The following is a 125,554-nucleotide window of genomic DNA, read 5'->3' on the forward strand; positions in this document are numbered from 1 at the left end:
TTAGTAAGGTGTTGGTCCACCACAAGCCTCCAGACCATCTTCAGTGTTCCTTGTCATTGATTCTACAAGTCTCTGAACTCTACTGCAGGGATGGAACACCATTCCTCCAAAAGATATTCCCTCATTTGATGTTTTGATGATGGTGGTGGAGAGTGCTGTCCAACACGCCGGTCCAAAATCTCCCATAAGTGTTCAATTGGGTTGAGATCTGGTGACTGTGAAGGCCATTGCATGTGATTTGCATCATGTTCATCCTCATCTAACCATTCAGTGACCCCCCTCGTGCCTTGTGGGTGGAGGTATTGTCATCCTGGAAGAGACCACTCCCGTCAGGATAGCGATGTCTCATCATAGGATAAAGGTGATCACTCAGAATAACTCTGTATTGATTTGCAGTGACCCTTCCCTCTAAGGGGACAAGTGGATCCAAACCATGCCAGGAAAATGCCCCCCACAGCATAACGGAGTCCCCAGACCCCCTCACTGTAGGGGTCAAGCATTCAGGTTTTTCCTGTAATTTGTCACCCGTCTGTATAGTTTAGATATTATTGTTTACTTACTTCTTACTAATTATAATATTTTCTATTTATCTTTTTCATTACAGCAGGGCATTAAAAAGATCCTCTACTTTCAGCTACATTTTGAGTTTTAATCACGTGTAGTTTTCAACATATCCTGTTTTGTTGAACTTCATTTAGATTTACCTTAATCCACCAAACAAGTGTAGATTTTTCAGAGTCTTCGTAACACACTTTTTATATTATCTGTCAATGTTACCCAATTTCCCCTCGGGGATGAATAAAGTATTCTGATTCTGATTCTGAATGTCAATTTCAGATTCAGAATCATGTTTATGGACCTTGTAGGTTTGCACTACATGGAATTTGACTCCGGTTTTGTGGCTGTCTCAGTGTACTTAACATAGAATAACAACACTACAACACAATATTCAGATACATACACGATTGACTTATACAGGCGAAGTAAGAGGTGATAAAGTGCAATGGTGCAGAGAATATATCATAGATGCTGAAATAGATGTTAGCAGGTTACTTACATACATGCCTGGGGTAGATAGATATAAGCATACCAGTATATGTACGATGTACAGTACAATTTATGCAAAATGGTTGGATTTATTTGATAGTGTTAAGCATTCATTTGAATAACAGCCTGCGGAAAAAAACTGTTTTTATATCTGGTTGTTTCGGTGTACATTGCTCTGTGGCGCCTACCAGAGCGGAGGAGTTGGAACAGGTTGTGACCAGGGTGTGATGGGTCTGCAGTGATGTTGCCTGTCCATTTCCTGAGTCTGGAGGTGTATAAGTCCTCAATGGGGGGCAGGGTGGCACCAATGATTTTCTCTGCAGTCCTGACTGTTCGTTGTAGTCTGTCCCTGTCCTGTTTGGTGGCCGAACCAAGCCAGAAAGTGATGGATGTGCAGAGGATAGACTGGATTATTGCAGTGTAGAACTGAATCAACAGTTCCTGAGGCAGGTTGAACTTCTTGAGCTGGCGGAGAAAGTACATCCTCTGCTGGGCCTTTTTGATGATTATGTCTATGTTGGATGCCCACCTTTGATCCTGGAAGACTGTGGAACCCAGAAATCTGTAGGTTTGCACCGTAGACACCATGCTGTTGAGTATTGGGGGGGGGCAGTGTTGGGGGGCTCCTCCTGAAGTCCACTGTCATCGCCACTGTTTTGAGCGTGTTCGGCTCCAGGTTGTTATGGCCGCACCACAGGGACATCTGTTGAGACAGGTTCAAAGACGGCCGATATCACGGTCTTGTAGATAAACTTGGACAAAAGTCTGACAGTGTCAGAAATTTAGGATGGCCATATCACAATTTGACTAAGCAGTAACTCGGCGCAGAATCTTTGCTGGCGCTAAACACAAACAAACAGGCTGTTAGTGTCTGTGACCCAGATGCGATGGATTTGAGCTGCGGTGAGGGCTTGACTCGGTGAGGACTCGATTACGAGCTGCGGTGAGGACTCGACTCCTGCTTGGTGTCATGTTCTTTTTTCTTTTTTTCTTTTTTTACAGCACTTTGTATTTTTTATTTTTTTAAATAGGCATATTAATGAACTCACAAACATTATAAGAACCAAGAACATAAATGCTAACAAAAATAGATACAACAAAATAAGTTAAGAAAAGAAAACTAACCATAATATACCCAGCAAGGCTATCAGTTCTCTTCCCATAACAAAAAGTAATTAAATAAAGTCATTGTTTTTACAGCCTTCTTATTGTGACGTTGTGGTGACCCACATCTATATAACTAGAGACATTCACCTAAGAGGACGGTGTACCTTTAAGGGAAGAGGCGAGGGGTCAGATAATGCACTTCCGCTTCCGGTACACAGTTCAGTGTCGTTGTTGAACGTATGACATGCAAAGTTGGAGCTAGTAAACTACCTGGACTACGTCTACTCTCACGTCTCCTGTCTCGTTGTTTTCTAACTCCACATTGGTGACCCCGACCGTGATCGAACTACTAATACGAGTATGTCTGACAACGACGACGCCGGTGCTAACAACATGGCTATTGCTAACGCTAGCATTTACACCGCTACTGTGAAGCTACCCGACTTTTGGCAGCATAATCCACGGCCGTGGTTTCAACATGTGGAAGCCCAGTTCCAGCTGAGAGGGATAACGCAGGATGCAACGCAGTACTTCCACGTAGTGGCGGCGTTAGACGCATCGACAACAGCGCGAGCAATGACACTGTTGGAAGCTCCGCCAGCTGCTGGCAAGTACGATGCTATAAAGACATTCCTCCTGAAACTATTTGAACTGTCGGAGCTGGAGAAGGCAGACCGTTTACTGTCCCCGAATGGCCTCGGTGACGGCAAACCGTCTGAGTTAATGGAAAAAATGCTGTCTGTGCTGGGATCGGCTGATCCGGCCTTTCTTTTCACACACATTTTTCTGAGGCAGCTCCCCGCACCTGTACGCACAGCACTGGCCAGTTCTCCTCTCGCCGCCTCCAAGGACTACCGTTCTCTGGCTGCTGAAGCAGACAGGGTTTTCCTGGCCAACCGGCAACAGTTTGTGCATGCCCTGCTACCCCACCAGACCGCCCCACCACCACCTGTGTACGACTATATGGACACCGCGGCTGCGGTGACAGCCCGCCGCCAACCTGACGACGGGCTCTGTTATTACCATGCCAGGTTTGGGGCAAAAGCAAAACAGTGTCGCAAACCCTGCAGTTACAGGGTTCAGGGAAACGCCAAGGCCGGCGCTCGTTAACGGCTATGGGCGCCGGCCGTGACTGCAAGCTGTTGTTCATCAGAGACTCCTTGTCGGGCCGGCGGCTGCTGGTTGACTCTGGCGCTCAACGCAGCATACTACCAGTACAAGCTGTGGACACGATGACCGACAGTCACGGCCCCCAGATGGACGCCGCCAACGGCACGTCCATTCGGATATAAGGTATCAGACATGTGGACGTGTGTTTTGGCGGCCGACGTTTCGGCTGGGACTTCGTGATGGCTGCTGTATCCACCCCGCTTCTAGGTGCGGATTTCCTCTGTGCTTTCAACCTGCTGGTGGATGTTAAAAACTGTCGCGTGATTGATGCCGTCTCTTTTGCGTCATACCCCTGCACGCTTGGGGGGGCTGGAGCGCTGTGCCTCGCTAACACACTCTCCACCGGGGATCCATACCAACGCCTGCTCGCCAATTTCCCCGAGCTCACCACACCCACCTTCTCCTCGGCGGTGGCCAAGCACGGCGTGGAACATCATATCACCACAGTGGGCCCCCCAGTTTACGCCCGGGCCCGACGCCTCGACTCAGCCAAGCTCGCAATAGCCAGGGAGGAGTTTTCGACTATGGAGCGCCTCGGCTTTGTCCGCCGTTCTGACAGCCCGTGGGCTTCCCCTCTTCACATGGTTACTAAGGCCGACGGGGGTTGGCGCCCGTGCGGGGACTACCGTCGCCTAAACAATGCCACGACCCCCGACCGGTACCCCATACCGCACATACAAGATTTCTCTACCCACCTGGCGGGCGCTGCCATCTATTCCAAAATCGACTTAGTGCGGGGGTATCACCAAGTGCCGGTCCACCCACTGGATGTCCCAAAAACGGCTGTCATCACACCCTTTGGACTCTTTGAGTTTTTACGTATGCCTTTCGGCCTTAAAGGGGCGGCGCAGACGTTTCAGCGCCTTATGGATTCTGTGCTCCGCGACATGCCATTTTTGTTTGTGTACTTAGACGACATCCTCGTGGCCAGCGCGTCGGCGGAGGAACACATGACGCACCTCAGACAGCTATTCGACAGGCTCAGCGAACACGGCCTCATCATCAACCCAGCTAAGTGTCGGTTCGGGGAGTCGTCCATCACCTTCCTCGGGCACCACATCACTCCACAGGGGGCCGTTCCCCTCCCTGCCAGGGTTGAGGCTGTCACCATGTTCCCCCGCCTCCGCACTGTACAGTCGCTGCAGGAATTCCTGGGCATGGTGAACTTTTATAACCGTTTCCTGCCTCGTGCCGCCCACATCATGCGTCCCCTGTATGAGGCCCTGCGGGGTAAGAAGTCTAAGGACGAGCTGGACTGGTCTTCGGGGATGGACGAGGCTTTTTTGGCTGCACAGACCGCGCTGGCCAACGCTGCACTGCTAGCTCACCCGTCGCCTGCCGCCCCCATAGCCCTTACAACGGATGCCTCCGACTACGCCGTGGGGGCCGTGTGTGAGCAGTGGGTGGGGGGGGGGGCTGGCAGCCGTTGGCGTTCTTCAGTAAACAACTCCGTGAGAGCGAGCGCAAATACAGCACCTTTGATAGGGAACTACTGGGTCTCTTCCTCGCAACCAGACACTTTAGGTTCCTATTGGAGGGCCGACAGTTCACCGCTTTCGTAGACCACAAACCACTGACGTTCTGTATGGCCAAAACCTCAGAACCGTGGTCTGGGCGTCAGCAGCACCATCTCGCAGCGGTTTCCGAGTTTACCACGGACATACAACACGTGTCGGGCAAGGATAACTTCATCGTCGACTGCCTTTCACGGGCGGTTGTTAACGCCGTTCACTTGGGACTCGACTACGCCGCTATGGCAGCGGACCAAGCCAAGGACAAGACCGTTCAAGACTACCGGTCGACCCCTACGGCGCTACGGCTGGAGGACGTGATGTTTGACGCGGCCAACACCACCCTCCTCTGTGACATCTCCACCGGTCAACCGCGCCCCCTGGTGCCTACTTCCTGGCGGCGCCGAGTTTTCGACACCGTCCACGGCCTTTCCCACCCGGGAGTGAAGGCCTCGACCAAGCTGGTGAGCGTCAAGTTCGTTTGGCCTGGGCTCCGTAAGGATGTTAGAGCCTGGGCCGGCTCGTGTGTGGCGTGCCAACGCGCCAAGGTGCACCGCCATACCAAGGCCCCTTTGGCGCCGTTTGTGGTTCCAGAGAGGCGGTTTGACCACGTCAGTGTTGACCTGGTGGGTCCCCTGCCCCCCTCCCGTGGTTATACGTTCCTCTTCACTATTGTGGACAGGGCCACCAGGTGGCCAGAGGCTATTCCCTTGTCCTCCACGACGGCAGCAGAGGTAGCACGGGCGTTCATCGGCTGCTGGGTGGCCCGTTTCGGCACGCCGGGTGACATCACGAGAGACCGGGGCTCCCAGTTTACCTCGGAGCTCTGGACGGCGGTCGCTGAGCACCTGGGGGTGAAGATCCACCGCACTACGGCATACAACCCGCAGAGCAACGGACTTTGTGAGTGGTTCCATCGGGACATGAAAGCCGCTCTGCGGGCAAGCCTCACTGGCAGCGACTGGATGGACCGGCTCCCGTGGGTCATAATCGGCCTGCGTTCGGCCCCGAAGGAAGACCTCCAGACCTCCTCCGCTGAGCTGGTGTATGGCCAGCCCCTGCGGGTTCCGGGGGAGTTTCTTCCGGATGCTACGGCTCCCTGGTCGGCCGCCTCTCACCTCAGTGCGTCCCGGAGCGCTGCCGGTGCCTTCGCTCCCGTTCCGATGTCTCAACACTGCCTCCCCCGGTCCTACGTCCCCAAGGATCTGCCATCGGTGAGGTACGTCTTCATTAGGCACGACAGCCATCGGTCCCCGCTGCAGCCCCCATATGACGGGCCCTTCTGCGTCCTGGAGGCGGGGGATAAGAACTTTGTGGTGGACATGGGGGGCAGGCCGGAGCGGGTCGCTATAGACCGTCTCAAGCCCGCTCACTTGGACATTGGGGAGCCAATGCAATTGGCCCTACCCCCGCGGCAGGAACGCCCTCCTAGGTCGGCCCCGGCACCTGCCTCTGTTCCTGCTTCGGCCCCGCCTATGGCCCGGGTTTCTGCCCCATCTGTTCCCCCTCCTGTGAAGCGCAGCCGTTATGGCCGCAGGGTCCGCCCCCCGACTCGTCACCTGTTTTCCCCGTGACTTTGCATTATGTTCATGACTTGCGCTTTTGCTGTTTTGCATTGTTTTGTGTAGGTGAATTCTGGGGGGGCCTGTGTGGTGACCCACATCTATATAACTAGAGACATTCACCTAAGAGGACGGTGTACCTTTAAGGGAAGAGGCGAGGGGTCAGATAATGCACTTCCGCTTCCAGTACACAGTTCAGTGTCATTGTCGAATGTATGACATGCAAAGTTGGAGCTGGTAAACTACCTCGACTACGTCTACTCTCACGTCTCCTGTCTCGTTGTTTTCTAACTCCACAACGTAAAGATAGTGTGTCCATGTAATGTTCCAAGTCCTTTGTGAAAACACTCTAAAGAGGAGTCCTTTTAGAAAACTTGCATCGATGAATGTGACATTTTGCCAGAAAGAGAATGAGGTTACTCACAAAAGCACTTTTTTCCAAATTCCAAATCTCTCACATATTTAGAAAGAAATTGCTTAATTGGGTGTGTGAATCATTTTAAAGGGGAAAAAAACCTTTAAAATGATTCACCTGTGAATCATTTTAAAGGAAACCTCCTTTACTTTGTTTGTGAGAAGATATCTATGAGATAATGTCCAACTTTTTTCCCATGGAATATTCTGATCAAACTGGGACCAGTCAGCTGGAGAAGTGGTAAACTCCCTATGAAAAACAGTACGGGCAGCCTTATTGTTTTTTATGGGAAGTAAACCCTTCCACACATTGTTTGTCGCATTGTTGAGCACCGGCGCTCCACAGGGATGTGTGCTCAGTCTGCTCTTGTTCATCCTGCTGACTCATGACTGCACATCATCGTCCACCTCCAACCTCATTATAAAGTTTGCTGATGATACCACAGTGGTAGTTATCATCAGCAACAACGATGAATCATCATACAGAGCAGAGGTGGATCAACTGGCGGCGAGGTGCAAAAACAAAAACCGCTCCCTACATATAGGAAAAATTAAGGAGGTCATTATTGACTTTAGAAAAGACCAGCACCCCCCATACCCCTCTGACCATCAATGGTATGGACATGGAGAGAGTCAGCAGTGTTAAGTTCCTGGGAGTTCACATCACAGAGGACCTCTCCTGGTCCTCACATGTCACTGCGCTCTCCAAGAAGGGCCAGCAGCGTCTTCACTTCCTGCGGCGTCTTAAGAAGGTGAGTCTCCCCCCACCCATCCTCATCACATTCTACAGAGACACCATAGTGAGCATGCTGACCAGCTGTATCACTGTCTGGCATAGGAACTGCAAGGCCTCCGACCGCAAATCCCTACAGCGGATAGTGAAGACAGCTGGAAAGATCATAGGAACTGCTCTCCCATCCATCCAGGCCATCTATGATGCACGGTGCACCTGGAAGGCTCTTAGCATCGTGAAGGAACCCGCCCGCCCTTCTCACATCCACTTCACCCTTCTACCCTCTGGCAGGAGGTACCGTAGCATCCGTGCTGCCTCCACCAGACTATACAACAGTTAAATTCCTCAGGCTGGTTTCTCAACAGCCTGAACACTTAGATCTTCTATAAAATGACTTTTTGACCTTCTTACTCACTGTACGTATCAGGTGTGCTTGTGATGTTTAGGTCTGTGAAGTAATTCTTGTTTTTAATACACTTTTTGTTTTTAATATGTATTGTGTGTTATTTGTTTTTATGTGGCACTGAGATCCATATGAAACATAATTTCGTTCCCTTGTATGTATGAGACATGCATATAAGGCAATGACAAATAAAAGCAGCCTAAGTCTTAAGTCTTTATTGTTCAGAGCCTGCCAAAAAAAAAAAAAACTGATTCTTTATGACTTTGTTTGGCCAACCTCGACTTCTCTTTTAATGTAATAAGGCTAACTGAAAACTGGTTTACTAAAGACAATGCTGATTTATATGAATTTAACAATTATAAGCATAAAGATGGATGCAGAGAAGATCAAATGGGTGGGGGTGTCTCCTTATAGCTCAATCCTAGCCTGGTCTACAAAGAAAGATATGATACTGAAAAGCATTTTACCCTTTTCTGCTGAGGCTGTGATTGTTGAAACCCGCCAGACCATTATTGTATGTATCTATAGACCACCTAGCTCTAGTTTTTCTGTATTCAATACTAACTTGGCAAATGTTCTTGATATTATTTCTAAAGAAGGGAAAAACTGTTAATCTAATTGGTGAGTTCAATGTCAATATTGTAAACTATAAGACTAATAATTTAGTTAAGGACTCGATTGACACAATGTTCTCTCGTTATTTTCATCCTATGATTAAACCAACCAGAGTGACAAAGACCTCTGCCACCCTGATAGATACTATATATTTACAATTGTATTGGGTAAGAACATGAAATCAGGACTTCTGTGTATGGATATTGCTGACTATTGCCTGATCTTTTTTAACAATACTCAAGGAACATGATAAGCCTACATTGACACAATATCCCAGATATAAGAGAACCTTCAATGAAGCAAATATAGCGAGGTATGGATTAGTTGTCAGCGAGTATCCATGGACACATATCCTTTAGTCTGTAGATCCACAAAAGGCTTTTACTTTGTTTTCAGAATTTATGTCCCAGGCCTATGATCTATGCTTTCCCCTTGTACCAGTGTCTCCCAAGCCTCATCATAAACTGACCAAACCATGGATAACCTCAACCATCATGAAATCCTTGAATATTAAACATAGCCTGTACAAAAAAAACAAAAACGTTTCAGTCTCACTCCATTTAATCTTGCCCAATTTAAAAATTATAGAAATACATTAAACCACATTATCAGAGGAGCTAAAAAAACACTAATACAATGTAGAATTATCTAAAAATAAAAATGACATAACCTTTCTTTGGAAAACAATTAATTGTATCATCAACAAGAAAAATGAATATAAGCAGTTACCTAATGAATTTAAGGTTGATGGGAATCTTATCACTGATCCACAATTATCCCATCTCATCTCATCTCATCTCATCTCATCTCATCTCATCTCATCTCATCTCATCATCAGCCGCTTCTCTGGGGTCTGGTTATGTTGGCAGCAAGCTAAGTAGGGTACTCAAAATGTCCCTCTCCCCAGCAACGCCTGCCAGCTCCTCCAGGGGGGTCCCAAGGTGTTCCCAGGCAAGAGCCAGTTCTGAGTCTACCCCGGGGTCTCCTCCCAGTTGGACGTGCCTGGAAAACCTAAAAAAAAAAAGGCACCCAGGAGGCATTCTAATCAGATGCCCGAACCACCTCGACGCGAAGGAGCAGCGGCTCTACTCCAAGCTCCCTCCAGATGTCCTAACTCCTCACCCTATCTCTAAGGCTGAGCGCAGACACCCAACAGAGGAAACTCATTTCAGCCGCTTGTATCTGCAATTCCACCCTTTCGGTCACTACCCAAAGCTCATGACCATAGGTGCAGGTTAGAATGAAGATTGACTGGTAAGCTTTGCCATCCGGCTCAGCTCCGTCTTCACCACAACAGTCCAGTACAACATCCGCATTACTGCTGATGGTGCACCAACCCACCTGTCAATCTCCCGCTTCATCCTACCCTCACTCATGAACAACACCCCGAGACACTTGAACTCCTTCACGTGAGGCAACAACTCATCCCCAACCCAGAGGAAGCAATCCACCATTTTCCAGTAGAGAACCATGGCCTCAGACTTGGAGGTGGTGACTCTCATCCCGGCCATTTCACACTCAGCTGCAAACTGCCCCAGTGCGCGCTGGAGGTTGCGTTCTAATGAAGCCAACAAAACCCCATCATCTGCGAAGAGCAGCGATGCAGTTCTGAGGTTCCCAAAATGGACACACTCCTAACCTTGGCTGCGCCTTGAGATCCTGTCCATGAATATCACAAACAGAATCGGAGACAAGGGACAACCTTGGCGGAGTCCAACACCCACCGAAAGCGTATTTGACTTTGTGCCGAGAATGCAGACACAGCTCTTACTTTGGTTATACAAGAACCAGATGGCTTGTAGCAACTGTCCCGGTACCCCATACTCCCGCAGTACCCCCCACAGAGTGCTCCGGGGTACACCATCATAAGCCTTCTCCAAGTCCACAAAACACATGTAGACTGGCTGGTCAAACCCCCATGCCTCCCTCAGCACTTACGCAAGGGTAAAGAGTTGGTCCGTTGTTCCACGGCCAGGACGGAATCTGCATTGTTCCTCCTGGATCCGAGGTTCGACAATCAGCTGGAGCCTCCTTTCTTGCACCTTAGAGTAAACTTTCCCAGGGAGGCTGAGCAATGTGATGTCCCAATAATTGGAGCACACCCTCTGGTCCCCTTTTTAAATGTGGGAACCACCACCCCAGTCTGCCACTCACCAGGTACTGTCCCTGACCTCCACGCAACACTGAAGAGGCATGTCAGCCAAGACAGCCCAACAATATCCAGCACCTTCATCATCTCAGGGCGAATCTCATCCACACCCGGCGCCTTACCACCGAGGAGCTTCTTAACTACCTCAGAGACCTCTGCCAGGCATATGGGTGGGGCTTCCCCCGAGTCTTCAGACTCTACCTCCTCCACTGAGGACGTGTTAGCCGCATTCTGGAGCTCCTCAAAGTGTTCTTTTCACTGCCCGACAACATCCCCAGTCCCCGGCTGAACACAGCCCGAGTCAGGCCCTGCTTCCCTTTCCGGAGTCGCCGGGTGGTTTGCCAGAACTTCCTTGAGGCCAACTGAAAGTCCTCCTCCATAGCATCACTGAACTCCTCCCGCACCCAAGTTTTTGCTTCCGCGACCGGCGAAGCCACAGCTGTTTTAGCCTCCCACTACCTGTCTGCTGCTTCAGGAGACCCCTTGGCCAACCAAGCCCGAAAGGCCTCCTTCTTCAGCCTGATGGCTTCCCTCACCACCGGTGTCCATCAGCAGGTTCTTAGGTTGCCACCTCAACAGACACCAGTGAACTTGTGACCACAGCTCCTACCTGCCGCATCTGCAATAGAACCTTTGAATATGGCCCAATCAGACTCCATGTCCCCAGCCTCCCTTGGGATACATGAGAACTTATTCCAGAGGTGGGGGTTGAAGACCTCACAGACAGGGGCCTCCACCAGACACTCCCAGTTTACCCTCACTACACTTTTGGGTTTGCCAGGTCTGTCCGGCAGCCTTCCCTGCCATCTGATCCAACTCACCACCAGGTGGTGATCAGTGAGTTGACAGCTCTGCTCCTCTCTTTACCCGAGTGTCCAAAAGATATGGCCACAGATCTGATGATATGACCACAAAGTCTATCATCGATCTTCAGCCTAAGGTGTTCTGGTACTAAATACTTTTATGAACTACCTTATGTTCGAACATGGTGTTTGTTATGGCCAATCAATGACTTGCACAGAAGTCCAATAACAAGGCACTGCTCGAGTTCTGATTGGGAAGGCCGTTCCTCCCAATCACACCCCTCCAAGTTTCACCAACACAGTGGCGCTCAACCGGGGACTTTTGAGTATCCCCACATCCACCCGGCACCTGCAACCTTGGCCAACTCCGGAAAAGTAAAGAGTCCAGCCCTTCTCCAGGAATTTGGTTCCAGACCCCATGCTATGTGTGGAGGTGAGCCCAACTATAGCTAGTTGGTACCGCTCCAACTCCCGCACCAGCTCAGGCTCCTTCCCTGCCAGAGAGGTGACATTGTTCCCGAGGACCAATCTGCGATGCCGGAAGACGGCAAGCCCCAGTCCCCACCTTTGCCTGCCTCCCAGCCTGCATTGCAGCCTGCATTATACATATATCTTGTGAAAACTCTCTAGTCTGTTAATGATAGTGTTTGTGTATACTTGCATGTATCATGAATGACTGTTCTTGATGTGTGTGTATGTGTTTGTGTGTGTGTCTTGTGACTTTGACTGATTCATTGTACTGGGTGTTTATAGGATGGATTGTTGTCGGGTGCTGTGTTGAACTGTGTCTTGGTCTTTTGCTATATCTGGAATTATTGATAGATAAATACAAATTGTGCATACTGCATTGCTGCGATTGTTTCCTGTAGTATGCTGCCTGGAGAATGTCACTTTTCGAGCCCCTTGAGGGTTTTTAGGCAATTGTCCTTCACATTCTGTTTCCAATTTATATCTTGTATCTTTTTTAATTCTTAATTTGTGTAAATAAAGAATCAATCAATCAGTCAACTTCCCGTCTATATGCAGACTCATCACCATTCTGGATAAGGCCAATGATGGTTGTGTCATCCGCAAACTTCAGGAGTTTAACAGATGGGTCACCTGAGGTGCAGTAGTTTGTGTGGAAGGAGAAGAGTAGAGGGGACAGCACACATCCCTGGGGGGCGCCAGTGCTGATTGTCCGGGTGCTAGATGTGATTTTCCCCAGCCTCACCAGCTGCCTTCTGTCTGTCAGGACTCAGGAAGTGTTTAATCCACTGGCAGATGGGGGCTGGTACAGTGAGCCGGGTGAGTTTGGAGTGGAGGATATCTGGGACGATGGTGTTGAACGCTGAGCTTAAGTCCACAAACTGTTTGTCTGACTTCTATTGGTTGTGTTTGGTTTAGCTTTGTAGTGAGTCATTTTCTCTACTGTGTTTGAGGTCCTGTACTGTATGTCCTTGTGACATGTGTGCATTAAATAAGAACTGGGTTCATTTGGTGAGTCTGACTTTTGCCTCCATTCATGTCTGTAGCCATTAACTCATCTTTAGTACTGTCAGCTCTGTGGAGGTTTATGAAATGAAAATGCTATTTTTACACAGCCTATACTGTACATGGTGAGATTAAAAGAGTGACCTAGTTTTAGGGGTTGACCAGGACTAAAAGCCAACCTCTACTCTTGGCAAACTGTGCCAGAGATTATCAATAATAATCCAAAATGGTAAAGTTGAATTCGGTGACTTGTGCACAGGTGGTGAAACAGACAGATTAACCTACACAAGTAGGCTAAAAAATATTCAAATTTTCCATATCTATCTTTGAAATACTAAATTATGTCATAGCATGAAAATCCAAGTAGGAAATGGAACTGCTTTTGTTCAACTGAAATGTGGAATGCATAAAAATGTTTTTGCTTTATATTTAGCAAAATAGCGTTTTGTTTTGCACAGTTTAAAGCACTACAGATTTGCGTTTGCACTGTGTATTAGAATATAACGATAATTCGTGAGACAGTGAATTATGTGACGATTCAAATCGGTGATGAAAAATGAATCGCGATACTCTTTGCAAACAGCAGCGGGCGCTATCTAGTTTTGAGGTTGCTTGTTCGACGTCTACGTCATCACTTGCGTCATCGGTTGTATAAAGGCGCAATTGGCGGCTACAGGTGGCGTGTGTGTCTAATCAATGGATCGGCGTCACGTTGGCAGAACCGCGTCGTCTCACTGACACTTTTTCTTCAATTAAACTAAACGTTCACTAGCATGAGGGAAATTGTGCACATCCAGACCGGCCAGTGTGGAAACCAGATTGGCACCAAGTTCTGGGAGATGATCAGTGAGGAGCACGGTATTGATCCGACTGGTACATACCATGGAGACAGCCCCGTGCAGCTGGACAGGATCAATGTGTATTACAGTGAGGCTACTGGTGGGTATGTGCCCAGAGCCATCCTTGTGGATCTGGAACCAGGTACCATGGACTCAATCCGCTCCGGACCCATCGGACAGCTCTTTCGACCCGATAACTTTGTCTTTGGCCAGGGCGGGGCAGGTAACAACTGGGCCAAAGGTCACTACACGGAGGGGGCGGAGCTTATGAATTCGGTCCTGGACGTGGTGAGGAAGGAGGCAGAGAACTGCGAGTGCCTCCAGGGTTTCCAGTTCACCCACTCCCTGGGCGGCGGCACCGGCTCTGGTTGCGGCACGCTGCTCATCAGCAAGATCCGTGAGGAGTACCCCGACCGTATCTTAAGCACCTTCAGCGTGGTGCCCTCCCCCAAGGTGTCAGACACGGTGGTGGAGCCTTACAACGCCACCCTGTCCGTCCACCAGCTGGTGGAGAACACGGATGGGACGTACTGCATCGACAACGAGGCTCTTTACGACATTTGCTTCCGCACGCTCAAATTGACCACGCCCACCTATGGTGACCTCAACCACCTAGTCTCATACACCATGAGCGGCGTCACCACCTGCCTTCGCTTCCCGGGGCAGCTGAACGCCGACCTCCGCAAGCTCGCCGTCAATATGGTGCCCTTCCCCCGCCTGCATTTCTTCATGCCGGGCTTCGCCCCCCTGACTAGCAGAGGGAGTCAGCAGTACCGGGCCCTGACGGTGCCTGAGCTCACGCAGCAGGTGTTCGACGCCAAAAACATGATGGCCGCCTGCGACCCACGCCACGGCCGTTACCTTACGGTGGCCGCTATATTCCGCGGCCGCATGTCCATGAAGGAAGTAGACGAGCAGATGACGAATGTGCAGAACAAGAACAGCAGCTGCTTCGTGGAGTGGATCCCCCACAACGTGAAGACCGCCGTCTGCGACATCCCGCCCCGGGAGCTCAAGATGGCCGTCACCTTCATCGGCAACACCACTGCCATCCAGGAGCTTTTCAAGCGTATCTCGCAGCAGTTCACCGCCATGTTTCGCCGCAAGGCCTTCCTCCACTGGTACACGGCTGAGGGCATGGACGAGATGGAGTTCACCGAGGCCGAAAGCAACATGAACGACCTAGTGGCCGAGTACCAGCAGTACCAGGACGCCACCGTCGAGGAGGACGAGTTCGAGGAGGAAGACGCCTGAGGAGGTGAGAGAGAGACAGAGGGGAGGGGGGGTGTAAACCTGCTCCAAAACCGAAAGAAGAAAACGAAACGAAAAGCCAAAACAAAAATAAAGCTATGATGACCGATAAACGAATCTGCCTGAATTGATCCTTAGGAGGGTGATGTTGGGGTGGGGGACAGAATTGGGGAGGATGGAGTGGAGGCGATAAGGAGAAATGGTGAATAAAGAGGAGGCTAGAAAACTAAATGACCAAGTAAAAAAAAAAGATAAAAACATGGCGGCCACAGGTGGGACACTGAATGTCCAGAGAGCTCAGCTTCTGCCTGAAAATATTGATCTGCTGCTATTCCTTAAAAGAAAAGAAAAGAAAAAGTAAATTCCAAGCTAGGAACACAGGCCAGGTGTTATTTTGTTTATTTGAAGAGATGGTCTTTATGTTACTCATTTATTTATTTGATTTGGGGTTTGTTTCAAATTCAATTTAGTATTTTTTTGTTAAAGACAAAAGATATTTTCAGTTTCACTTTTATACAGAAAATTAAAGATTCATTGTTTGGCATAGTATATGCCCTACCTCCAGAAATAAAAAGGATTCTTTAATTGATGAAGAAAAGATATGAGAAAATGTGTTGTGTAGACTGTCTGAGAAGGAATCTTTTCCGGATTATTTGTCTTCAATCTCATTTTGTTAAAAAAAATAATCATGGAAATCGTATCATGAGTTGAAGGTATCTTTACAGATGCGCGCACACACACAATGCATTTCTCTTTGATAAAATGTGCTCCTCATAGATATACGTATATGGGGGCAGATAAGATTCTTGTAATCCAAAATGTTCTTGTAGTATTGGTGATAAGCCGTCTGTTGTTTGGTGTGCACCCTCACGTTTTAGAGACATTAAGAAAACTATGGCCAGTCAAATTTTACTTGCAGCCCCCTCCATCAACATTGTTCGCTGACAGAAAGCCAAGATCATGCATTAACTACCCAACATAGTCACAGACAGCAAATATGAGTGTTCCCAAGCAAAACGTTATCTCATATAAACCGAACAGTATTTTTTTCAATATGAGTTTAGGCTAATAAAGTACCACAAATGAGAAATAAATATGTTTGAAGTTTCAACTACTTTGTCATTAGTTATGGCTACCTTGACAGTCCACCGTAATACTTCGAGTTGTATTTAAATTGTACCACAGAATGTGGAGAATCTTCTTTTAATTACGGAAGTTAAAAAATTATCCACTTTCATTATGTCCTTATTTTACTTCATTATTTATTTTAGTGACCTGTGCTCAACACTGGATTACCGACTGGACCAAGCAGGCCTCTGCCCAGGGGTCCTTTAAGCCCCAAGTATGCCATGTATCAGGTGGTTTGTGGTAATTTCATTAAATAATTAATATCATGGTGTATTCTGTGTTGGCATGAGGTCCCATGTTCTTTCGTCTGTTTGTTAATGGGTAAGCCCATGCCCCTTTACTGTAACCTTTACTGAATTATTCTGTCAGTTCTACAAAATCGTCTTTGTGCGTTTGACTGGTATTGCTAAAATTTTCTTTTCTTTGCCATGCATAGTCTGCTGTGTGGACTATACTTGATGGGTATTTGAAGGGGATGGGGTACATACACAATGTACTGTGGACAATTGGCCAGGTTGGGATAGGGACCCTGTGCTCCATCTCATGCTGTATCATAATCCTTCATAGCCTTATGCCTGGCATTCATCATTTAGATATTGACCTTAGTTCCAGGAATTTCGTCTTCATATTGATTCTAAACCCATTATGGTCAATATCTCTTAGGATATGAAAACATGACAGTGGTGGGTCAAGGGCAGACAATGATATGAGATATCACACAGCCATTTCAATGGCAGATTTACGCAGATAATATTTCAGGGGGGAACCCCCCCCCCCACAGAAACACTGATCCTATTTGACAAAGGTTTGTTGTTGTGTATTAATGTCCATAATCCACCAAAAAAAAATTACATGCAGCTACAAACTGAATCATAAAGCATCCTCCAAATTTCCCATGGAACACCAAACGGCTCTATCCCCCAAATCAACAAAGACATCAGCCCATGTTAACTGAAATTGAAGTCGCAGCAGCTAAAGAGATGGCTAGAGATGAGCAGTGAGCCTTTTATCCTTATCCTAGTTTACAGTGATGTATGTGCTCATAGTATGCTCATTTCATATCCCCCCCCTTTTTCTCCTCAATTGTACTTTGCCAATCACCCTGCTATCTGAGCCGTCCCGCTCGCTGCTCCACCCCCTCTGCCATGCCGGGGAGTGCTGCATACTACCACATGCCTCCTCTGATACATGTGTAGTCGCCAGCCGCTTCTTTTCACCTGACAGTCAGGAGTTTCACCAGGGGGACGTAGTGCATGGGAGAATCATGCTATTCCCCCCTCTCCCCCCGAACAGGCACCCCAACAGACCAGAGGAGGCGCTAGTGCAGCGACCAGGACACATACCCACATCTGGCTTACCACCTGCAGACACGGACAGTTGTGTCTGTAGGGACGCTCGACCCAGCCGAAGGTAACACAGGGATTCAAACCAGCAATCCATTGTTGGCAGGCAACAGAATAGACCTCTATGCTACCCCGGATGCCTCATTTCATATTTTATCAAACCTCACTGCTGAGATTGGGTACAAAGAGTAGAGTTAAAGCCAATCACAGCTCAATGCATAGAATCATGTGCGATATTCAAAAAGTAATTGTTTTTGAAGTCTATGGTCAGTTTTGAAGAGCATCCCGGTAAATCCTTTGTGCATGTAAATGGTACTTATGAGTCTGTCCAAAATGACCTCCAGTTTACTGGGCTCTGTTTGTGCATGGCAGTAATGCCTCTGCTAATTGCACTGTGCGTCCATGTCTGATTGACTCTGTGTCTCCAGGCACACAGGCCCTGTGCATTACAAGATGAGCAGGAATTAGAGCACAGTGGGTTAATCTGTAGGCCGGCCATCTGCCAGGACCATGAGAATTAAACCTGAAACCATGACCTTAACCTTTGATGTACTGAGATCACCTGACAGGTAATCTTTTGTAATGATAAAACATCCTTATGTTGTACATCACAGGCGGTAAAAGTCAACAAAGTGCTTTGGATAAAATGTTGACTGTACATTAGCTTTCAGATCTCTCTGAACTGATGACAAGTCGTTAAATTATACACATTTGTTCCTACATGTTAACTTTTGGCTTTCAAACCTTTTGTTGCTCTGTTTTCACTCTAAAGCGTGTGTTGCTTTGCAGAAAGGATGGCGGTATGTGTACCCGAGGCCCAAGGTCAGCACCCTATACATTTGACAGCTACATCTGGATTATAGAGTAGATTTAATTTCACTACATGAAAAAGTACAGTAAAAGGTTTATGCATGTGTGTAAATCCTCTTGCACGCAACATGTTTTGTTAGTGCATTACAGCATCAAACAGTTGTCTTGCAGCTTATATTGTTTATATACACAAGTTTTTTTTTAATGGGTGGAGACGTCAAGATGGGCCATTTTCAAAGTGTTTCTTACTAAGCAATGGTTATGTGATTCTAAAATTCACTAAAATCTGCTAAATGTGAATGGTGGCACACTTTTTATCTTAAAGAGAGCAGCAGGGTATGCAATTCCAGCTGCGGGTTAAGCTAAGAGCTGCATAAGGTACAACATAATTATGTATATCCCAGAATATGCATATATAATTATGCATGTTGTATTTATACTGCTCAAACTGATATAGCGCCATATTCTGTATGAGCTGTTAGTGTAATGCTTTGCACTTCAGTGCATTCACTACAGTGAACAGTATTAAATGGTGAAAATGGGTGCTGCTGTTGTTGAGAGTAAATGGGTACCATTGACAGAGTGAGATGTGCCATACAGTTAAAGTAAAGAAATAACCCACCAGTGACTTGGTGTCTGAAGGGCTGAGATCTTTGTTGTCAGCTGAAAGAGGATCGCTGGTGGTTATTATATAACACCTGCTTGCAAGAGTGCCCCACACAGGCAAATACGATTATCAAACAAGAAGATTATGCAGCTTTGTATCCTAAAATACTATGCAAAAAAAGTCCCGGAAAGGTTAATTTGATAAATAAGGTTTTCAATAAGCGTGCTTCTCTATAAATGAAAGAAAGAACAACAACGAAAAAGAGAGAAAAGAAGCATATCTCTGAATAAAGTTGCTGTTTTAACCCACAAAGTGACTTCCAGTGAGTCATCCTGGCATGTCTGTTAAAATCAGAGATGAGCTCCACTGCACTGTTATTGTTTACCAGTCAAGTCTTTATTTCCTAAAGAGGTAAAAAAAGACACCCAATATCATCAAGGAGTCAACAACCACATAAAGTTTCAGGTAAAATGTGAATTCCCTGCAAACACCCAGTCTATTAAAGCTGTTGTTGAAAAAGATGCCTCAAGGTTTTGGTTTGTGTTGAGGAATATTTATATTATCAGCTTGGGAGCGTCAAGACAAAGTACACATCCGCCCCCATGTAAACACAAACAAGTCCAACACGTGTAGTGAATGTCCGAGTTGCTTTTGCTGGATTTAAATGACCCCAGTCTGCACGTTTGCATGATTCTCACTATCCCATGCAAACTAAGAGTAATCTTAACTGACCATTTACCACAACACCGAGCATCATCCTCTGTATTGTGAGTAAGGGGTGAGTTTTTTTTTGCTTGGTCCAAAGCAGCAGATGGCTGTGGACTGCATGCACGATCATTGACCCGAGTTGTGAATATGCTAGCATGTTTGTAATTCCGCTACAACATCCAATAAAAAAGTTTGACACACCATTACATGTCTTGGTTGTTTTTATTCCACGTGCAGATCACAAATTTAACATTCGGACATAATTTATGAGTGACACTTTGTAACACATAGACATCAGTAGAAGGTTTATAGTATTTGAGCCAGCCTATCAAACAATTTCATCGCATACGAACACAAACAAAAAGCAGAACATTATGCAGAGATTATGACAATACTTAATCAGAAAACATCTAATTGAATATTGGCTTACATACTTGCCGGTATAAGTGACATGACTGCAATTTTTTCGACTATAAACAGCTTATTGATCAGGATCATACATCATATAATGCTGAATATTTCTAAGAAAAACTGCTATTTTTCAGACAGCATTTGTAAAATTACATTCGTTACCTTGGCATCTCTGCCCTCTCACCACCACTTATGCATCTCCTCCACAGTTGAAAACGACTTTTGAAATGATCATGTGAGAAAGTTGCGCAGAAGGGTTTTGCGGCTAAGCTAAAAGCATGAATCGCACATAACGTGCAGGATATATCTACAGCATCTAGCTTCAGAAAGCTTGCCCCGTGCTCCAGTCATGTGAAGAGACTGAATGGAGAGCCATAGCTCAGGTGGACAGAGGGGGTCCGAGAGCTGCTCTTTAAGGCTAAGATGGATTAGCATGGGAGCATCTGCCTCAGCCTTTGCCAAGTTGTCCACAAACACCTTAAGAACACCTCAGCTCATGTATAGGACTCTCCGCTGAGCCCTCTTCATGGTGCAATTTCCTGGCTCGCTTTTTTAGGATGAAGAATGTAAAGAAATTACATCTTTCAGTGCTTTTCTTATCAGTGCACGTCTGCTTAGGTGAGTCCCACTTCTTAATTCTCTGCTTGCCTCATCGGCTGCTGTTATTCTGAGTGTAAATGATGTTCAGTTACAGCGGAGAGCTTGTCAGCGGTTGAGTGTCTAAACGTCTTCTTCCATGTGGCGTCTGTTGTTTTGACATAATTTGACTTCTGTTTTATTGTTTTCAATGCATGCACCCTCCCGTGCCCACTTGCCCTTACAGTGACATGTGAGTTTACATCTGTCACACCTTCAGCTCATTGCAATAATTTATCTTTTTATGCGTTATCTGTATGTTTGTTTCATCATTTTCTGTAACATGACATGATACAGATACTGTTGTGAATCTCATGTCGGGTCACAAGCTAAGATGCCATTATTTCGGCCACTAGGGATCTCTGCCCTATGCACAGAGTAGATATTTTCGGATGTTCACATAACCCAACTGTAATCCTGGTCAAAGGGATAGAGAAGGCAGGTGGTGTTAGTGATAGTGTAAGCTTTCTTTGTCTAACCACAGTGGTCGGTGTTACAGCATAACAGCCGGTGATGGTGGTGGTATTGGTGGTGGTCTCCAACTGAGTGTTCATTTGTTTGCTCATTCATCCATTTGTCACATGAGAGCTCTAATACCCTGCTGTTTGCACTTTTATTTACCCGGGGGTAATGATGCAGATCACCTCTGGTGCATTTTCAAAATTACACTAATTGGCTCAAAGGTGAAACCACAATAAAAAAAAAGAATCATATTTTAATTTTATGTTCAGATTTCTGTTTCATTAACTGCTTATCAAGTTTTGACTAATTTTGGGGGGATTAGTCCAGCTCACCATCGCATTTCAGCGTTACCAGCATTGCGCTTATTTCCTCAAGGGGAGCGCCACCTTGTTTGTTTGTGCACCAGTGTGTCGTGTTAGATACTGTCTCAGATCCCACTGACTTAGTGACTGAGTGGCGTGTCTCGTTCCCACATCCCCCACGTTAGTCTGGAGAATTGCTGATTCTCTGCTTAGTCTAAGGTGGATCCCACATTGTTGGCCTGACCATGCCATGCAAAATATTTCAGATATGTAAAAAACATTTGGGAGGAATGAGACTTATCACCACATAGCCTTGGTATATTTCCAACAACAATTAGCCCAAGGGTTGTGCAACATAGCTCATTCATGAGGGCTGGGTGAGAGAGATGCTGGGTTACTTGTTTGGTGAATTTGTTGGTCATGCGATGTCTCTGTCACCACAAATGCAATTTTGAAAAAAAAGCACACACACACACGCACACACAGACATCCAATATGATGCATTTCATCTCTACGTTCTGAAAATTAGAGAAGTCACTGAATTTTCCAGAGATGTACAGCATTATTCATGGGGGATGGCAGGCTTCTGTTCCCTTGGTACAACAATAAGATTAGTTGTATTGCACAATAACAAATAGCAATTTAGAAGGCAAAAATTCGTAAAACTAATTTGTCTTCATATCTCTCTTTCCGTGTAGCTCAAGCTGACTTTGCTCCCCATTTCTTTGACAATGGGCCCTACAGCAACAACGGGAACCTGGCGCTCTTCAGCCTCGCCGAGGACACGGCTGTCGGTGAGATCAACCTCTGACACACGGGGCATTCAGTTTAAACTGCTAATAGGCTGACACAACATGCAATCAACGAAATGGCTTCTTCTGGTTGCCAAAATTTGAGAGCACAGGATGTCAAATTGTCTTTGATAGATGAGCAGATGTGGTGTGGCATGCGCGGACTCACAGCAGCATGCCCATCAGGAGGCTGAAATCTGTTTGTACCACCTGTTGACATGAGGTACATTTACCAGCTGAGAGGAACCCGAGGTGCAGCCGTCCCTCCACATCTCCCATCAGTCAGGGTGTCAGGTCACCACCTGCTCCTCTCAAACTTTTATTTTGCTAATACCAGCTTAATATGCGAGTTCATCAACTTAAACACTTAAATTAAAATAACACATCCATGGGACTTGTGTAAGTATGCTAATCAAAGTATTGCTTTTCCCAAAACAAATTATATTACCCATCTAGTTTTATGTTGTGGTCTGAATTTGAATAAAATAATTTATTATATTTATATAGTGATGGCCGTCAGACCATCACAGGTCTGGTGGCCTTGTCCAGGGCGTCTCCCCACCTGCTGCCCAGTGACTGCTGGGATAGGCTCCAGCATCCCCGCGACCCTGAGAAAGGATAATTTGTTTGGATAATGAATGAATGATTGAATTTATATAGTGCTTTATCTAGACACCCAAAGCGCTTCACATTGAAGGGGGGAAACTCACCTCAACCACCACCAATGTGTAGCACCCACCTGGGTGATGCACGGCAGCCATTTTGCACCAGAACGCTCACCACATATCAGCTTGAGGTGGAGAGGGAGGAATTATTGAGCCAATTACACAGGGGGATATTAGGTGGCCAGATGGAGACAGAGCCAGGGTGGGAATGTCACCTACTATTTGCGATAAGTGCCATGGGATATTCAATGACCACAGTGAGTCCCCATCACTGCACTGGAGCGTTTGGGATTTGATTTTTGTTGTTTTATTAGGACCAGAAGGATGACTGCCCCCTACTGGCCCACCAAGACCACTTCCAGCAGCAACTCGGCTTTCCCGGGAGGTCTCCCATCCAAGTACTAGCCAAGCCCACACTTGCTTAGCTACTGTCATTCGGCAGAGCCAGGGTACATGTTGGTATGGCTGCCAGCAACAGCGGGTCCCACGTGGGAGTATACAGCCTGAACAGCCAACTAAATTAGGATCCACACCAAAAAAAAAAAAAAAATTGTTTGCTAAGGTTTACATTCTCACATTGGACCTGGTGTTACGTTTCAACTTAGACCACAACATAACAACATTGTTAGAGCCGTCGATTTAAAAAAACAAAACATAAAAATGAATGGGTAATTTAATTTTTTTCTTTGGTAAATGTTATACTTTGATTAGCATATTTATATGACTCGTGGATGTATTATTTTTATTCAGTTGTTTGCTTAAGTAGATAAACTAACATATTGCCCCTTCAAGACCACTCCTGGGTACAATGTTTGGAGCTGAAATGGTGTTATCCTCTTTTATTTGTAGAATTTATATTTGTCATTGTGAGGATATATATGTTTAAATTTGAACACTTCTGTGCAAAAAAAAACCCCTAACAACAAACCAACTGTGCTACATAAACAGCAATGCTCCATGATTTGTGTGCCAAGCATTCTGCGTTTTATCATGCTGAAAGTACATCCAAATCTGCACTGACTGTTTGTTTGTTTTTTTGTACATATTTTTGTACATATCCTGTTCTTGCACTGATTTCTCTGAGTACTTTTATCTGTACCTCTATTTCCCCATTTGTGTGTTGAGCCAGCAAAACAAGCATTTCCTTATGAGAATAGGTGTAAACCTGCTTTCATATAGTATGGCAAATAAACTTGAAAACTTGAATAATCACAGCGTCTTCCTGTAGGTACACAGATCTATTCTCTTAATGGCACAGACCCTGAAAGGCACGAGGTGACGTATGGCCTTGCCTTTGAACCTGGATCCAAAGAATACTTCAGAGTGGACCCCAAATCTGGGACCATTACCTTAGTGGAAAAGCTGGACAGAGAGGTAAACCTTCATGCACACATTACAGGGGACTGTGGCACAGAACCAAAATTAGCAGGGTCAATGTCGGAATTTTTGTCAAACTTAGTAATTGTGCTAACTTTTGAAATAATATGTTGGGGACGTCCGGGTGGCGTGGCGGTCTATTACGTTGCCTACCAACACAGGGATCGCCGGTTCGAATCCCAGTGTTACCTCTGGCTTGGTCAGGCATCCCTACAGCCACACTTGGCTGTGTCTGCAGGTGGGAAGCCGGATGTGGGTATGCGTCCTGGTTGCTGCACTAGCACCTCCTCTGGTCGGTCGGGGCGCCTGTTCAGGGGGGAGGGGGAACTGGAGGGAATAGCATGATCGTCCCATGTGCCACGTCCCCGTGGTGAAACTCCTCACTGTCAGGTGAAAAGAAGCGGCTGGCGACTCCACATGTATCGGAGGAGGCATGCGGTAGTCTTCAGCCCTCCCCGGATCGGCAGAGGGGGATGGAGCAGCAATTGGGACAGATCATAGAGATTGGCCAGGTACAATTGGGGAGAAAAAAAAAGGGGGGGGGGGAGTAAATAAAAAAAATTAATAATGAAATATTTATTATGCCTACTAAATTGTGGTTTATATCACCTTTGTCACTGTCAATTCAGAAACAGGACTCTATTGAAGTCCTTGTTAGCATCACAGATGGACGGAGCAAGGTATGTGCTGAGTTCAGGACCTGAATGCACCCTCAAAATCATATGGCACCCATTACAATGAATCTGAATCAACTTAACACACGCATCATGTTTACAACTTTTTACAGGTGGTGGAAAGAGTCACAGTATTTGTAATGGATGCAAACGATGAAAGACCAGAATTTCAAAACATGCCTTCAATCATTAATGTACGAGAAGTAAGTAACCCACTACCCCCGGGTAAAAAAAACAAAAACATTCTGAGTGTAAGTTGGGGGTTTTTTTTGTTTCTATTTGCTGCTTTGCCATCCATTGACCTGTGCCCTTGTAAATCTAAAACTGTTGAACACGAACTCAGTTGTAGGTCTTTCCAGACAGAGTGATTAATCTGCATATCTAGGACACATGCTAAAACAATTGTAATCCATATTTCTTTGTCAAGAAAAACCGGGCTGTTGTGTGATTGTTCCTGATGTTGTGTTCTCCTGGGTTAATGTGTGTATTCCCGTGTCCATCTCAGACTGCTGAGTCCGGAAGCAGCATCTGCAAAGTTGAAGCCGTGGACAGAGACACGGGCTCAGGGGGCTCTGTCACCTTTTACCTCCAGGTAGCAAGTGAAGAAAGCACACACACTTCACACTCGCACTCACATCCACTCTGCAATAAATGCTCATATGCCCCCCCCCCCCAAAAAATGAATTGCATTGCAGTGTACTGCACTGCAAAACTGGCCAGTTTTACAGCTATACTGGACATGATAAAAAAAAAAAGTGTGACAGTAGACATAACCTCATTAGGTTAGCGTCATTTAGACTTAAGACCATGTTTAAATGTGTATGCACGTGTGTGTGTGCTAGTGAGATTAAATCACAATTACATTTGTGTGAGGTATTGGAGGCTTGGAGGGCTGCTCTGGCGGTGGGGGTGCAGAGAATGTTAGGTTGCACTTAAGGCTATTAGGAACAGAGAACAGCTGGCCTGCAGTGACAGTGATGCAGTGCACATCTGGACACAGCGGCTTTCACCTGCCTGCCCTGTCCTTGGGCATATGATGCTTTACATCCAAACGGACAGAGATAGAGAGACTTTATACAGGATGTGGCCTAATTCAAGTGGCTGCTGAGTGCACTGTCTTTATGCATTAATCTGACCACTTTTCATGATGGCTCACGTGAGGGGCGGCAGTAAACGTGCTTTAGGTGTTTCGACAGAACAGTCTTTTAATTCTGCAACCTCATCTGTGTTCATCATCTGATATTATCTTTTCTGTGTTTCTGTTGCAGAATGCTCAGTCCAGTTTGTTTGCCATAGACAGACATAGCGGCGTCCTTCGCATCAAACCTGGAGAGGCTCTCGATTACGAGAAATCCAAGACACACTTTGTCACAGTTGTTGCAAAGGTAATGGTGATATGATGAATTGCTACACAATGCTGTTCTGCTTTATTGTCGGTCAAACCTGTCAATTAGCCACCATTTATTTCTGAAGGCCTTTCAGTAAAGCAGAAACTGCCTCTGCACTACACTACATGTGCAATCATTGAAAATACTAACTTCATGAGAGAGACTCAAAGAGATGTTTGAGTCAAAGAAAATCACCCAAGACATTTCATGGTACACCTCCACCAGCAGTAAACCCCTCCTTAGAGAAACTTCTCCTTGTCCTTACATTTTATCCTGACATTGTTCTTATTGCAGCCCTGTGCCTGAACATTTTTTAAGTGAAATATATAAGAAATTAATATATAAATTAAATATAAATTAATATCTAAAAATTTTAAATAAATATAAATTAATATAGATTAAATATTACATTAAATCAAATGATAAATAATATAATATTCAATAATAATAATAATAATAATAAATATTAAATACTATATTATTATATGAATTAAATGAATATATAAGAAATTGTCCCTAGGTGTGAATGTGTGTGTGTGTGTGTGTGTGTGTGTTGGCCCTGTGATGGACTGGCGGCCTGTCCAGAGAGTTTCCCGGCATGCCGCCCAATGACTGCTGGGATAGGCTCCAGCATCCCTGCAACCCTGAGAGCAGGATAAGCGGTTTGGATAATGAATGAATGAATGAATATATAAGAAAACTACCCTTATGTCTAGGGCCTCTGTGATCACAGCCATTGAATAACAGATGGATGACGTTTGTTTTAGGACGGTGGTGGAAATTTCAATGGTAAGGAACAGTTTTTGTCATCCACGGCTACACTGACGATCAACGTGATAGACGAACAGGACACTCCACCGTCTTTTATCGGTACGCCATACTTCGGCTACGTCTATGAAGTGTCTGCACCGGTGAGTATGTTTACATCTTTCAGTCACATCATCATTCACTTTCTATCTGAAATTAAAAGTTTATACTGTGCGGCTTGGTCGGGCATCCCTACAGACACAATTGACCTTTCACAAAGTCCCGCCCCCCTTAGTTACTGTTGCTATGCCCGTCAAGCATTTCAGAACTATCCAGGAAGTAGCCGGAAAACACCAAAACATGAAGGAAGAAATCAGCGCATTGTGTGGGTAAAAGTAACTGTAATAATACGTTAGCTGTATTAGCTATCAATAATAGCTAGTAGCAAGCTTAGCTTGGAGCAGACAGGTATTTTTGGTGATTTTGGATGGATTAAGCTGGCCATGGGGTCTGCTATACTGTGAAATCTATTGCCGACATTGCGCTTCTTGCATTCTGTGTTTCGGGATGGGAAAGAAAATTACACTCCCTCCAAACTTTTCAGATATCTAGTATCCGATTTGCAGATCCCATAGGCACACCGTTTCAGCATTTTGTTGTGTGTTTGAAAGCTTGATGGACCGTTGCTAAGGTAGGATTGGACAAGCACCATTATGGGGCTATACTTTGCGAAAGGTCAATTGTCCATGTCTGTGGGTGGAAAGCTGGATGTGGGTATGTGTCCTGGTCGCTGCACTAGCACCTCCTCTGGCCGGTCAGGGCGCCTGTTCAGGGGGGAGGGTGAACTGGGGGGGAATAGTGTGATCCTCCCACACGCTACTTCCCCCTGGTGAAACTCCTCACCGTCAGGTGAAAAGAAGCAGCTGGCAACTCCACATGTATCGGAGGAGGCATGTGGTAGTCTGCAGCCCTCCCTGGATCGGCAGAGGGGGTGGAGCAATGACTGGGATGGCTCAGAAGAGTGGAGTAATTGGTCAAGTACAATGTACATTGCATGAATTTTTAGTCATTTTGTAAACATCTTTTTAAAGTTATTCTCAAAACCCATGAGAGGACTTTTCATACGTTTTTCTTTTTGCCACTGACTGTAGAGTGAGAGTTACTGTATGGAAACGATTCAGGTCAGATTCACTTCCTGGATGAGCGGGCTTATATAAAATTCAGTTCATAGTTTCATAGTATTTAATTGGATGGAGGCGGCAGATCGTTGCATGCCTCCTGGCTGATGTGAGTTCTTCAGCTGCCAAGCGGCTTTGAATGAGCGGATCCACACAAATGTCTTGTTAAATTTCAGCGGGGCATTGCAGTGCAAATGACAAGATCTGATTAAGAGCACAGTGTGATGTTGCATGTGTGATAAGAGTCTTACCGTGATTACAGTGATGGATCCTTTGTTATATGCATGCAATGTAAGCAGAAACATGTCTTGGCTTGCATGAGGACACAAAGTAAGAGTGGAAACAAGAGACATGTTGATTGGTTTGTAAAATGTCCAATACAGTATGTGCAGGGCAAAAATTAACGTGGCCGTCTGTGTAGCATAGCGGTCTATTCTGTTGCCTACCAACACGGGGATCACCGGTTCGAATCCCCGTGTTACCTCTGGCTTGGTCGGGCGTCCCTACAGACACAATTGGCTGTGTCTATAGGTGGGAAGCTGGATGTAGGTATGTGTCCTGGTTGCTGCACTAGCGTCTCCTCTGGTTGGTCGGGGCACCTTTTCAGGGGGGAGGGGGAACTGGGGGAATAGCGTGATCCTCCCATGTGCTTATGTCCCCATGGTGAAACCCCTCACTGTCAGGTGAAAAGAAGCAGCTGGTGACTCCACATGTATTGGAGGAGGCACGTGGTAGTCTGCAGCCCTCCCCGGGTCGGCAGAGGGGGTGGAGCAGCAACTGGGACGGCTCGGGAGAATGGGATAATTGGCTGGATACAATTGGGGAGGAAAAAAAAAACTTTTCTTAGACAGCTCTTATTTCTGAGGAATGCTGCTATTGTAACATCGCCATAGCTTTTCTTGAATATCTGAAAGACATTTTATCGATTACATATATTTCATCATAGCTCCTATATTATGTTATGTCATGATCAACATTATGTGTCTACAGCTAATCATCAATTCTGCATTGTGTTGGTTTGTTCAATAACAAAAAAACTTTCTGGTATTTCCCCCATTCCAAGGGATCTGAAATATACACTGTTTTGGCCAAAGACGGGGATGTGGGAAGCCCAAATCCAATCGTTTACTCATTTGACAGCGGTAAGCACTACATCGTCCCTGCAGACTTCACAAAAGACATATTTTAACCATTGGCTAATTGCACTAACTATATCAGTTCATAGTTGCAGTATATTATGTTTACATATATGTAATACAGATCTGTCAGAGATAAAGTGAGGGATGAAGTGTAAAGTTCAACAGACGTTTGTTGTGTAGAGTGAAGGTTTGATGGGAGTGTTTATCATTATGTTTGCTACTTGTCTTTCCAGGAGATGATGGGGTTTTTAGCATTAATAAGACCAGCGGCTGTATCATGCTGCTGGTTTACCCGATGTATCTGAAGAGAGAGATATTCAACATTAAAGTCAGGGTAAGATGCACCCCACGCAACCAGTTCTGTTACGAGGTGCTAGAGCAAAAAGGCGACCACCACAGATTTACCAATACGTTATTTATATAAAGTATTCTTAATTTTTTTTTTAATTGCCCAGCACATAATTGCTTTTTTTTTACAGCTGTCTATTTCGCACCTTTCATCCTGGCTCCATGTTATCCATCTACCACGCACAATTTTTGCTATCCCAAAAAGTTGACACCTCATGTTGTGCATGGGAAATGCCCAATTAACACACACACATAGGACTGCATAACTGAATAATTTCTATTTTGCCCAGAAAATACCGAATCTTGAGAGTTTGTGAACTGTGAAGTGACTGAGCTAATTATCAACCCATGTGTCCAGGCATCAGAAGTAAACCCAGACAACAAGCTCGCAGACTACGGGGTAACCACAGTTGTGATTCGAGTGGTTGATCTGAACAACAATCCCCCCACTTTCTATGGAGAGAAGGGCCAACAGACCATCTTTGAATTGACCATGTATGAACATCCGCCCGAAGGAGAGATACTCAGGGGTCTGAAGATTACTGTCAATGACTCTGATCAGGTGAAGTAACTCTTATTAATCTAACATACAGTATTCTCCTTACTTTATCCCAATCTGACATTTTTGTATACAAGATGTCAACTCTCAACATAGTGATACACAAGTTATATTGCTGCATTTGATGCTGTACCTCACTTACCCAAAAGACAATAACAGTAGGGATTGTCATGAAGTAATGCTATTTAAACTATATCATATTGTACTATGTTAAATTTCATATTTAACATGCATCTATCTATCTATCTATCTATCTATCTATCTATCTATCTATCTATCTATCTATCTATCTATCTAAATGTGTGTGTGTGTGTGTGTGTGTGTGTGTGTGTGTGTGTGTGTGTGTGTGTGTGTGTGTATATATAGAGAGAGAGAGAGAGAGAGAAATAGATATAGATATATAGACGTAGATATAGATGATAGTTATATATAGATATAAACAGTTTGGTGATATTTGATGATAGTTCTTATCTAATGAGGAACTGAGTTCATCAACGTTCTGCACAATATTATAATGTGGTCAAATGAGCAGGCTCAGTGTCTGGCTTGCTCTCTGTGATATGATATTAAAGCCAAGGCCATTATCATAATAATTCCCTTCTGAAATTACATAAAATTTAAAGCAAGCCAACCCAAATTAAGAGGTGCCTGTTAACATACCATTTGCATTGTTATGCAAGTCTCTCTGTAATTCCAGATCCTGCTCCTAACAGCTGATGTTCACCTCAAGCATAACCTCTGATAATACTGTTATAACATCAGCCCTTTCTTTCTCCATACTGTATTAACATTAAATATTATCTTCCATCAGGAATAATACTACTGGGACAGCTAGGCTATTGATTTTTGTCAATTTGATAATAAGAGACAATGTTTGCTGTCAGAAGATACAGGGCTTCCCATTGATTGAATGGAAAATTCTAGAGGAATTATTTGTGTGACATTGGTTTGCCTTGGCAACATTACAGATGTAGCTCAAATAAGATCATGCATGGATGTCATGAGTGGACTGTGATCTGCAGTGAGCTGAAAAAGAAATCAGCATGTAAGATTTATCTCGATTTTAATACAAATATCTTAAGCATTGCTGTACGTTGTGTGCTTGCAGGGCGCAAATGCTAAATTCAATCTGAAACTAATTGGACCCGGGCGGATGCTGCGCGTCGTCCCTCAGACTGTTCTCAATGAAGCCCAAGTTACAATCCTAGTGGAGGACTCTGCTGCTATGGACTATGAAAAATATCAAGTCCTCACATACAAGGTTAGCCCATATCACGTTCTCAAATTTTGTCATGTATGTGAAAGAAAGTCATGAAAGTTGATTACAAAGGGATTTAAAATGTGTAAAATAGGCTCTTTTTCATTGGGCTACCACTTGCCAGATGATGTCGATATCTTACAGAGTGGTACAGGTAGTGTCTGACCAACACGCGGCATGTTTTTGCCCCTTCTTCCCGTTTCTTTCTTTCCTATAGCTTCTTGCAGTCGAAATCGATACGCCGGAGAGATTCAGTGCCACGGCAGACATTGTCATCCGTCTCCTGGACACCAATGACAACGCCCCAAAGTTCTCCTCTGACTACTACATAGCTAGGATTCCTGAAAACTCACCTGGTGGCTCCAACGTTGTGTCAGTGACGGTGAGTGCTGATCCAGGCTAAAAATACGTGCCCTCATGAGTCTACGTCATTCATTCTGGACTGAAGAGGAATGCTGATTTCAACAAAACGCTGAAGAGAGAGAGCCACTAATTCCCTAAATGTAGACTTTTGGGCAGTTGGGATAATATGTGAAAACATGTAGATAAAAGCTAGGGGAGGTAAGCTGCCAGATGGCTATCACTTTCATTTCGTTGTGTAACACCAAATTCCCTGATTTTTTTTTTCATCCTAATACTTAGCAGCACATGCAGCTGCAGCACAAAAATATGCACAGAAACATCATGTGTGACTGACATGCCTGTCTGATTTTCTCCATTCAATTTGAGTTTCTTTTTCGAGCAATTTTCAGTTTCCATCTACCATATGGGCAGTATCTATCCTCCATGGCCAAAAATATAAATGATGTATGACAAGAAATATATATGTTTTACTTGGTTCCTTTGGACCCTTTGCATGATAGAAACATTAGTGATGACGGAAAAGCGATTTCTAAATCTGCTTATGTTGATTATGTTATGTCGCTGAGTTGCTTAACATCGATTCAAACTGCTTGGTTACATTCAGCGAATGGTGAAACGTTTGTCCTTGTCTGTGGTTCATCAGCCCTGCGGAGGCTGGGGGCAACGGCAGGCTCACTAATAAATCCTGCCCTTGCATAAACGCCACAGAGGCTCATCACTGTGATCCCAGGCAATTTCAATCAGATAAAAGAACAGCCAGCCAGTGACCTTGGACACAGAGAGACGGCAAACATGGCATTCCTGCAATGAGACAGACAGATTAGCTGATAACACGATGATGTTCCTATGACATCAAGAGACGTCCCTTTTATAGCTGATTCCCGTAACATCATGTACCAAGCCACAACAGATTGATTCTGGGGAATTGGACTGTACATATCATGTATATTCACTATACATATTCTCCCATTCATGTGTTGTCCTTTTTTGTGTTTGTTGTTGTAATGGTTTATGGGGCCGCTTGTTTTTCTCTCTTTCTTTTTTGCACTGGAACCGAGCTACCATGCTATACTAAATCAATAACCACCAACATTGTTGCATGGCAATGATAAAGTATCTATTTTCACTTAACTGATTCCACAGTGACCATCCACCCCCCCCCCCAGGTATTCATTCAGGTCAACAAAGGAAATGAAAATGAGCCAAAGAATTTCTCAGGAATAGAGAGATTATTGTTGAGGCATTGCACCCTTATCAGACAATACATGGTAGCACACAGAGTAAAAAGAGAATAGCAGAAGAGGAGAGCAAGAAGATGGCTTTTACAGTAAGGTCAATAACCCCAGACTGAAGCCTCCATGATGTGAGTACATTGCAAGCGTCGTAGTTTGCTGACCAGCATATTGTTCTTGAACCTCAGTTGAGACAATATTACGTTCATTTGGCTCAGTATGTTCCCATAGATTTCCATACTGTACCAGTTACTATGTAACCTGTCCTATCAACTATACTACCTATGCAATATGTACAAGGCAGGCTGCCATGATGTTAACATATAACATATTTATTCATCTTTTGTCTGTTTGTCTACAGGCAGCAGATCCAGATTCGGGGACTTGGGGAGAAGTGAAATATTCCATCTATGGTTCAGGGGCTGACTTGTGAGTATTTAAGCATGACTTAGATAAGTCTGCAGAAAGTGGCCCCATTGTTGGCCTGTTCTTTGTTTACACTTATACCACAAAGACTAGTGACATTTACATGTCTAGTTTTTTATCTCTCTTTCTCCTTGTCTGTCTTTCATGTTTCTCTGTCTCTCTGTCATTGCTGCATTCGCTCTTTCCGTGCATGTGTCCACATGTGGTGATTATGTGAGCCTAAACTCAGTGTTGGTGCAGAAAACCAGCTGATAAGGTTCCAGCAGACCAGAATAAAACCCTTACAAAAAACACACACACACACACACACACACACACACACACACACACACACACACACACACACAATTGCTTATGCAACATTATTAGCGGCTGATTCTCTGACTATTTATCAAGAGGGGCAAAAAAAAAGACCACACTATTCACCAAAAATGTCTGAGACACAATGACCTTGGTAAAATATTAACATTTGCAAACACAAAATTGTTATATGTTTTCCTTAATTAATGCATGATATCTTTTTTTCCAGAGTTTTAGGTATTTTTAGGTATTTGTTGGTGAAGTAATTTACTTGAAATGTCTTTTCTGATGGCTGTTTTAAAATATGTGATGCCAATGAAATATTTCAAACTGAAAGGAATATCTGCAGGTCACTTAATACGAATGCATTAATTCCTAGACCTGTAGTTGGCTTTTATGCTACCTTGAAATCTATGACTAAAGAGGGCCAGTAGGTGCACTGCAGCAGATCCTCGTCATATTTCTACATGGTCCTGCATATTTCTTAAATTCGTCCATGCACCCTAGATGCTCAGGAGGATTTCCTGGTATTTTCTTTTAAAGATTTTTTTTATTAGATTTCCAAATTTAACTTCAGAAATAAAAGGCTCAGGTCCCAGTCTTTTCTTTGGCTGATCACAGTAAATTGCCTTCATACCACAAAACAACCTCAAACCTGTCAGCATGCCCTTTTTTCATAATCCCTTCAACTAGAGACCCCATGGTACCTGCATTTAGTTTTGGTTTAGCACCCAATGCACCTTACCACTGAAATAATGAAGCAGGTGATAATATTTCCTCAGACATTCCTACCTGACGTCCACTAAAGGTACTAAAAATCCAAAATGCCTAAATTTGGACAAACTGCAAGCTCTTATAAGAGTGCAATTTGAACAGTGCTGAATAACATTGGGAAGCTGGCATAATGTAATATTCATCTCATCTCATCTCATCATCAGCCACTTCTCCACAGTCGGGTCGTGGTGGCAGCAAGCTAAGTAGGGCACTCTAGATGTCCCTTTCCCCAGCAACACCCTCCAGCTCCTCCTGGGGGATCCCAAGGTGTTCCCAGGCCAGATTGGACATGTAGTCCCTCCAGTGAGTTCTGGGTCTTCCACAAAGTCTCCTACCAGTTGGCGTGCCTGGAAAACCTCCAAAGGAAGGCACCCTGGAGGAATCCTAATCAGATGCCCGACCACCTCAACTGGTTCCTTTCGACGCGAAGGAACAGTGGCTCTACTCTGAGCTCCCTCCGGATGTCCGGGCTCCTCACCCTATCTCTAAAGCTGGGCCCAAACACCCGACGGAGGAAACTCATTTCAGCTTGCTTGTATCAGTGATCTCACCCTTTCAATAACTACCCAAAGATCATGACCATAGGTCAGGGCTGAAATGAAGATTGACTGGTAAATTGAGAGCTTTGCCTTCTGGCTCAGCTCCCTCTTCACCACAACAGTCCGGTACAACGTCCACATGACTATTGATGCTGGACCAATCCACCTGTCAATCTCTCGCTCTATCCTACCCTCACTCGTGAACAAGACGCCAACATACGTGAACTCCTTCACTTGAGGCAACAACTCATCCCCAACCCGGAGGGGGCCAATCCGCTATTTTCCGGTAGAGAACCATAGCCTCAGACTTGGATGTGTTGACTCTAATCCCGGCCATTTCACATTCAGCTGCAAACCATTCCGGTGTGCCCTGGAGGTTGCGTTCTGATGAAGCCAACAAAACCCCATCATCTGCAAAGAACAGAGATGAAATTCTGAGGTTCCCAAAATGGACATACTCCTCACCTTGGCTGCACCTTGAGATCCTGTCCATGAATATCACAAACAGAATCGGAGGCAAGGGACAACCTTGGCGAAGTCCAACACCCACCGAAAGCGTATTTGACTTTGTGCCGAGAATACAAACACAGCTCTCACTTTGGTTATACAAGGACCGGATGACTTGTAGCAACTGTCCCGGTACCCCATACTCCCGCAGTACCCATCACAGAGTGCCCCAGGATCCACAGTCATAAGCCTTTTCCAACTCCACAAAACACATGTAGACTGGCTGGTCAAACTCCCATGCCCCCCTCAGCACTTCCACAAGCGTAAAGAGTTGGTTCGTTTTTCCACTGCCAGGACAGAATCCGCATTGTTCCCCCTGGATCCGAGGTTCGACTATTGGTTGGAGCCTCCTTTCCAGCACCCTAGAGTAGACTTTCCCAGGGAGGCTGAGCAGTGTGATGCCCCGATAATTGGAGCACACCCTCCAGTGCTCCAATATAATGTAATATTCCCAGACACATAGTAGTCGGTCGGCATGTGTTAAATCTTTTTTCTTGCAGCTTTCCCGGCCACCCTTTTGGCATTGAGAGCAGTAACATGTAATGTCATTTGTTTGTTTTTTGGGGTGTTTTCTGTGTTTATTTTGTGGGAGAATTTTTAGAGCTATGTGGGCAAATCATGAGTTTTGCAGCAATGATTTAAGAGAAAACATGGAACATTAAATGGCTTCTAGGAAAGGGATTTGTAATTTAGGCACAGGAGAGGGACTTGGAATACTTTCAGCTTAGGGAATACTTTTTGGTCAAAAACATATATTATGTAACGGTGTCACTTGCCCTTAAATCCAACCTTTTTTTTTTTTTATCAAGAGCTGTGACACTATATTTCCTGTTGGGTGTGTGTGTGTGTGTGTGTGTGTGTGTGTGTGTGTGTGTGTGTGTGTGGGTGTGTGTGTGGGTGGGTGTGCGTAATATACTATGTTAAAAACGACCGTATGTATGTGATAACTTCCATCTTACCGAGGTAACCTCTGATGGAACGTTACTTTGCCATGCTGCACTCCTGAGCTCTGCCTGCTGTCCCTCCATCTGCAAATCCTCTAATGGGATTGGAGGAAGAAATAGACCGCTCTTTGCTTCCATTTACCTTGCAAAGTCACAGAAGATAACTGAGCAAGACACACTGAAATATCCACTCCTATCCCTGTTCTGTATATTGAATTCCAGCAGTAGCATAGGTCTCATTCTAGGAATCATCGGTCTACCTACAGAATTCATACAATAATGAACCCAGTTGGTTTCTGTCAGGAAAAATCAAGCTGTACTTGATTAATTCGTTGTGTTTATTCCTTCATTTTGCAAAAAAAAAAAAAAAAAGCAAGCTTTGCCCATCCGGTTAGTGCTGCCACAGTCATTGGCTATAGCAGGAGTGACTGATAAGTATTGTGATCTTGCTCTCACATACAACGTGCATAACATGACGTGTGTCAAACAAAATTGGCAATAAAAAGCTGAAAAACAGAAACAAATTTAGACCACTTGGGTTGAATTTAGGGGAATAAATCTGTGACAAGTTTCAAGCGCTCTGTTTAAGAGGGACACACTGGAAACCACTGTAATTTGCAGTTTTATTTCGTAACATATTATTTATTGTTATTTAGGAGACTCACTCACTGCAGACGTCCTCCAGATAGACAGTTTGTTGTCTCTATTCCTTTTTAAGGCTCATGGTATTAGTTATATAGTTAAGACATCAGTAGGTATAGGTAATGTAAGTAATGTAATGCGTCCCTTCTGCCCACTACCGATAATGTTCCCTTGAGCATGGTGCTTAACCTCCGGCTGCTGAATGGACTAGAAAGCAGGATATATTAAAATTTCAATCTTAAAAATTTACTTGCATACACGTGTCCAATTTGATATTTTTACCACTGACACGCAAATTATGAAAACTTTTGCTCCTGCTTTTTTTTCTTTTTCTTTTTTTCCCCCTTTTTCTCCCCAATTGTACCCATCGAATTACCCCACTCTTCCGAGCCGTCCCGGTCACTGCTCCACCCCCTCTGTCGATCCGGGAGGGCTACAAACTACCACGTGCCTCCTCCGATACATGTGGAGTCGCCAGCCGCTTTTTTTCCCCTGACAGTGAGGAGTTTCGCCAGGGGTACGTAGCGCGTGGGAGGATCACGCTATTCCCCCAGTTCCCCCTCCTCCCTGAATAGGCGCCCCGACCGACCAGAGGAGGCGCTAGTGCAGCGACCAGGACACATACCCACATCCGGCTTACCACCCGCAGACACGTCCAGCTGTGTCTGTAGGGACGCCCGACCAAGCCGGAGGTAACACGGGAATTTGAACCGGCGATCCCCATGTTGGTAGGCAATGAAATAGACCGCTATGCTACCCAGAGATCCTGCTCTTTTTAATGATTACAGTCAAGGAGGGCAATACGGCAGAAATGACATGACACAGAGCATCGTATGTTTTACATTGAAACAATGGAATGTGGAAGAAGAAGGGAGGTGATTTTCAGGGAGAAGTTAAGTTGTGGCTAGCAAGCAGACATGGCAGAACAAATTCATGAAAGACCTTTAACTAACAGATACTGCAACATCATTAGCTAGAAATCCAATTTCAGTCATGTCTTTGTTTTTTTTTTTTGTCTTCAAAATAGCACTGCAGGCTTTTTCTTTTGAAGTCCTAAAGCAACTCTGCAATCCATTACAGATCACCTTGGTTGTTAGTAAACTAAACAAAAATTAAGATCTTTTTGGGATTATAACCTTAAGTTGTTGGTTTTGTCACTACCTGCATCCTTCTTCTGTATTTGCCTGCTTTGGTGGTGATATAAAATATTACGCACCATATCACTTCTGGGGAAGTCCAACTCAACAGTAACCATTAAAATATGCAATTACAAAAGCGTTATTGTGGATTCTCTTTTGTACTCAATGCACAAGGGAAATAAAGCATCAAAAAGGGCATTATCTGCATGTAAATCTTCAGGATTGTAGCTTTAAACATTGCATATTTCAAATTTTGTCTCTGTGATGTGACATCTAAATGACGTTTCTCCAATTTCAGGTTCCTGATACAGCCTACTTCTGGGATCATATACACCCAGCCATGGGCGAGTCTGGATGCAGAGATGAGATCCAAGTTCAACTTCTATGTAAAGGCAGAGGATGCCGAGGGAAAATACAGCCTGGCTGAGGTCTTTGTGACTGTCTTGGACCTGAACGACCATCCGCCCGAGTTCAGTGAAAACTTTCTGGAGAAGACCATGGTCATTGGAGCACCAGTCAAAATAGAGGTGTGTTCTTATCACGAATACAGTAGTCATCATGACCATGTGCTGTGAACTTAAGGCCAGGTAATGCCTCAAAAAATGCCTCAGTCTTTCTTGTCTTTCTGAAACTCATTCTGTAGGCCATAGATGATGATGCAGAGGAACCCAACAATGTCATTGAGTACTCCATCATGAAAGCTGACCCAGATAACATCTTTGACATTAACGCTGACACTGGGGAGATTGTGCTCAAGTCCTACATTAAGTCACTAGATATTGTCCAGAATATCACAAAGCAAAAGGATTGCACCTGGTCACTGGTGGTCCAGGCTCGAGACCGGGGCCAACCCTCCTTCAGCACCACTGCAGTTGTCAAGATTGACATCACTGAAGCGGTAAGTTGGGAAAGAGAGTAGCTGTATATCAAATGAAACCCATGTGACCTTTTCCTAAAAAAAAAAAGAAGAAAAAACTGCCACTCAGGGTGTCCGGGTAGCATAGCGGTCTATTCCATTGCCTACCAACACAGGGCTCGCCGGTTCGAATCCCTATGTTACCTCCGGCTTGGTCGGGCATCCCTACAGACACAATTGGCTGTGTCTGTGGGTGGGAAGCTGGATGTGGGTGTGTGTCCTGGTTGCTGCACTAGCGCCTCCTCTGGTTGGTCGGGTCGCTTATTCGGGGGGGGAGGGGGAACTGGGGGGAATAGCGTGGTCCTCCCACGCACTACGTCCCCCTGGCGAAACTCCACACTGTCAGGTGAAAAGCGGCTGGCGACTCCACATGTGGCATGTGGTAGTCTGCAGCCCTACCCGGATTGGCAGAGGGGGTGGAGCAGCGACCGGAGCAGCTCGGAAGCGTGGGATAATTGGCCAAGTACAACTGGAAGGGGGGGAAAAGCCAATTAAAAAAAAAAACCACTCAAATCTACCTGGACCCGATGTCTAGTGGGAGTTAGAAACATACTTTACACTTAATCCCTATAAATTTCCAAATTTTGAAGGTTTAAATATCATTTTTATCAGTAATTTGCAATGCAACTCCCAGAACACATTCCTCAAATTGGCTTTTGAACATTGAAATGTACTCTACTAGTTACAACCCTAAATATGGATGTGATTGTTAGCATGGCTGTTGTTGTAAACACAGGCCAAGATATCAGATAGGTAGTTGTGATGACAGCCATTAATCAGTTAAACCTCATTCACATACTATTGTTGTGTTTTCAGATCAAATCCAGATTTTTCTCATACCTCTTGGGCCTAAGGAAACGTCCAGGGGCTGTGTTTGGGATTTTTTTGATCCTTGTCATCCTCGCCATTTTATTGACAATCATCATTTCAACACTTATATACTGGAGCTCTGTGAAAAAGTCACGCGTCACATCTCAGGGCAAGATCAGAAAGATTACACGGAGGCCTGTGCCATAAATGAAGCTTGCCTTGAGATCATCCCGCAGCACTGTTTTTTTTTTTTTTTCCCCCACTCTGCGATACTCAGAATTGAATGCTTAGTGCATAATCTAATAAGTTGTTGTACCAGGATAGGGTTGTGTCTGTAAAAGAGTACAGAAGCACAATATGTACCACCCTCTTCATTTTGACTTATCGGTTTTCTCCATGATTTGATTCACCTATCCCAAGGTGTCACTCGGTAGGATCGATCAAAACACAGTTTTAAAAAATGCGTTATGCTCCGTAAGCTAGACAGGAGTTCATACTGTTTCGTTCTCAAATGCAACGCTGAATGGCCTCAGCTATGGGTGCTCCAATTAACCCTTCTGATCTTGTCTTGACAAAATGAGAGAAAGCCAACTGCATAAACGTTATCATTTTGTCAGCGATCATTTTGAATTTATGATAGTCATCATTTCAAGTTTGTCCCATTGACAAGAGCACCCAGAAGGAAAACATTTTTATTCTTGAACCAATATCATTATCATCATCATCATCATCATCATCATCATGGATGCCACACTGTCCAGAGCATGCTGTAATACAGCCAGTAACTCACATGTGCATTTAACTGGGGCTTTGTAGGAGCGATGTAGGAGCAATATACTGCCGCCTCATACAGTATATTGTCGTAGGTCAAATGATAATGCATGCAGTACAATAAATGAGAGATAATAGAAAGGAGTTCGTAGGCCAAATGATAATGCATGCAGTACAATTAATAGAAAGGCATTATTACTATGTCTGGCAGTCTATGATTTCAGTCCCATAGACGTGACTTCTCCTTGTGCTCTTTTACAGACCCAACTCAGGGGGGGGCCTTTGGCATCATTTTTAATGCAGGGTAGAAACAACCCTTTGCAAGTCCTAGGCATGCTCGCTGGCATCATTATTCTCACAGTCATAGTGACAGTCGTCATCTCCACCGCAATATTCATGCGCAACAAAAAGTCCAACCGGATCCTGCCCAATCGGCGTATTAAGAGGAGGCGACGTAGCAGGCAGACCTGGGCCTTCAAAAACCCCTTCAAGAAACCGGAGAACCCTGGAGAGAAGTTCCGTGTCGTGGAGCAAGAGCAAGAGCAAGAGCAAGAGCCGGAGGTCGTCGTTGAGAACATCAACTATAACAACAATGTAGTCAGACAGTGGCCCCTGGCTCCACTGCCTTGTGCCCCCTCTCTGCCCCCACCACCTCCCTCCTATATAGCAGGGGAGAGACAGTGGATGGTGCCCACCATATCAGCTGGAGTGGCAGCCAAGCCTCTAAGGAAGGTAGGGAGAAGCAAAGAGGACATTGTTAACAGAGCACTGGTTTCAGAGCTCAAAATGATACTGGAGCAGAAGAGGATGCAGAACCAATAGCAGAACTCTGTGTGTGTGTGTGTGTGTGTGTGTGTGTGTGTGTGTGTGTGTGTGTGTGTGTGTGTGTGTGTGTGTGTGTGTGTGTGTAAAAGTGTACATGTTTACTCAACGGTTTTTATCTTGCGAATGTCAATATGTTTCATTTAGTGATGATTATCAAATCAATTTAAATCTGTTGAATTACATACGGACTTCTTAACTTGAGGATTTTAATGCCTGGTGTACCGTCATTCTACATGTGTTTGTGCTTCACTATGTTTTGGTGTAATGCGTTTGGTTCTGGATTCTGTCATTTGCGTTTGTATAAAACCACAACTTGATCCTTTTATTGATACGGTAGTTGCTCAAGTTCTTCACAGCAAATCCCTTGTAGGGGATGAAGTCACAGACAAGATTTCAGCAAGCCAAGCTGCTTATTTGGTATCCAACCAAGCTGCTTACAAGAGATTTTGTGACGCTTGCACAAACCAAGGAGATCAACCCAAAGGAAATGGACCAAACTAATCACCTCGTTACCGATAATCTTGACAGTCTGGGTGTAAAGATTATTTACGACAACAACTACAGCTGATACATTTCATCAAATTTGAGGACATAAAATTGCATCTGTGATAGTTATGTGGTGAAGAATGAAATAAATTGACATTATTTGGATCAGCAGCAAGTGGATGGAGTACCCTACTTGGTTGATACTTGGAAAACCAAGAGAAAACAAATGAAGCCATTTTCAACTCAAAACTGAAAAGGAATAGTTTCAAATAAGGACATTTTTTAACATAGGCTGGTGAGTATACGCGGGGAACAGAAACATGCTGATGGTGGACTGAAACAGCAATGACCAAGAAAAGCTGTAGCTGTGAAGCTGAGTTCTGATGTCCTAAATGGGCCACAGGTCATGATGAGGATGTGAAAACATAAATTGACTTTAAAAAAAACTTTGAATGGCGTGTCATCCCCCCCCCCCATTTGTTTTATCTCACTGCACAAACCGAGCAACCTGTGTGAGTTTGGAGGTCACAGTGGACGTTGCTTCTTTCTGCGGCCTTCAGCTCAAGACTGAAGCCTGACGCCTTTATGAAGGGGTCTATACGTACCACTGCCCCCTCCTGGTGAAAGATAAGAAACTTCTATCTATAATTTTTTTTAACTACTTTTATTAATCCCCCGTGAGGCAATTCTTTTTCTGCATTTATCCCATCCTATCTGTGTAGCTAGGAGCAGTGGGCAGCCGCTAGTGCAGCGCCCGGGGACCGACTCCAGTTCATCTTGCCATGCCTCGGTCAGGGGCACAGACAGGAGTATTAACCCTAACATGCATGTCTTTTTGCTGGTGGGGGAAACCGGAGCACCCAGAGGAAACCCACCGCAGACACGGGGAGAACATGCAAACTCCACACAGAGGACAACCTGGGATGACCCCCCCCCCCCCAAGGTTGGACAACCCCGGGGTTCGAACCCAGGACCTTATTGCTGAGAGGCAACAACACTTACCACTGGGCCGCCAATCATTCATCTATCTATCTATCGATCTATACACCGACTGCCATGGTATGGCAGAACCAAAGCAATCGGTGAATGAGCTGAATTACAGCATGTGGAGGGCCTTCCCAAAACCTTGTAGGAACACTTACCAATCAAATACCCTTAAATCATCAAATGGTAGTAGAGAAGGAAATGTATGTATAAGCAAAATGGTTATGACAAATGAAATTTTGTGAGAGCTAGTTATTGATGAATTAATAATACACAGCGGCACAACTTCCATACTATGTCTGATTGTATCCAACCAAACACTCCCAGATGTTGGCTGTGTATGGACGCCATTTAACATGACCCTCTCTCGTCTTCATATGGAGCATCCCTTTGAGCACTACCAATTAAGAAGTTACACTGAACACGTGCTGGGCATTTGTGTGGACAGCTACCAAACATGCACACTATTCCAAAGTTACATAAAACATGAAAACTGCAGATTACCCTCTCTAATCCAAGAACCGACATGTTTCTCTTTTTTACAATATTGCATCGTTGGCTAAAAACCAAAAGTCCATCTGCCCTGATCTCGTTTGAACTGAGAAGATGTGAATGACTGGCGCAGAACCTTCTGCAACCTCAGCTTGCACATTTCACATGGTTGCAATGGAAATTAGTGAGCTTTGTTTCATCTATCTACTTGTAAATAGAAACATAAGTTTAAAAAAAAGAAGCGATGACACTCTAGCTTATTCCTCTTTTTTATTTTACTAACAAACCCCACATCATCGCATTGTAAAGACCTTTTGAAAAAACAATTTAAAATTTGCGGTGAGAAATATCACCCAGACATGCAAAATATGTTTTTTTTTTTAAAAAACATGAGCACACACACATTTTTTAATGTCGCAGGCTTTTAATGCCCTGAAGTGAAATGACGGAGAATGAGGGGCAGCCCAAATGATCATACATTATACCATGTAAGAGGCCGCCAGGATTACTGGGCTATTTGATAGAGGATTACCAAGTTGCAAAGAGCATTGATGCACCAGAATGAAAGAAAGCTATGCACGGCATTCAAAAAATGATGCTGCAGTACTTGTTTGATGCTACGTTAAAACAACTGCAGCTTTAAATGGTGAATTGAAAAGGGAAAAGACCACACTCCCAGAAAGGGAGGAAATGTTCAACTTTTTCTGTTATTTTTGAGGAAACAAAATGAACATGAAACCATGTGAACTATGTGAACTCGTATCACTCAACATGAGGTAAACAACTGATCTCAACAGTTCACCCCGTTAGGCCTGTGGCTGCAGTTTGCATTGTACACTGATCATTAGCATTAACAACTATGAGAATTATGTGATGTTAAAATGTCGAGGTAACACCTGACCCCGTTGGCACAAAATTGTGATCCGCGTATGGTTTGTCAGTCTTACAGCATACCCAGGCAGTGGTGAATGAGGGTTACAAGAAAAAACATCAGTTCCCCAACCCCCCCACACACACACACACATCTCTGCTGTAGTCCCCCCCCCCCCCCCGATGTTTACCGCTCTTCACTAGAACTGGAGCCAGTGGAGATTAATTGATCTTCTGCCGTCATAGATGGTGTGTGTGTGTGTGTGTGTGTATATGTATGTGTGTGTGAAATGCATGAAGAGATGGGAGGAAGGGACATTGGAGAGGACGCCTGTGTTTGGGTATTATGTCAAATGAACAATGGCACCGGCCACCACATATCCTATGTGCCATCTGTCTGGCAGCACAGATCATGTGTGACGCAGGCCAGCTGAGACATTTGCCAGCTGTAGCAGACACTGGGACTGTAATATACACACACAATCAACCAACAGGGATTAAACAGGCTTTAAGGGAACTTTAAAGTATGCACATTAAAATGCTGACTTTACATGCTTCACTGATAAATATATTTATCCAATTTAGTTTGATGCCTGGCTTAAGCAGGAAACCTTCGAAAACTGATGATACAGCGGATCAAATGACAAATGCATTATGAGTAAGTGTTGCCTTGAAACCTCCTACACTGTCATTCCTGTCATCCCACTTATTTGAAAGGACTAGGCAAGATATTAAGGCCAGACATCAGTAAGCGAATAGTGTGTTGTCAGATTTACGCTCACACACACTGGTTGAAATGTCAAACCAGGGTAAAGAAAGCTGAGATGGTGACAGAAAAGGGTAAATACCTGAATCTGCTTTTAAAAGGTTGCAAGCTTTTCAGCATTTGAGCAGCTGTTCTGTCGGCCTTACATTTCCCTATTGCATTGTTGAAGGGTATGTGTGAATGTTTACTAGTAGAGGCTTACAGATAGAGGATTGCATCTAAAATGAAGAAATCTTGAGGAAAAATAAAAAAAGTCCGACTCTAGCATCCTTGGCCCTGTTGGGCGCCCTGTTTTATTTAAGTCAATCACAAAAGATTTACATAGTAATCAAATGCATGTGAATAACTGACAGTGAGATACTATATCATATAATCGAGACAAGCTTTAGCAGACTGCAGCACATCTTCTACATGGGTGCATAGCACAGTCACTACATTGGTGCGAATCCATAGAATACAGTCTTGAAATAATGGTCATCATTTCACATCTTTGCAACAATCTCCTCAGCCTAGAAACAGAGGAAGAGACAAGATTAAAAGCAAGGCAAACGTTTTTTGTTTTTTTATCTTAGTTAAGATCGTTTGACGTTCTACTTTCTATGGAAATATCAAAGCCGATCAAATAACCAAAACAGGTGTCATGGGCCTAAACCCAAAGCAGCTTTCGGGTCTTTCGACTCTTGATTCGCTTCATACTAACTTAATAGAGTTCGGCTGTGAGTCTGCAGTGATCGCCCTTCCCTTTGAGAATTCGGTCATCAGACCTCCGCCTCACCTTCCTCTCCTGACTGGAGTCTTTATTAACCAGGCCCTCGTCGCTGGCCGCCTGCAGGCTATCAAAGTTGCCTTGCCTCTCCCTCTCCGATGAATCATCATCTCTCTGACGACGCTTCCAGGACTCCATGATACCGTCCAAGCAGGTAAACTTGGTGTCGGTGGTGCAGGCATACATGCCAGCAGGCACAGCCAGCACCATGGCGAGAACTATCACCACAATGTGAATCAACTTCTCCCGTTGTTCCTTCTCTGTGACGTCACTTCCTGTCACAAAGACAATGCACTGTCCGGGACGTGGTGTCTGGTTCTTGAGGGTGACGCAAATGTCATATTTGGTGGCAGGCATTAAATCAGACACAGAGTAAGAGTTGATCCCCGGGCCAATGTAGATCGTCTCCCTCTTGTTGGAGCCCCAGCGGCCAAAATGGATGGTGAACCAGGTTTCGTACGGGTGGTCTAAGACAGCGTACCACTCGATTGTGATGCCCCGTATTGTCTGCTTGGCAATGCGGATGTCGATGTAGACATTTTCCTCAGCCGTGGCAACTGGGGCTGAGAAACCAGGGGAGAGCGCTGACTGGGAGCCGTCCGGAGAATGGACGTCCAGGAGGATGTTGACAGATGAGTTGCCGATGAAATTGACGGCAGTGCAGGTGTAAACGCCCTGGTCAGCAACGTGAAGGGAGGGTATCACCAAGTGGGAACTGATGGTGTCCTCATCCACGCTCTCCTGAAACTCTGGGACAGACACAAGGGGGAAATTCACTGCTTTCAGAGGCGGCATATGTACCCTTACAAGAAGGTTGCTGACATAAGTACAGCTCATCTTGGAAAAGTCTCTCAATTATGTTTGCTAGCTTCGAACGTTTTTCTACAGAAAAATATTAATGAATTTAATCTAACACTTATGTTACATGTATATTAAATAATACAAGTCTTAAAAGTTGAGCGAGGCATAGCAAAACCTTGCCATCGGTAAATAGAAAACACCACAATCAGGCCACCAGCTCCCCAACTAGAACACATAGAAAGAAATATCAATTATCATTACAATGTGTTAACATCATATTGCTTTCACTGGTGTGTCCCAAAACACGGGACTGCGAAATGGTTTTGAAGGGCTGACCACATGCAGTCAGAACTGTCATGGCCCATGGTTACAGGGAAAGATTAGGCCGAATGACGAGGAGGCTCATTTAATTACAAAGTAGGCCAACATGTCGACATTAGGTATGCCACAGTGCTCCACAATCTCCCAACGTCTTAATCAACATCAGTGATGTACTGGCAGATTAAGAGAATCGGTGGTGATTATAACGTGGTAGGCCCAGGCCAATATCCAGATTACTCCTCCTTGCTTAATTAGTAGGCCTAGTTGTTTAGAGCGGGAAGGGTTTCTCAGTGTACGTTTAAGTATCTAATTTACAGCAAAACGTTTCTCGTGGAAAGCGTTTATACGTTACGTATGTTGACACCAGTGAACTCTTACCATGAAATCCTCTGATTATCTTCAGACCATATGTCCACCACACCGCCGGGTTCGGCCTGGCCTTCGCGAGGCAGCTGAGAGTCGTATTTACTCCCTGCGGCATGCTGATATTGGCGGACGGCGTGGTCACAATGGGCTTGATGCAGGCTTTCAGCTCCACTTCGTGGAAGAACTTGCCTGCCCTAAAGTCCGGCCCGGAGCAAGTCAAGTAGGAGTTCATCAGAATGATGGGCGGGCTGATGGATTTGATAAATTCCACAAAGCCCTTCAGGCGGCAGTCGCAAAGCCAGGCGTTGTCGTGAAGGGCCAGCATGACGTTGGGCGCAAAACCCGTCACCTCCCTCTCGCCCATGCCCTGTGTCTTCTGATGGAGAGGCCAGTTTAGGAAGACGTCCTTTGAAATTACCGTGAGTTGATTGAAGGATACATCTAAGTACGTGAGAACTGGCAGAAACTTTAACGCATGCTCCGGTACGACGTCCAGCTGGTTGTGTTTCAGGTCCAGGATCTTGAGGGCCGGGGTGTCCTCGAACGCTGTCCATGGCACCGACCTCAGTTTGTTCCCTTGCAGGCGGAGCTCGGTTAAATTCCCCAAACCTTCGAAACCCTTCGAATTGATCACGGTGATCTCGTTGAAGTTCAACCACAGGTTTTCTAAGGCCGGCACGTTTGAGAACGCTGCCCGAGGTATTTCGGTGAAGTGAGATTTTTCAATGCGTATTTTGTTCATATCATCTGGAATGTTCGCTGGTATGGCCCCAAACGCGCTCTCCTCCATGCATATAAGTGACCTGAGATCGAAAGGAACAATGCTTCAATGCTTCTGCCATGATTAAATAATAGCCTTGTTAAATGTAACAAAATAAAAGTGACTAACAATAGCTGGTGAGACATAAATTAGGGCCACTGCAAGTTGGTTAATTATTGAGGGTACGAGCATGCAGTAAATAATGTCAAGCGTGGCTTTCAATATGTAGAACCCATTCACAGAAACGTGAGAACGATACCTACTGACGTCAGCAGCAACCTCGATACCTCTGCCTATGCAGTACGTGGCTGAGGCACGTCTTACCTTCCATTACGGTCCGTCACACAGCTGCATCTACTGAAGCATTGTGAATTAGCTTGATGTGCTTGAATGATCAAAAAAAATATCGCTGATACGCCACAAAATATGTCCATAGTCCGATAAAAACGAAAAAAAAAACCCTGTGAGCTACATTCGTGCTCGAGGCATACCAACCGCGGCGGACCAGAGAAGCCTATTAAGTCTAATCCCTGACGCACTGCGTGAAGCACAAGTGGCACCTGATTCCCAGGAAAGCTGGCATGCTTAAGACTGGACAGTGTCAGTAGTTCTTAACCGATGCCTGTATAACTCCTATTGGCTATCTGACCCGAAACCAGTATTTAAACAGTTGGCTAACTGGAACATGAAGACAACGGAAACATCCCAATACAAATTCAACCGATAACAGCAAACCATTAACTAACTAAAGCCAACGACTACAATGTACTGCGTTAACTCATTGTTCAATCTTGGCTGAATTTATTTACTTGTTTGTTTGTTTGTTTATTATTTATTTATTTGCTTTTTTTGCCCCTTTGTCTCCCCCATTGTACTTGGCCAATTACCCCACTCTTCCGAGCCGTCCCGGTCGCTGCTGCACCCCCTCTGCCGATCCGGGGAGGGCTGCAGACTACCACATGCCTTCTCTGATACATGTGGAGTCGCCAGCCGCTTCTTTTCACCTGACAGTGAGGAGTTTCGCCGGGAGGACGTAGCGCGTGGGAGGATCACGCTATCCCCGCCAGTCCCCCCCCTCCTCCTCCCCCTCCTCCTCCTCCCGCCCGAACAGGCGCCCCGACCGACCAGAGGAGACGCTAGTGCAGCGGCCAGGACACATACGTACCCACATCCGGCTTCCCACCCGCAGACACGGCCAATTGTGTCTGTAGAGACGTCCGACCAAGCCGGAGGTAACACGGGGATTCGGACCGGCGATCCCCGTGTTGGTAGATAACGGAATAGACGCTACCCGGACGCCCTCAGGCTGAGTTTATAGTCTTGCACAGCTCAGCACCTTATGTACGGTGAAGTGAAACTGGAGATAAGAACACTACTGCTAGTGCTACAACAGGATGAATATATATATATAAAAGTTTATTTCGTTTCATTCAAATAGTATGGGGGGGGGTGAATAGATTTACATTGACAGGGGTAATGATGCAATCTAAGTGACATAAAACAGGTACATAGTAAGACATAATTGAAGTGCTATGTGTCTCATTGCTGGGACTAGTAATGGTTTAACATTTTGCATCATTTCTGCCATATTTACAATGTGTCATAGTTCAGTCCTTACTGTACTTCTCTCCAGCTCCAGCTCTTTCTTTTTTTTAACTTTTCGTCAGCGTATTGAACCATGCCTATGTGTATATCTTCTCTGAGAACATATGACAGATATATACAGAGGCATAGACTTAACGATATATGTAAGTGTACATCATCAAGTAGATTATTTACAAATCATACACATACATATGCGGTATAAACAGTGGAAAACACGTCCTTGAGTTCCCTTTAGAGCAGATCAGTTTGTGGGGGTTTCTATCCTGGGGTGTGCTAGTCATCTGAGATGAGATTTATGATCATAAGTATTAATGTTCCTTCAGCCTTCGACATCATTCTGTTACAGCTTCTGTGATGTGAACATTCTCTGGGGCATAAAACGGATGAAATCTATCTCAGTGGATACATTCTGTTTGTGTCACTGTATGAATACATGTATGCCACAATAGTAAGAATGAGTCCCAGCAATTCATATTCACTCTATCCGCAAGAAACATAAAATTTTTTGAAATAGCTCAAAAAAATGTGAATAAAAATGACATAAAAATCCCCTAAACCGATATTTCCATGATGGTGCAGCGTGCAAAAGTCCTTTGATAGAAGTTGGCCCGCTGTGGCGGCGGTGTGGGTGGTGTGATCCAGCGAGGGGGGACGGATGGAGAGGAATCCCATGGCTGGGGTGTGTGTGAGCGGGTTGCGGGGGGGCTGACTTCAGGATGTCGATGGGGGTGAGGGTAAGGGTAGTGATGGGGGTAGGGGCGGGGGTGTGAGTGCACATGAGCGTTAGAGTTGTGGCGAGGAAGTGTATGAGGGTGAGTGTGTGAGACATGGCGTGGAGGAGCTGGAGCCGGAGCGTGACGTCAGCAGAAGTACTCGTTGGGCTGTCCCTCGATCTTAGCTGTGGCCTCGGAGTCCAGGCTGGAGCGGGCCGACAGCAGTCGGTTGGACTCCTCTGGGTTCAGTCTGGTCAGATACTCACCCTCCAGCCCTTTGGCTTTTGTGCCGGGCGACAGCGTTTCAAAGGTCACGTACGAGTCCTGTATGTCCTTGGACTTCTTTCCCCAGTACTTCTGGATGCGCCTCTTCAGCGCACCACAGCACACAATGACAGTGAGCGGCACCGCGATGACGCAGGCCACTGTGATCACGATAACGTTAATTAGCTTTTGGGTACCGGTGGCACTGGCTGCTTCGTCTGTAGAAAATATGACACACTGCTCCTTCTTAGGGATCAGCCCCCTTACACACACACAGGCGATGTACTTGGTCCTGGGCACCAGCCCCTCAATAGTTACGCGGTTCTGCCCCGCCCCAACATTGATCTTCCTCATGTCCCGCTCCCCAAACACAGCATATAGCACGCTAAATGCTGTTGTGTTCTTAGCCTTTGGAGCTCTCCAATTCAGAGAGATGGTATTGTCTGTGTCACCCACCACCTTTACAGAGCGGACCACCCTGTCCGGGTCCTGCTGAAGGGATGAGGTGTTGGCCGCCAGGTTGCTGAGATTGGTCTTCTCCAGATCCAGCAGCCCGTCTGGGCCTGAGGAGGTGCCAGGCCCAGGCGTGGCTCGGTCAGCTAGGCTGTAACTGGCCATCCCAGCACCAGGCCCGGGGCCGGGTGGTGGGCCTGGCTCCAGTGCAGGCGGGGCTGGAGGCGTGGAGGTTGGTACCACATATCTGGCCACCAGTTTTTCCTGATAGGCAGCTTTGCCCATTTGGTTGGGTTTCTTGGCTTTGGGTTTCTTATCAGTGCTAGTTTGGTTTCCCTCTGGTTTCGGTGTGTTGGAGACCATGAGAGAGATGACGGCCTCGGCACTTCCCGCGTAGTTAGTGGCTTTGCAAACGTATTTCCCTGAATCACGATATGACACAGCCGGGACGCTTAGGATGGACCAGGTGATTCCCTCCTTCGAATTCTCCAGCTGGACTGTGAGGAGGACAGAGACAATGAACATTACGACTATAAATGAGCAGTAAAATGTGAAAACTATAAAGCATGACACGGGGAAACTCATGAAGGTATAACAAGTGAGGGCTGGACCGATTTTGTGGTGGTATTGTAATAATGACAGTATTTTAGAAATATCTCAGTTAAGATACCCTCTGGTGACTTAGCCCAACGTCAAAAATTACACACGCAAATTAAAAGGGCTGTAGCTGAACTCTTCTGAATATATGCATAACCATGGCCTCCCCAGAAAGGTTTGACCCTGAACTGCCAGATTTAACTTGCCCATTACTGAAATTGAGTTGCTGAAGGTCAAAACACAGTGTAAATTGAATTCTATCATCGCCTAAAAGAGAACTCGTTATTTGCATAAAAATAACTTCCTTTGGTTTTGTATCTTGAGCCCATGACTCAACTGAGCTATTACCATAAGTCTCTTCACGTTTGATGATATAATACCAAAACGTGAGCGTTTGGCGTTGTTTTTACTATGGATATGCATCTCCAAACTACCCAACTGAAGTATCCAATGGGCCACTTTTTGTCCCAAATGATGTTAACGGGCCTTTTGGAGTGTGCAAGACAACATATTTTTGTAACTTTCATCTAAATGGTTCTTTACAGGGGCCTGTGCATGAAGGATAAAAAAAAGTGTGTTGCTGTCAATGTATTGACTCATGCAAGTATGCAAATTAAAAAAAAAACACTGAAAATGAGCAACGTTGCACAACTCGTTCTGATCACAGCTGCTCAAACATCTGCACAAATCCAACGCAAGCTTCTGTTTAATTAGTGTGCATTTTGCGTAATGGCGCAGCGCAACGGCAGTTCTCTTACACAAAGCACAACCACCATAACGAAAGCGGGCGGAGGGAGAAAGAGGGTGAGGTATAGGGGGGGTTGGGTGACTCACGCTCCAGAAGGTCATGCTGGCTCACCTGACCCATTGATGGCTCTCCCGTCAGCCCTGCGCCATGCCAGGTCGGGGATGGGGACTCCGATGGTGCCGCAGCGCAGCAGCACGTTGTTACCGACGGCGCTGCGGACCCGCGCCACCGCCGTGTGGATGCGGGGCAGCTGGCAGCTCCGCAGCTCGGCATCGCTGAACAGGACCCCCGACAAGCTCTCCGGGGCCGAGCAACGGAGCCGCGTGTCGATGAAGGCTACTGAGAGGGTCGGGGACTTCTGAAACTGGACCAGGTCGAACAGGCGACAGTCACACACCCAAGGGTTATCGTGAAGACCTGTACAAATAATAATAAAAAAAGGGCGGGGGGGGGGGGTTACCATAGAAGAGAGGTGACAGGCCAGTAATTTGGACTAGCGGAGAAAGAACGGTTCCCGCACTGTGCGTAAATTGATGGATAAGCCTAGATGGGTGGTGTTATGACGTTAGTTATGTGAAAATGCTATAAAACGATTAGTGGGCTGTTTGGTTCATGAACTATGTCATGAAGTCAGCAACGATGATGACGATGATGATGATGATGATGATATGAGAGGAGTTAACTAAAAGATGCATTTTACGGGGGGGGGGCGGAGGGGTCAAGGAAAATTAGCATTGGGTGTCATTTCAAGGTGGTTCTCCCAAGTGCCTCGTTAAGTGGTTATCGTAAATCTGTTACAACTTGTTGACTTTTTTATGTTTTGTGTAACCTTTATATAACCAGGCAAGTCATTAAGAACAGTTTTTCCATTTGCAATGACAGCCTGGCAAGAGGCAGAGCTTCTTGGGGAAAGGAGAAAAACGGTGAAAGATACACACTTGAAAAAAAAACAGACATACCAACAGTCAGAGCAAAAGAGATTAAAAAAGAAATCTATGCAGTGGGTGCGTCCATCTTGGAGGGATCCCTTCTCTGATGCTTTTATACTGAAGTTTCTTTTTGTCTGTGAAGTTTTTTTCCTTTTTCCGGTTCGAGGGTCGATCAGGATAAGAGGTGTCGTATACACGGGCACCTATTCTATTTCTATCTGCAGGGGAATGTGACGTGATTTAGGGCTATGGCTATACAAACAAACTTCGACTTCACTTGAGGGAAACAAAAAGCACAAACTAAAACCCAAACACAGGAAAGAAAGAATAGGGGGAAGAAACGTGGAATAAATGACACACCGAGGCCTTACCGAGTATCATTTTGGAGCTCTCGGGCCCCTGCGTGGGTCTGACCGCCAGCCAGGTGGAGAGCACCTCCGCCGGCAGAGTGAGCAGGCTGTTGCTGGATAGATCCAGGTAGGTCAGGTTTCTGATGTACGCGGTGGCCTCCGCGGGGAGTGAGGTCAGCTGGTTGTTGTGCAAGTCGAGCAGTCGGAGGCTGGGCATGTCCACCAGAGACTCCCAGGGGAAGGAGGTGAGGGCGTTGCCGTCCAGGCGGAGCTCCTCCAGGTTCAAGAGGCCGCGGAAGCTGTCCGGGCTGAGGACGCACAGCGTGTTGAAGGACATCCACAGGAACTCCAGACTGGAGAGGTAGTGGAAAGCTTCGCTGGGGATCCGCTGGATCGCCGTCTTCTCGATCCGCAACTTGGACGTGTCAACGGGGAACCCGGCAGGCACAAGGGAGATCTCGGGGTCGTTGCAGATAACGCTCCTGATTGGAGACGCGACAAATGAATTACTTAGCCTGGAACTGCCCATCGCGCGTTTAAGACACAGTGTAACCAAGGCGGAGGGGCTGAATCCCACGTCATTTGCTCGATTAACGTCATTTGCTCAATTATTGCAAATTGGCTATTAGCAATTTGGAAAGACAAGGCTGTAAAAACCAGCCAAACACTGGCGATATCCGTTAACCAAAATATGTGAGCAGAGTACAGAACGAACAAAATAGCACAGTTACCAGTCAGTATGACAAAAATACTCGTATACCCCCATTCACCAAACTGGCATATTCGCATAGATGGAGGGGTTGAAAGTGCCTTTGAGATAATCCAGCATTAAATGAAATTGGACAGGCACGCACTCCCTGAATTATCTTTTGCACACGTGTTCACTTCTGTGCAAACACCAGTAATCATGCAAGGGCAGATATGCCCGTCAAAAGAAGAAGGGGAAAAAACACACAGACACACACAGACGCACATATAGCCAGTGTTATAGAAGCGTGCCCCCGTGGCCCGTTTGAGACGTTACCTGGCCTTGGATCCGTCACTCAGGTTGTGGTAAAAACAGCTGCACTGCGACGGGCACGCGCTCACCGACGACGACAGGAGCACACCTGTGCACAGGTACAGTCCCGGGAGGAGGACGAGGAACATTTTGGCCCAGCTTCACGCGCGCACAGCTTGCCTACACATGCGCCCAGTCTGGTGGCCGGTGGAGTCAAACGGACCTGTGTGGGTTTTTTTTTTCTTCTTCTCATTTACCGGAATATCATCCGCCCACCGCTTCGCTGTCCCATAGTGATCAGACTGCTGTGAGTCCCGAGATAAAAAGGATAGACAAGGATTAACGAGAGGACTGGCGGTCTTTACATTTGGATGGCGTATTGCATCCCGGAATCCGATAGGCTGCGCAGAGACGTCCCTGTTTATTATCACAGAAAAAAAATACTTCCGAAATGGTCATAATCCACTGTGATGCCCCCCCACCCCCCCAAATGTGGTTTGTTCATTTGAGCCTTGTCGTGACTGTTAATCTGTAAGTGGACGGCTCTGTTTTAGCCACAAGGTGGCCCCTATACATCACATAGCCTGTGGCTCCCGCTCTTCGCACACTAGAAAGAGCGTATTTACTTAACAGCCAATACATTTACTCTTTATTGCCGTTCAGGTTACAGATTAAGGTGGACATCCCCGTGTTGATGTCGTCACCGTCGTTTAAAAGGAAGCAACTAAACATCATCCAATAGAAATCAATGCAAATGTTTTATGTGCAAAATGCACGAGTTTATGCTAAAACTTCAGCTGCAGAAGGTCACAATTACTGATTTAAAAATGTAAATTCTCTTTCTGGTTGGGTCGGCCAGCAAAGGTGCCACCCCATGCGGTGGAGTAATTAAGACGTGTCAGACAGTACTTGTCTGGTGTACTGTGTAACACACTATATAATTAACTATAAATGACATCTATAACGCCTTATGACTGAAGAGATAATGCATCATACGTGCTTGCAAGGTATAACTCATTAAGTGTGCATTATTATTCACTGAGTGCCTTCCTAATGCATAGCGTTGCTAGTCCTAGAAGGTGTACTGTTATTTGGACCCCCCCCCCCAGAAGGAAGCTGATGAAATTGAGTTTCAAAACATTTTGTTGCACTTTTAAATTCAAACATTTCATCTTGTGCTCGTGTGCGCTCATGCATTGTTGTGTACCGTGTCAACATTTTTTTTCTCTCCACTTTCTAGCCCAGTTGTACTTGGCCAATTACTCTACTTTCCAATCTGTCCCGGTTGTTGCTCCACCCACTCTGCCGATCCGAGGAGGGCTGCACACTACCACATGCCTCCTCCCATACATGTGGGGTCGCCACCTCTTCTTTCCACCTGACATTGTAGAGTTTCGCCAGGGGGACGTAGCGCGTGGGAGGATCACGCTATTCCCCCCAGTCCCTCCTCCCCCCCTCCCCAAACAGGCGCCCTGACCGACCAGAGGCGGCGCTAGAGCAGCGACCAGGACACATACCTACATCTGACTTCCCACACGTAGACACGGCCAATTGTGTCTGACCAAGCCGGAGGTAACACGGGGATTCGAACTGGCGAGCCCCGTGTTGGTAGGCAACGGAATAGACCGCTGTGCTACCCAGATGCCCACCCTGTCAACATTTGACCATTGATTGAATGGCTGACATTGTTTCCATCTGTCTGCCTCTCCCTTTAATTTCTACAATTACAAATGTCTGATAATATGTTTACGGGTTTTCTCGTTCGTTTTGGTGCATTTCTCCAGTCATCCTTAACATTTGAGAATTGGTAAGTGCATTTCTCAAAACCATGTGTGCAAACGGCACCACACAATGTATTCCCTGCAAAAGCCCACGACTTGCTCAAAATCCTTAGTTTATCTCTCAAAAGTGAATATTTATGTCAATGAACATGTCAGTGCCATCAGAATGACAAGTCCTACCGTCATTGTTTACAAACAAGAAGGTCAAAATGCTCAGCCATGTTGTCAACATACCGGTGTACTCTGTATAAGTACTATCTGATTTAAACTATGGCTAAGGTTTCAATGACAATTGATAGAAAATGCACAAGGCTGCAATTTTTCTGTTTGGCATGAATCAATTTCAACAGTGCAATATTACACATTACTGGATGTGGGCGACCGATTGCAAGAGATTCACATTTACACTTACTGTTTGTAATGTAATTTGTTGCAATGCAGAAAAGAAAAAGATAAGACTGTTTCACAGCACTGCATAGCACAAAGGAAAAACAATAGAAAATTTGAAATGTAAACATATGAAACACCCCTTAGGCAGAACTGTACATGCAGCGCTGTATGGGAATTATAGTGCAGTCTTTCTAAACTTACTGACGTTCCTGTCTGTCCAGCTACAGATTCTCATCCACATCACTATGGATATCTTCCCTTGCAGTGCAGAATCTTCTGCAATGTCTTATGCAGCCTCTGCAGGCATGTGCTATGATGTCCTCGCATGCTGCATCCATGGCAACCGGCAGGGTCATCTGATTACGTGGCTGGCGATTGTAAACCTTCCACCTCCATGCTGAGTAGAACTCCTCATTTGGGTTAAGGAATGGGGAAATAGGGAGGGAAGAATTCCATCAGCATCCTGTAGTGGGTCGCAAACCATTGCCTGATGGTGTTTGAGTGATGGAAACTCACATTATCCCCAATTACCACATACTTTAGCGGCACAGTGACACAGTGGTAAGCGCTGTCACCTCACAGCAAGAAGGGCCTGAGTTCAAACCACAGGGTTGCCCAACCTTGGGGTCATCCCAGGTCATCCTCTGTGTGGAGTTTGCATGTTCTCCCCATGTCTATGGTGGGGTTCCTCTGGGTAATCCGGTTTCCCCCACCATCAAAAAGACATGCATGTTAGGGTTAATACTGCTGTCTGTGCCCTTGACTGAGGCATGGCAAGATGAACTGGAGTTGGTCCCCGGATGCTGCACAGTGGCTGCCCACTGCTCCTAGCTACACAGCTAGGATGGGTTAAATGCAGAGTGTCATTTCCCCATGGGGATCAATAAAGTATCTCAAAAAAAATCATATCGAATCAGACCCCTCTCATCATCAGAGATGAGATCCTTGTAGAGGTTGTCTGAGAAGCTGAGGAGATGCTGTGTGTTGTATGGCCCTATAATGGGAATACATGTTAGCACACCATGCTCTGAAATAGCAGCACACATAGTGATGGTCTCTCCCCGTTGGCCTGACACATCAACAGTAGCTCTGTGGCCAATAGCATTTCAACCATGCCTTCTGGCTTTGGCCAGGTTGGAGCCAGTTTCATCCTGGTATATGAAGTGATGAGGTGGTTCACATTATTCCAGTACCATTATACGCTATGTCCCAGAAGATACAAAATGAGTTTGATGAATAACGTGTATTTTCATTTTGGACAACATACAGTTGCATCGTCAGTATACATATTGCATGTTCTTTTCTACACCCATAGCAAATGTGTACAGGTCACACTTATTGTACTGTACAGTGGTGCTTAAAAGTTTGTGAACCCTTCAGAATGTTCTATATTTCTGCATAAATATGACCTAGAACATTATCAGATTTTCACACAAGTTGTAAAAGTAGATAAAGAGAACCCAATTAAACAAATGGGACAAACATATTTTACTTGGTCATTTATTTATTGAGGAAAATGATCCAATATTACATATCTGTGAGTGGCAAAAGTATGTGAACCTTTGCTTTCAGTATCTGGTGTGATACACCCCCCGCCCCAGTGCAGCAATAACTGCAACTAAATGTTTCTGGTAACTGTTGATCAGTCCTGCACATCGGCCTGGAGGAATTTTAGCCCATTCCTCCGTACAAAACAGCTTCAACTCTGGGATGTTGGTGGGTTTCCTCACATGAACTGCTCGCTTCAGGGCCTTCCACAACATTTGATTCGATTAAGGTCAGGACTCCCCGTTCAAACCAGTGTTTCTCCTTATCAAGGATGTGCACATCCTCATCCTTGAAAGAGTGGCCACTGGCCTGTAGGTGGGTGTAGACTGCAGAGTCCTGGCCTGATGCGTTAGCTCTTCTGTGTTGTACCATTCTCTTGGCCAGCGTCTGTTTAGTTTCTCCAATGTACAAGTCACAGCAATCCTCCCGGCACTTAACAGCATACACTGTATTGCTCTGTTTGTGATGGGGAACCAGATCCTTGGGGTGGATCAACTTCTAGTGCAGCGTGTTTTGGGGTTTGAAAGCAACAGAGACGTGTATTTTCCGAACATCATGTCTATATATATATATTTTTAAAATCTTACACTTGACTTGCGTTACCGTATTTTTACTACATAGGACTGACTGCAAGACTGCCTCATGAGGAGATTATTTGCACTATGGGCATAGTGGATAATGCCATACAGAGTGCCAACTTTGAAAACATCCATCTGTTATGTCTTTATGCATGCTCAATAATCCAGGTAAGGAAATCTGTGTGTGTGTGTGTGTGTGTGTGTGTGTGTGTGTGTGTGTGTGTGTGTGTGTGTGTGTGTGTGTGTGTGTGTGTGTGTGAGTGTGCATGTGTGTTTGTGTGAGCATGGTTACATGGATAAGTGAATTAGTGAGTGCAGGCACATTCAAGGAATGTGTGTGTGTGTGTGTGTGTGTGTGTGTGTGTGTGTGTGTGTGTGTGTGTGTGTGTGTGTGTGTGTGTGTGTGGGCCGACCGGCCGGCCCTGTGATGGCCTGGCAGCCTGTCCAGGGTGTTTCTAATCACACACACACACATTGGATAGCCAAAACATTAAAACCACCTGCCTAATATTGTGTAGGTCCCCCTCATGCCATTAAGACAGCTCTGACCCATCAAGGCATGGACTCCGCAAGACCTCTGAAGGTGTCCTCTGGTATTTTGCACCAAGATGTTAGCAGCAGATCCTTTAAGTCCTGTAAGTTCAAGGTGAGACCTACATGGATCGAACTTGTTTCCCCACAGATGCTCGATCAGATTGAGGTGTGGGAATCTGGAGGCCAAGACAACACCTTGAACTCTTTGTCATGTTCCTCAAACATTCCTGAACAATGTGTGTAGTGTGGCAGGGCACATTATCCTGCTGAAAGAGGCCACTGCCATTAGGAAATATATTTGCCATGAAGGGGTGTACCTGGTCTGCAACGATGTTTAGGTAGGTGGTACATTCAAAGTAACATCCACATGAACGCCAGGACCCGAGGTTTCCCAGCAGAACATGGCCCAGAGCATCACACTGCCTCCACCAGCTTGCCTTCTTCCCATGGTGCATCCTGGTGCCATCTCTTCCCCAGGTAAATGACCCACACGCACCCAATCATCCACATGATGTAAAAGCAAATGTGATTCATCAGACCAGGCCACATTCTTCCACTGCTCCATGGTCCAGTTCTGACGCTCATGTGCTTATTGTAGGTACTGGTAGACAGGGGTCATCATGGGCACTCTGACTGGTCTGCGGCAATACAGCCCCATACACAGCAAGCTGCAATGCACTGTGTTCTGACACCTGTCTATCATAACCAGCTATAACTGTTTCAGCAATTTGCGCTACAGTAGACCTTCTGTGAGATCAGCCAGATGGGCTAGCCTTTGCTCCCCACACACATCAATGAGTCTTGGACACCCATGACCCTGTCACTGGTTCACTGGTTGTCCTTGCTTAGACCAATTTCGGTAGGTACTGACCACTGCATACCGGAAACGCCCCACAAGACCTGTTGTTTTGGAGATGCTCTGACCCAGTCGTCTAGCCATCACAGTTTGGCCCTTGTCAAAGTCGCTCAGATCCTTACACTTGCCCATTTTTCCTGCTTCTAGCACACCAACTTCAAGAACTGACTGCTCACTTGCTGCCCAATATATCCCACCCCTTGACAGGTGCCACTGTAATGAGATAGTTAATGTTACTCACTTACCGGTCATTGGTTTTAATGTTTTGTCTGATCAGTATGTGTGTGTGTGTATATATATATATATATATGTGTGTGTGTGTGTGTGTGTGTGTGTGTGTGTGTGTGTTACAGTATATGTACATTATATTTATAAAACGCAAGTGGACTACTGTAATATGAAGCATTACAGTAAGTATACAGTATTACAATCCAGTGCAGATTGTTGGATTAAATACTTCTCATTCTTGGACTACATACCTGTTCTGCCTACGAAACATTTAAATGATTGACATTCGGCTGCACCCTTTGACCAGCCTCGACCATAGTAAAGCTATGACTGAGAACATGGTCTACAATTGTGGCCCTTATATCATCGAGAACATGCCTATGTCCCTGGCTTCTTCTATGTCTTCTTCTGTTTTGCCTCCCTACCTTTCCACCAAGCGTTACTCCTCCTCATCTTCTTCTTCTTCTTCATGGCTGTTGACCCTGTTCATTTCCTTGTTGTTCTTCCATTGTCTGAAATTGTAACACTGTGTTGTGCGCTGTTTATATATGCTTGCCCATTGAAGGTTCATGAGATACACCGCTTATTTTAGAGAACTGGTTGATTGTTGGTTGATCTAACGCTTCATACATTTCCCTTCATTAGTGAAATTCAAGATTCACCTGAAAGCAATTCATCAATTCAGGACACAATTACAACAACAACAAAAAAAAGTCCAACAGAAATGTATAGAAAATACGCTTAACAGATTATGACAACTAATTCAACCATTTGGCATGTAATGACTTATGCAATGAGCTAATGCTTAGATGTTGTGGGGGCTAAAACTATTCAACAGAGAACCAGTATAATACATTTTGATAAACATGACATAAGCAATTGATAATGCAGGAAACAGCAGATAATTGTACATAATCATTGGCGTGAATGTGCAAAAGCATTTTCAATTCGTTTAAAAGAATGAGAAATTGCTTTTTATGATGTGCACAAGTGACTAGATGATGTGGAGGTTGAACAAGTAGTTTTGAGGATTTCAATTCTGATCAGAGAAATGTGCCAAAGCGACTGAGAAAAACTGTAATAGCTAATAAACGTACTCTGTATTGTGATTCAGATTACAGATTAAGGTGGACGGCTCCGTGTTGATATCGTCACGGTCATTTAAAATGAAGACCTAAACATGATAATGTCATTACAATAACAATCAATGCAAACATTTTATGCAAAAATTAATGATTTTATGCTAAAACCTCGACTGAAAAAAAACCCCCTCAGAATTACTGGTAAGAAATACTTTTTATCTCTCCAGGAGCAAATTCTCTTTCTGGTTGGAGCAAAGGTGCCACCCCATGTATATCTGAACTGGGAATGGAACTCGGGTTCTGTGTTGGGTACCATTACTGTTCAGTGTCCACAGATGTGACACCTTTTCATACTCTTCGTTATTTCTACTGCAGTCCAAATTCTTTGAGCTCCTATCACATGTCCTTAGCAAATCTGTCAAACCAGCTCAGGGGCGAAACAAACTCACTCGTGGTAAATGTTTGACTTCACATCACAGTCACATATAGACTGATGGTGTCAACTGACAATTAATGACTTATCAATTAAAAACCAACAAGTTTTATCAAAATAAGTCAGACAGTAAACGACAAAGGGAACCACATGTATACATATGCTGCGTTCACATGGAACCCTGTGAATGGCGGACAGCAAACCGGAAGTCATTATTGCAGATAGATAGATAGATAGATAGATAGATAGATAGATAGATAGATAGATAGATAGATAGATAGATAGATAGATAGATAGATAGATAGATAGATAGATAGATAGATAGATAGATAGATAGATAGATAGATAGATACACTGCTCAAAAAAATAAAGGGAACACATAAGCAATGCAATGTAGCTCCAAGTCAATCACACTTTTGAGATATCAACCTGTCCAGTTAGGAAGCAACACTGATTTGTGAATCAATTTCACCTGTTGGTAAATTGTCTAATTTCCACCTGGTGGAAATTAGACAATTTGCAAGACAACCCCTATAAAAGGAATGGATTTGCAGGTGGTGGCCACAGACCATTTGCCTGTCCTCATCTTTTCTGGCCGATCTTTGGTTAGTTTTTCATTTTGCTAGTGCCCTCACCACTAGAGGTGGCATTAGGCGGTATCTGCAACCTGCAGAAGTTGCTCAGGTAGTGCAGCTCATCCAGGATGGCACATCAATGCGTGCTGTGGCAAGAAGATTTGATGTGTCTCCCAGCACAGTGTCCAGAGCATGGAGGAGGTACCAGGAGACAGGCCAGTACACCAGGAGACGTGGAGGGGGCCGCAGGAGGACAACAACCCCGCAGCAGGACCGCTATCTGGTCCTTTGTGCAAGGAGGAACAGGAGGAGCACTGCCGGAGCCCTACAAAACGACCTTCAACAGGCCACTAATGTGCAGGTTTCTGCTCAAACAGTGAGAAACAGAATGCATGAGGATGGTATGAGGGCCTGACGTCCACAATTGGGGCCTGTGCTCACAGCCCAACACCGTGCAGCCCGATTGACCTTTGCCAGAGAACATCTTGGTTGGCAGATTCGCCATTGGCGCCCTGTGCTCTTCACAGATGAGAGCAGGTTCACACTGAACACATGTGACAGAAGTGAGAGAGTCTGGAGACACTGTGGAGAACGTTCTGCTGCCTGCAACATCCTCCAGCATGACCGGTTTGGCAGTGGGTCAGTGATGGTCTGGGGAGGCATATCCTTGGAGGGCCGCACAGACCTCTACGTGCTAGCCAGAGGTACCATGACTGCCATTAGGTACCGGGATGAGATCCTCAGACCCATTGTCAGACCATATGCTGGTGCAGTGGGCCCTGGGTTCCTGCTCATGCATGACAATGCTCGTCCTCATGTGGCCAGAGTGTGTCAGCAGTTCCTGTATGTCGAGGGCATTGATGCTATGGACTGGCCTGCACGTTCCCCAGACCTGAATCCAATCAGCACCTCTGGGACATCATGTCTCGTACCATCCGCCAACGCGATGTCGCACCACAGACTGTCCAGGAGTTGACCGATGCCCTGATCCAGGTCTGGGAGGAGATCCCTCAGGAGACCATCCGTCGTCTCATCAGGAGCATGCCCAGACGTTGTAGGGAGTGCATACAGGCACGTGGAGGCCACACACACTACTGAGCCTCATTTTGAATCGTCTTGAAGATTTCCACAGAAGTTGGATCAGCCTATGTTCTCATTTTCCACTTTGATTTTGAGTATGATTCTGAATCCAGACCTTAATGGGCTAATGATTTTGATTTCCATTGATCATTCTTAGGTTATTTTGCTCTAAACACATTCCTCTGTCTAATAAATAAAGATTTTCTGCTGAAATATTTCATTCATCAAGGTCTATATTGTGTTTTTAGGTGTTCCCTTTATTTTTTTGAGCAGTATAGATAGATAGATAGATAGATAGATAGATAGATAGATAGATAGATAGATGGATAGATAGATAGATCCTCGAGGGGAAATCAAGACAGCTCACATCATATGATGTGATCGCGATGGTGAAATCAGATGACACCGGCAAATTATGCTGATAATGGCATGGTCAGACTGCACTGCCGCCCAAAGCTGAAATATTTTTCCTTTTTGAATATACGACCGGATGTTACATAGCTGGAGGATTTGAACGACGTTATTCTGTAGTTATATGAGTTGACAGAATTGCTGTCTTAAATTAAATAAAACAAATACAAAACACATTTGCACAATTTATTTCCCCCCCCTCCAAACAATACAACATCACGCAGGTTGTGGTTCCGCTTTGCCAGCGGCTGTTCAGCATCTCCCAGCTTCCATGCGAATGCAGCATGAGCCACTGTAATTGTAAGGGACTTGAGTTGACCCTTGCGATGTGGCCTTTAGTAACCTATTTGGACATGAGTCCTCCGGCGGGGAAATGGTGCCAAGGAAACCTATTGTTTTGCTATTTCTGTAAATGCTACATGTGTTGGATCTTGGCATCTGCCCCTGGTATTTCCTCACACCGCACGTTCAGTCTTGGCTTGCACTGCAATGTGTGCTGGCTTTGATCCGGTGCCATAGTGAAATCACTCCGGCCTTCAACGTGTTTCTTAACGAGATGGCAGCCAGTGTGCACCTTTTCCTGGCATATTATAAGGATTTCTAAATGCACAGCAGAGCCATTACGCAGTTCAAGAAGAAGTACAAAGGTCTGATTTTTAAGAGATAGTATGGGGACGATGAAGAGTTAACTGTTAAAAGTGTTACCTATCTGCAAACATTCTTAATTACATGTGTTCATTTTCCTTTATATGACACCGATATCTCGGTCGTTTTATTTATTTATTTATTTTGTCATAGATTTTGTTATATTTTTTTTGCTTTTCATTTTTGTAACATATAGAAGCTGAATTAACTTAAGAGTAGGTGAGAAGGGGTTGGAAAAAATAAGTGTACTTCCTCCTACTCATTTTTGAACATGTAACAAATAATCTGATGTCCATGGAGATTTGTTCGCTGAGTTTGATGTGTGGATTTGTTCATCACTTCAGATTATTGGCAATGGATTATCTGTATGTTATATTCTGCTTGTTTACGTGTTTGAAATAAATCATCCTTTATTCATTAATATGTTTGATGCTAAATCAACATATAAAACTTATATTTATTTTAGCTGGGAATGCAATAACAGACATTTTACATTACAGAATTACAACGAGCTCTCTCTCTCTCTCTCCCTTCTTCTTAATGTGTGTGTCAAACTGAAGTATGGGAAGTGCTTGTGTCCTCCCTTAAGAGTAAATCTGTTTTAGCGCACCCTTTGACCTTTGACCTTTATTTGCTAAATCCCTGCAAATCATGGGTCTTTTAGCACTGTATGGATTTTACTGGGGCACCGAATGTGTTGAGCAATCGCCTTCTCTGGTTACAAAAGTCTTAAACATTCCACTTTGTCCTGCAAGCAGATAATCTCATTTTCTGCAGCGAGGCTGGCGTTTCATTGGAGGTACAATGTCATCCTTAGTATGCACATATTCTCATGTGACACAATCAGAAAGTAATGTTTGTATAATAACATTATCATGCACATCCATAATACAATGCCCCCAGTGAAGTCAAGCAGTAATAACTGGAATGACGTAAGATTGTAATATGAAATGTAAATTAATTTTGAGTTTGTTATTGCTCAAAAGTCAAATAAAAAGTTTTAACCATGACAAAACACATTTGAGTCAAAACCAAACACATGAAGTGGTAATTTGTTGCTGTTACCATTGTAGTCATTATCAAACACCTTGTATCACATTTATGGGTCAGTTATATCTAGCAAGGGAGTAATTTGATAACGGCTTTATTTAAGAAGAATGTGTGCCGTGGTGTTTTTGTTAACAAGTCCCTGTACAAATATCCTGTCCTGTTGGGGTCAGGTAAGGTCAGACAGGTTTGGGAATTTGGCTTCACATTTACAGAAATGTACGAATCTGGTCCATCTGGGTGTCTTCATATCTGAAACCCACAGAGAAATCAATTTCATTCACGATCGTCTCACTAACTGTAATATATTGACTGTTCTTAGTATATCCCGAGTCATTCATTTTACAATACGAGTGTCTACAAATCTGAGATGTTGTTAATTAAACGCGTGGCCTTTTTGAGGATCCTTTGCTGTGTCATGTGACTTCATCACTTCACACATTTTCAGCTATATTAAGCTATATCCCCGAATCTGGGTACTGAAAAAGACTCCGGCCAAACAATGTCCGCCTTGTTTCTACCCCGAGACCACGTATGGTATGAAAAGCTGCAGACGAGGATGTCGCAATTGGAAGGTAAAGAATCCGTTCAGAAACAGGGCTGTTATTTCAGTGACACAATGGAGGTTTTAGTGTTTTTTCTCCTGCCCATGCTAGACGACAATCATTCCTTATCGTACAGCAAATGCCACTTAATGCATTAAAAATGAGGTTTCTGTTGGCACACACAAACATTTCAATCACGTAGTTGCTTCTGATCTCTGAAATGGGGTCAGTGTACCACAGAGTCTGTATGAGGTTTTGTTCTACGCTCTCCTGGTTTGGTCTCTGATGCCTGCATCGCCACAGAAGGAGAACATAGTGACGACAAATCCTGATGAGCCCAAACCCACCCTGTTGTGTCAACACTCAATTCAGCCATTTGAGATTAAGGATAAATGGAGTGAGACAGACCTACGATTCCCATTTAAATGACTAGGATACGGTATGCATGCTACAATAAGCACCTTATGTCATACTCATGTCAAGTTGCTCCTCTGTTGACCGATACATAGGGACTAATATCTCCCCTTGTTTCATCAAAAAGTAGACGAGTACGCCCAACACATATCAAAACAAAATCAAGTGTGTGTAAACTCTTCTAAATATATTGATGTGCAACTTTTGTGCACCCCCAGTCTGAAACAATTAATGCCAAGGCATGTGAGACAGCCTTGCTGTCTAAAGGTATTTACATCATATAATTAAAGTCCTATCTCATATATGTCACTGGATGAGTAAGCCAATATTTCCTAATTTCAGACCGAAGCTTCAGAAAGCAACCTCGTTACGTTGGAGATGATTTAAATGAGATGAAAAAAGAGAAATTAGTCAGTAGGGGAATAGAAACAGACACCTGTTGTGTCCTTGAAGTGACGTAGTGATGTGTGTGTGTGTGTGTGGGGGGGGTCAGATTCAGATGTGCCGTGGTGTGACATCACCATCAGCATCCTGATCGGGACGGTGGTCGCGTAGAGACACAAAGGCTCGCTGTGTGTAACTAATTGAGGGGCTTTAGTGTTCGCGCTGGGCAAATACGCGCATTAGGCTGTTGTGGGTTTGCCGCTGCCATGTTCATTAAGACATTCTTGGGCGGATTGGCGAAAGGGAGAGGGGCTTTACATAATGACACGCGTGCCCTTTTCACGTGAAATGGCCCTTTAAAAGAGGTGCTCGGTGAGTCTGACTGAGGCACGTTACGAACGAGTGGATAGTGTTGTGAGTGGTGGTCTGAGGTCTGTGCACTTTTGGTCGCGTCCAAACCGCCGTCAGTATGGTCTCCTCTTACCCCTTACCGGAGGGCTTCTCGGAGTTTGACGTGTTCTCTCTGGGCTCTTGTCTGCTCGTAGAGGGTGAGTTTGTTTTGTTTTCGTTGTTTTTTTTGGGGGGGGGGGTTGTGTGTCGCATGTGATGGAATTGTGGTCGTAACCTTAACCAATACGGACCTGGCGCTCCGCGGCCACAGGTAGACTAATTGCAAGCTACCGTTTCGCCTACAGAACCTATCCGCTTTTCGACTTTGACAGTTTCTTAGGATAAATGATGTGTGCGCGCGCGTCTGCGTGCGTGTGCGCGCGTGTGTTGACACTCGTCGTCGTTACGTGATGCGTTATGGGCGCAGCATCGCTGGTTCCTCTCATGTGTGTCCCCCGTGTTGTTGTTACCAGGGCTTCTCGGCTTCTTCCTAAATGCGGTGACGGTCGCTGCTTTCCTCAATGTCAGAGAGCTGAGGACCCCAAGCAATTTCCTAGTGTTCAGCTTGGCACTGGCTGACATGGGGATCTCCATGAATGCCACCGTCGCTGCTTTCTCTAGCTTCCTGAGGTGAGTAACGTAACCAGTCCACCCCCATATACCCCATATAAGCGATTTTGCCTGTTTGAATCCCAGTTGCGTGTGTGTGTGTGTTTTCTTCCAGATTAACCATATTCATATCACTGTTAGTTGTGTTCGCATAGGGAGGTCGCCCGTGCGCTACCAAAGACAATGTAATCAATAATTGATTGAATTAAATCAAATTAAATCGGTCACCTCCGCGTCAATAGATGATTGTTTAAAGCCAATCTCAAACCAGCAAGGCTACAATGGGATGCTGCCATGTTGGGAAAAGGCAAGGGATTTTTGAAGCTGCAACCAAGGGGATGAGAGATGATGCTCTGGGTTGGTGTTAATGAGCTGGTAGGGAACACTGTGATTCGCCGGGCTCTCCTCAATCAGCTTTAAATGCGTTTGGCATTGGCCATTAGGAGAGGTACACAGTCATAGATGGATGAGGAAATTAACTATGAACACACATTGTTCCCAGGTACTGGCCTTATGGTTCTGATGGGTGCCAGACTCATGGCTTCCAGGGCTTCGTTACAGCACTGGCCAGTATCCATTTCATCGCTGCCATTGCGTGGGACAGATACCACCAGTACTGCACTAGTAAGTGACATCACACACAGCAGCCATTTCTCTGTTTACTCAGCAAGGAATATTCCTAAAAACAACAAAAACAACTACACTTTCTCGACTTCCCCATCACCGCACTGGTGCACATATGAAAACACACGTGCACATATATGGACACGTGCAAAGATGATAGACATACATAATGCGCTTGACAGGGTGTCATTCTTTGTTCACTGGTGCCCACCCCCAAGACCTCTTGCTATCTTGAGAGGCCATCTGGACAAGAGGTGGCTATATTTAGCATCTTCTATTCACCCTGCTTTTTTACAAGCCAATATCCTATTTACATAGTCCATACTGAATAAGCTCACGATGATAATCATAATTGTTATAAACAGCAAGCGATCCTAAGACAGACCACAACTAGTAAGGAGGCCAATTGTTTTTTCAAATAGAAAACAATTCAACTGTGAAAACAAACACACACAGAAAACAAACACACACAAACAAGTCATCCCTAACAATACAAATAGGTGAAAAAAACACAGATGTACCACCTGATCATTAACAATATTTAGTGTAGTTAGCCACCTTTTGTAAATACTATGTGAGACAAAAATTATCAGTAGGTCCCTGGAACACAACATTTTGAAATTGGTGCTGCAATACAGTATTGTCTTATAAAAGTCCTTAAAAAGTAAAAATAAATAAATAAATAGATTTAAAAAAAAACTAATAAATAATAAAAAGTTATAAAAGCAAGTGTATTTGTTACCTTATAACACAAATGTAAACAGGAATTGATATAAAATGCAGGCAAGACAGATCATATTTGAACCGTAAATCACACAGTTATAGACTGATGGATAGAGAGATGGGAGGGGGGGTGCTGTTCCTTAACACTGCTTCTTGTCTGTGCTTCTCAGGAACAAAGCTACAGTGGAGCAGTGCCATCACCCTGTCTGTATTTATCTGGCTGTTCACCGCCTTCTGGTCCGCCATGCCCCTCATTGGCTGGGGAGAGTACGACTATGAGCCCCTCAGGACCTGCTGCACTCTGGACTACAGCAAGGGAGACAGGTCTCTCTCTCTCTCTCTCTCTCTCTCTCTCTCTCTCTCTCTCTCTCTCTCTCTCTCTCTCTCTCTCTCTCTCTCTCTTTCTCACACACACACACACACACACACACACACACACACACACACACACACACACACACACACACACACACTAAGGCATCAAATTCTGCACACACAATATACAGAATATATGAGATCACTGTGTCATTAATGCAATATATATTTATTATTACCTATATTATTACCTCTTTTTATTCTAGGTATTTTGAAATAAATGGTGATCACATGTGTTCATGAATAACTAGTACATAAAAACAACCTTACCCTTTTTGCCTCCCCTTTTTCCACAGGAACTATGTGTCCTTCTTGATTCCCATGAGCATCTTCAACATGGCCGTTCAGGTGTTCGTTGTCATGTCGTCATACCAGGCCATCGCACAGAAATTCAAGAAGACCGGAAACCCCCGGGTAAGGAAACTAATGTGCTAATAATACCACACACAAGTAAAAGTAAACGTCATCAGTAGTAATTCAATATCTTTGTGAACAGATAGATATAGATATAAATAAAGATGTATAGCCCATTATTGGCCAATCAGATGTGAAGATCATGTGAGCCTAAGATGGTGTTAAACATTACTGTCTCCATCAATCATCAGTGTAGATTAGGAGGTTTTCGTTTTAAAATGCAAAACCTTCATCACAGATGTACTGTGAAGGGTGAGAGATTACCAACTATTCCATCAGTCCAAGAAAAAGAACTTAATGAGTACTGCAATGACTTATATATTACATATTATGATCTGCAACATGCCTGCCATTTCCTACCCAATGTCTCAGTATCTATAGGAACCCCACTCATAGTGTGGTGCAGAATGCATAGTAAAGTAATAATGTGGTTGCTTAAAGGCTGCTCATCGGAGAGTCAGAGGAGCTTATCCTATATTTACTTCTATTACATGCTTTCATAACAGAAAAAACATTAGTGACCCATGAGGATATGCAAGGTATAACATATATAGGTCATGGCTTGGGGCAAAGCACCAAATGTTTGAATCAGGAATGCAGGCAATAGCCGACGTACTGTGGAAAGGACAATGCACCTCTGAATAGTTGCCATAATAGAGGACATCCATAGGGGCTGAATCAAGTTGCCTCATTGCATAAGCTCATTAATTACGGTCATCCACACTGGTCAAAGACACGTTTACTCTGGTTACAAAGGCATCTAGGCTTCACATTTACCATGCACCTCGGCAGACTATCAGAGTCAAGTGACGTCAAGAAAGACTGTTTTAAACTCGCATACTGTCCATAATGTCAACCACAAGATGCTGACTGAGTATAAGGCAAAGAAGAAAAACTCTGTCCCCCACACTGGTGTTTGAAAAGGAAATAAGGAAACCCTACCATGACTCTCCTCAACTGATAAGCTCTGCTGGAAGCTCCACCAGGAACGGCCTCACACGTCTATGTTGCTAGTTCCTGAGTCTGGTTAAACGATGCCAGAGTTATTTACCAAAATCCATGTGCATCCTCCTTAAGGGATAAGACCAGCTTTTTACAACCTGGGTCTTGTTTTCATCATTGTTGCCAGCATGCATAACGGTTATGATGTCATTTTACTCACCGGCTTCATCATGCAGACACGGGACCACCACCAGACACAGCTTTACAACAGCATTATGGGGCAACAGAACACGGGCATCAGACTCTTTTCAACAGGCCCAGTTTAACTAACTCCTCAATTGAGGAGTCACTGATAATCACTAAACCACTACTGAGCCACTGGAGTTTTGTTGTTGTTGTTGTTGTTGTTGAAAGGAAAGAATTAAGGCTTGTGTTCAGTTTTCCCATAGGATACCATTTTGTAAAGCTTTGTTTAGAAGTACTCCCATGTCCAAAATCTCTACAACGAAGCCCATGGGTAAAAAGATACCGTAACTGATATTGCAAGATGGCAAAAACTACAAATAATAAGACCCCTGATAATAAAAAAAAATGGAATTAGCCTTTGGAGCAGTGCCACTTTGGATATGAGCAGACGACCTCGTTTCTCAGTGGATATCTCTGTGACTTTGGTCATGAATTTATTTTAAGCCAGACATTGTTTTTCTCTCTCTCTCTCTGTCTCTCTCTCCCTCCCTCTCTCTCTCTCTCTCTCTGAATCTTTATCCGAAACTTGTGACTTGCTCCTGATATGAGAATAAGCCTCAGGACACTTTTCCTCCATTCCACTCCTTATGATCCAACTAGTAACAATCCGTTCTTGTTCTATTCTTTCCTCCCACCCCCCCCCCCCACAAATATACATTCTCTGCCACTCTGCCCTCACCCCACCCTCACTTAGTTCAATGCGAGCACTCCTTTGAAGACGATGCTGTTCTGCTGGGGTCCCTATGGGCTCCTGGCCTTCTACGCAGCGGTTGAAAATGCCACCCTGGTCTCCCCCAAGCTAAGGATGGTGAGCATAACAAATACTTATGTACTTCTAAACAAACACTTCACATTTTTACTAAGTCCCCAGGTCTACCCCAATATCACTCTCTCTCTCACACACACACACACACACACACACACACACACACACACACACACACACACACACACACAAATAAACAAACAGATACACAAACACACAGAAGAACAAACAGATACATACACACACACATGAACAAACAGACACACAAACAAACAGATACACACAAATGAACAAACAGATACACACACAAATTACACAGACATACACAATTTAACAAACATACACACACAAATAAACAAACAGATACACATACAAATGAACAAACAGATACACGCACACACACAAATGAACAAACAGATACACACACAAGAACAAACAGATACACATACAGTCACAAAAAACGAACAAACATATACACACATATATGCACACAGACTTGTTTTCTACCTGAAAGTCTTCCTTTCATACATGAGATAAAATACACATGGTGTGTTAGATAACACCAAGGTTTCAACACAACACAACACAATGCTTACAGATGGTTTGTGAGCAGCCATCAGCGGCTCTACTCGATAAACCGTTGTGTTGTTTTTCAACTGTATCTTAGCTACAGTAGACTCTGTAATGCTCCTTACAATGTTGAAAACACCAACAAACGTCGTGCTTACTTGCCCCTGCTCTTGCAGCTGGCTCCTATCCTAGCTAAGACTTCTCCCACCTTCAACGTGTTCCTGTACGCCCTGGGAAACGAGAACTACAGAGGAGGCATCTGGCAGTTCCTCACTGGGGAAAAGATCGAAGTGCCTCAAACTGAGAACAAGTCCAAATAAACAATGCGTGCAAAAACTACACACTCTTGCTGTGCTGGTGGTTTCTCACAGGTAATTTACGTAGCTATCGTGTGTGTGAGTTTATCTGCATGTGTTGTGTCTCGTACAGTGATTGCCATCATCCCCCCTATGGTGTGTCTGCCCCGTCTCCAGCATCCGTTGTGACCGCGGTGACCGCTGCAGACTATTGTTAAAACATTATTATTCGTAAGCAAATAGTAAGCTTTGATTTAAGTCGCATACTGAATTACAAAATTCTTGCAGCTTTCTCCCTCCTTCTCAGAGGAGAACAAAATTGGGAGTTTGCCAAACATCATTTTGGCACGGTGCGATGGTGCACAGCAGATGGTGCACACAATAAAAATGGGAGATGTGTTGATACATGAGATCAATTTGATTCACAAACATCTCTGCAAAGGTTAGCCTTGTGTTTGTAATGATTTTAGTGATGTCTTTCATGTAATATGCCAGTTGGAGATGTGCTTTTCTGACTGCAGACACATGCCTTCTGTCACCCATGTGCAAATATTCACACAGAGGCAATTTGCTGAGGCAAACAGCCGCCTTCCACGAGGTATTGCTGGGGATTAAAGTCAAAAGCTTTTAGCACAACCAAATATGGGTAGCAACAAACCTGCCACACTGTATTCAGCTCCCAAACATGAGTGTTTCTCATCGGGACTTTAAGAGAGTATTTGTAGTATATAGTCTGCAGTTTCTCAGTCGAGGTATAACCTGTGAACGATAACAGGCCTGCAGGCCGACCTTTCTAACGTACCATCCTGTTTGAGCGTCCATCGCCAGGCATTACCGTGTTTTTTATGACCAAAGCGTCTGTAATCCTGCAAACAAAAGGACTTTTCATGGAAACACTGATCCGGGTCTTGGAGGTTGCCAAGAAAATTAGGTGGACATAGCTTTTGCCTCTAAATTGCTATTTAAGTCAAAAATGAAACTCCCTGCGACACATTGTTGCCACAGACCTCCAAAATAGTAGAGAAATTCTCCCCAATTGTATGCGGCCAATTACCCCCACTCTTTCAAGCTGTCCCGGTCGCTGCTCCACCCCCTCTGCTGATCCGGGGAGGGCTGCAGACTACCACATGCCTCCTCTAATACATGTGGAGTCACCAGCCGCTCCTTTTCACCTGACAGTGAGGAGTTTCGCCAGGGGGGCGTAGCGCGTGGGAGGATCACGCTATTCCCCCCAATTCCCCCTCCCCCCGAACAGGTGCCCCGACCGACCAGAGGAGGCGCTAGTGCAGCAACCAGGACACATAACCACGTCCAGCTTCCCACCTGCAGACACGGCTAATTGTGTCTGTCGGAACGCCCAACCAAGCCGGAGGTAACACGGGGATTCGAACTGGTGATCCCCATGTTGGTAGGCAACAGAATAGACCGCCATGCCACCCAGACATCCCAACACTCGTTAGAATTAAACCGTTCAAATGAATTAAAGCGAACTTCATTCATCTTCTGCCGAGAGGTTAAGCTTTAAATGTAATTAGGTAAGAGTTAAGCTACTGATTAATGCCCCTGAAATGCCCCCTGTGTCAGCCTCCTGTAGGCCTTGCTGTTACCAGCTCTGCTATGTTACGTGTAACGATGACTATATAATGTGAACTACACTGACGAGACGCCTGCTGCTTCACACAATTACCTCAGAAATATATGTTAACTTTTCATATCTCGAGCTTTTTCTTGTAAGGTTAGTGTCCGATCGGCACATTTAGAGCACGCAGGCCGCTGTTCGGGCGTTGTTTCAGTGCAAGACTTCGTTCACAAAGCACAAAACAGCCAAGAGTCCTCTGAGCACGAAGCAAACCTGAGCAGACTTGAAATCAGCACCAAGTAGGCTCACAAAAAAGAGCCACATCCTTTCAGGAACTGTTGGCGTGACAGGAGGTGTCGTTACCTCACATCCCAGTATCGGGGGACACCGGGATGGGAGGTGACGAGCAAGTCAATCCCGGCTTTGACAATCATAAAGTGCCGCATGTATGCGATTAGTGAAATCTTAGAGGAAATGCTTGAACAGCACCGACACGCAGGCCTGTTCACCCCTCGCTCCTGCTTCCCGCGGATGCAGGACTCCGCCGTGTGGCATTTCTCCAGGCTATTAAGGATTAGCATTGAATAACGCGCCCCGCTGGAGATCACTGCAAATGTAGTTTTCACTTTGAAATGTGAATTATTGTGTGTATTAGATCAATATCCAATTTGTGTAGGTGTTTATCCCCGTGATTGTTTACTTGAAATCCTTCTGGCTCTGTGAATGTCTTCTTCCAGTCTCGCCATTTATGGGTTGTGTACTTCAGACACGAAAACGTTTTGTCGTGTATTTCTTTCTTGCTTTGTGTCTTATTTAAACGGCTGGTCTCGAAGTTGCTTACCGATCAAAAAGAAAAGCATGACATAATGTATGTCAAATGGAAAGCCTTGATGGATGTAACCAACCATTGATTTTGGTAAATAAATTAACGAATAAATTTAAACTCTCCTTGTCTGTGGCTTGCATTAATCCCCTTACGGCCCTTCGTCGCGAGATTGCCCACGCATCCACTTACGCACGCCAGCATACAGAATATGTGACATGAAATGGGCATCTTAAAAATTCCTCTCCACTTGCAGTTAGATGTCTGTTTTAATGAGGCTGATGTACGCCAAGTACCAGCGCAGCGGACACCAGTGCATACTGAGGCCAGCGCTATGGCTGCAACACACAGCGGAGGCTCCCAGTTGGTGTCGCTAAGACGATTAATTGAAGACAGCCTGTCAGCCCTCAGCGGGCTGGGTTGTTGCATAATTATGTGGTAACAAATGTGCATGAGGAAAACCCGGTGCATGCATGCATGCATGTGTCATCAGCACCAAGCTCGTTTAGCCCAGTCAGTGTGATCATCATGAACACACTGGTTTCCCAGGATGACATCTGCCTTACTTCCCCGACTGCTCTGCTTTGTTTGTTTGGTTTTGCTTGATTTTTTTTTCCAATTCTCTCTAATTGTCTTTCAGTAGACATGACGCTTCAACCAAATCTCTTTTGTGTAAACATGAAAGGCCACTTGTTCTTGTTGGACTTCCTGTTGAGTGGAGGCCCCAACACACTGATGGACACACGGTGCTGCCATCTGGTGAGAGGGCTTTACCCTGAGCACACCTCCACAACCACGATGGGCCGAGACTGGCCGCTTTTCACTGACCCACGGCATTCTCCATGACCTTTCTGCCACGCATTAGTAGAATATGCATGCAATAAATGAAAACCTCAATTTTCAATCATCTGGTTTAATCAAATGGGCCATTAATTGTCTAAAATAGAATGTCTTTATGCATGCTCAATAATCCAGGTAAGGAAATCACAGAAAGTTGGAATCAGTTCATCTGGACACGGCGTTTATTGAGAGAAACATTTCATCACTCATCTAAGTGACCTCTTCGGTTTGTCATCTATGTGAAGAGGGAACGACCATCCCTGAAGTGAGGAGGGGGCCCAAGAGTACATCTGTTGCCATCTTACGATACAGTGGCATAACGACCAAAAACAACGATCAGTTTCATATGCAAATTGCTGTGACCGTTAAATAGAGTTACAATGGCCATGTGTACCACTCACAGAGGATTGGGGGATGGCTGCAATCACAGCATTGTAAGATGGTGACAGATGTACTCTTAGCCCCCCCCCCCCCCAAGATTCAGGGATGGTCGTTCCCTCTTCACATAAATGGCCTCCTTGACTCCTCATTCAAACCTGCGTTCCTCCCTATTAACTGAGACGTGATGTTTGGAAAATACATGTCTCAGTTGCTTTCAAACCCCAAAACACGCTGCACCAGAAATTGGTCCACTTCAAGGATCAGGCCCCTGGCACAAACAGAGCAATAGTGTATGCTGTTAAGTGCCGGGAGGATGGCCGTGACTTGTACATCGGGGAAACCAAAAAGACGCTGGCCAAGAGGATGGTACCACACAGGAGAGCTAACGCGTCAGGCCAGGACTCTGCAGTCTACACCCATCTACAGGCCAGTGGCCACTCTCTCAAGGATGAGGATGTGCACATCCTTGATAGGGAGGAATGCTGGTTTGAATGGGGAGTCAAAGAGGCCATCTAGGTGAGGAGGGAACGACCATCCCTGAACCTGGGGGGGGGGGGTACATCTGTCACCATCTTACAATGCTGTGATTGCAACCATTTCCAAATCCTCTGTGAATAGTGCACATGGCCATTGAAACTAGTTAATGGTCACACCCATATTTGTATATGAAACTGGTCATTGTTTTCGGTCATTATGCCACAGTATTGTTTGTAAGGGTGGGGACACCTGCAGTCAGTAGAGACTGAAGAGGTCACTAAGATGAGTGATGCAACGTATCTGTTAATAAACGTTGTGTCCAGATGAACTGATTCAACTTTCTGTGATATCTACAACAGAGTATCTCAGAGGATCAGTTTCTGCAGGCCACAAAAACCACTCAGCTTTATTCAGGCTGCAGTAGATACAAGGCTAATAAACTAAATACTGTGTGCTGTTTATCAAAGCATTGCTGAGAATGCCTTCCAATGTGTGTGCTTAGTGTTTAGCCACCCTGTATACAGACTGAGACACAGCTGACTGATACAGCACAGTGACACACTTTCAAACATACAATTTGTGTGACGATTTACCATATCACAATAAACGCATGATGCAACATGGAGTGAGATGTGAACTGGTTTTGCTACTTTTTCCTTTTAACAGATTATCAGATTTTCTTTTTTGCTTTTTTTTTTTTTGCTTTTACTGTGGCTCATGTCCGTCCATGCTTGTGTTGGTTTTTGCTTTGTCGAACCGACTTTAGGCCGCCAGCTTCACAGCTGGCCAGGGTCTGCGACTGAAGACGAGCCTCTTGGCTAATTCTGGCATATCTACAGTAATCACCGTGTGTCTGTGATTTTCTTACCTGGATTACTGAGCATGCATAAAGACATAACTGCAGTAATGTTTATTCCTATGCACTGTCCCTGAGAAATAAACTGAATAAAAAAAGAAAAAAAAGAAAAAAAAAGATGACTAATCTCTGCAGGGAAATGTTTTGATAAAAAAAGAGCGCTGGTCAGAGATTTGTGTGCATGCCGACGCCAAGCCTGAAAACCGCTGGATTATACCATATTTAGCATCCAAATCTCTTACAGGAGACCGCAATTTGTTCTTTTTATTGATTTTCTGTACTTTTTTTTTTTCATCAGCTTTTCCTCTCTTACAGCAGCTCTCCCAAGTCGTACACGCCAACAGACTCAGGTACTTACAGTTCAGTGAGGATTAACCCTGGTAAACCAATGAACTTTTCATATGGTTGTTTTTTCTTTTTTCTCCCTCTTTTTTTTTCTTTTTTGAGAGGATTAGTGCATGGCAGCACAGCGCGAGCGTCAGTCAGGGTGATGCACGGACAGGGGAAAGGCATAATCGTGGTTTCAAAGAGGACATTCAAATGATAAAAATCAGAATCCGCAAGGAGGAGAGGAGAAACTCAAACTACATAACTGAAATTAGATTATTGTGCATGCATAAAGATGATTGAAATTAGCATTCAAAAGTGTAATATCAGAGCCACTATGAAAGAAACAAAAAGAAAGAAAAATAAAAAAAAATAAAATGATTTTCAAAATGTACTATCCCAATGTACCATCCCAGAGAAACCTCCCTATGCCAGCCATACGAGAAGCTGATAGAGAATGACCGGTGGAGTCTTCCCTCCACCTTCAGGGCCAGCTTGGCTTGACCTGGGCATGTTTATCTCTAGCACCCTCCTGGCAGAAACCATTCAGCCGGGTGTAAAAACGGGGTGACAGTCAGTCTGCTGCTCAGGATCCATTATAATTTCTCTCACTTGATTAGTGATCTTCTTTGTCAGATGTGAAGCCGGTTATGTAACCCCCAGCCCCAAAGACACACACACACACACACACACGCGCGAGCGCGCGCGCACATACGCACGCACACACGCACACACACACGCACACAGCCCCCTTCCCCCCTATACGGCCATGTAGGGCTCAGCAACCGCAGGGCAATCTATGGCGATGGTAAACACAGCTGCTCTGAGGACGAGGTCTCAGATCAATTAATCAAAATCGGCAGAGCACAGCATTTGTACGCAAGGAGGTTTACATTTAACAAATCCACTCAAACGGCGTTGTGGACACAATGTCGTGGCGCCACCAAACAGCTGTTGAGCGCCTACATTTTACATCAAATGTTGACGTATCACGGATGCAAAACACAGCATATCATTTGTTTTTGTTGTTTTTTAAGAAACAGTATTTTTGAAGGATTAGCGTGTCCAGTGTAATCTGGATTAAAACAGGGTTGTGCGTCACTGCCCTGTAGCGAGCTCTCTGTTATAATTCATTGAACCACTCACTTTTAACCAGTATAGCGGGGACAATATTGTGATCACATTACTCTGCTCACCCTGACAATCTCTCTCTCCCTCTCTTTCTCATTCTCTGTCTGTCTGTCTGTCTCTGTCTCTCTGTGTCTCTCTGTCTGTCTGTCTCTCTGTCTGTCTCTCTGTCTCTCTCTCTCCCTCTCTTTCTCATTCTCTGTCTGTCTGTCTGTCTCTGTGTCTCTCTGTCTGTCTGTCTGTCTGTCTGTCTGTCTGTCTGTCTGTCTCTCTCTCTCTCTCTCTCTCTCTCTCTCTCTCTCTCTCTCTCACACACACACACACACACACACACACACACACACACACACACACACACTGTGCTGGGGCAGCATAGTATAAGCAGGACTGCTGGTATGCAGTGATTTTGTATCATGTTATGAAAATGACGTCATGGTCAAACTGGCTGGTCTAACTCTCACGCCTCCCACAGCACTTCCACAAGGGTAAAGAAGAGTTGGTCCATTGTTCCATGGCCAGGACGGAATCCACATTGTTCCTCCTGGATTTGAGGTTCGATTATTGGTTGGAGCCTCCTTTCCAGCACCCTAGAATAGACTTTCCCAGGAAGACTGAGCAATGTGATGCCCCTATAATAGGTCACACCCTCCAGTCCCCTTCCACCACCTCTGCCACTCCACAGGTACTGTTCCCGACCTTCATGCGACACTGAAGAGGCGTGTCAGCCAAGACAGCCCAACAATGTCCAGAGTCTTCAGCATCTCAGGGCAAATCTCATCCCCACCCGGCGCCTTGCCACCGAGGAGCTTCTTAACTACCTCAGAGACCTCTGCCAGGGATATGGGTGGGGCTTCCCTGAGTCTTCAGACTCTACCTCTTCCACCAAGCACGTGTTAGCCAAGTTCAGGAGCTCCTCAAAGTGTTCTTTCCACCGCCCCACAATAACCCCAGTCCGAGTCTCCTCACTGACAGGTGAAAATAAGCGGCTGGCGACTCCACATGTATCGGAGGAGGCATGTGGTAGTCTGCGGCCCTCTCCGGATCAGCAGAGGGGGTGTAGCAGCGACCGGGACGGCTCGGAGAGTGGGGTGATTGTAATATTTAAAAGGGTTGTCTCCTAACGGTCACTCTACAGTGTCTTGAATGAAGCAATGTCCACACATTAAATAACTTTTGGTGTTCCGTGTTTACTGTGGTCTACCATTCATACACAATCCCTTCCGTCTGGCGCATTTCCTGAATCTCCAGGATAGGTCAGTGACGTCATCACTCAACGTCGTGCAGGACTAGGCCATTACTGGATCATACCATCATATCCTGACCTATGGATATTACATCCCCCTTCTTTTAAAGAAAAAAAAATACTTGGTGGTATGCATGTGCAGTACGCTATAATGTCAACATAAATCTATCAGTAACAAAATAGACATTTTCAATTATTGCACCAATGACATAAATCTGCAAATGAATCTTCAATGGCCCTGAGTAGCTCAATTAACATTCCGGAACATCATGAAAAATAATACACATATTTCAGTGCAACATCAATTCACATTTTCAACAACTTCTTTTTTTTTGCAACATAATATCTACCTTTCTGCTTTTTTTAGGTTGATTTCAAACAGTCACAGGTCAAAGATAACTTTTGGCTTAACCACACGTCCTGACCTGGTAGTGGAGTGTTGTGGTGACACTCTTGCGGAACCTGACACACTTTGCTGTACAGTCTTAGACTCAGTGGTCTGGGGCTCCACCTGTTGGTCGTGTGTGTTAACTTCCTGACCTGCATCATATTCGTTGGTCTGTAGAAGGTGTCGTCGATTGCGTCGAAGCGCTTGACCTTCCTCTGTGATGATGTTGTAAGATCTTTGGGTCTCAGCTGGTCCAACAACTGTAGCGGGTTTCCACGCTCCAGTTGGCTGTTGGACTCGGACTGTGGCTCCTGTCAGCAGTGCAGGTAGCATTTTGGCATTTCTGTCATAATACTGTTTTTGTCGTTTTTGGCACAGTTCTCTCCTGCCATGGACTGTGCTGTGACAAGTGAGTTCTGGTTGTAGCTGTTTTGCAGTGGTTGGAAGGACTGAGCATAAGGCTCTACTCATTAACAGCTGTGCTGGGGAGTTGAGTCCATCCACTGGTGTGTTCCTGTATTCCAATAAGCTGAGGTACGTGTCTGACCTCTGTGTGTGTGCTTTGTCCATGAGGGCTTTGGCTGTTTGCACTGTCTTCTCAGCCAACCCGTTGTTCTGTGGGTACAGGGGGCTGCTTGTGACATGCTCAAAGTCCCATGCCTGTGCAAAGCTCTTGAAATCCTGTGAGCTGTAGCAAGGACCATTATCACTAACTACAGACTGGGGTATTCCAAATCTTGCAAAAATGGCCTTCAGCTTCTGGATGACAGTTGGGGAAGTGAGGATTGCGGTTTTCTCTACCTCCAAGTACCTGCTATAATAGTCAACTGCAACTATATAGTCAGTGTTGTTCCATTTGAACAGGTCAGTGGCTATGACCTACCAAGGTCATTCAGGAATGGGGTGTGGCAGCATTGGCTCTTTGGGGACAGAGCAGCGTCGCTCTAGGCAAATGCTACAAGATCCAACTAGTGTCTCTATTTGTTTACCCATCCCTGGCCAGAATAGAATCTCTCTTGCATGCTGCTTACAATTCTCCATGCCGGGATGGCCTGTGTGTATGCGCGCAAGTATGTCTGCTCTGAGTGATTGTGGCACAATTATTTTTTTTTCTTTTAACAGAATGCCATCTGTCTCGGATATTTCATCCCTGTGATTCCAATATTCAGCGACAGCAGAACATTGTTTGACTGTCTCAGGCCACCCTGATTGAATAACCTGTCTCTAGGCTGAGAGTTGCTCATCCTTGGCTGTGACAGACCTGATTTCTGCCATTTTCCAGTCGCTCACCAGAGCACTGCTGATCACTGTGTGTATTTGGGAATCCATGCCTTCACTCAGGGAGTTGTCACTGTACTCAATCGGCTTCCTAGACAGCGTGTCCGAGACTGGTATTTGCTTTCCGGGCTTGTGAACAATGTTGACGCTGTATCTTTGCAACTGTAGTATCATGCGCTGTTGCCTTTGAGAGTCTGGGGGCAAACTTAAGACAGGTAAGTGATCATGCCCAATATTGTGTCTAGCTCTACCTTGCTCTGCGGTGGGGGCATGTCTTTGATTGCTTTGACTTTGTTGGGGTCAGACTGGACGCCCTCTCGTGTCAGTATGTGTCCAAAATAGCTCACCTTGGGCGCAAAGATGATGCTTTTGTCTTTGTTCAATTTCATTCCTTTCTCTTTGGTTCTCTGCAGCACGGCACGCAGGCTGGCATCATGCTCCTCTTTGGTGCGGACATATACAATGATGTCATCGATAATGGCAGCGATGTTGTGGAGTCCTTCATAGGCCTCATCCACCCGTCTCTGGAACTCATCTTGTGCAGATATGATTCTGAATGGGAGTCTTTTGAATGTGTATCTGCCATAGACAGTGTTAAATGTGGTTAGCATGGATGACTCTTTGCCGAGTTTTATGTTCCAGTAACCAGACCTAGCATCTAATATGCTAAAGTACTGTGCCCCTGCCAGTCTTGCCGTAATGTCATCTAGAGTAGGGAGTGGATAGTGGGGTCTCTGGATGGCTTTGTTTAGGGGGCGGGGATCTAAACAAATCCTGAGCTTTCCTGTTTTGGGCTTTTCCACTACCACCAGTGTGTTAACCCATTCTGTTGGTTCAGTGACCTTTCGGGTTATGCCCATTTTCTCCATTTCATCTAACTTGTCTTTGAGTCGGCTGCACAAAGCTTATGGGATGCGGCGAGGCGGGCACACCACTGGTGTTACTTCAGGTTTCAGGTGAAGACTACACTCTCCAGGAAACAGTCCAATGCCCCGAAACACATCCGCATACTCATCCATTGGACTTATGTGTGGCTCTGGCTGCGCATTGACCATATGCACTATTTTGACAATGTTCAGGTCTAGACATGCTCTCATGCCTAGGATGGGGGGAGCGCTTTCTGCACAGACTATGTAAAAATGTAGCATTACTGTTTTCTTTTTGTACCTGCAGGTTAACTTACAGGCACCTTTCACACTGAGTGTGTTCCCACCATATCCTGAAAGCCTGGACGGTGGGCCTAGCACTACATTTCCAAACAGTTGGTAGAATGTGTTTGCTGGTATTATGTTGGCCTGGGGACCTGTGTCTATTTTAAACTTTAATTTGTGCCTCTGTTTGCCTATTTCCAATTCTGCAAAGGCCTGTTCCTTATTTGTGTTTTCATGCTGTTTAGTTATAGTATCAATATACAGTTCATCTTCTGAATACTGTTCCGCACTCTCTGCAATAGCATGCACTTTCTTTGCTTTATATTGTGCTTGACGGTGCTGTGGTGGTGTCTTACACACCCTAGCTTAGTGACTGAATTTTTTGCATTTGTTACACTGGCGTCCCTTTGCTGGACATTCCTCGGTGCGGCTGTTCTCTCCTCCGCACGCACCACATCCTTTGTTTTGCATGGCACTGTTAGCGTCAGTTTTGTTTACAGTTTTGCGGTCGTGACGTGCCTGTCCTCTTCTGAACGGCTTCTTGCTAACTGCATCTACAGACTGGTTGATGACGCCTGCGGTGGGGGAATCCATTGTTTTTAATTGCTGCTGTGATAGTTCGTGTGATCATGCTATGTCAACAGCATTTTCCAGTGTTAGCTCTGGACCTACACAGAGAAGCTTTTCTCTCACTCTTGTTGAGTTTGTGGCGAACACAATTCTGTCCCTGACCATCTCGTCACTGTTAGGATAATCGCAGTCTCTCACTAGCAGTCTTAATTCAGTCACAAACTGTTCGAAATTTTCACCTTCGCCTTGCATCTTTTCGTGGAATTTATAACGTGCAAAGATGGGGTTAGCTTTGGGCATTACGTAGGCTTCAAAGCCGTCATAATAGTCTGTGAATGTTCTCATTCATCCAGGTCATGGCTATCCAAAGGAGTTGAATCAAGTGCAACTGGACTTGGTATATATCCATGAAGACGTTTCGCCTCTCATCCAAGAGGCTTCCTCAGTTCGTGTCTTTCTGACTAGACCACGCTAGTCTGACTGGCTGGTGATGAGACTCAGAATTTATCCTCTTTGGAGTCGTTGTCAGAGCTAATGATGTCCATGGCTCTTTTGTGTACCGATGTTTGGCCGCGCCCGTCGTTATCGGAGCTATTGATATTCGTGGCTCTCTGTGCTCCGATGTTCAGCCGCGCCCGTTGCCATCGGAGCTATTGATTTGCATTTGTTTAGCAGCGACGGTCGTTGGGGGTGTTAGTTTCCACTTGTCATCCCGTATGTTTCTGGGGTCTCTGAGAAACTCAGGAGAATTATCAACAAACACCGCATCCCTGTAGACTTCAAACCCAGCAACACACGACAAAGACTGGTTCATCCCAAAGACCGTGTACCACACACCCAAAAAAGCAATCTGGTGTATGCTGTACAATGCAATGAGGATTGCACTGACCTATACATAGGAGAAACCAAACAACCACTACACAAACGGATGGCCCAACACAGAAGGCCAAACTCCTCAGGACAAGACTCAGCAGTCTATCTACACGTAAAGGAGAAGACACACTCCTTCGAGGACAGCAACATACACATTTTGGACAGGGAAGATAGATGGTTTGAAAGAGGTTTGAAGGAAGCCATCTATGCGAAACTGGAAAAACCATCCCTCAACAGAGGAGGAGGTCTGCGACACTACCTATCTCCCACTTACAATGCCGTCCTTTCGTCTCTACCCAGGAGACTCAAGAAGCCTAGCCTCCAAGAACAACAGTCGGTCACTAACGGCTCCAACCACTCTCATGACCACTGAATGGAGCACTAACGAAGTCGAAACTAACACCCCCAATGACTGTCGTTGCTAAACATCGGAACACAAAAGAGCCATTGACATCATTAGCTCTGATAACGACTCCAAAGAGGCTAAATATCTGAGTTTCGTCACCAGCCAGTCAGACTAGCTTGGTCTAGTCAAATAGGCACGCACTGAGGAAGCCTCTTGGATGAGAAGCCACTGAATAATGAAGTCGAAACTAACACCCCTGACGACCGTCGCTGCTAAACAAATGCAAATCAATAGCTCCGATAACGACGGGGGCGGCCAAACATCGGTACACAAAAGAGCCACTCATATCTATGGCTCTGTTAGCGACGGGCGTTGGTAAACATCGGAACACAAAGAGCCATGGACATCTATAGCTCGGACAACGACTCCAAAGAGGATAAATTCTGAGTCTCATCACCAGCCAGTCAGACTAGCTTGGTCTAGTCAGAAAGGCACGAACTGAGGAAGCCTCTTGGATGAGGGGCGAAACGTCTTCGCGGATATATACCAAGTCCAGTTGCACTTGATTCAACTCCTTTGGATAACCGTCATGATATGTTTTCAATAGCTTTTTCTGGTCTGCAGTGAGAGTCCATGTATAGAAGACGTCTCTTCCCTTCTCTCTAATCGATAACAGCAAGCAGCTGCATTTTTTCCTCCTCCTTTTTTGCACTTAGCGGTCCGGCAAACATGAGCTCCACAGGCTGGCGAAACTTTCTCCACGCATCGGGAGGGTTGGACGAGTCCCAATCCATCCGTGGCATCGGAACACCGGTAGCCTCCATCTCGTCGTCAGGTCGATGTGAGCACTAGCAGGTTGATTCTGATACCATGTAATATTTAAAAGGGTTGTCTCCTAACGGTCACTATACAGTGTCTAGAATGAAGCAATGTCCACACATTAAATAACGTTTGGTGTTCCGTGTTTACTGTGGTGTGCCATGCATACACAACCCCTTCCGTCTGGTGCATTTCCTGAATCGCCAGGATAGGTCAGTGACGTCATCACACAGCGTCGTGCTGGACTAGACCATTACTGGATCATACCATTATATCCTGACCTATGGATATTACAGTGATTGGCCAGGTATAATTGGGAAAGAAAATGAGGGAGAATTAAAAAAAAAGTTGATAATGGTATCAAGCAACAGGCTTTAATATAAAATGTATGACCATGTCCAACCCGAACAACTAATACAATTCCAAGCAGCAGACATAACGATGGCGGTGATGACGTAACGAGGGGGTATCCCATATAAGTAATGACTTCAAACCCTACCCCTTGTAGTTTTGTTCTGAGGGGCCACTACCGAGTGGAGGGCGCTCCAAAACTACGGTAAGGGCAGAGGGGGGGATTGGGCGCGCCCCAAAAACCACGGGACACCCTCCCCTACGTGGCCACGCGCAAAACGGAGGGGTAAAACCAAGGAATTGGGATTGGAATTGGGTTTAATCGTAGGTGTGTTTTGGGCGTAACATGAATTACACCAATCGGATCCCATTCCCATTAAATCCAGATGCACTTCGGGGCGTTGCTATTTGAATGGTGTATTGGGCAAATTGGAGAAACGAACGGGTTTCTGCTGAGGAAACGGATCTGCTCGTGCGCCAAGTGAAAACGCGCGAGCGGATCAACTACGGGAGCTGCGGGATTCCATAACACTGGGATTCCATTTGGACATTTATATGTTTTTTTTAAATACCGTGATGTACACAATAACGATCTTTCACATTGTGAAAGATTATTTTTAGTTGTAATCTTTTGTATGTTTGTGCGCTCCTGCGCGTCCCTGTGTGTCTACTATCTGAATAATGCGTCCTTTAAATAGCAGGAAAATACGGTGCCATTGACTTTAGACCAGGTTTTTGGTGGTCAGTGGCACAATCGCTTTCCGCTGGCTCAAGATAGCAGTGCGCCAACAAGCGCCCAAGAGCAGCGCTCCGATTGGCGCTCAGATGAACGCAAGTGTATTGGCGATTTAAACAACGTGGGCGCTGGACGGGAAAATGACATCCGCGTCGGTCTGAAATTTAGCAAAGACACTTGGGCTGCGCTTTGCGCCCGGTGTAAAATGCAAATCATTGTGACCCATAAGCTCCATTTGATGTGTAGGCTGTGTGCATTAGGCTGCAGGGGCTTGGGGATTTTCCATGGCCGTCAGAAATTAATACGTTGGCAAGTGCACAAGATTAGACGATGATCTTGAATCTACTGGGCTTGGTTTCAAACCAGATCAGAGCAGAACCACAGGGAACACAGGAGAAACATGTTGATCCTCTGATTCAGCCAAAGCTGTTATGAAGGCACTCCGGACTCCTGCCGATAGCTGGTGTTGTAGAATGTTCCGACTCCACCGCAGAATCGAACTCCCCTTGGAGTGAGGCTTGGTTAGGTAGGCTAACCATAAACCCCCCCACCCCAACCCTCAACCCTTTAACTCTACCCCCTCAACCCTAACCTCCCAACCCTAACCGTAACTTGCTCACGCCAAGGGGAGTCAGATTCTGCGAGGGAGTCGGAATATTCTACAACACCGGCAAGAGGACGCTGAGTTAGGAACGACAATTCTACTGAACAAAGACTGACATGCCATACGGCAAGAGAATCGGAACCACGTGTGTGTGTGTGTGTGTGTGTGTGTGTGTGTGTGTGAGAGAGAGAGAGAGAGAGAGAGAGAGAGAGAGAGAGAGAGAGAGAGAGAGAGAGAGAGAGAGAGAGAGAGAGAGAGAGAGGGAGAGAGAGAGAGAAATGAGAATGATAATATGAAAGAAGTGAAGTGAATGCTGATTCTGTGCGTGAGAGAGAGAGCGAGACAGAGAGAGAGAGAGAGAGCGCGCAAAAAATGCAACTTGATTGATTGGTTGATAGTATGAAAGAAGAGAATGCTGACTGTGTGTGTGGTTGTGTGTTGTGTGTTGTGTGTGTGTGTGTGTGTGAGAGAGAGAGAGAGAGAGAGAGAGAGAGAGTGCAAAAGCTAAATGAGAATGACAGTATGAAAGAAGTGAATGCTGACTGTGTGTGCGTGCGTGCGTGCGTGTGTGTGTGTGTGTGTGTGCGCGCACCCTCTAAGTCTGTGTATATGTGCATCTGTGCACCTGCATCCGAAAGGATAAACAGAAAACAGGATGGAGAGAGAGGGGGGAAGGGGGGGGTCCTCTGGGGTAAATCAGAAGCCGAGGCCGGACTTCATTGTGCTGATTAAACTGTACAATTACATCCACTGGGCAACATAGATGTGATTATTTAAGCTCGTCTCACACTAATGTGATGTAACGTTTCATCTAAAAATAAAACAGAAAGCCTCTACGACGTAATGAGGGACTCTCATCTGTAAGTGACATGGCATGATTCCTCTTTGGACTTGTGGATTAGTTCCCAACATGTCTGGCTGTGATCCAGCCCCCTACAAGAGCTAACCGAGCTACTTTAAAAACCTCTTGCTGGTTTTAGCGTCTGGACCCGCAGATGGAGAGGACGGCCAGAATGAAGCTCGACTCAAGAGACAATGAGCAGGATTTATTTCGTTGGCTTCGAGGACCCAGTCACTGACGACATCAGTCTGAACAAGGCCTTACGCTTTGGCATTGGCGTGTTACACGCGTCATTTAAACTACGTACCAAGCTACAACATAAACACCGTAGGATCTGGATGATGACAAAGTCACTGATGATGGGAGGTTGTTACGGTGCCAAACCTGCCCCGGCCTCCAGAGCAGTATGTCTTCCCACTGCCGGTTTAGCTGGGGTCCCCCCCCCCTTCATCGGTCTGAGAGTGTGTACTTGATGATTGAGAAAGAAAGACAAAGAAATCATCTTCCGTCTCAGTTTTCACAAATTCATTTTTGTATTTTCTAGTTACGCTGATGTTCATTAGAACAGCACCAGTCTATCTTCAGGGTATCACAAGAAGGTTTCGTTTGAAGGGCGGGTCTATTGTGTGTGTGTGTGTGTGTGTGTGTGTGTGTGTGTGTGTGTGTGTGTGTGTGTGTGTGTGTGTGTGTGTGTGTGTGTGTGTGTGTTTGAGGTTTTTTTCTGTCATTCTGTGGCTTCCAACATAGTGTTAATTTGGCTACGAGGACATCTACTGGTCAGAAAAATGTCAGCTGAGAACTCCAAGAGCACAAATGAAGAGGGAAATCCATCTGGTCCTCACTTTCTCAGCTAAGGACCGGGACTGGAATCTTGAGTCCCAAGTAAGCCACAAAGAAGCCATGCAGTGCGAGGCATGTGTTATATAGGATAGAACAGAATAAATTAGATTAAGATGGAATGCCGGTCATTGTCTTTGTCCACACATGACTACCCATGTCCCATTGAAAGTCAGGCATGTTTGTATTTAGTTAGACACCTGTGTGGTTAACTGTATGGATATATATATATATATATATGTGTGTGTGTAAGTATTTATGAAGATGAACTTGTATTCTAATGCAATGAAGTTGTGTTTTGATGTTCAGAGGGGAACTTGTGTTTGATGTACAGGCTATGGTAACAAATTTCCACAAGGGAGACAATACAGAATCTGTCTACATAGAATAGAATAGAATAGAATAGAATAATTTTTCCAGAAGAAACTTTATTCTGGTAGCCAGATTTAAAAAAAATGCTATAATCATTTACCGTATATGCTAAAAAAATATACAAATATATATTACGCTCAAACTGTACTGATAATTATTATGTGCAAACTATAAAAATTCAAATCACAATACTAATATACAAATAGTTTCATACTTCTATATAAACTTATGATATGTTATACTGCTTCTAAACTACGGCTAATATACTACTATTAATGCTATATGTAATACAATACTATTAAACTACTACATTTCTAGATAGATAGATAGACAGATAGATAGATAGATAGATAGATAGATAGATAGATAGATAGATAGATAGATAGATAGATAGATAGATAGATAGATAGATAGATAGATAGATAGATAGATAGATAGATAGATAGATAGATAGATAGATAAAAATACATTAATAAAACAGCATCTGGCATTCAGACCCACTGTATAGAGGCTGGAGGGAGTGGATCGGTTCCGATAGACGCCACTAGATATCAGTGCGGAGTTAAACTTCCATCATCGAGCCCCATGCGGCCCAGGTGCTTTGACACATTATTAACCGGCAGGTGACGCTGTCGGACTTCAACCGAACTTCAATTTTACGCGTCCCCTGAAGAGACGGAGAACTGCCTTTTTTTTCTTTTTTGGGGGGGGGGGGTTGTGTATTTTGGTGGTTGTCTATTCAATAAAAATGAAAATGTATTCTTATTCATTTGGGAGGTAGTACTTAAACGAAAGAGGCCGTCAAAGAGCCACTAATTTTCACAGGTGCCACCACAAAGTTTCTGTGTGGTCGTCTAACGATTCACCCAGCCGAAGAAAATAAATCCTATATAATCGACATTTAACTTATGGATGAATAAAAACTAGAAAGAGTGATATGATGGAGGGCAGAAGCAACTACCCCCCCCTCCCCAAACAGCTTGCATAATTAACTGCACAGGCCGATTTTGGCTTTACCATCTAATAAGCAGTAGGCGATTTATTCACTTGGTTGACAGCGTGTAATATTTTCATCAAATAAAACAATATGCAGGAAATAGAGAGGACAAAATCTCCTAAGTTAAAATGGGCTACCTAGAGGTGTTTAAAAAGCACGTTGCTGCCTACAAACATCAGCTGCAGAGTGATGCTAAAATGTGGCATCACATTTTGGTTGCATGCCTGTTAGCAACATCTTGTCGCAACAGGTAGCCTGCCCGGCTTTGCAGTGTAACCAGCACAAACCCGTCGCCTCGTCCGTAATGTTGCTGCATTTTGACTGATGGCGGCTGGTGCGTAAAGACTACACGAAGTACAGCTCCCCATTAACCAATGCACGTGTCAGCGAAAGGCACGACAAACATTAAGCTGCAAAACTTTTCCAGGAACCGTATCGCCAATTACAGAGGACCCATATAAGGAATAACGAAATATGAGGCTATCACTTCATGCAACCCTGCACTGAATCTGGTTCGGCGTGGGATCCGTTGTCTAATTAGCGCAAAAGATGTTGGAGAGCAGCGGCGTCGTGCGTCACAGCCATGGCAGAGGAAGATGGGAGGGGAGGGGGGGGACACCTAGGGAGTCACCAGACTGCAGTGTGTGTACTCCGTCCACTGGTGGATGATGACATATCTCGCAGCGTTACAGGTGACTGAAAACGGAAGGGGATCGTAAAAGGGGGTGGGGGGGTGCAGAGGGGCGCAGCTGGACGGAGGAGAAGGAGCTCCATCAGAAGCTGCGCTGATGGGAGACGGTGTGAGTCGCAGGTGAATTCCCGAAATCTGGGGGGAAAAAAGGAAAAAAGACTGGGAGTGTTTTCTTGGATCAGCGCGTCACTTCTGAAAGACGGGAAACAGGACAATGAAACAACAACTGAGGACAGACGTAAAACGCGGCCGGGAGTGGAAATGCGCTTGAAATGAAAGGTAAAGAAAGCAGAGAAAGTTAGCCAGCTCCGTATCCCCGCTGCACAACAAGGCGACAAAGTGAATGAACAGATGTTCTCCATACGTCGCCTAATCTGATAGCCAAACCGACTGTGACAAAAAAAAAACCCATCTACGTACTTTTTTTTGGTGTGTGCGCTGATAAGACTTTTGAGCGAGACGGGAGGAAAATCATGGAGCCGGAGGGCACCACAGGGGGACATGCCGCTAATTTGGCCCAATCTGCTGCCATGAAACTGTCCCAGATGGGCGAAAGAACTAAACAACTGGGCACCGCCATGCAAGACCCTGACCGGCAGAGGAGGATTATTTTGGTGATTGTGTGTATAGCACTTTTGCTAGACAACATGCTTTACATGGTCATTGTGCCAATTATACCCGATTACCTGACAGAGCTGCAGCACGAAGCGGACAGTGCCCGCCAAGCAGCGATACACACCAACTCCACCAACAGCACCATCCACAAAGTACCCAAGGGCAATTTCGATTTACAGATAGGGGTGCTTTTTGCCTCCAAGGCTATACTTCAGCTTCTGGTCAACCCGCTGAGCGGCACGTTCATAGACAGGGTCGGGTACGACATCCCACTTTTCATCGGACTCAACGTCATGTTCCTGTCCACCCTCATATTTGCTTTCGCCGAGAACTACGCGACCCTGTTCCTTGCGCGCAGCATGCAGGGCCTCGGCTCGGCGTTCGCGGACACGTCGGGGATCGCGCTGATCGCCGACACGTACACGGAGGAGAGCGAGAGGAGCAAAGCCCTGGGTATCGCTTTGGCTTTCATTTCCTTCGGGAGTCTCGCGGCGCCCCCCTTCGGAGGGGTCCTCTACGAGTTCGCGGGAAAACGAGTGCCCTTTCTCGTCCTCGCCTGCGTCTGCCTCGCCGACGGCGTGATGTGCCTGGCTGTGCTGAAGCCCTTCTCCAACCGAGAGAGAGAAAACATGCCAGTGGGCACCCCGATTCACAAACTGATGATTGACCCGTACATAGCCGTGGTGGCGGGCGCTTTAATCACCTGCAATATCCCCCTCGCCTTCCTGGAGCCCACCATCGCCAACTGGATGGATGAGACCATGAAGGCCAGCCAGTGGGAAATCGGCATGACGTGGTTTCCCGCCTTCTTCCCGCACGTCCTAGGTGTGTATATTACCGTCAAATTAGCGGCCAAGTACCCTCATCTCCAGTGGTTTTACGGGGCTATAGGGATGGTGTGTATTGGGGCCAGCTCCTGCACCGTGCCGGCCTGTAAAAACTTTGGGCAGTTGATGGTGCCGCTGTGCGGGATCTGTTTCGGCATCGCCTTGGTGGACACGGCTCTGCTGCCCACGCTGGGCTTCCTGGTGGACGTACGTTACGTGTCCGTGTACGGCAGTGTGTACGCCATCGCAGACATCTCCTACTGCGTGGCCTACGCGTTGGGGCCCATCGTGGCCGGCCAAATAGTCCATGACCTGGGCTTTGTCCAGCTCAACTTGGGCATGGGTCTCGCCAACGTGCTTTACGCGCCAGCGCTCCTTCTCCTGAAGAACGTGTCGCGTCTCAAACCGTCCTTCTCCGAGCGGAACATGCTCCTGGACGACGGTCCCACGGGACTGTACGACACCATTAAGATGGAGGAGCGGGAGAAGAAGAGGAAGGGGTTGTGCACGACGATCGACGAGAACGGCGTCAACACTTTGGCGCAAAGGTCCTACTCGGAAGAGGAGTCTTCCGGAGGGGAGTGCGCGTAAAAAAACCCTTAAAACTAAATAAAAAGTATCAAAGTGCCCATATAGCGATAGCTGTAACCCCCCACCACCGCCTCCACGGTCCTACTCACGTCACCCATTTCCATGTAATCCTGTTCAGACTGTGTGACAATAAGAGAGTCAACAACAAACGGACCGCTTCTGAAGGCGACGTCCTGTGAATGTTGTCAAAGCGCGCTCATTCATCCACCCTGGAAGATTTAGCGAGGGGGGAAAAGTCTGTTAACTCAGTATGTATCATTGTATCAGTAAAATTAATTCCTTATCATATTCAGGGATTGTGTGTAATTGTATTTTAACAACGAAAAAAAAATAGTAAATGAAACGTGTAAATCATTTACTATAACCATGTGTTCATCTTGCAAGAGTTGTGCTGCTAAAATCAATATGCAATATGTCACACGACACTTTTAGGGAGACAAAATAGATGGAACTGAAATGAAACCTGCGTCTTGTTGTCTGTATACTGTACTTGGGAATGCATAGCCTAAATTGTATTATATGAATTACAGCTGTACATAGATGTATATTTATGTACATAATTAAATCAAGAGTGTGCGAAACTCTCGTTGTGTGTGTGAATGATTTCTCTTCAGGCATTTCATCAATTGCCTTTAATTCATTCCCGCAACGTATAATATTGCTTTCATTCTCAAGGGGATTCCACGTTATAACACAATTCTCACTCAAGACACTTTCACAAAATGATGCAAAACCACGCTTAACGTTGTTAAACACATTGACGGACAGTCTTTTTTTAAGTTGAGTTTTTATTAATTTATCAATCAAATAATCGAATCACGAACTTGCCCCACCATAATAAGCCTATAATTACCAATAAAACGATCACGTCAGACGACTTCTTTAAAAACGAATTAATTTTGGAGAGAAAATAGATCTTAATTGTACCCTGTGATTCGTGTTGAATCTAAATAAAAACGACAATCAAGACAACTTGCAGAACAATAGATAAAACACATGACAATTAGTCACCATGTTCCAGACTAATGTGATGAGATGTGTGCAGCCTGAGCCAAACTTGAGATGTTAAGAAACAGCAGGTGGTCAATGTTCACAGGACGGGAGCTCCTGCTCACCACACCACCAGCTCCTCCACGGGGTGACGTGAAGCTTTCTATGAAGGCTACAGGGGGGGTTGGATTGAGGACGTGAAAGAAACCTGTTCACGGATGGCACGTGGTTTGTGGGCGGAGTCTCGTGGCTGGCAGGGCTGGGCACCTCCAGCATCCCTCCTGAGCCAGCCAAGGACCCGCGCAAAGGATGCTCATACACCGAGAGGGGAGCGAAGTGGAGGCGTTTTAAGTAGATTCTGCCAGAGACGGACCCCCCCCCCCCCATTCAAGATGAACACTGCTGAACTTTTCCAGCCTCCACAGGGATGGACTTGCTCTTCTTCCTGACGGTGAGTGAAAAGCTCAATTTCCCTGTCATGGTTTTGAACATAGTTTGGTGAGAAGCAGTTGTGGGATATTTGTGGATTAGCAACACATTAACGATGTGCCTGCTATTTTGTTTTTCTGAATCAGAAAAGATTTCAGATATTTTTATTTTCTTCTCAAAGTTGTGGGGAGGAAGTGATTTTTCATAAACCCCCACGTATACAGGACGCATTATGATAGGGCCACGAAAAAAAGCGTCCGACTCTTCTTTTTTTTCCATAGGGTTTTATTTGCTGGAAAAGTTTTTGGGAAACACTCTCTCTCTCGCTCTCTCACTCTTCTCTCTCTCTCTCTCTCTCTCTCTCTCTCTCTCTCTCTCTCTCTCTCTCTCTCTCGCTCTCTCACTCTTTCTCTCTCTCTCTCTCTCTCTCGTCCAGCCCACGTCCTCATTAAAATATTAGCCCATTGAGACTCAACCATGAGGGCCGTGTGAGTGTATGTGCGAGCGCGCGTGTGCGCGTGTACAGCTATTCACTACACATCTGTTTGTCCGGTCCAAGGCGTGCTAAATAATAACATCAGCTAATTTGTGTAGCGGCGCTATCATTTCACATTCGCGCAGTTTGCGCAAATGTGACTGACACAAGCATGTTGAATGATCAGCCAGAATTCGTGACAACGTTTAAAAAGCATCTTTTCAACTTTCTGATGGCCGCTTACCTGGCAGATTGTAGTTGTGTAATTAACGTTGTACGTCTCACACGCTGACAAAACCAACGCGGCACATACACAGAGAAAGACATCGCTGTTATATTCTGAAGTTTCCCTTTCATAAAGTACAAACAGCACATTTGATTAAAGACACATTTGCAAGATATTGAACTGAGACAGTTCGTTGCCATTTGGCGAGAGGACGCGCTACAGAATTAATTAACGCTGGTAAATGGGCTTAACATTTCCCACGTGAGAGCTACATTTAAAGATAACTGCTCTTAGCTATACTGCTCTGCACACCAGTGTTGGGTTTTTCTCAGCGGGACTTCACTTTGTGGATGAATATCTGACTGTAATGTCCCTCCTGTTTCTTACACATAGAGCGAGGGGCTGTCTCAGAGGACCTGCATCTGTCTGCCTGCACGTGTAAACGTCCACCATGCCAGTAGTGGACCGGGACCCCTCCAAAGACCTGGAGGGCAGTGATGTAAATATCCCTCAATATCATTCTGATCTATGGGGGCTACTCGAGAACAATTTTTTTCCTGGAAATAGCATGAGAGAAATTTCTTTAAACAATCAAATTTGACCATTTTGCCAGTTCCCCCCCCTGTCAGTGTATACTAATAGAACTGCAAGAAAGGACTGAGATATGACAGCTGTAACGTGATATATTAGGCTACAAGTTTTTCATCGGACAGTTTCAGTTCAATTCAATAAATGCAGTGATAACACTTGACATGGTGCATGCCATGTGCATACTTGGTAGTCTGTGGCACCATACCACGAATCGTGCACCATCTCAAGATATGAATGAACTGTGAATTTTCACAACATTCTCTGTCCTTGACCGCACTTATTTTTCAGCAGTTTTTGGTCAAACGCTTCGCTGAAATCAAGAGTAGCAAGTTTGTACCAAAGGAGTTAGCTAACGATTACCTTTCAGCGCCTGTTAATATTGTCTGAGAGATGAATCTCAATCTTGGATGTTTACATCAACGTTAAGCGTTTTATTATTATTATTCCTAAATATTGATGACGAATTAAATTGGGTTTCCTGAGGTTCTCACTTCCTTATCTGGCCAGGGTCTGCCGAAGTTACCGTTACCTGCCCTGAAGGACACACTGGAAGTGTACCTGAGGTGTTTGGAGCACCTGCTTCCAGAGGAACAGTTCCAGAGGACGCGGGACGTGGTGCAGCGATTTGGCGCCCCTGGTGGAGTGGGGGAGCTACTGCAAAGTAAACTCGCGGAGAGGAGGGAAACCAGAGCAAACTGGGTAAGAACCTTTTTTATTAAAGGCTGGGAGTAATTGGAAAGACAAAATAATCCGTTTGCATTTAGAAAATGTCAATGAAGTAAGGTAAAGTACGTAGGTATCGAGTGTGAACGAGCTGTACGTTGTGTTTACTGAATAATTACAGGCGATTTCTAAACCCTGCGATCATGACACAAAGCATGGCATCATTCACAGAGAAGTTCACTGTAAGAAAAGTATAGTAGGAGAGAATCTCCAGAGCCTTGTCCTATTTTATATTGATGAGGGTTACTTCATTATTAAGTATTTCTAAATATTGATACGTATTATCAAGTATTCTTCCCAAGGCTGACGCCATCTTTTTTTTCGGGTCGTTTAAATGGAACCGCCCACTCAGCCGTGACGCAGTTTAGTACCGACCCCCCCCCCGCGCACGCGCACACACACACACACGGTCGCCTTTTTATGTAAAAAATAAAGTTTATTTTTCTTTACAGTGTTGAACATCAGGACATCTCCAGCTGTTACAGTATGACAACGAGTGGGAAAATACCCGCGGCTGGAGATGATCGCGTTCCCATAATCCTATGATTTTCCACTAATGAGGAAACACGTCTTCACTGCTCCTTGTTTTGTTCTTTTTGGGGGTGTCATTTGAGGATGCTGAAAGAATTTGTGTTGGCGTTTAGTCCTGGGCAGAAATAGCAGCTGTTTCGGTCATCTCAGCTGACTTTAATTTGCTTTTTGACGATTTGGTGTCTCTGGTGCGGACGGCAGCAGTTGTCAAGTTATTGGGTAATACAAGTAGAAGGACAGACCGTGTAACCAATCAGACAGAGTTATAATAAGCAGCTGCGTTGTGACGAATGGGAAGTCATGCATCAGGATTGGTTTGAGAGCACTTCTTGTACTGCATACTGAGTCATTAAACCACTCGCTCTGAATACAATTAAATGTATCGGCCAGCACTTGATGTGACATGGTGTCAGAAGTGTTCTGAGAGGGGCGTCCGGGTAGCGTAGCGGGTCTATTCCGTTGCCTACCAACACGGGGAACCCGGTTCGAATCCCAGTGTCGCTTCCGGCTTGGTCGGGCGTCCTAGGTCGTGTCTGCGGGTGGGAAGCCGGATGTGGGTATGTGCCCTGGTCGCTGCACTAGCGCTTCCTCTGTTTCGGTCAGGGCGCCTCTTCGGGGAGAGGGGGAACTGGAGGGAATAGCGTGATCCTCCCATGCGCTACGTCCCCCTAGCGAAACTCACTGACAGCTGAAAAGAAGCGGCTGGCGACTAGTCTGCAGTCCTCCCCGGCTCGGCAGAGGGGGTGGGGCAGCGACCGAGAAGGCTTGGAAGAGTGAGGTAATTGGCTGGATACAATTGGGGGGAAGGGGGGGGTGCTCTGAGAGAGACGCCTATGCTATGGCGAAGTTTAGCCCACCGGAAAACTTCAATTTGAGCTGCCCGAAGACTGGCCTGCCTGGAGACAGAGATTCACACGGTACAAGTCGGCTGCTACGTTGGGTAACGAAGACGGCGAGGTTCAGGTTAGCACACTTATCTACGCCATGGGCGACGAATCCAAAAATATTTTCATGTTGTTCACCTTTGGAAGGGGGAGAGAAAGACGACGACTACGAAACGGTGCTAGCTAAATGTGATGGATACTTAATACCAAAGAAAAACATTATACACGAGAGAGCCTACTTTCACCAGCGAGTGCAAAAGCCATGGGAAATGGCCGAGTCATTTGTCAGAGCGCTCTATGAACTGAGTGAGAACTGTGACTTTGGGGGAACAAAAAGTGAACATATCAGAGACAGACTGGTTGTCAGCATCCGCGACAAAGAGCTCTCTGGGCGACTACAGCTCATGTCCGACCTCACCTTGGGAACTGCAGAGCAGATTAAGGCAAGCTGAGGACGTAGCACAGCAGATAAACCAGCAGGAGCAACAGGCAGTACTCAACGTGCAGGAGGTAACACATCGGCGACCATTGAGGAGAGTTGGGAGACAGCCTGTTAAAAAGAGAAGTGACAGACGGGAGCAAGCCCACTCAGAGACTCCAGCTGCCGCCGATGCGGGAAAGAGAAGCACAAAGCCCCAGCATTAGAATCTGAGTGTAGAAAATGTGGTAAAAGGGTCACTGGGAGAGAAAATGCTTCTCCAAGTCAGTAAGAGAAGTCACTTACAGTAAAGACATTGAGGAAAACATCTATATTGGAGCAGTAAGTAAAGTAAATCAGGGCAGTGTTGAGCATTGGACAGAACAAATAAATGTAGGACACACTCCAGTTATGTTTAGAATTGATACAGGAGCTGACATTACCATAATGAACCTAAAGACATTCAGAGCACTTAGGCCAAAGAGAAAGCTAGTTAGATCTAGCGGACCACTAGACAGCCCGGGTGGGGCAGTAAATGTTTTGGGACAGTTCCCTGCTAGTACCCTTCATAAACAGAGGAAGTACATCTTTAACATATATATGTAGCGAGAGGGCCTATGGTCAGCAACCTGTTAGGGAGAGAGACAGCGGAAGAGATGTGACTGGTAAAAAGAGTAGAGCAGGTTAGGGCAGATCCACCTAAGAGAAGGAGCTGTACCATATGCTGTACATACAGCCAGAAGAGTTCCTCTACCACCCCTTCCTAGAGTCCAAACTGAGTTGCAGCGAATGGAGGAGCAGGGCGTGATAGAGTCACCTAAAGAGTCACCTAAAGACTGGTGTGCGACTATGGTGCCGGTCATGAAGCCAACAGGTGCAGTCAGAATCTGCATAGGACTCCAAAAGCTAAATGAAAACATCAAGAGAGAGAGCGATATCAACTGCCAATGACAGAGGACACACTGGCCAAGCTGTAAGGTTCCACAGTCTTCAAGTCTCTGGATGCAGCTTCAGGCTTTTGGCAGATACCACTGCACAAAGACGGCAGCCCCCTAACCACCTTCATCACACCTTTTGGGAGGTATTGTTTCAAGTGCCTGCCTTTTGGGATAAATATTGCTCCAGAGATATTCTAGCGCAAAATGAATGAACTGCTGGACGGACTAGAGGGAGTAGCAGTGTATATGGACGATGTCGTCCATGGGAAGGACATGATTGCACATGACACACACCTGCAGAGCACATTGGAGAGAATGGAGCAGGCCAGTCTCAAACTCAACAAGGAGAAGTGTGTGTTCAGACAGACAGCTGTGGTTCCTGGGCCACATAGTGGACGCCAGTGGAGTGAGAGTAGATCCAGGTAAAGTGAATGCCATCAGTGAACTACAGGAGCCCACAAATGTTAATGAACTAAAGCGTGCACTGGGCATGGTTAATTACATGAGTAAATATATACCACACCTGACATATATTGACCTGGCACCAGGTCGCCTGTATGATCTGCTGAAGGGAGAAACCACCCGGAAATGGGATCAGCCACAGCGACAAGCGTTTTGGCGACTCAAAAAAGCCCGTATCACCTCACCTGTCTTGGCTCACTATGACTCACAAAGACAGACAGATGTTTCAGCAGACGCGATCAGTTACAGGATAGGGGGCGTCCTTCTACAGTTGCACTGTGAAAGCTGGAGGCCTGTTGCGTACTGTTCCAGGAGTCTAAAATATGCGAGACCAGGTATGCGGAGATTGAGAAGGAATGCTTAACAGGAGTATAGGCCTGTGAGAGGTTCCAAAAGTACCTAGTAGGCATGGATAGATTCTGACTTATCATGGCTCATAAGCCTCTGGTGCCACTGATAAACAGTAAGGATTTGGATGTCGTACCAGTGCAATGCCAAACACTCCTGATGCGGTTCAATGCCAAGGCAGAGTATGCACCAGGGAAAACACTGGTCATTGCTGATGCCCTGTCACGCAGCCCTGTAAAGGACAGAGAGAACACCACAGAGATGATCATTGCTTGCCATATTAATACTGTCACTCACAGTTGGCCAATATCACAAGCACAAACTGGACAGGATAAGGTCTGCTACACAGAGGGATGAGCAGCGGCAAAGTGTACGGAAGCTGATCAAAGATGAATGGCCTGGGGGCGTTCGGGTAGTGTAGCAGTCTATTCCATTGCCTACCAACACGGGGATCACCGGATCGAATCCCCGTGTAATGTCTGGCTTGGTCAGGCTTCTCTACAGACAATCGGCCTTGTCTTCAGGTGCGAAGTCGGATGTGGGTGTGTGCCCTGGTCGCTGCACTAGCGCCTCCTCTTGTCGGTCGGGGCACCTGTTCGGGGGGGGGGGGATAACGCGATCCTCCCACGCGATACGTCCCCCTAGCGAAACTCCACAGTGTCAGGTGAAAAGAAGCGGCTGGCGACATCGTATGTAAGGGAGGAGGCATGTGGTAGTCTGCAGCCCTCCCCGGATCGGCAAAGAGGGTGGAGCAGTGACCGGGACAGCTCGGAAGAGTAGGGTAATTACCCGGATACAATTGGGGAGAAAGGGGGGAGGGGATGAAATAAAATATGGATGGCCTAAACGAGTAAGTAGCAAAAGACTATTACACAGTGAAAGGTTCATTGTCAACATGTTAGGGCCTTATCACACTAGGCTGTCGCATTGTAATTCCACAGTCAATGACAGGAAATACTGGAGCGCATACATGACGGACATCAAACCCCTGAAAATGTAGAGAACGTGCTAAGGAAACTGTGTGGTGCCCTAAAATATCTGCTGATATTAAACGCAGTGTGGAAACATGCCACTTCTGCCAGAAACACAAGCGTACACAGCGTAAAGAGCCACTACAACCCACACCTCTGCCTGAACGACCATGGCAAAAGATAGCCACGGACATAAGGCAAGCACTACATTGTGATATCAGACTATTACTCACGTTACTTGGAAATCTTGCACTTACCAACTGTAATAAACCCTTTTGGTGTTTATTGTTAAAATAATCCAATGTCCAGTCTTAGGATGTTCGTTTTGTTAACCTTTACTTGGCGTAACTCAGGCACCACATTCACGTATCACAATCGTCGTTCTGCCCACGTCCAACCCCCTTTATGGCTATAGACCACTGCACTTCCGCGTTCGAACGTTAGAGCGGGGGGAGCTAGAGAGGGATAGAAGCCGGCAAGTTTGAACACTGTTTAAATGGCTAACTATGTCGACAAGAACCGATATTTGCGAAAAATTCGCAGTATCGGTGGCCAGTGTCCTTTCAAGGGACAGTAGTCCGTGTGCATGGGGTCCTTTGCATTACACCCTGAAATGATAAAAGGCAAAAATTAAATCACACATCATGACCTAGAGCAGCCATGGGGAAAAGAAATAGGAACTAGGCTACATTTTCAACAAATGTTTGCATTTTATTCAATTATTACTTTTTACTGGATTACACATGACTGCATACAATGATGCATGATATACTACTCAATAAGGATGACAATAATAATGTGATAACAATGACCGGGGTAGTTACCCCTTGTTTCTAGGAAAGATAAACAAAATTGAGCATGTGACCAAATATTCAGGGGGGAGGGACCATTTTATGATTTTTAATGGATAAAAATACATATGGGTTTGAAGAATGTGATCCCATTCAGACAGGTTTAGCTAACTGTGGAATTCCATATAGCCACCAGCTCAACCTGCGCCAGACCAAACTGTTCTAGGGAGGTAGAGAGAGGGGAAGGGGAGGAGGTGAGGGAGGGGCCAGAGCGGGTCTTAGAAAATATGAGTGGAGGAGGGAAGTCAAGGGGAGGGGGAGAGGGAGATGAATCAACCTACCCCGCAACTGAGTTTCACATCTAGCTGCTACAGTCTGTAGTTGAAGGGAGTCTGGCGAGGGAGACTACAGTGTAGCTGACATTATGCGGGTTGTAGCCTAGCTAACTCGGCTACATCTCGTTCAATGTAGCTAGCCTATTACACTGACTAAATTCGTTTCCCCATCTGGGCCCACTGATCTATTGGCATTCTAACTTGACATTTTGGTGATTATAAAATGTAGAATAGACGTAACCTATTATTAGCTAGTTAAACTAGCTAACATTACCAGTGATGAAGTGCAGACCGCAGACGTAAACATGTTTGCTGTCAGGATCCCAAAGTTGTCCATCCTTGTCTTTCCTTCTGATCACCTGGAGCCATTTCAGTCGTTTTTCTCCCTCCTTCTGCCTTTTAGGCAATACAAAAAAACGAATATTTGCGTTTTTCTTGTTAACAGTACAGTCCACCACACAGCAACTTTTGGGCATCGTAGCTACGGCTAGGCTGCGTATCTAATACAGTGCGGCTTGGCGGCTTGGGTTTTCTATCCCCCTCTCCTGGCGTCCTGTTGTCAAGGTACCCTGAAGTGTTCCGGTGGTCTATACCGCTCTGCTTTACGTCACTCACATTCGCCGCGGGGCACACACCGAGCTCTTGGGCCGTGGGGGGCGGCAAACCTCGCGGCGGGAGCCGTGATAGGACAACTGGGACAGACAGTTCGGCTTAGCCCCGCCGTAAGGCCTGAGAGCGTAGGAACGCAGAGGAAGGCCCGCCGGGTGCCCTCTACTCGCTGGAAATATGGAGGGGGGGAAAATCGGACCCGCAAGACCGGAGGAACCGACCGCCCGAACACTAGCAAAGACGGCCGGCGGAGGCCCTCCGAAGGCGGGTTGAAAAACGTTGCAAAACGGTAAAGTATTGTTGCGTTTTGGCCGTTCGTTCACACGACAACGGCGTTTTCGGTGCCTGAAAAGGCAAACTTTTGAAACCGGGTTCCAGAGTGAAATCTTCTGAAACCGAGACTCCAGCGTCGCCGTGTAAACTAGCTAAGCCGGTTCCTGTGAAAACGTGACGTCACGGCTCCACTGCCATGCCCGAGTAAGAAGACAGTGTAGAGCCGAAGGAACGGAGAAGACCGTAGGTTCACACTTTAGCCGTGTAGGCAACTTTCTTTAATCCACGGTAAATCAGAGAGCAACCAAACCACAGCTCGACTGAGCGGAGGTGGCAAGAATAATCAGAAAACTGGCTGGACAACCATAACTTAACCCTGCGTTAACCTGCCAGGGCAACCATGACTTAACCCTTAGTTCCTGGGTTGAATTCTGTCCCCAATACGTGTCCACCACATGAGCCCCCCCAGAATTCGCCCTAGTAATCGAAGTCAGGCAGGCGCGGGGGGACAACAGGCCGTCCGCGGCGGCTCCGGATAACAGGGGCCGGAGTGTCTCTGGGAGGCATTGACGCGGGCCTGTGGAGGTCGGCCTGAGGAGCAGAAGAGGCAGCTCGGGCCTCCACGGGGGGAGGAGGCGGAGCCGGGGGACGACCGCGACGAGGAGGTTGGGCTAACTCCAACGGCTGCGTCAAGTCCAGGTGTGCGGGTTTAACTCGGTCCACTGAAACATGCTCGGCCGTGCCCCCAAAATCCACCACCAGGTGCTTAGTTCCCCGTTCCAGGACGCGGAAGGGGCCGTCATAAGGGGGTTGCAGAGGGGGGCGGTGTGCGTCGTGACGGATGAACACGTAGTCCGCTGACTGCAGACCTGGGGGCACCTGGGACACCGGCGCGCCGTGTTGGGCGGTAGGGACGGGTGTGAAAGCTCTGACCCCGTCCAGCAAGGAGGCTCGTTGGTCCACAGCTGACCAGGGACGCGTTGCATTGGGCATGAAATCGCCTGGGACTCGCAGCGGCGTGCCGTACACCAGCTCCGCAGAGGAGGCTTGTAGGTCTTCCTTCGGGGCGGTCCGCAGGCCCAGCATGACCCATGGGAGCTTGTCGACCCAGTTGCAGTCCTTGAGAGTAGCCCGAAGCGCAGCCTTCATGGACCGGTGGAAGCGCTCACATAGGCCGTTCGCCTGAGGGTGGTAGGCGGTAGTGCGATGAAGCTTGACGCCCAGAGCCTCACCCACAGCACTCCATAGCTCTGAGGTAAACTGTGGCCCGCGGTCAGATGAAAGGTCGGAAGGCGTACCGAAACGTGAGACCCACGACCCAATAAAAGCCCGGGCCACATCAGCAGACGTCGTGGATGCCAGGGGAACAGCTTCAGGCCAGCGCGTAGTCCTGTCCACCACAGTGAAGAGGTAGGTGAACCCATGGGAGGGGGGTAGGGGACCAACCAGGTCGACGTGGACATGGTCAAATCGTCTCTCCGGCACTGCGAAGCGTTCCAGGGGCGCCTTAATGTGGCGGTGTATCTTAGCCCGCTGACAGGCAACACACGAGTCGGCCCACGCTTTCACGTCTCTCTTAAGTCCCTCCCACACAAACTTAGCAGAGGTCAGGCGCACGGATGGCTTACCGCCTGGATGAGAGAGGCCGTGCACAGCTTCAAATACGGGGCGTCTCCAGCTGTGCGGGACGATGGGCCTGGGCTGTCCTGTGGAGACGTCACACAGGAGGGTGGCACCTGTGTCGCTGAAAGGAACGTCCTGCAGGCGGAGCCCCGTGTCGGAGGCCCGGAGACGGAGGATGCTCGGGTCCGTGGCCTGGTCAACGGCCATCTGTGCATAGTCAAGGCCTAGGTGGACCGCTCCAATCACTGCCCTAGAGAGGCAGTCAGCTACCTGGTTAGACTTACCAGCGACGTGCTGGATGTCGGTAGTGAATTCCGAAATGTAGGAGAGTTGTCGCTGCTGGCGAGCGGACCATGGCTCGGCCGTCTTGGACATGGCAAACGTGAGGGGCTTGTGGTCCACGTACGCAGTAAACTCGCGGCCCTCTAGCAGGAAACGGAAATGCCGGACAGCGAGCCAGAGACCGAGGAGTTCCCTGTCAAAAGTACTATACTTGCGCTCTCGGGGTGTAAGCTGGCGACTGAAAAAGGCCAAAGGCTGCCAAGCCCCCCCCACCCACTGTTCGTGAACCGCACCAACAGCATAGTCCGATGCATCCGTGGTTATGGAAATAGGCGCTGTAGGTGAAGGATGCGCTAGCAGGGTAGCCTGGGAGAGCGCAGCTTTAGTCTCGGTGAACGCACGGTCCCGCTCTGCTGTCCAGTCGACCGCCTGGTTGGGGGACATGCCTTTCAGCGCCTCGTACAGTGGCCGGATGATAAAGGCGGCTCGGGGAATGAAGCGGTGGTAGAATGTCACCATCCCAATGAACTCCCTGAGCGCACGAGCTGTTTGGGGGCGCGGAAAGGCCGCCACCGCTTCCACCTTTGAGGGCAGGGGGACTGCCCCGTCCCCAGTGATGCGATGCCCGAGGAAATCAATGGCTGTCAGCCCGAACCGGCACTTCGCCGGGTTGACGATCAGCCCATGCTGGCTGAGGCGTGTGAAGAGGGCATGAAGATGGGACAGGTGTTCTTCCTTGGAGGCGCTGGCGATGAGTATGTCGTCCAAATAGACGAAGAGGAAAGGAAGGCCACGGAGCACTGAATCCATCAGCCGCTGAAAGGACTGGGCCGCGTTTTTGAGTCCAAATGGCATTCGTAGGAATTCAAATAGGCCGAATGGGGTAGTCACCGCTGTCTTGGGGATGTCTGAGGGGTGCACGGGAACTTGATGATAACCACGGACCAGGTCGACTTTTGAGAAGACGCATTTGCCAGACAGGTTTGCAGAAAAGTCCTGGATATGCGGGACAGGATAGCGGTCGGGCGTGGTGGCGTCATTTAGTCGGCGGTAGTCCCCGCATGGGCGCCAACCTCCATCAGGCTTAGCGACGATGTGGAGTGGGGACGCCCACGGGCTGTCAGAGCGGCGGATGATCCCCATGCGTTCCAGGTGCTCGAACTCAGACTTGGCAATGGCGAGTTTGGCGGGGTCGAGACGCCTGGCTCTGGCGTAGACCGGGGGCCCCTTCGTAGCAATGTGATGCTCCACCCCATGCTTAGCGGTGGGTGCAGAGAAGGTAGGCTGGGTGAGGTCAGGGAACTCAGCGAGGAGGCGGGTGAACTTGTCTGCCTCTGAGAGAGAGTTGGCTAGACCTGCATAGGCCGCTTCCCTCCGCGTACATGCGAAGGAGGAGAAGGTTAAGGCATCGACCAGACGGCTGTTCTGAATGTCCACTAGCAAACCGTAAGCGCACAAAAAATCAGCTCCGAGGAGGGGAAGCGTTACATTGGCCATGACGAACTCCCACGTGAAACGTTGTCCACCAAAACACAGTTCTACAGACCGCACGCCGTAGGTGTGGATAGGGCTGCCGTCAGCCGTCGCCAACTGGGGGCCCCGCTCCCCGCCCATGATGTCGACGTCAGTAGCAGGGAGCACGCTTCTCTGTGCGCCCGTGTCACAAAGAAATCGCCGACCGGAGATGGTGTCGAGGATGAAGAGTAGCCTGCTCGTATCGCCAACACTCATGGCCACTACTGAGTGTTGGCCCTCTCGTTTCCCGTCGGCCTGTAGTTGCAGGGGGAACGGCACCGTTTAGCTTTCGCACCAAATCGAGCGTGGTACATACAGAGTCCAGAGGGCTTGTAGCGGTCTGATGCTGTGGCGCCACCGTCGGGCCACGCCCGCGATGTCGGCGGGGGGCCAGTGAAGGTAGGAGCCAGCACCCCGGCATGGGAGGAACGTTGTGTAGCGACGAAGAATCGGTCAGCCTCCTTTGCCAGCTCACGGGGATCAGTGATGGTGGAGTTAGCGAGCGCAGTCTGGACGTGGGGCGGCATGTTGCGCAGAAACAGCTCCATAAACAGGAAACATGGCTTTTCTTGACCCAGTAGGTTTAACATCCTGCTCATTAGCTCCGATGGTTTGCCATCTCCCAAGCCCTGAATTGCGAAGAGGCGACGTGCTCTCTCCGTTGTTGACAGTTCAAAAGTTTCAAGGAGGAGATGTTTAAGTGCGGCGTATTTACCATCGGCCGGTGGGTTGGTTATGAAACCGCTTATCCTGGAAGCCGTAGCGCACCCCAGCGCTGCCACTACGTAGTAGTACCTGGTCTCGTCTGCTGTTATGTCTCTGAGCGCGAACTGTGCCTCAGCCTGCGCGAACCATGTAGCCGCGGAAGACTCCCAAAACTCCGGCAGTTTAATTGCAACGGCGTTCGTAGCCATAATGTGTGTGGTTTCAGAAAACTTATCCGAAAACCGACGTCGGGGTCACCAGTGTAGAGCCGAAGGAACGGAGAAGACCGTAGGTTCACACTTTAGCCGTGTAGGCAACTTTCTTTAATCCACGGTAAATCAGAGAGCAACCAAACCACAGCTCGACTGAGCGGAGGTGGCAAGAATAATCAGAAAACTGGCTGGACAACCATAACTTAACCCTGCGTTAACCTGCCAGGGCAACCATGACTTAACCCTTAGTTCCTGGGTTGAATTCTGTCCCCAATACGTGTCCACCACAACAGCATCATTTCCCGCTGCTATGTAATTATAGCATTCCAAAAATACCTCTGAAACTTTCTCACTTCCATCAACAGGTCCTTTTAGCGTGGGCATTGATATACAAACACAATTTCTCTCCACAGAATTGTTTCATCTGGAACAACTGTAATATTGTTTATAAGAACAAAACATTGTTTTTGGACAGATGGTTTAACAATGGTCTTGTTTTAGTTGGTCAATTGTTCAAAAAAGATGGGCTGCTATATAATTACTCTGAATTTCTAATGAGATATAATGTACCAGTAACGCCTAGAGAATTTTCGGTGGTATTTGATGCTATCCCTTCTGGTTTGTGCATGTTATTCAGGTCCTCTGGCAGCTCTCCTCTCATATCATTCAACCCTCCTGATGTGTCACAGTCTCCTCTTGGTACTGTCTGCTTCTCATCATGTAAACTTCTGAACTCCAGAATAAGAGCCATGTTTCAGGATAGCCTAGTTTCCGTCCCACCAGCAACAATTTTTTGGAACAACTTTGTGAATGATGTTGAATGGAAGAAAGTTTGGTCGTTACCACAAAGATTTTTTTTAACAAACAAAGTCAAAGAGATTTCATTTAAATTGCTACACAAATTCTACCCTGCAAAACAATATTTATCAAAGTTTAAAAATTATATAGATGTTGAATGTTCTTTTTGCCAAATGCATCCTGAAACACGTGTCCATTTATTCTGGTCATGTCAGTTCACTTATAAATTCTGGAGAGACTTCCACAAGTTTATCGCTGATTTTGTCTTTTTTGATTTTCCCCTTTACTATAAGAATGTTATTTTTGGTTTTCATAATTTTAATCACAAAGATGGTGATGCATTCTTTTTTATAAATATGCTTTTATTTTTAGCCAAGTTTCATATACATAAATGTAAATTCTCCAACAGAAAGCCTGAACTCTTTGCACTTAAAAAAGAAGTTGAACAATATATAAGGACAATCTCTACTTCAAAAAACACAGGCTTTAAAAACTATCAACATTTGCAAATCTCTGAATCTGTTTACATAAAATATCTCACCTTTATTTACTTATTTTTTTCTGTTATTTATTTTTTATAATTTACTTTCTCTTTTGTGACTTTATTGTTTTTTTTATCTTCAATCTATTGTTTTTGTGGTGTCTCGTGTGTCTATTTTGCTGTTTGAATGTATTTGAAGTATCAATAAAGTAAGAAAAAAAAGAAGACAGCATCAGCAATGGCAGATTACCGAGCTATGTTTGTGCTGTTATCGCTGCTAAATTTGTTAACGCTCCTTCAGCAAAGTGAAGATTTGCTGCACCATTACTGTGATCAGCGGAGACGCATTATTTACATGCACCACATTCTCAACCCCCGTATACGTCGACGGAGGGAAACCAAAAAGACGCTTTTGGACAAGACCTGGGAGAACAAGCCGGTGGTGTTATGGGGGTCCACCGGAAGAACTCGCTACTACAACGTTTCACCGCCGACTACTGGCGTGGCATGCATACTACAGCGTTTTCAGTCGTGTGCATGCGGATCGTATTTGAAAAGACGTCGTCTGAACGCGGAACTTTTTTAAAACGCAAAAGGAAAAACATTAACGTTTTTAGCAAGGCCGTTGTCATGTAAACGTTGCCCATCGATCAAGATGTTTTTATTATTATGAACTTTATCTAATAATAAAAATAATAAATCAATCTTATATAGCACCTTTCTAACAATCAACGTCGCTTTACAATAAACGGGGTGAAACAAGACAACAGATAAACATTGCACAAACATACAGGGGTGGATGGGAAGGGAGGGGGGGGGCTACAAGAGGGAGAAGCGGCAGCCACACAGGACCCCAGCAATGCTGTTCGACTTAAACAGATACAAAAGGGCAAGAAAAACAAAAAACAACAGCACTGTTGATGTTGATTTTCTGTGGGCGTTTACTCCCGTAGTCTATTCCTCTCCAGAAGCATCCACTAGGCAGTGGCACTATAACCTATAGCTGGGGGGGGGGGGCTGGTTCGTGGGCATCAGGGAATATCCACACACCGGTGGGCCTGCGTACCGAACGTCTAGAGGCCAGACCTCCTCCGAGTCTCTTGTAGTTCAGCCTGGGTCCGAGGTGTATGCAGTTACCGTGTGTTGCCACGAGGAGGCACTACATAGGGCTTGCTGTGGGAGAGGCTATGTACTGGCAGGGCGAGACTTACGTGCTCAGCTCTCCTGTTCGCATTTCTGCTAGCCAGTAGTGAAGGTTGAGAGTGAGGCGTGACAGGCACAGAACACTACACCAACACACTAGACGCTTCACAACAACCCCACTTCTTACTGACGAATGTCGGACATGTGGTGGCCAATGATACAGAGAAATTGTAACAACAACAAAAAGTCAATGAGATGAGGATCCTTCAAAATAAGACTTGTATTGATGTATCAACAAAGTCTGAGTCAGGTCTGCAGAGTGACTCAAGTTCAAACAAAAGTCTTACTCTTTTTATACCATTAGAACTTTTCATGGGGTTCCCCTCGCCCTTTGCCACTCCTGCTGGCAGTGATGATCATAACACATAAGGAGCATACCTTGGAGCATCCTTGCATATCTCTGCAAGGACGTATTCAGTCTAGCTATGCAAGGATGTCTGACACTTTAATGGTCGTTTTAAGATTTCAGTTGTAACGCTGATGATTTGGAATACTTACCCTGCCTTTGAGCATAAACAAGTTCATCTTCTAATAACTTTCTGTCCTGGTTATATGGCCTTGTGCTTCTTGCCACTCTAATCACATGAAATGACAGATACACACATGAGCCCTTATGTGATACCATAGACACACAAGTTACACACACAGATGTTGCTGCTAATTCCCCTACAGGTGCTAGGTTTTTATTCATGGTGCTTTTATGTGTTGGAGTTTATGTTATTCTACCCATTTGTTTTATGCGTTCTTAACCATTTTATTTTATGGCTTGGATTTAATCTGTTTATTTTGGGTTAATGTATTATGTGCTTTATAAATGAATGGTTCTATGTTTTTGCCTGTGTGTAATTGAGCTCACTAAGACAAATTCCAATCAGTTCTATTGATATGGGAATAAAGAATTGAATCTTGAAACCTATGTCAGGTCACATGGGAAAAAAAAATTTCCCCCCCTTTTTTCCCCAATTTTACTTGGCTAATTACCCCATTCTTTCGAGCCATCCCGGTCGCTGCTCCGCCCCCTCTGCCGATCTGGGCTCAGCCACACCTGGGCTGCAGAATACCACATGCCTCCTCCGATACATGTGTAGTCGCCAGCCGCTTATTTTCACCTGTCAGTGAGGAGTCTCACCAGGCGGACGTAGCGAGTGGGAGGATCACGCTATTCCCCCCCCCCCGAAACCGGCGCCCTGACCGACCAGAGGAGGCGCTAGTGCAGCGACCAGGACACATACGCACATCTGGCTTCCCATCCACAGACACGACCAATTGTGTCTGTAGGGACGCCCGACCAGAACCGGCCCAAGGCATAAGCGAACTAAGCGGTCGCTTAGGGCCCCACGCCAGCAGGGAGCCCCCAAGAGCGCTTGAAATGTCAAACGTGACAGGTTATAAATATATATTTTTTTGTGTGTGTGATATATCAGTAGTAATCACCAAAAAACAAAAACTATATATTTTGATATCATGTTGTTAACAGACTTACAAATGAATGCTACTGGTTTAATCATTTCTGCTACCGATGTCAGAGCTGGGGGCAGGTTCATGCGCATTAAAACTGTAAACATGTACATCGCGACCATGTGTCACGTAAAAGGGTTTATCCGTCTGGTGCAAAGAAGCGAAACAGCAGGATAAAGGTACTGTTCTGCACTTTTGCACAGTTCAAAAGCAATTAAAATAGTTAACTTATTCAGTAAATGCGTTGTCTGCTGGTTTATTTTAAGACTTCCCAGCACAGTAGTAAGTCATGGCAATGGTATGGTAACGATCAAGCATGGACATAATATTGTTGGTGGTGGGAGGTGGGTTTAGCGTGGGAGGTGGGCGGGGGGGAGGAGGCAAATCAAATTCTGCTTAGTGCCCCATAAAGCCTTGGGCTGGCTCTGTGCCCAACCAAGCCGGAGGCAACAGGAAAACATTTTTTTAAAGGGCTTGGGAAAATGGCATCTTGATGGTAAGACATATGTACTTAGACCAAAATTTGAATTTTGGGGTTTGAATACATAGGGAACACTACTGGGAAGCCACAGAATTATATAGAAACCTAAAAACACAAAAATTGGGCCCCCCCTTTAAGTATCAATGTGTTCAGTGAGTCATTGAACCACAACCGTTTTTGCACAATCCTTCAGTTTTTCAATTAAAAGTGCACTTTTTCTTGTACCACAGACATGCTTGGTTTTTTATTTAAGCTTCAGTGGTTTTACGAGGAGCACAGAAATAGTCTAAAAACAATCTTTTCATATCATATATGCTAATTTCAAATGTCAGAATATATAAATGATATTTTTTTTAGGTGAAGAGAAACACATTTACTTAGCAGCATGTTCCTGTTTAATGTAAACACAATAGGAGGGTAGGAGGTATTTCAGGAGGAGTATTTCAAGGATTGTTTATCTTTTTGTTTTTTGGGATTTTTTGGGGGGGGGTTGATCTTTCAAAATTCCTCGGTGACTGCACGGTGTAACATTAATTGCTCCCTGTCATCCGTTAGGTGTATGACTACTGGCTGAACGACATGTACCTGAACAACAGACTGCCTCTCCCTGTCAACTCCAGCCCCGTTATGGTTTTCCCACAGCAGAACTTCAGGGCCCCAATAGACTCCCTAAGGTACTGATGGCTAAACAAAGTAGAAATTACAATTTTAAAAAGCTGTCAAAAGAAAAAAGCAGTCATTAGAAAAAGAAAAACATGTAAGACCATGCAATATGAAGACAAGATAGGTAGATGGTCACCAAACCCTGCTATTTATGCTAAAGCAGAATGTTGGTGTTTCCATACACTCCCTGAGGAACAAGACGCTGAAGGGTTTCATAAGGAAAGTCTCTTACATCACAGGAGTCTGCACAAAGACAAGGCAGCCAGGCCACTCCACGACAGGTAGTGTCGGTGACCTTTACCGTTGCCCACCATGTGATCCACTAGCATAGCAGCTTTTCTAAGAAATGTAATATATGCCTGTGAAGCACTATATAATCTAAAGGTATAAAGTAGTGGATATTGTTTGATGATTAATGTATGACAAATCAATCATTCACAGAGTGACTTTGGTGGATAATGGGAAGCCTTAATTGAACACTTTCTTGGTACAGTGTATCAGGGTGCTCACATTGACAGATAGGGTCATTACCCTGTACGCCTTGAGCGCCGAGAGGCCAGCGTACTGGTGGTGGGGTTAATGGGCATTAAAGGTTGTGGTTTGGTAAACATGCCATTGATTTGGATAGAAAGGCTCCTCAACCAGATGATTTACATAAAGGATTTATCCTGTTAACTGTACTATAGGTCCACAATAAATCAACAACAAGGACATAGACAGAATCAGCACTCTGAGCCTAAGACAGAGGTAAGTATAGGGGAGGAAAAAAAAACCCGAGACAGAAAGTACAGAATTTAAATATATTATGCAGTACAGTATTCCCAAATGTATGTTTTTCTCCTTTCAGGTTTGCGGCCCATCTTATTTCGGGAGTTCTGGAGTACAAGGTTCTTCTTGATGGGTAACTTAATCTAATACTAATACAGGAATGAGTCATTGATTCTATACGTCAGTCTTTAATACTTGCCTTTCTGTTGACTGAAGAGAGAAAATTTAGAGAGAATTTTTATCTCCGCCTCGGGTTTATGTGCCAGCATAGACCTGAAAGAGCCGTGTGTGTGTGTGTGTATTTGTGTGTGTGTGTGTGTGTGTGTGTGTGTGTAGACATGCTCTACCAGTGGACTATGCCCGCGGTCAGCTAGCTGGAACCCCTCTGTGTATGGACCAGTATTATCGGCTCTTCACGTCTTACCGCCTGCCGGGGCCTGAGAGGGACACACTAGTGGCCCAGGAGAGCAGTGTAATGCCAGAACCTGAGCACATCATTGTTGCCTGCAAAAACCAGGTGTGATCACATCTCATGGAGAAAACACCCTACAAAATCATCCCCAGAGACTGTGTACCACAGTACACTAGTATGACTATTCAGGAAAAAAAAAATCATATCTACGCAACTGTTATTTCATCTTCACAAAATGCCGTAGTAATTGTGCAATTTAAATGTGTTTTAGCTACAGATTTGAGTTACAGTACAATATGAATCGAACAATTGAAAAATTTGCAACCTGAGGAGTATTTTCTTCATCAAGGAATGGCCTTTTGATCAATTTATAAAAATAAAAAAATGCCTGTATTGTCTTTAAAATAATCTTCTACAGCAAGGTATATTTCAACGTTTTATGAAGTTCAAACCATATAGGACACACAGTTACTAATCAGTCATTGTCACTTCCCAGTTTAAATTAAGTTTATAACAGAGATAAAATAGAGTACTATGTCACACAGTTTGTTTCTCTTAATTAGCATGAAAATTAGACTCCGCATCATCTTCAATGTTACGACTGAACATATTGATCACCACTGACTATGTCTGATGGTAAACAGTCCTGTGGGCACTACGTTCACTTAATATCCCAATGAGTGTGATTAACAACCTCGTCTCAGTGACGCATCCTCTGTTACATTAATTAGTTATACCATGTGTGACGTTTGTACTTCAGCGCTGTCATTGATTTCCTTTCGGAGGGATTGAAGTTCTGTCCGCATGAGAAAACTCTGATGGGCCTGTACATGTCAAGTACTAAGTATAGGTGTTAAAAACTGCTCAGTTGAATTAAGGCTGCTGAAACAACCACTCAGTAAAATAATACAAACATGGTGCAACAATAACCTGATTGTTTATTATGAATATCAAATCGCTTGTTAAAAGATACTAGCAAAGGACCGTCACTGCAGCACTCCTATCTGGTGCACCATAGGCAAGTGATGCTGCTAATAGGTCACATTGATAATAACAAAAGAAAATCGCGATAGCATTTGATGAATATAGTGAATTATATATGTAGATATATAACAATATCATGATTTTGAAATTCGTGGCTTAGCTATTATCAACCACTAGTCCCTAGGTGTGAATGTGTCAACTCTGTGATGGCCTGGCAGCCTGTCCAGGGTGTCTCCCTGCCTGCCGCCCAATGACTGCTGGGATAGCATCCTGCGACCCCAATTGGGATAAGCAGCTTGGATAATGGATGGATATAGTGTATATAATATATCATATATAATCAGATATAGTAGTAACTTCAGATGTGTCTCCATTTAAATAGTTTATATAAAGGGAAGGTAAAGGGGTTCTGTTCATGTTAGAGATCAAGTGCAGCACAGAATTAATTGCTGAAAGGTGGACCTGACAACACATGCAGATTTTGTATTTACTTATGCACCAGCAGGGAGGGCCACATACATAAAACTAGAAGTATATGTCTATGTTGAGAGGTAATAAATAATCTTGTATCACAGTGCATTTAGTTCTAGGATAGATTTCTACCTACTACACAAATAACACGTGAGGTGCAAGCGCAATTTATGTAGGCAGTATCCTGTCTATTCCACCGTCTAGTTCTTTGTGCTGGATGTGGTGATCAACTTCCGCCGGCTAAATGAGAGGGATCTGTTGACTCAGCTGGAGAAGATCATCAAGATGGCTGACAGTGAGGAGGAGCAGCTTCCTCCTATCGGTCTGCTTACTTCAGATGGACGGACAGAGTGGGCAGAGTCTCGTAGCGTGCTTATGAAAGGTTGGTCTTTAACAGAGGATGCGAGATGAATGGATGTGAATCATCATCATTTCGTTACACCTAGAATCCAATAGTCACCAGTGTTTCCAGACCTAGACAACCCTAAAAGGTTCATTGTTTGCTTTTCACTTAATTTGCTCTAGAGTCTACTAACAGGGATTCTCTGGACATGATTGAGCGGTGTCTGTGCCTGGTCTGCCTTGATGATACCAGTGGGTCAGGCCTGACTGACAGCACTCGGGCCGTGTTGATGCTGCATGGTGGAGGAGTGGATAAGAACAGCGGCAACCGCTGGTACGACAAGCCCATGCAGGTACATAAGTGAGTAGCGGTGGTTAGTGAGTTAGGACAGGTGTTCAGATCTTAATTTGAACATATTCTCCTCCAACTTGTGCTGTACACAGTATCCAAGAAGCTGAATTATGTTAGAGGGTTTATTGAGGAATGCTGAAGAACAAAGAGAAGGGCAGAGAAGAAGGAAGGAAGAATGAAAGGAGGGTGGAGAATAGAATGGGAAACAAGGAAGTAATGAGGGAAAGATGGAAGAAGAAAGGAAGGGAGAGGGAAGGAAGGAAAAACGGAAGGAAGCAGAAGTGACTAATGATCAGGACAGTAAACTTTAGAAGAGGGTTGGTAACGGATCAAATTTGAGACAGTCTCAGAATGTCAAGGGATGTAGTCAGCTCATTCCACCTCACATTCAAAATCTTGATTAGCAGAAATTCAAAAGGAGAAGTAGTTCCCATTGGAATATAACCCCAAAGCCCCAGAGATATCATTAGCATGAATTTTGATAAAGACGTTTGATTAAAAATTTAGATCATTTGAATCACAAGATTCATAACTTTATTGTCCAGAGAATCAGAAGTTTTCTTACTAAATACATTCTTCAATGTGGGCATAATAAAGCGTAGATTTAATCTTTGGTTAAAATGTATAAGAAATATACACTGATCAGCGAAAAAATTAAAACCACCTGCCTAATATTGTGTGGGTCCCCCTTGTGCTGCCAAAACAGCTCTGACCAGTTGAGCCATGGACTCTACAAGACCTCTGAAGGTGTCCTCTGGTATCTGGCAAAAAGACGTTAGCAGCAGATCCTTTATGTCCTGTAATTTGCGAGGTGGTGCCTCCATGGATCGGACTTGTTTTTGCAGCACATCCAGCAAATGCTTGATCAGATTGAGATCTGGGGAATTTGAAGGCCAAGGCAACACCTTGAACTCTTTGTCATGTTCCTCAAACCATTCCTGAATGAGTTTGGCAGTGTGGCAGGATGCATTATCCTGCTGAAAGAGGCCACTCCCATCAGGGAATACCATTGCCATGAAGGGGTGTACCTGGTCTGCAACAATGCATAGGTAGGTGGCATGTGTCAAAGTAACATCCACATGAATCCCAGGACCCAAGGTTTCCCAGCAGGACATTGCTCAGAGCATCACACTGCCTCCACCGGCTTGCCTTCTTCCCATAGTGCATCCTGGTGCCATCTCTTCCCCTGGTAAATGACCCACATGCACCCAGCCGTCCACATGATGTAAAAGAAAACATTATTCATCAGACCAGGCCACCATCTTCCATTGCTCCATCGTCCAGTTCTGATGCTCACGTGCCCATTGTAGGTGCTTTCGGAGGTGGATAGGCGTCATCATGGGCACTATGACTGGTCTGTGGCTACACAGCCCATACACAGCAAGCTGCGATGAACTGTGTGTTCTGACACCTGTCTATCATAGCTTATCATAACTTTTTCAGCAATTTGAGCTACAGAAGCACTTCTGAGGGATAGGACCAGACAAGCTAGCCTTCACTCCCCACACACATCAATGAGTCTTGGGCATCCGTGACCCTGTCACCAGTTGACAGATTTTCCTTCCTTAGATCACTTTTGGTAGGTACTGACCACAGCATACCAGGAACACCCGACAAGACCTGCCATTTAGGAGATACTTTGACCCAGTTCTCTAGTCGTCACAATTTGGCTGTTGTCAAAGTTGCTCAGGTCCTTGCGATTGCCCATATTTTCTTCTACCAACACCTCAACTTTAAGAACTGACTGTTCACTTGCCTAATACACCCCACCCCTTGACAGGTGACATTGTAATGAGATAATCATTGTTATTCACTTTATCTTTCAGTGGTTTTGGCCGATCAGTGTATGTAATTTCAGAATGTAGCTGCAAGTTGCTTTTACTTTGTCTTGTGCAGTGTTGCAATTCAGTTTTCATCCTGGAGAATCTTGTTGAAAACAGTGTTACTGTCTTTAGTTTGTTGTAGGATCTGACGGTTGCTGTGGAGTGGTGTGTGAACATTCGGCGTTTGAAGGAATTGTCCTTGTGCAGTGCACAGAGTATCTACTCAAATACATGTGAGCAATTTCTGTATGAACAAAGTAAAGTTTAAAGGTGTTTTTAGAATACTCAATGACATAATTTCCTGTGTCAAAGCAGGATCGGCAGCCCGTCTAAACTGGTCAGGGCTGCAAGTGTAAGTGAGCTGCCCGCACCTCGCAGACTCCGCTGGAAATGCACCCCAGACATCCACAAACGCCTTGCCTCGTCTGCTGAGAAACTACAGAGGTCAGGGTTCACTGTGCTCTCTGGTTCCTAACTTAAGTAAACAGAAGGTGAAATCGTTCAGCTTTTTCTTTTTTTTTTCTTGTTTATTTTGGGTATCTCAGATTGATTGCTTCTAATTTTTTAGCCTCACAGGCCAGCAACAGACTCCAAATGCAAAAGAAAGTCATAAAATAGAAAGTCATAGCTGACAGCAGCATTTATTTGATCGTTTCTAGGCTGGCGAGAAATCTGGACATGAATGTCCACAAATTCTGCGATTATGGAAAAGAGTTCATCAAAACACAAAAGATGAGTCCAGATGCCTACATTCAGGTTGCTCTTCAGTTAGCCTACTACAGGTAAACTACAGCTGAGATTCTCATTTGCCGCAGAAGCTAAGGGTCAACCGCCGCACATTTGCAGGGCTCTCTCGTTTTTAATTTTGAACTGCAGGTGTCATGGAAGACCTGTGTCAACCTATGAGAGCGCTTCTATCCGTCGCTTTCAGGAGGGCAGAGTGGACAACATCCGCTCAGCCACACCTGAAGCCCTGGCATTCGTGAAAGCAATGACTGATGGGAAATTGAGCACAAGTGTAAGTTGGTCTCTTTTTTTGTTTTTAAGATTGTTCAAACTCTGCCACTGTGATTCTCCTCACACTGAAACACAGTGGGCCTCACTCATCAATCATTCGTACGTACACATTTGTTCTTACACACCCATGGGATTTTGTAGCCCTGAAATTTGTCTCAGAAACCATTGTAGAACCTGGGTAACCCCTGAATTTAGACACCAGTTGGCTAACACTGATGGCTTTTCGAGCCTGGGTGATGGCTTGTTGCAAGAGGGAGACAATAGATGTTAGGGGGAAGGACTTACAAATGGCCATCAGGCTTTGCTCTGACTGTTAGACAATCTTCCATGGGTGTATAAGAACAAATTTGTACGTATTCAGGATTGATGAATGAGGCCCAATGTGACTGTGATTTTCAAAAAAAAGTGTGGTCTATTAATGTAATTCTATATACTGTGAAGCTACCCAAAACCTGTAAATGGAAGTTTTACCTGATGTTTTTCTCTATTCACTTCTCCAGGATACAGAGAAGATGGAAAAATTGAGAGGCGCTATTACTGCTCAGACCAAATACACAATTTTGGTAAGACTGTCAGGCCTTGCAAGGGGGGACCTTTTTACACACATTGCTAAGCAATGAAAATATACAGAAAAAAAACATATCAACACATTCTCCTTTTCAGGCTATCACAGGAATGGCAATAGATAACCATTTGCTAGGACTTCGCGAAATTGCACAAGACCTGAACCTAGAGAAGCCAGAGATATTCAAGGATGAGGCATACCTTATTAGTAATCAATTCATTCTGTCTACGAGTCAGGTACGTCAATCTAATCAATTTCAAAATTAAAATTATACTCAATTGTATACATACTACAGTATGTGTGCAAACCTTTCCTTGTATTCCTTGAATATATTTTATAGTACAGCATTATTAATCTCAACATGGATGGATTACCTACCTGGTCCACTGGGCCTACCAGGCACAGGCCCAGAGGCCTAAGGGGTCAGGGGCAGTTGCTTTTATATATTGTTGTTTCTCACCATAGGTTTGAAGGACTTAGTCATTTGTGTCAGTTATATCTTGCTGTCACTGTTTTATTAGGCTATGCCTTTGTTGATATTAAAGGTAGCTTTAATTGATCTCATGTTTGTGGATGAGAGAGGTGTATTTTTTAATGTGCTGTTGACTTTAACTGAGTGTACCAGTGTTGGGGTAGGGCAGGGTGGGGGGTTTTCAGTCTTCTGTGCCCAGGGGCCATTTTCTCATAAGTCATCTGTGCATGTAAATGGACTGCTATTCTTCGATACCCATGTATCAGAGCTAATAACATGTGACCCAGTTATCTTAATGTGAGGTTTTGTGAAATTGAGATATAGGCATTAAATTAGGCCATCATCCTAAGAGTTCATTACCAGACCCTCCACCAAGAGCCTCTCCACTGGTGGATTTGCCAACAGTTCAGATCTTGTCCTGAAGTGTTCAATTTCTTTCCAGGTTCCCACTACGGTTGAGATGTTCTGCTGCTACGGACCCGTGGTTCCAAATGGTTACGGGGCTTGCTACAACCCTCAGTCGGACCACATCATCTTCTGTGTGTCCAGTTTCCGGGAGAGCCCTCAGACATGCTCTTCAGAGTTTGTCAAGGCTGTGGTGCAGGGGCTACTGGAGATGAGAGATCTCTGCTACAAATGCAGCACAGACTCCAACCAGAGTGACCGAACAAAGGGCCACACCCTGGAGATGCACACACAGACTGAAACAAACTGGCAAGGCAAAACACTGGAGAGACCAACCGACCCAACTGATAACCAGCAGCCGCTGCCCCAAGTTGTGGTGAAGACAACTGACCAAACCAAGGTGGAGGCAGAGACCCAGACGTCATTGCAGGGAGACTACAGAGCTTCGAAGAATGGGTGTAAGTCATAGAAAACTGTAGACGGCACTGAACAAAAAACAAACTCAGAGGTCCAATATCAAATAGTGCAGAGCTGCAATATTAATCCTCTTGAATCATATCGACAAAAAGTACATTGCGCAAACTAGAGATACAATCTGTCAACTTGTTTTGTGTTACATGGTAAAAAGTAGTAAGTGTCTCTAAAGCGTTGACAATGTACTAACGCGCACATTGTAATTTATTTGAAATATTTGGCTGCTAGAAAGGACCTTTATTGCTGTTATCGCAATAGTATTATCCATATCAAAGTTGATATTGTCTTGAAAGTAATGTCTGTAAATTAAAAAAAAAATCAGATGTGCTCTACTGTTAGTGAAAATTCACACTCAGTTTTTAGATGCTAAGCAACTTGTTTTTTTAAAATTATTATTATTATTATTACTTTATTGATCCCCATGGGGAAATTCTTCCTCTGCATTTAACCCATCCTAGCTGTGTAGCTAGGAGCAGTGGGCAGCTGCCGTGCAGCGCCCGGGGGGGACCAACTCCAGTACGTCTTGCCATGCCTCGGTCAGGGGCAGAGACAAGAGTATTAATCCTAACATGCATGTCTTTTTGATGGTGGGGGAAACTGGAGCACCGGTTTCCCCACCTATGGACCTTGAAAGGAACTCGCCTCAGTCACACACCCATTCACATGCTCATGATTAGCTAGAGTAGCCCATCTCTATAGGGCTGGGATCATATGTGTGTGTGTGTGTGTGTGTGTGTGTGGTGGGGGGGTGATAGCAGGGAACCAAAGTTAAAATATGTTCAGCAAGGCTTGAGAGGCTTGAAAAGGAAAACCAACATCTTGAAAAAATATTTAACATTTTCAAGTATGTACGATGTGGCATGGTGGCACATTGGTTAGCATGGTTGCCTCACAGCAAGAAGGTTCTGGGTTCGAGCCCCGGGATAGTCCAACCTTGGAGGTCCTCCCGGGTCGTCCTCTGTGTGGAGTTTGCATGTTCTCCCCGTGGGTTTCCTTTGGGTGCTCCAGTTTCCTCCCACAGGCCAAAGACATGTAGGTCAGGTGAATCGGCCATACTAAATTGTCCCTAGTTGTGTGTGTATGTGTGTGTGTGTGTGTGTGTGTGTGTGTGTGTGTGTGTGTGTGTGTGTGTGTGTGTGTGTGTGTGTGTGTGTGTGTGTGTGTGTGTGTGTGGGCCCTGTGATGGACTGGCGGCCTGTCCAGGGTGTCTCCCTGCCTGCCGCCCATTTAACTGCTGGGATAGGCTCCAGCATCCCCTCGACCCTGAGAGCAGGATAAGTGGCTTGGATAAAGGATGAAAGTATATAAAATTTAAAATTAGAAGAAAAAAGAACAGCTCAGCCCCACTTGTGAGTCCCTTTTAGCCAGCTCATACCATTTTCCCTCTTTATATAAACCCTTTCGTGAAACATACTCTCATATGATCACCGAATACATACAGAATAAGTCAACTGAAATCAAATTCACCAAGTCCTTACCTGCTTCGACTCAGTGACGGTAGCGCTTCACATCTATGACGCTGTCCTTGTATTTTTTTTTAGAAACAAACGTGATTATCGAGTGTAGCATTGCACTAAATTGTGACAAATCAGCCCACTGAGAGTACATTCGTCATTGGATGGTTGCCTCCTTGTTATTAACCTCCTTTGTTTCGTGTCTGCAATATTTCACCCAGAAGGTAGTTCATGAGTCAATGTCAAGGAGCGAAAGACGTCTGGCAGATGTTATGGTGTTCTGACGTTTCCAACGTGATTTATCTTCCCGGATGTCCACTGAGAGGTTGCATGCTGCTCCCTGAAGAGGAGTGTTGAACTAAGACTCGCTATGCAATGTCCACGTGTGTAGTCTTGAGAAATTGTTGCGTCTACCTTTATGTGGTGTTTCCAACCAAACCTGTTTCCAGAAACACCTTGAGGTTTACATTTTTTAAAATTCTACTTCTGGCTGCTAATTTAATTTAATTAATTTAATTTAATTTTTAGGCTCCAGCATCCCCGTGACCCTGAGAGCAGGGTAAGCGGTTTGGATGATAGATGGATGGATGGATTTTAATTTTTTTTTTTTTAATTTGAGGTTTGAAATTAGTGTTGATGTGAACACCGAGTTCAAACTGTGCTGTTCCCGACACTGGGAATCATATTATAGTGTGCAATATACTGTACAGCAAATGGAAAAAACACTGTAAAAGTTGAAAATGTGTAACTTTCAAGTTTTTACAAAGACTGGTCAGTGTTATCAAAATTGTTGTCTTGTAAATGTATGTGGAAGAGAGGAGATGATTGGAATTAAGTTCTTGTTAAAGTTATTATATTTAGGAATCAAGTTACTATTTATTTTTGTATGATGTATGTTGCTTTTTGAGTGTGTGAAGTTATAATAAATTGAAAAGTGACAAAGCTGTAATCTATTTAAAGTGACCATTGGGTGTTTATAATTGTGATGTATATAAAAAAAGCTTTTAAATATTGTATGAACAAAATATAACATGGCAAAGAGTACTTGATATCTTCATGTCTGTTCTATAATGGACTAACTTAGGCTTTTATCAACGTGTGAACATTATCGACCTGTTGGACAATGTGATGATTAAAATATGTGAAACCAACGAGGCGTCCTGCTGTTTACAGACTTGGAATGACAGTTATGACACAGTTTCACAGTCTGTGGTCTTCCACCTTGACCAGAACTCCCAAGAATACACCTAAAACATAATAAACGGTGGTCTCAGTTACTCCTTAAAAACATGCACTGCTGCACATCACCAGGATCAGGACTACCACGAAAATATTTTGTTCATGTCTCATAATGATCAGAGATGATAATTCTGCAGTCTCTACAGACACTTTTAAAAATGCCACTTTCATCCGTAACACTATGTAAATACTAAAATGTGGTGAAAATTCATTACTGGTTGAATAAGCTTGTTTCTGAAACACGAACGTCGGGGCTCCAGTGCTAATGTGAGGATCTCTGAGGGCCTGAGGCAATGTGTCAGGAAAAGCCGGGAGACCTTTACTATCACACGGCAGGGTGGAGGGTAGAATTGTATGTGTATAACCCAACTGTATGTGGTGTGTGTGTGTGTGTGTGTGTGTGTGTGTGTGTGTGTGTGTGTGTGTGTGTGTGTGTGTGTGTGTGTGTGTGTGTGTGTGTGTGTGTGTGTGTGTGTGTGTGTGTGTGTGTGTGTGTGTGTGCGTGCAAGTGAGGCTTGATATTCCTCAGAGATCTGACAGACTAAGTGGCTATTTTGTCAGAGAATCAAACTGGTCCTATCCATGTCTTACAGTTGCATTCTAAGATTCCAACAGAAAAGAATTTCAAAATCCCTGTTGAGAGAATTAGAAAATCTCCTGAAAGTGTATCTATGTCCTAAGAATAAAGTTGGGATTGGTTTTCAGTTATGTTATAGTGCAAAGTGATAGTAGTTAGTCAAAGTGAAGATTCCATTTTGTTGAACCGTATTTTCCTCAGTCCTGGCTACCTGGCTGGATAATACTTGGTTAACAACATCTGATGCTGCATTTTGGCAGTTTTTATCAGAATGATATGATCAGAAATTACCATGTGAGCATTCACTCTGTGTATGTATTACCTTTATAGTGGATATGCATCTCTTTATGAAATAGCTAGATTGTGAGTGGTCCAGAGCAGGAACCACAAACTGAGAACTGTCTGTGAATGTTCTCATTCATCCAGGTCATGGTTATCCAGTTGCAATTGAATCAAGTGCAACTGGACTTGGTATATACTATATATATATATATATATATATATATATATACCAAGTCCAGTTGCACTTGATTCAATTCCTTTGGACAAACTAAGACCCAACAGAACTAAGTCCAGTTGCACTTGATTCAATTCCTTTGGACAAACTAAGACCCAACAGAACAAATGCTCCAAAGCACAGGTTCAACCAGAGGATGGATTTTAGGATCTTATTTAAACAAGGAGCTCAAA

At 45.4% G+C, this 125,554-nt stretch overlaps 7 protein-coding genes across 8 annotated transcripts; 5 read left to right on the plus strand and 2 right to left on the minus strand.

Annotated features, from left to right (window-relative positions):
- The first annotated feature begins 13,760 nt into the window (after positions 1-13,760).
- On the plus strand, positions 13,761-15,080 carry LOC130122419 (tubulin beta chain-like). The gene has a single exon (XM_056291323.1). The coding sequence runs from the start codon at positions 13,761-13,763 to the stop codon at positions 15,078-15,080; it is 1,320 nt and encodes a 439-aa protein (XP_056147298.1).
- A 5,561-nt stretch (positions 15,081-20,641) lies between these two features.
- Positions 20,642-41,793, plus strand: cdhr1a (cadherin-related family member 1a). The gene is made up of 17 exons (XM_056291440.1): positions 20,642-20,702; positions 22,183-22,278; positions 24,169-24,314; positions 24,947-24,997; positions 25,105-25,194; positions 25,497-25,583; positions 26,260-26,376; positions 27,147-27,290; positions 29,368-29,446; positions 29,677-29,777; positions 30,150-30,353; positions 31,459-31,611; positions 31,826-31,990; positions 33,565-33,632; positions 38,773-39,001; positions 39,118-39,372; positions 41,233-41,793. The coding sequence occupies exons 1-17, from the start codon at positions 20,642-20,644 to the stop codon at positions 41,791-41,793; spliced, it is 2,607 nt and encodes an 868-aa protein (XP_056147415.1).
- Positions 41,794-46,094: 4,301 nt separating this feature from the next.
- lrit2 (leucine-rich repeat, immunoglobulin-like and transmembrane domains 2) lies at positions 46,095-48,842 on the minus strand. Its single transcript, XM_056291441.1, has 3 exons — positions 48,733-48,842; positions 47,661-48,451; positions 46,095-46,909 (listed from the first exon to the last, which is right to left on the minus strand). Exons 1-3 carry the CDS (start codon positions 48,840-48,842, stop codon positions 46,095-46,097), a joined length of 1,716 nt encoding a protein of 571 aa, XP_056147416.1.
- A 2,031-nt stretch (positions 48,843-50,873) lies between these two features.
- lrit1a (leucine-rich repeat, immunoglobulin-like and transmembrane domains 1a) lies at positions 50,874-59,495 on the minus strand. 2 transcript variants are annotated; one of them, XM_056292344.1, is made up of 6 exons: positions 59,448-59,495; positions 57,444-57,451; positions 55,092-55,151; positions 54,089-54,549; positions 52,900-53,205; positions 50,874-51,940 (listed from the first exon to the last, which is right to left on the minus strand). In XM_056292344.1, exons 1-6 carry the CDS (start codon positions 59,493-59,495, stop codon positions 50,874-50,876), a joined length of 1,950 nt encoding a protein of 649 aa, XP_056148319.1. The 2 variants fall into 2 exon arrangements, with proteins under 2 accessions (XP_056148319.1, XP_056148318.1); XM_056292343.1 differs by lacking the exons at positions 57,444-57,451; positions 59,448-59,495 and having other exon boundaries at positions 55,092-55,216.
- Positions 59,496-68,067: 8,572 nt separating this feature from the next.
- Positions 68,068-73,577, plus strand: rgra (retinal G protein coupled receptor a). The gene is made up of 7 exons (XM_056292236.1): positions 68,068-68,146; positions 68,462-68,618; positions 69,100-69,221; positions 70,115-70,268; positions 70,616-70,733; positions 72,616-72,729; positions 73,434-73,577. The coding sequence occupies exons 1-7, from the start codon at positions 68,068-68,070 to the stop codon at positions 73,575-73,577; spliced, it is 888 nt and encodes a 295-aa protein (XP_056148211.1).
- An 18,957-nt stretch (positions 73,578-92,534) lies between these two features.
- On the plus strand, positions 92,535-94,094 carry slc18a3a (solute carrier family 18 member 3a). The gene has a single exon (XM_056292380.1). It carries the CDS (start codon positions 92,535-92,537, stop codon positions 94,092-94,094), a length of 1,560 nt encoding a protein of 519 aa, XP_056148355.1.
- A 2,571-nt stretch (positions 94,095-96,665) lies between these two features.
- Positions 96,666-121,589, plus strand: chata (choline O-acetyltransferase a). Its single transcript, XM_056291443.1, has 14 exons — positions 96,666-96,713; positions 97,313-97,504; positions 113,402-113,520; positions 114,357-114,410; positions 114,614-114,794; positions 116,349-116,526; positions 116,670-116,839; positions 118,794-118,894; positions 118,977-119,105; positions 119,321-119,443; positions 119,538-119,679; positions 120,179-120,241; positions 120,342-120,479; positions 121,158-121,589. Exons 1-14 carry the CDS (start codon positions 96,666-96,668, stop codon positions 121,587-121,589), a joined length of 2,070 nt encoding a protein of 689 aa, XP_056147418.1.
- Positions 121,590-125,554: the final 3,965 nt, after the last annotated feature.

The sequence above is a fragment of the Lampris incognitus genome, chromosome 13 (assembly GCF_029633865.1).
Source record: "Lampris incognitus isolate fLamInc1 chromosome 13, fLamInc1.hap2, whole genome shotgun sequence".
In the NCBI taxonomy this organism is placed as follows: Eukaryota; Metazoa; Chordata; class Actinopteri; order Lampriformes; family Lampridae; genus Lampris; species Lampris incognitus.

Excerpts from the sequence above, each read along its gene's own strand:
- chata (XM_056291443.1), top strand. The coding sequence starts at position 96,666 with ATGCCAGTAGTGGACCGGGACCCCTCCAAAGACCTGGAGGGCAGTGAT. Across the intron at positions 118,895-118,976 it reads GAGTATCTACTCAAATACAT|GATCGGCAGCCCGTCTAAAC; the intron begins GTGAGCAATTTC and ends GTGTCAAAGCAG. Across the intron at positions 120,242-120,341 it reads AGACCAAATACACAATTTTG|GCTATCACAGGAATGGCAAT; the intron begins GTAAGACTGTCA and ends TCTCCTTTTCAG.
- lrit1a (XM_056292343.1), bottom strand. The coding sequence starts at position 55,216 with ATGTTCCTCGTCCTCCTCCCGGGACTGTACCTGTGCACAGGTGTGCTC. Across the intron at positions 54,550-55,091 it reads AGTGACGGATCCAAGGCCAG|GAGCGTTATCTGCAACGACC; the intron begins GTAACGTCTCAA and ends GTCTCCAATCAG. Across the intron at positions 53,206-54,088 it reads GAGCTCCAAAATGATACTCG|GTCTTCACGATAACCCTTGG; the intron begins GTAAGGCCTCGG and ends TTATTTGTACAG.
- slc18a3a (XM_056292380.1), top strand. The coding sequence starts at position 92,535 with ATGGAGCCGGAGGGCACCACAGGGGGACATGCCGCTAATTTGGCCCAA.
- cdhr1a (XM_056291440.1), top strand. The coding sequence starts at position 20,642 with ATGAAGAATGTAAAGAAATTACATCTTTCAGTGCTTTTCTTATCAGTG. Across the intron at positions 30,354-31,458 it reads CTGTCAATGACTCTGATCAG|GGCGCAAATGCTAAATTCAA; the intron begins GTGAAGTAACTC and ends GTGTGCTTGCAG. Across the intron at positions 31,612-31,825 it reads ATCAAGTCCTCACATACAAG|CTTCTTGCAGTCGAAATCGA; the intron begins GTTAGCCCATAT and ends TCTTTCCTATAG.
- LOC130122419 (XM_056291323.1), top strand. The coding sequence starts at position 13,761 with ATGAGGGAAATTGTGCACATCCAGACCGGCCAGTGTGGAAACCAGATT.
- rgra (XM_056292236.1), top strand. The coding sequence starts at position 68,068 with ATGGTCTCCTCTTACCCCTTACCGGAGGGCTTCTCGGAGTTTGACGTG. Across the intron at positions 70,734-72,615 it reads AGAAGACCGGAAACCCCCGG|TTCAATGCGAGCACTCCTTT; the intron begins GTAAGGAAACTA and ends ACCCTCACTTAG. Across the intron at positions 72,730-73,433 it reads TCTCCCCCAAGCTAAGGATG|CTGGCTCCTATCCTAGCTAA; the intron begins GTGAGCATAACA and ends CTGCTCTTGCAG.
- lrit2 (XM_056291441.1), bottom strand. The coding sequence starts at position 48,842 with ATGGACATATTTTGTGGCGTATCAGCGATATTTTTTTTGATCATTCAA. Across the intron at positions 48,452-48,732 it reads GTGACGGACCGTAATGGAAG|GTCACTTATATGCATGGAGG; the intron begins GTAAGACGTGCC and ends TTTCGATCTCAG. Across the intron at positions 46,910-47,660 it reads GATAATCAGAGGATTTCATG|AGTTTCAGGAGAGCGTGGAT; the intron begins GTAAGAGTTCAC and ends TGTCTGTCCCAG.